Source organism: Medicago sativa, chromosome 1 (genome assembly GCF_051527215.1).
Source record: "Medicago sativa cultivar Bolivia chromosome 1, Bolivia_mono, whole genome shotgun sequence".
In the NCBI taxonomy this organism is placed as follows: Eukaryota; Viridiplantae; Streptophyta; class Magnoliopsida; order Fabales; family Fabaceae; genus Medicago; species Medicago sativa.
The window spans coordinates 186,529-330,707 of NC_140749.1; positions in this window are offsets into that span (position 1 = coordinate 186,529).

Consider the following 144,179-nt stretch of genomic DNA (forward strand, 5'->3'; position numbering starts at 1 on the left):
TGACCCTTTTTTACTAGGAAGGCCATAATGTGGCCGATTTGCATAGAATCTTAGCATGTGACAATTCGTTGGATAGGTAAACAACATAACTACGACTTCCATGGGATATTTTTGCATTCTCTAAAAATTCGGCCAAAATGGAGGTTAAGAAAATCTCCTCGTTAATTTAGGACATTACTCGTTTTCGACCCTTTTTTACTAGGAAGGCCATAATGTGGCCGATTTTCATTGAATCCTAGCATGTGACAATTCGTTGGATAGGTAAACAACATAACTACCACTTCCATGTGATATTTTTGCATTCTCTAAAAATTCGGCCAGAATGGAGGTAAAGAAAATCTCCTCGTTAATTTAGGACATTACTCGCTTTCGACCCATTTTTACTAGGAAGGCCATAAAGTGGCCGATTTGTATTGAATCTTAGCATGTGACAATTCTTGGATAGGGAAACAACATAACTACAACTTCCATGGGATATTTTTGCATTCTCTAAAAATTCAGCCAAAATGGAGGTTAAGAAAATCTCCTCGTTAATTTGGGACATTACTCGTTTTCGACCCTTTTTTACTAGGAATGCCATAATGTGGCCAATCTGCATTGAATCTTAGCGTGTGACAATTCGTTGGATAGGTAAACAACATAACTACGACTTCCAAGGGATATTTTTGCATTCTCTAAAAATTCAGCCAAAATGGAGGTTAAGAAAATCTCCTCGTTAATTTAGGACATTACTCGTTTTCGACCCATTTTTACTAGGAAGGCCATAAAGTGGCCGATTTGTATTGAATCTTAGCATGTGACAATTCTTGGATAGGGAAACAACATAACTACGACTTCCATGGGATATTTTTGCATTCTCTTAAAATTCAGCCAAAATGGAGGTTAAGAAAATCTCCTCGTTAATTTGGGACATTACTCGTTTTCGACCCTTTTTTACTAGGAATGCCATAATGTGGCCAATCTGCATTGAATCTTAGTGTGTGACAATTCGTTGGATAGGTAAACAACATAACTACGACTTCCATGGGATATTTTTGCATTCTCTAAAAATTCGGCCAGAATGGAGGTAAAGAAAATCTCCTCGTTAATTTAGGACATTACTCGTTTTCGACCCATTTTTACTGGAAGGCCATAAAGTGGCCGATTTGTATGGAATCTTAGCATGTGACAATTCGTTGGATAGGTAAACAACATAACTACGACTTCCATGGGATATTTTTGCATTCTCTAAAAATTCGGCCAAAATGGAGGTTAAGAAAATCTCCTCGTTAATTTAGGACATTACTCGTTTTCGACCCTTTTTTACAAGGAAGGCCATAATGTGGCCGATTTGCATTGAATCCTAGCATGTGACAATTCGTTGGATAGGTAAACAACATAACTACCACTTCCATGTGATATTTTTGCATTCTCTAAAAATTCGGCCAGAATGGAGGTAAAGAAAATCTCCTCGTTAATTTAGGACATTACTCGTTTTCGACCCATTTTTACTAGGAAGGCCATAAAGTGGCCGATTTGTATTGAATCTTAGCATGTGACAATTCTTGGATAGGGAAACAACATAACTACGACTTCCATGGGATATTTTTGCATTCTCTAAAAATTCAGCCAAAATGGAGGTTAAGAAAATCTCCTCGTTAATTTAGGACATTACTAGTTTTCGACCCTTTTTTACTAGGAAGGCCATAAAGTGGCCGATTTGTATTGAATCTTAGCATGTGACAATTCTTGGATAGGGAAACAACATAACTACGACTTCCATGGGATATTTTTGCATTCTCTATAAATTCAGCCAAAATGGAGGTTAAGAAAATCTCCTCGTTAATTTGGGACATTACTCGTTTTCGACCCTTTTTTACAAGGAATGCCATAATGTGGCCAATTTTACTTGAATCTTAGCGTGTGACAATTCGTTGGATAGGTAAACAACATAACTACGACTTCCATGGGATATTTTTGCATTCTCTAAAAATTCGGCCAAAATGGAGGTTAAGAAAATCTCCTCGTTAATTTAGGACATTACTCCTTTTCGACCCTTTTTTACTAGGAAGGCCATAAAGTGGCCGATTTGCATTGAATCTTAGCAAGTGAAAATTCGTTGGATAGGTAAACAACATAACTACGACTTCCATGGGATATTTTTGCATTCTCTAAAAATTCGGCCAGAATGGAGGTAAAGAAAATCTCCTCGTTAATATTGGACATTACTCGTTTTCGACCCATTTTTACTGGAAGGCCATAAAGTGGTTTGTATGGAATCTTAGCATGTGACAATTCGTTGGATAGGTAAACAACATAACTACGACTTCCATGGGATGTTTTTGCATTCTCTAAAAATTCGGCCAAAATGGAGGTTAAGAAAATCTCCTCGTTAATTGAGGACATTACTCTTTTCTGACCCTTTTTTACTAGGAAGGCCATAATGTGGCCGATTTGCATAGAATCTTAGCATGTGACAATTCGTTGGATAGGTAAACAACATAACTACGACTTCCATGGGATATTTTTGCATTCTCTAAAAATTCGGCCAAAATGGAGGTTAAGAAAATCTCCTCGTTAATTTAGGACATTACTCGTTTTCGACCCTTTTTTACTAGGAAGGCCATAATGTGGCCGATTTTCATTGAATCCTAGCATGTGACAATTCGTTGGATAGGTAAACAACATAACTACCACTTCCATGTGATATTTTTGCATTCTCTAAAAATTCGGCCAGAATGGAGGTAAAGAAAATCTCCTCGTTAATTTAGGACATTACTCGCTTTCGACCCATTTTTACTAGGAAGGCCATAAAGTGGCCGATTTGTATTGAATCTTAGCATGTGACAATTCTTGGATAGGGAAACAACATAACTACAACTTCCATGGGATATTTTTGCATTCTCTAAAAATTCAGCCAAAATGGAGGTTAAGAAAATCTCCTCGTTAATTTGGGACATTACTCGTTTTCGACCCTTTTTTACTAGGAATGCCATAATGTGGCCAATCTGCATTGAATCTTAGCGTGTGACAATTCGTTGGATAGGTAAACAACATAACTACGACTTCCAAGGGATATTTTTGCATTCTCTAAAAATTCGGCCAGAATGGAGGTAAAGAAAATCTCCTCGTTAATTTAGGACATTACTCGTTTTTGACCCATTTTTACTGGAAGGCCATAAAGTGGCCGATTTGTATGGAATCTTAGCATGTGACAATTCGTTGGATAGGTAAACAACATAACTACGACTTCCATGGGATATTTTTGCATTCTCTAAAAATTCGGCCAAAATGGAGGTTAAGAAAATCTCCTCATTAATTTAGGACATTACTCGTTTTCGACCCTCTTTTACTAGGAAGGCCATAATGTGGCCGATTTGCATTGAATCCTAGCATGTGACAATTCGTTGGATAGGTAAACAACATAACTACGACTTCCAATTGATATTTTTGCATTCTCTAAAAATTCGGCCAGAATGGAGGTAAAGAAAATCTCCTCGTTAATTTAGGACATTACTCGTTTTCGACCCATTTTTACTGGAAGGCCATAAAGTGGCCGATTTGTATGGAATCTTAGCATGTGACAATTCGTTGGATAGGTAAACAACATAACTACGACTTCCATGGGATATTTTTGCATTCTCTAAAAATTCGGCCAAAATGGAGGTTAAGAAAATCTCCTCGTTAATTTAGGACATTACTCGTTTTCGACCCTCTTTTACTAGGAAGGCCATAATGTGGCCGATTTGCATTGAATCCTAGCATGTGACAATTCGTTGGATAGGTAAACAACATAACTACCACTTCCATGTGATATTTTTGCATTCTCTAAAAATTCGGCCAGAATGGAGGTAAAGAAAATCTCCTCGTTAATTTAGGACATTACTCGTTTTCGACCCATTTTTACTAGGAAGGCCATAAAGTGGCCGATTTGTATTGAATCTTAGCATGTGACAATTCTTGGATAGGGAAACAACATAACTACGACTTCCATGGGATATTTTTGCATTCTTTAAAAATTCAGCCAAAATGGAGGTTAAGAAAATCTCCTCGTTAATTTAGGACATTACTCGTTTTCGACCCATTTTTACTAGGAAGGCCATAAAGTGGCCGATTTGTATTGAATCTTAGCATGTGACAATTCTTGGATAGGGAAACAACATAACTACGACTTCCATGGGATATTTTTGCATTCTCTAAAAATTCAGCCAAAATGGAGGTTAAGAAAATCTCCTCGTTAATTTGGGACATTACTCCTTTTCGACCCTTTTTTACTAGGAATGCCATAATGTGGCCAATCTGCATTGAATCTTAGCGTGTGACAATTCGTTGGATAGGTAAACAACATAACTACGACTTCCAAGGGATATTTTTGCATTCTCTAAAAATTCGGCCAGAATGGAGGTAAAGAAAATCTCCTCGTTAATTTAGGACATTACTCGTTTTCGACCCATTTTTACTGGAAGGCCATAAAGTGGCCGATTTGTATGGAATCTTAGCATGTGACAATTCGTTGGATAGGTAAACAACATAACTACGACTTCCATGGGATATTTTTGCATTCTCTAAAAATTCGGCCAAAATGGAGGTTAAGAAAATCTCCTCGTTAATTTAGGACATTACTCGTTTTCGACCCTCTTTTACTAGAAAGGCCATAATGTGGCCGATTTGCATTGAATCCTAGCATGTGACAATTCGTTGGATAGGTAAACAACATAACTACGACTTCCAAGGGATATTTTTGCATTCTCTAAAAATTCGGCCAGAATGGAGGTAAAGAAAATCTCCTCGTTAATTTAGGACATTACTCGTTTTCGACCCATTTTTACTGGAAGGCCATAAAGTGGCCGATTTGTATGGAATCTTAGCATGTGACAATTCGTTGGATAGGTAAACAACATAACTACCACTTCCATGTGATATTTTTGCATTCTCTAAAAATTCGGCCAGAATGGAGGTAAAGAAAATCTCCTCGTTAATTTAGGACATTACTCGTTTTCGACCCATTTTTACTAGGAAGGCCATAAAGTGGCCGATTTGTATTGAATCTTAGCATGTGACAATTCTTGGATAGGGAAACAACATAACTACGACTTCCATGGGATATTTTTGCATTCTCTAAAAATTCAGCCAAAATGGAGGTTAAGAAAATCTCCTCGTTAATTTAGGACATTACTCGTTTTCGACCCATTTTTACTAGGAAGGCCATAAAGTGGCCGATTTGTATTGAATCTTAGCATGTGACAATTCTTGGATAGGGAAACAACATAACTACGACTTTCATGGGATATTTTTGCATTCTCTAAAAATTCAGCCAAAATGGAGGTTAAGAAAATCTCCTCGTTAATTTGGGACATTACTCGTTTTCGACCCTTTTTTACTAGGAATGCCATAATGTGGCCAATCTGCATTGAATCTTAGCGTGTGACAATTCGTTGGATAGGTAAACAACATAACTACGACTTCCATGGGATATTTTTGCATTCTCTAAAAATTCGGCCAGAATGGAGGTAAAGAAAATCTCCTCGTTAATTTAGGACATTACTCGTTTTCGACGCATTTTTACTGGAAGGCCATAAAGTGGCCGATTTGTATGGAATCTTAGCATGTGACAATTCGTTGGATAGGTAAACAACATAACTACGACTTCCATGGGATATTTTTGCATTCTCTAAAAATTCGGCCAAAATGGAGGTTAAGAAAATCTCCTCGTTAATTTAGGACATTACTCGTTTTCGACCCTTTTTTACTAGGAAGGCCATAATGTGGCCGATTTGCATTGAATCCTAGCATGTGACAATTCGTTGGATAGGTAAACAACATAACTACCACTTCCATGTGATATTTTTGCATTCTCTAAAAATTCGGCCAGAATGGAGGTAAAGAAAATCTCCTCGTTAATTTAGGACATTACTCGTTTTCGACCCATTTTTACTAGGAAGGCCATAAAGTGGCCGATTTGTATTGAATCTTAGCATGTGACAATTCTTGGATAGGGAAACAACATAACTACGACTTCCATGGGATATTTTTGCATTCTCTAAAAATTCAGCCAAAATGGAGGTTAAGAAAATCTCCTCGTTAATTTAGGACATTACTCGTTTTCGACCCATTTTTACTAGGAAGGCCATAAAGTGGCCGATTTGTATTGAATCTTAGCATGTGACAATTCTTGGATAGGGAAACAACATAACTACGACTTCCATGGGATATTTTTGCATTCTCTAAAAATTCAGCCAAAATGGAGGTTAAGAAAATCTCCTCGTTAATTTGGGACATTACTCGTTTTCGACCCTTTTTTACTAGGAATGCCGTAATGTGGCCAATCTGCATTGAATCTTAGCGTGTGACAATTCGTTGGATAGGTAAACAACATAACTACGACTTCCATGGGATATTTTTGCATTCTCTAAAAATTCGGCCAAAATGGAGGTTAAGAAAATCTCCTCGTTAATTTAGGACATTACTCGTTTTCGACCCTTTTTTACTAGGAAGGCCATAATGTGGCCGATTTGCATTGAATCTTAGCATGTGACAATTCGTTGGATAGGTAAACAACATAACTACGACTTCCATGGGATATTTTTGCATTCTCTAAAAATTCGGCCAGAATGGAGGTAAAGAAAATCTCCTCGTTAATTTAGGACATTACTCGTTTTCGACCCATTTTTACTGGAAGGCCATAAAGTGGCCGATTTGTATGGAATCTTAGCATGTGACAATTCGTTGGATAGGTAAACAACATAACTACGACTTCCATGGGATATTTTTGCATTCTCTAAAAATTCGGCCAGAATGGAGGTAAAGAAAATCTCCTCGTTAATTTAGGACATTACTCATTTTCGACCCATTTTTACTAGGAAGGCCATAAAGTGGCCGATTTGTATTGAATCTTAGCATGTGACAATTCTTGGATAGGGAAACAACATAACTACGACTTCCATGGGATATTTTTGCATTCTCTAAAAATTCAGCCAAAATGGAGGTTAAGAAAATCTCCTCGTTAATTTAGGACATTACTCGTTTTCGACCCATTTTTACTAGGAAGGCCATAAAGTGGCCGATTTGTATTGAATCTTAGCATGTGAGAATTCTTGGATAGGGAAACAACATAACTACGACTTCCATGGGATATTTTTGCATTCTCTAAAAATTCAGCCAAAATGGAGGTTAAGAAAACCTCCTCGTTAATTTGGGACATTACTCGTTTTCGACCCTTTTTTACTAGGAATGCCGTAATGTGGCCAATCTGCATTGAATCTTAGCGTGTGACAATTCGTTGGATAGGTAAACAACATAACTACGACTTCCATGGGATATTTTTGCATTCTCTAAAAATTCGGCCAAAATGGAGGTTAAGAAAATCTCCTCGTTAATTTAGGACATTACTCGTTTTCGACCCTTTTTTACTAGGAAGGCCATAATGTGGCCGATTTGCATTGAATCTTAGCATGTGACAATTCGTTGGATAGGTAAACAACATAACTACGACTTCCATGGGATATTTTTGCATTCTCTAAAAATTCAGCCAAAATGGAGGTTAAGAAAATCTCCTCGTTAATTGAGGACATTACTCGTTTTTGACCCTTTTTTACTAGGAAGGCCATAATGTGGCCGATTTGCATAGAATCTTAGCATGTGACAATTCGTTGGATAGGTAAACAACATAACTACGACTTCCATGGGATATTTTTGCATTCTCTAAAAATTCGGCCAGAATGGAGGTAAAGAAAATCTCCTCGTTAATTTAGGACATTACTCGTTTTCGACCCATTTTTACTGGAAGGCCATAAAGTGGCCGATTTGTATGGAATCTTAGCATGTGACAATTCGTTGGATAGGTAAACAACATAACTACGACTTCCATGGGATATTTTTGCATTCTCTAAAAATTCGGCCAAAATGGAGGTTAAGAAAATCTCCTCGTTAATTTAGGACATTACTCGTTTTCGACCCTCTTTTACTAGGAAGGCCATAATGTGGCCGATTTGCATTGAATCCTAGCATGTGACAATTCGTTGGATAGGTAAACAACATAACTACCACTTCCATGTGATATTTTTGCATTCTCTAAAAATTCGGCCAGAATGGAGGTAAAGAAAATCTCCTCGTTAATTTAGGACATTACTCGTTTTCGACCCATTTTTACTAGGAAGGCCATAAAGTGGCCGATTTGTATTGAATCTTAGCATGTGACAATTCTTGGATAGGGAAACAACATAACTACGACTTCCATGGGATATTTTTGCATTCTCTAAAAATTCAGCCAAAATGGAGGTTAAGAAAATCTCCTCGTTAATTTAGGACATTACTCGTTTTCGACCCATTTTTACTAGGAAGGCCATAAAGTGGCCGATTTGTATTGAATCTTAGCATGTGACAATTCTTGGATAGGGAAACAACATAACTACGACTTCCATGGGATATTTTTGCATTCTCTAAAAATTCAGCCAAAATGGAGGTTAAGAAAACCTCCTCGTTAATTTGGGACATTACTCGTTTTCGACCCTTTTTTACTAGGAATGCCGTAATGTGGCCAATCTGCATTGAATCTTAGCGTGTGACAATTCGTTGGATAGGTAAACAACATAACTACGACTTCCATGGGATATTTTTGCATTCTCTAAAAATTCGGCCAAAATGGAGGTTAAGAAAATCTCCTCGTTAATTTAGGACATTACTCGTCTTCGACCCTTTTTTACTAGGAAGGCCATAATGTGGCCGATTTGCATTGAATCCTAGCATGTGACAATTCGTTGGATAGGTAAACAACATAACTACCACTTCCATGTGATATTTTTGCATTCTCTAAAAATTCGGCCAGAATGGAGGTAAAGAAAATCTCCTCGTTAATTTAGGACATTACTCGTTTTCGACCCATTTTTACTAGGAAGGCCATAAAGTGGCCGATTTGTATTGAATCTTAGCATGTGACAATTCTTGGATAGGGAAACAACATAACTACGACTTCCATGGGATATTTTTGCATTCTCTAAAAATTCAGCCAAAATGGAGGTTAAGAAAATCTCCTCGTTAATTTAGGACATTACTCGTTTTCGACCCATTTTTACTAGGAAGGCCATAAAGTGGCCGATTTGTATTGAATCTTAGCATGTGACAATTCTTGGATAGGGAAACAACATAACTACGACTTCCATGGGATATTTTTGCATTCTCTAAAAATTCAGCCAAAATGGAGGTTAAGAAAATCTCCTCGTTAATTTGGGACATTACTCGTTTTCGACCCTTTTTTACTAGGAATGCCGTAATGTGGCCAATCTGCATTGAATCTTAGCGTGTGACAATTCGTTGGATAGGTAAACAACATAACTACGACTTCCATGGGATATTTTTGCATTCTCTAAAAATTCGGCCAAAATGGAGGTTAAGAAAATCTCCTCGTTAATTTAGGACATTACTCGTTTTCGACCCTTTTTTACTAGGAAGGCCATAATGTGGCCGATTTGCATTGAATCTTAGCATGTGACAATTCGTTGGATAGGTAAACAACATAACTACGACTTCCATGGGATATTTTTGCATTCTCTAAAAATTCGGCCAGAATGGAGGTAAAGAAAATCTCCTCGTTAATTTAGGACATTACTCGTTTTCGACCCATTTTTACTGGAAGGCCATAAAGTGGCCGATTTGTATGGAATCTTAGCATGTGACAATTCGTTGGATAGGTAAACAACATAACTACGACTTCCATGGGATATTTTTGCATTCTCTAAAAATTCGGCCAGAATGGAGGTAAAGAAAATCTCCTCGTTAATTTCAGACATTACTCATTTTCGACCCATTTTTCCTAGGAAGGCCATAAAGTGGCCGATTTGTATTGAATCTTAGCATGTGACAATTCTTGGATAGGGAAACAACATAACTACGACTTCCATGGGATATTTTTGCATTCTCTAAAAATTCAGCCAAAATGGAGGTTAAGAAAATCTCCTCGTTAATTTAGGACATTACTCGTTTTCGACCCATTTTTACTAGGAAGGCCATAAAGTGGCCGATTTGTATTGAATCTTAGCATGTGAGAATTCTTGGATAGGGAAACAACATAACTACGACTTCCATGGGATATTTTTGCATTCTCTAAAAATTCAGCCAAAATGGAGGTTAAGAAAACCTCCTCGTTAATTTGGGACATTACTCGTTTTCGACCCTTTTTTACTAGGAATGCCGTAATGTGGCCAATCTGCATTGAATCTTAGCGTGTGACAATTCGTTGGATAGGTAAACAACATAACTACGACTTCCATGGGATATTTTTGCATTCTCTAAAAATTCGGCCAAAATGGAGGTTAAGAAAATCTCCTCGTTAATTTAGGACATTACTCGTTTTCGACCCTTTTTTACTAGGAAGGCCATAATGTGGCCGATTTGCATTGAATCTTAGCATGTGACAATTCGTTGGATAGGTAAACAACATAACTACGACTTCCATGGGATATTTTTGCATTCTCTAAAAATTCAGCCAAAATGGAGGTTAAGAAAATCTCCTCGTTAATTGAGGACATTACTCGTTTTTGACCCTTTTTTACTAGGAAGGCCATAATGTGGCCGATTTGCATAGAATCTTAGCATGTGACAATTCGTTGGATAGGTAAACAACATAACTACGACTTCCATGGGATATTTTTGCATTCTCTAAAAATTCGGCCAGAATGGAGGTAAAGAAAATCTCCTCGTTAATTTAGGACATTACTCGTTTTCGACCCATTTTTACTGGAAGGCCATAAAGTGGCCGATTTGTATGGAATCTTAGCATGTGACAATTCGTTGGATAGGTAAACAACATAACTACGACTTCCATGGGATATTTTTGCATTCTCTAAAAATTCGGCCAAAATGGAGGTTAAGAAAATCTCCTCGTTAATTTAGGACATTACTCGTTTTCGACCCTCTTTTACTAGGAAGGCCATAATGTGGCCGATTTGCATTGAATCCTAGCATGTGACAATTCGTTGGATAGGTAAACAACATAACTACCACTTCCATGTGATATTTTTGCATTCTCTAAAAATTCGGCCAGAATGGAGGTAAAGAAAATCTCCTCGTTAATTTAGGACATTACTCGTTTTCGACCCATTTTTACTAGGAAGGCCATAAAGTGGCCGATTTGTATTGAATCTTAGCATGTGACAATTCTTGGATAGGGAAACAACATAACTACGACTTCCATGGGATATTTTTGCATTCTCTAAAAATTCAGCCAAAATGGAGGTTAAGAAAATCTCCTCGTTAATTTAGGACATTACTCGTTTTCGACCCATTTTTACTAGGAAGGCCATAAAGTGGCCGATTTGTATTGAATCTTAGCATGTGACAATTCTTGGATAGGGAAACAACATAACTACGACTTCCATGGGATATTTTTGCATTCTCTAAAAATTCAGCCAAAATGGAGGTTAAGAAAACCTCCTCGTTAATTTGGGACATTACTCGTTTTCGACCCTTTTTTACTAGGAATGCCGTAATGTGGCCAATCTGCATTGAATCTTAGCGTGTGACAATTCGTTGGATAGGTAAACAACATAACTACGACTTCCATGGGATATTTTTGCATTCTCTAAAAATTCGGCCAAAATGGAGGTTAAGAAAATCTCCTCGTTAATTTAGGACATTACTCGTTTTCGACCCTTTTTTACTAGGAAGGCCATAATGTGGCCGATTTGCATTGAATCTTAGCATGTGACAATTCGTTGGATAGGTAAACAACATAACTACGACTTCCATGGGATATTTTTGCATTCTCTAAAAATTCAGCCAAAATGGAGGTTAAGAAAATCTCCTCGTTAATTGAGGACATTACTCGTTTTTGACCCTTTTTTACTAGGAAGGCCATAATGTGGCCGATTTGCATAGAATCTTAGCATGTGACAATTCATTGGATAGGTAAACAACATAACTACGACTTCCATGGGATATTTTTGCATTCTCTAAAAATTCGGCCAGAATGGAGGTAAAGAAAATCTCCTCGTTAATTTAGGACATTACTCGTTTTCGACCCATTTTTACTGGAAGGCCATAAAGTGGCCGATTTGTATGGAATCTTAGCATGTGACAATTCGTTGGATAGGTAAACAACATAACTACGACTTCCATGGGATATTTTTGCATTCTCTAAAAATTCGGCCAAAATGGAGGTTAAGAAAATCTCCTCGTTAATATAGGACATTACTCGTTTTCGACCCTCTTTTACTAGGAAGGCCATAATGTGGCCGATTTGCAATGAATCCTAGCATGTGACAATTCGTTGGATAGGTAAACAACATAACTACCACTTCCATGTGATATTTTTGCATTCTCTAAAAATTCGGCCAGAATGGAGGTAAAGAAAATCTCCTCGTTAATTTAGGACATTACTCGTTTTCGACCCATTTTTACTAGGAAGGCCATAAAGTGGCCGATTTGTATTGAATCTTAGCATGTGACAATTCTTGGATAGGGAAACAACATAACTACGACTTCCATGGGATATTTTTGCATTCTCTAAAAATTCAGCCAAAATGGAGGTTAAGAAAATCTCCTCGTTAATTTAGGACATTACTCGTTTTCGACCCATTTTTACTAGGAAGGCCATAAAGTGGCCGATTTGTATGGAATCTTAGCATGTGACAATTCGTTGGATAGGTAAACAACATAACTACGACTTCCATGGGATATTTTTGCATTCTCTAAAAATTCGGCCAAAATGGAGGTTAAGAAAATCTCCTCGTTAATTTAGGACATTACTCGTTTTCGACCCTCTTTTACTAGAAAGGCCATAATGTGGCCGATTTGCATTGAATCCTAGCATGTGACAATTCGTTGGATAGGTAAACAACATAACTACGACTTCCAAGGGATATTTTTGCATTCTCTAAAAATTCGGCCAGAATGGAGGTAAAGAAAATCTCCTCGTTAATTTAGGACATTACTCGTTTTCGACCCATTTTTACTGGAAGGCCATAAAGTGGCCGATTTGTATGGAATCTTAGCATGTGACAATTCGTTGGATAGGTAAACAACATAACTACGACTTCCATGGGATATTTTTGCATTCTCTAAAAATTCGGCCAAAATGGAGGTTAAGAAAATCTCCTCGTTAATATAGGACATTACTCGTTTTCGACCCTCTTTTACTAGGAAGGCCATAATGTGGCCGATTTGCATTGAATCCTAGCATGTGACAATTCGTTGGATAGGTAAACAACATAACTACCACTTCCATGTGATATTTTTGCATTCTCTAAAAATTCGGCCAGAATGGAGGTAAAGAAAATCTCCTCGTTAATTTAGGACATTACTCGTTTTCGACCCATTTTTACTAGGAAGGCCATAAAGTGGCCGATTTGTATTGAATCTTAGCATGTGACAATTCTTGGATAGGGAAACAACATAACTACGACTTCCATGGGATATTTTTGCATTCTCTAAAAATTCAGCCAAAATGGAGGTTAAGAAAATCTCCTCGTTAATTTAGGACATTACTCGTTTTCGACCCATTTTTACTAGGAAGGCCATAAAGTGGCCGATTTGTATTGAATCTTAGCATGTGACAATTCTTGGATAGGGAAACAACATAACTACGACTTTCATGGGATATTTTTGCATTCTCTAAAAATTCAGCCAAAATGGAGGTTAAGAAAATCTCCTCGTTAATTTGGGACATTACTCGTTTTCGACCCTTTTTTACTAGGAATGCCATAATGTGGCCAATCTGCATTGAATCTTAGCGTGTGACAATTCGTTGGATAGGTAAACAACATAACTACGACTTCCATGGGATATTTTTGCATTCTCTAAAAATTCGGCCAGAATGGAGGTAAAGAAAATCTCCTCGTTAATTTAGGACATTACTCGTTTTCGACGCATTTTTACAGGAAGGCCATAAAGTGGCCGATTTGTATGGAATCTTAGCATGTGACAATTCGTTGGATAGGTAAACAACATAACTGCGACTTCCATGGGATATTTTTGCATTCTCTAAAAATTCGGCCAAAATGGAGGTTAAGAAAATCTCCTCGTTAATTTAGGACATTACTCGTTTTCGACCCTTTTTTACTAGGAAGGCCATAATGTGGCCGATTTGCATTGAATCCTAGCATGTGACAATTCGTTGGATAGGTAAACAACATAACTACCACTTCCATGTGATATTTTTGCATTCTCTAAAAATTCGGCCAGAATGGAGGTAAAGAAAATCTCCTCGTTAATTTAGGACATTACTCGTTTTCGACCCATTTTTACTAGGAAGGCCATAAAGTGGCCGATTTGTATTGAATCTTAGCATGTGACAATTCTTGGATAGGGAAACAACATAACTACGACTTCCATGGGATATTTTTGCATTCTCTAAAAATTCAGCCAAAATGGAGGTTAAGAAAATCTCCTCGTTAATTTGGGACATTACTCGTTTTCGACCCTTTTTTACTAGGAATGCCGTAATGTGGCCAATCTGCATTGAATCTTAGCGTGTGACAATTCGTTGGATAGGTAAACAACATAACTACGACTTCCATGGGATATTTTTGCATTCTCTAAAAATTCGGCCAAAATGGAGGTTAAGAAAATCTCCTCGTTAATTTAGGACATTACTCGTTTTCGACCCTTTTTTACTAGGAAGGCCATAATGTGGCCGATTTGCATTGAATCTTAGCATGTGACAATTCGTTGGATAGGTAAACAACATAACTACGACTTCCATGGGATATTTTTGCATTCTCTAAAAATTCGGCCAGAATGGAGGTAAAGAAAATCTCCTCGTTAATTTAGGACATTACTCGTTTTCGACCCATTTTTACTGGAAGGCCATAAAGTGGCCGATTTGTATGGAATCTTAGCATGTGACAATTCGTTGGATAGGTAAACAACATAACTACGACTTCCATGGGATATTTTTGCATTCTCTAAAAATTCGGCCAAAATGGAGGTTAAGAAAATCTCCTCGTTAATTTAGGACATTACTCGTTTTCGACCCTTTTTTACTAGGAAGGCCATAATGTGGCCGATTTGCATTGAATCCTAGCATGTGACAATTCGTTGGATAGGTAAACAACATAACTACCACTTCCATGTGATATTTTTGCATTCTCTAAAAATTCGGCCAGAATGGAGGTAAAGAAAATCTCCTCGTTAATTTAGGACATTACTCATTTTCGACCCATTTTTACTAGGAAGGCCATAAAGTGGCCGATTTGTATTGAATCTTAGCATGTGACAATTCTTGGATAGGGAAACAACATAACTACGACTTCCATGGGATATTTTTGCATTCTCTAAAAATTCAGCCAAAATGGAGGTTAAGAAAATCTCCTCGTTAATTTAGGACATTACTCGTTTTCGACCCATTTTTACTAGGAAGGCCATAAAGTGGCCGATTTGTATGGAATCTTAGCATGTGACAATTCGTTGGATAGGTAAACAACATAACTACGACTTCCATGGGATATTTTTGCATTCTCTAAAAATTCGGCCAAAATGGAGGTTAAGAAAATCTCCTCGTTAATTTAGGACATTACTCGTTTTCGACCCTCTTTTACTAGAAAGGCCATAATGTGGCCGATTTGCATTGAATCCTAGCATGTGACAATTCGTTGGATAGGTAAACAACATAACTACGACTTCCAAGGGATATTTTTGCATTCTCTAAAAATTCGGCCAGAATGGAGGTAAAGAAAATCTCCTCGTTAATTTAGGACATTACTCGTTTTCGACCCATTTTTACTGGAAGGCCATAAAGTGGCCGATTTGTATGGAATCTTAGCATGTGACAATTCGTTGGATAGGTAAATAACATAACTACGACTTCCATGGGATATTTTTGCATTCTCTAAAAATTCGGCCAAAATGGAGGTTAAGAAAATCTCCTCGTTAATATAGGACATTACTCGTTTTCGACCCTCTTTTACTAGGAAGGCCATAATGTGGCCGATTTGCAATGAATCCTAGCATGTGACAATTCGTTGGATAGGTAAACAACATAACTACCACTTCCACGTGATATTTTTGCATTCTCTAAAAATTCGGCCAGAATGGAGGTAAAGAAAATCTCCTCGTTAATTTAGGACATTACTCGTTTTCGACCCATTTTTACTGGAAGGCCATAAAGTGGCCGATTTGTATGGAATCTTAGCATGTGACAATTCGTTGGATAGGTAAACAACATAACTACGACTTCCATGGGATATTTTTGCATTCTCTAAAAATTCGGCCAAAATGGAGGTTAAGAAAATCTCCTCGTTAATATAGGACATTACTCGTTTTCGACCCTCTTTTACTAGGAAGGCCATAATGTGGCCGATTTGCAATGAATCCTAGCATGTGACAATTCGTTGGATAGGTAAACAACATAACTACCACTTCCATGTGATATTTTTGCATTCTCTAAAAATTCGGCCAGAATGGAGGTAAAGAAAATCTCCTCGTTAATTTAGGACATTACTCGTTTTCGACCCTTTTTTACTAGGAAGGCCATAATGTGGCCGATTTGCATTGAATCCTAGCATGTGACAATTCGTTGGATAGGTAAACAACATAACTACCACTTCCATGTGATATTTTTGCATTCTCTAAAAATTCGGCCAGAATGGAGGTAAAGAAAATCTCCTCGTTAATTTAGGACATTACTCGTTTTCGACCCATTTTTACTAGGAAGGCCATAAAGTGGCCGATTTGTATTGAATCTTAGCATGTGACAATTCTTGGATAGGGAAACAACATAACTACGACTTCCATGGGATATTTTTGCATTCTCTAAAAATTCAGCCAAAATGGAGGTTAAGAAAATCTCCTCGTTAATTTAGGACATTACTCGTTTTCGACCCATTTTTACTAGGAAGGCCATAAAGTGGCCGATTTGTATTGAATCTTAGCATGTGACAATTCTTGGATAGGGAAACAACATAACTACGACTTCCATGGGATATTTTTGCATTCTCTAAAAATTCAGCCAAAATGGAGGTTAAGAAAATCTCCTCGTTAATTTGGGACATTACTCGTTTTCGACCCTTTTTTACTAGGAATGCCGTAATGTGGCCAATCTGCATTGAATCTTAGCGTGTGACAATTCGTTGGATAGGTAAACAACATAACTACGACTTCCATGGGATATTTTTGCATTCTCTAAAAATTCGGCCAAAATGGAGGTTAAGAAAATCTCCTCGTTAATTTAGGACATTACTCGTTTTCGACCCTTTTTTACTAGGAAGGCCATAATGTGGCCGATTTGCATTGAATCTTAGCATGTGACAATTCGTTGGATAGGTAAACAACATAACTACGACTTCCATGGGATATTTTTGCATTCTCTAAAAATTCGGCCAGAATGGAGGTAAAGAAAATCTCCTCGTTAATTTAGGACATTACTCGTTTTCGACCCATTTTTACTGGAAGGCCATAAAGTGGCCGATTTGTATGGAATCTTAGCATGTGACAATTCGTTGGATAGGTAAACAACATAACTACGACTTCCATGGGATATTTTTGCATTCTCTAAAAATTCGGCCAAAATGGAGGTTAAGAAAATCTCCTCGTTAATTTAGGACATTACTCGTTTTCGACCCTTTTTTACTAGGAAGGCCATAATGTGGCCGATTTGCATTGAATCCTACCATGTGACAATTCGTTGGATAGGTAAACAACATAACTACCACTTCCATGTGATATTTTTGCATTCTCTAAAAATTCGGCCAGAATGGAGGTAAAGAAAATCTCCTCGTTAATTTAGGACATTACTCATTTTCGACCCATTTTTACTAGGAAGGCCATAAAGTGGCCGATTTGTATTGAATCTTAGCATGTGACAATTCTTGGATAGGGAAACAACATAACTACGACTTCCATGGGATATTTTTGCATTCTCTAAAAATTCAGCCAAAATGGAGGTTAAGAAAATCTCCTCGTTAATTTAGGACATTACTCGTTTTCGACCCATTTTTACTAGGAAGGCCATAAAGTGGCCGATTTGTATGGAATCTTAGCATGTGACAATTCGTTGGATAGGTAAACAACATAACTACGACTTCCATGGGATATTTTTGCATTCTCTAAAAATTCGGCCAAAATGGAGGTTAAGAAAATCTCCTCGTTAATTTAGGACATTACTCGTTTTCGACCCTCTTTTACTAGAAAGGCCATAATGTGGCCGATTTGCAATGAATCCTAGCATGTGACAATTCGTTGGATAGGTAAACAACATAACTACCACTTCCATGTGATATTTTTGCATTCTCTAAAAATTCGGCCAGAATGGAGGTAAAGAAAATCTCCTCGTTAATTTAGGACATTACTCGTTTTCGACCCATTTTTACTAGGAAGGCCATAAAGTGGCCGATTTGTATTGAATCTTAGCATGTGACAATTCTTGGATAGGGAAACAACATAACTACGACTTCCATGGGATATTTTTGCATTCTCTAAAAATTCAGCCAAAATGGAGGTTAAGAAAATCTCCTCGTTAATTTAGGACATTACTCGTTTTCGACCCATTTTTACTAGGAAGGCCATAAAGTGGCCGATTTGTATTGAATCTTAGCATGTGACAATTCTTGGATAGGGAAACAACATAACTACGACTTCCATGGGATATTTTTGCATTCTCTAAAAATTCAGCCAAAATGGAGGTTAAGAAAATCTCCTCGTTAATTTGGGACATTACTCGTTTTCGACCCTTTTTTACTAGGAATGCCGTAATGTGGCCAATCTGCATTGAATCTTAGCGTGTGACAATTCGTTGGATAGGTAAACAACATAACTACGACTTCCATGGGATATTTTTGCATTCTCTAAAAATTCGGCCAAAATGGAGGTTAAGAAAATCTCCTCGTTAATTTAGGACATTACTCGTTTTCGACCCTTTTTTACTAGGAAGGCCATAATGTGGCCGATTTGCATTGAATCTTAGCATGTGACAATTCGTTGGATAGGTAAACAACATAACTACGACTTCCATGGGATATTTTTGCATTCTCTAAAAATTCGGCCAGAATGGAGGTAAAGAAAATCTCCTCGTTAATTTAGGACATTACTCGTTTTCGACCCATTTTTACTGGAAGGCCATAAAGTGGCCGATTTGTATGGAATCTTAGCATGTGACAATTCGTTGGATAGGTAAACAACATAACTACGACTTCCATGGGATATTTTTGCATTCTCTAAAAATTCGGCCAAAATGGAGGTTAAGAAAATCTCCTCGTTAATTTAGGACATTACTCGTTTTCGACCCTTTTTTACTAGGAAGGCCATAATGTGGCCGATTTGCATTGAATCCTAGCATGTGACAATTCGTTGGATAGGTAAACAACATAACTACCACTTCCATGTGATATTTTTGCATTCTCTAAAAATTCGGCCAGAATGGAGGTAAAGAAAATCTCCTCGTTAATTTAGGACATTACTCATTTTCGACCCATTTTTACTAGGAAGGCCATAAAGTGGCCGATTTGTATTGAATCTTAGCATGTGACAATTCTTGGATAGGGAAACAACATAACTACGACTTCCATGGGATATTTTTGCATTCTCTAAAAATTCAGCCAAAATGGAGGTTAAGAAAATCTCCTCGTTAATTTAGGACATTACTCGTTTTCGACCCATTTTTACTAGGAAGGCCATAAAGTGGCCGATTTGTATGGAATCTTAGCATGTGACAATTCGTTGGATAGGTAAACAACATAACTACGACTTCCATGGGATATTTTTGCATTCTCTAAAAATTCGGCCAAAATGGAGGTTAAGAAAATCTCCTCGTTAATTTAGGACATTACTCGTTTTCGACCCTCTTTTACTAGAAAGGCCATAATGTGGCCGATTTGCATTGAATCCTAGCATGTGACAATTCGTTGGATAGGTAAACAACATAACTACGACTTCCAAGGGATATTTTTGCATTCTCTAAAAATTCGGCCAGAATGGAGGTAAAGAAAATCTCCTCGTTAATTTAGGACATTACTCGTTTTCGACCCATTTTTACTAGGAAGGCCATAAAGTGGCCGATTTGTATTGAATCTTAGCATGTGACAATTCTTGGATAGGTAAACAACATAACTACGACTTCCATGGGATATTTTTGCATTCTCTAAAAATTCGGCCAAAATGGAGGTTAAGAAAATCTCCTCGTTAATTTAGGACATTACTCGTTTTCGACCCTCTTTTACTAGAAAGGCCATAATGTGGCCGATTTGCATTGAATCCTAGCATGTGACAATTCGTTGGATAGGTAAACAACATAACTACGACTTCCAAGGGATATTTTTGCATTCTCTAAAAATTCGGCCAGAATGGAGGTAAAGAAAATCTCCTCGTTAATTTAGGACATTACTCGTTTTCGACCCATTTTTACTAGGAAGGCCATAAAGTGGCCGATTTGTATGGAATCTTAGCATGTGACAATTCGTTGGATAGGTAAACAACATAACTACGACTTCCATGGGATATTTTTGCATTCTCTAAAAATTCGGCCAAAATGGAGGTTAAGAAAATCTCCTCGTTAATTTAGGACATTACTCGTTTTCGACCCTCTTTTACTAGAAAGGCCATAATGTGGCCGATTTGCATTGAATCCTAGCATGTGACAATTCGTTGGATAGGTAAACAACATAACTACGACTTCCAAGGGATATTTTTGCATTCTCTAAAAATTCGGCCAGAATGGAGGTAAAGAAAATCTCCTCGTTAATTTAGGACATTACTCGTTTTCGACCCATTTTTACTGGAAGGCCATAAAGTGGCCGATTTGTATGGAATCTTAGCATGTGACAATTCGTTGGATAGGTAAACAACATAACTACGACTTCCATGGGATATTTTTGCATTCTCTAAAAATTCGGCCAAAATGGAGGTTAAGAAAATCTCCTCGTTAATATAGGACATTACTCGTTTTCGACCCTCTTTTACTAGGAAGGCCATAATGTGGCCGATTTGCAATGAATCCTAGCATGTGACAATTCGTTGGATAGGTAAACAACATAACTACCACTTCCATGTGATATTTTTGCATTCTCTAAAAATTCGGCCAGAATGGAGGTAAAGAAAATCTCCTCGTTAATTTAGGACATTACTCGTTTTCGACCCATTTTTACTAGGAAGGCCATAAAGTGGCCGATTTGTATTGAATCTTAGCATGTGACAATTCTTGGATAGGGAAACAACATAACTACGACTTCCATGGGATATTTTTGCATTCTCTAAAAATTCAGCCAAAATGGAGGTTAAGAAAATCTCCTCGTTAATTTAGGACATTACTCGTTTTCGACCCATTTTTACTAGGAAGGCCATAAAGTGGCCGATTTGTATGGAATCTTAGCATGTGACAATTCGTTGGATAGGTAAACAACATAACTACGACTTCCATGGGATATTTTTGCATTCTCTAAAAATTCGGCCAAAATGGAGGTTAAGAAAATCTCCTCGTTAATTTAGGACATTACTCGTTTTCGACCCTCTTTTACTAGAAAGGCCATAATGTGGCCGATTTGCATTGAATCCTAGCATGTGACAATTCGTTGGATAGGTAAACAACATAACTACGACTTCCAAGGGATATTTTTGCATTCTCTAAAAATTCGGCCAGAATGGAGGTAAAGAAAATCTCCTCGTTAATTTAGGACATTACTCGTTTTCGACCCATTTTTACTGGAAGGCCATAAAGTGGCCGATTTGTATGGAATCTTAGCATGTGACAATTCGTTGGATAGGTAAACAACATAACTACGACTTCCATGGGATATTTTTGCATTCTCTAAAAATTCGGCCAAAATGGAGGTTAAGAAAATCTCCTCGTTAATATAGGACATTACTCGTTTTCGACCCTCTTTTACTAGGAAGGCCATAATGTGGCCGATTTGCATTGAATCCTAGCATGTGACAATTCGTTGGATAGGTAAACAACATAACTACCACTTCCATGTTATATTTTTGCATTCTCTAAAAATTCGGCCAGAATGGAGGTAAAGAAAATCTCCTCGTTAATTTAGGACATTACTCGTTTTCGACCCATTTTTACTAGGAAGGCCATAAAGTGGCCGATTTGTATTGAATCTTAGCATGTGACAATTCTTGGATAGGGAAACAACATCACTACGACTTCCATGGGATATTTTTGCATTCTCTAAAAATTCAGCCAAAATGGAGGTTAAGAAAATCTCCTCGTTAATTTAGGACATTACTCGTTTTCGACCCATTTTTACTAGGAAGGCCATAAAGTGGCCGATTTGTATTGAATCTTAGCATGTGACAATTCTTGGATAGGGAAACAACATAACTACGACTTTCATGGGATATTTTTGCATTCTCTAAAAATTCAGCCAAAATGGAGGTTAAGAAAATCTCCTCGTTAATTTGGGACATTACTCGTTTTCGACCCTTTTTTACTAGGAATGCCATAATGTGGCCAATCTGCATTGAATCTTAGCGTGTGACAATTCGTTGGATAGGTAAACAACATAACTACGACTTCCATGGGATATTTTTGCATTCTCTAAAAATTCGGCCAGAATGGAGGTAAAGAAAATCTCCTCGTTAATTTAGGACATTACTCGTTTTCGACGCATTTTTACTGGAAGGCCATAAAGTGGCCGATTTGTATGGAATCTTAGCATGTGACAATTCGTTGGATAGGTAAACAACATAACTACGACTTCCATGGGATATTTTTGCATTCTCTAAAAATTCGGCCAAAATGGAGGTTAAGAAAATCTCCTCGTTAATTTAGGACATTACTCGTTTTCGACCCTTTTTTACTAGGAAGGCCATAATGTGGCCGATTTGCATTGAATCCTAGCATGTGACAATTCGTTGGATAGGTAAACAACATAACTACCACTTCCATGTGATATTTTTGCATTCTCTAAAAATTCGGCCAGAATGGAGGTAAAGAAAATCTCCTCGTTAATTTAGGACATTACTCGTTTTCGACCCATTTTTACTAGGAAGGCCATAAAGTGGCCGATTTGTATTGAATCTTAGCATGTGACAATTCTTGGATAGGTAAACAACATAACTACGACTTCCATGGGATATTTTTGCATTCTCTAAAAATTCGGCCAAAATGGAGGTTAAGAAAATCTCCTCGTTAATTTAGGACATTACTCGTTTTCGACCCTCTTTTACTAGAAAGGCCATAATGTGGCCGATTTGCATTGAATCCTAGCATGTGACAATTCGTTGGATAGGTAAACAACATAACTACGACTTCCAAGGGATATTTTTGCATTCTCTAAAAATTCGGCCAGAATGGAGGTAAAGAAAATCTCCTCGTTAATTTAGGACATTACTCGTTTTCGACCCATTTTTACTAGGAAGGCCATAAAGTGGCCGATTTGTATGGAATCTTAGCATGTGACAATTCGTTGGATAGGTAAACAACATAACTACGACTTCCATGGGATATTTTTGCATTCTCTAAAAATTCGGCCAAAATGGAGGTTAAGAAAATCTCCTCGTTAATTTAGGACATTACTCGTTTTCGACCCTCTTTTACTAGAAAGGCCATAATGTGGCCGATTTGCATTGAATCCTAGCATGTGACAATTCGTTGGATAGGTAAACAACATAACTACGACTTCCAAGGGATATTTTTGCATTCTCTAAAAATTCGGCCAGAATGGAGGTAAAGAAAATCTCCTCGTTAATTTAGGACATTACTCGTTTTCGACCCATTTTTACTGGAAGGCCATAAAGTGGCCGATTTGTATGGAATCTTAGCATGTGACAATTCGTTGGATAGGTAAACAACATAACTACGACTTCCATGGGATATTTTTGCATTCTCTAAAAATTCGGCCAAAATGGAGGTTAAGAAAATCTCCTCGTTAATATAGGACATTACTCGTTTTCGACCCTCTTTTACTAGGAAGGCCATAATGTGGCCGATTTGCAATGAATCCTAGCATGTGACAATTCGTTGGATAGGTAAACAACATAACTACCACTTCCATGTGATATTTTTGCATTCTCTAAAAATTCGGCCAGAATGGAGGTAAAGAAAATCTCCTCGTTAATTTAGGACATTACTCGTTTTCGACCCATTTTTACTAGGAAGGCCATAAAGTGGCCGATTTGTATTGAATCTTAGCATGTGACAATTCTTGGATAGGTAAACAACATAACTACGACTTCCATGGGATATTTTTGCATTCTCTAAAAATTCGGCCAAAATGGAGGTTAAGAAAATCTCCTCGTTAATATAGGACATTACTCGTTTTCGACCCTCTTTTACTAGGAAGGCCATAATGTGGCCGATTTGCAATGAATCCTAGCATGTGACAATTCGTTGGATAGGTAAACAACATAACTACCACTTCCATGTGATATTTTTGCATTCTCTAAAAATTCGGCCAAAATGGAGGTTAAGAAAATCTCCTCGTTAATATAGGACATTACTCGTTTTCGACCCTCTTTTACTAGGAAGGCCATAATGTGGCCGATTTGCAATGAATCCTAGCATGTGACAATTCGTTGGATAGGTAAACAACATAACTACCACTTCCATGTGATATTTTTGCATTCTCTAAAAATTCGGCCAGAATGGAGGTAAAGAAAATCTCCTCGTTAATTTAGGACATTACTCGTTTTCGACCCATTTTTACTAGGAAGGCCATAAAGTGGCCGATTTGTATTGAATCTTAGCATGTGACAATTCTTGGATAGGTAAACAACATAACTACGACTTCCATGGGATATTTTTGCATTCTCTAAAAATTCGGCCAAAATGGAGGTTAAGAAAATCTCCTCGTTAATTTAGGACATTACTCGTTTTCGACCCTCTTTTACTAGAAAGGCCATAATGTGGCCGATTTGCATTGAATCCTAGCATGTGACAATTCGTTGGATAGGTAAACAACATAACTACGACTTCCAAGGGATATTTTTGCATTCTCTAAAAATTCGGCCAGAATGGAGGTAAAGAAAATCTCCTCGTTAATTTAGGACATTACTCGTTTTCGACCCATTTTTACTAGGAAGGCCATAAAGTGGCCGATTTGTATGGAATCTTAGCATGTGACAATTCGTTGGATAGGTAAACAACATAACTACGACTTCCATGGGATATTTTTGCATTCTCTAAAAATTCGGCCAAAATGGAGGTTAAGAAAATCTCCTCGTTAATTTAGGACATTACTCGTTTTCGACCCTCTTTTACTAGAAAGGCCATAATGTGGCCGATTTGCATTGAATCCTAGCATGTGACAATTCGTTGGATAGGTAAACAACATAACTACGACTTCCAAGGGATATTTTTGCATTCTCTAAAAATTCGGCCAGAATGGAGGTAAAGAAAATCTCCTCGTTAATTTAGGACATTACTCGTTTTCGACCCATTTTTACTGGAAGGCCATAAAGTGGCCGATTTGTATGGAATCTTAGCATGTGACAATTCGTTGGATAGGTAAACAACATAACTACGACTTCCATGGGATATTTTTGCATTCTCTAAAAATTCGGCCAAAATGGAGGTTAAGAAAATCTCCTCGTTAATATAGGACATTACTCGTTTTCGACCCTCTTTTACTAGGAAGGCCATAATGTGGCCGATTTGCAATGAATCCTAGCATGTGACAATTCGTTGGATAGGTAAACAACATAACTACCACTTCCATGTGATATTTTTGCATTCTCTAAAAATTCGGCCAGAATGGAGGTAAAGAAAATCTCCTCGTTAATTTAGGACATTACTCGTTTTCGACCCATTTTTACTAGGAAGGCCATAAAGTGGCCGATTTGTATTGAATCTTAGCATGTGACAATTCTTGGATAGGGAAACAACATAACTACGACTTCCATGGGATATTTTTGCATTCTCTAAAAATTCAGCCAAAATGGAGGTTAAGAAAATCTCCTCGTTAATTTAGGACATTACTCGTTTTCGACCCATTTTTACTAGGAAGGCCATAAAGTGGCCGATTTGTATGGAATCTTAGCATGTGACAATTCGTTGGATAGGTAAACAACATAACTACGACTTCCATGGGATATTTTTGCATTCTCTAAAAATTCGGCCAAAATGGAGGTTAAGAAAATCTCCTCGTTAATTTAGGACATTACTCGTTTTCGACCCTCTTTTACTAGAAAGGCCATAATGTGGCCGATTTGCATTGAATCCTAGCATGTGACAATTCGTTGGATAGGTAAACAACATAACTACGACTTCCAAGGGATATTTTTGCATTCTCTAAAAATTCGGCCAGAATGGAGGTAAAGAAAATCTCCTCGTTAATTTAGGACATTACTCGTTTTCGACCCATTTTTACTGGAAGGCCATAAAGTGGCCGATTTGTATGGAATCTTAGCATGTGACAATTCGTTGGATAGGTAAACAACATAACTACGACTTCCATGGGATATTTTTGCATTCTCTAAAAATTCGGCCAAAATGGAGGTTAAGAAAATCTCCTCGTTAATATAGGACATTACTCGTTTTCGACCCTCTTTTACTAGGAAGGCCATAATGTGGCCGATTTGCATTGAATCCTAGCATGTGACAATTCGTTGGATAGGTAAACAACATAACTACCACTTCCATGTGATATTTTTGCATTCTCTAAAAATTCGGCCAGAATGGAGGTAAAGAAAATCTCCTCGTTAATTTAGGACATTACTCGTTTTCGACCCATTTTTACTAGGAAGGCCATAAAGTGGCCGATTTGTATTGAATCTTAGCATGTGACAATTCTTGGATAGGGAAACAACATAACTACGACTTCCATGGGATATTTTTGCATTCTCTAAAAATTCAGCCAAAATGGAGGTTAAGAAAATCTCCTCGTTAATTTAGGACATTACTCGTTTTCGACCCATTTTTACTAGGAAGGCCATAAAGTGGCCGATTTGTATTGAATCTTAGCATGTGACAATTCTTGGATAGGGAAACAACATAACTACGACTTTCATGGGATATTTTTGCATTCTCTAAAAATTCAGCCAAAATGGAGGTTAAGAAAATCTCCTCGTTAATTTGGGACATTACTCGTTTTCGACCCTTTTTTACTAGGAATGCCATAATGTGGCCAATCTGCATTGAATCTTAGCGTGTGACAATTCGTTGGATAGGTAAACAACATAACTACGACTTCCATGGGATATTTTTGCATTCTCTAAAAATTCGGCCAGAATGGAGGTAAAGAAAATCTCCTCGTTAATTTAGGACATTACTCGTTTTCGACGCATTTTTACTGGAAGGCCATAAAGTGGCCGATTTGTATGGAATCTTAGCATGTGACAATTCGTTGGATAGGTAAACAACATAACTACGACTTCCATGGGATATTTTTGCATTCTCTAAAAATTCGGCCAAAATGGAGGTTAAGAAAATCTCCTCGTTAATTTAGGACATTACTCGTTTTCGACCCTTTTTTACTAGGAAGGCCATAATGTGGCCGATTTGCATTGAATCCTAGCATGTGACAATTCGTTGGATAGGTAAACAACATAACTACCACTTCCATGTGATATTTTTGCATTCTCTAAAAATTCGGCCAGAATGGAGGTAAAGAAAATCTCCTCGTTAATTTAGGACATTACTCGTTTTCGACCCATTTTTACTAGGAAGGCCATAAAGTGGCCGATTTGTATTGAATCTTAGCATGTGACAATTCTTGGATAGGGAAACAACATAACTACGACTTCCATGGGATATTTTTGCATTCTCTAAAAATTCGTCCAAAATGGAGGTTAAGAAAATCTCCTCGTTAATTTAGGACATTACTCGTTTTCGACCCTCTTTTACTAGGAAGGCCATAATGTGGCCGATTTGCATTGAATCCTAGCATGTGACAATTCGTTGGATAGGTAAACAACATAACTACCACTTCCATGTGATATTTTTGCATTCTCTAAAAATTCGGCCAGAATGGAGGTAAAGAAAATCTCCTCGTTAATTTAGGACATTACTCGTTTTCGACCCATTTTTACTAGGAAGGCCATAAAGTGGCCGATTTGTATTGAATCTTAGCATGTGACAATTCTTGGATAGGGAAACAACATAACTACGACTTCCATGGGATATTTTTGCATTCTCTAAAAATTCAGCCAAAATGGAGGTTAAGAAAATCTCCTCGTTAATTTAGGACATTACTCGTTTTCGACCCATTTTTACTAGGAAGGCCATAAAGTGGCCGATTTGTATTGAATCTTAGCATGTGACAATTCTTGGATAGGGAAACAACATAACTACGACTTTCATGGGATATTTTTGCATTCTCTAAAAATTCAGCCAAAATGGAGGTTAAGAAAATCTCCTCGTTAATTTGGGACATTACTCGTTTTCGACCCTTTTTTACTAGGAATGCCATAATGTGGCCAATCTGCATTGAATCTTAGCGTGTGACAATTCGTTGGATAGGTAAACAACATAACTACGACTTCCATGGGATATTTTTGCATTCTCTAAAAATTCGGCCAGAATGGAGGTAAAGAAAATCTCCTCGTTAATTTAGGACATTACTCGTTTTCGACGCATTTTTACTGGAAGGCCATAAAGTGGCCGATTTGTATGGAATCTTAGCATGTGACAATTCGTTGGATAGGTAAACAACATAACTACGACTTCCATGGGATATTTTTGCATTCTCTAAAAATTCGGCCAAAATGGAGGTTAAGAAAATCTCCTCGTTAATTTAGGACATTACTCGTTTTCGACCCTTTTTTACTAGGAAGGCCATAATGTGGCCGATTTGCATTGAATCCTAGCATGTGACAATTCGTTGGATAGGTAAACAACATAACTACCACTTCCATGTGATATTTTTGCATTCTCTAAAAATTCGGCCAGAATGGAGGTAAAGAAAATCTCCTCGTTAATTTAGGACATTACTCGTTTTCGACCCATTTTTACTAGGAAGGCCATAAAGTGGCCGATTTGTATTGAATCTTAGCATGTGACAATTCTTGGATAGGGAAACAACATAACTACGACTTCCATGGGATATTTTTGCATTCTCTAAAAATTCAGCCAAAATGGAGGTTAAGAAAATCTCCTCGTTAATTTAGGACATTACTCGTTTTCGACCCATTTTTACTAGGAAGGCCATAAAGTGGCCGATTTGTATTGAATCTTAGCATGTGACAATTCTTGGATAGGGAAACAACATAACTACGACTTCCATGGGATATTTTTGCATTCTCTAAAAATTCAGCCAAAATGGAGGTTAAGAAAATCTCCTCGTTAATTTGGGACATTACTCGTTTTCGACCCTTTTTTACTAGGAATGCCGTAATGTGGCCAATCTGCATTGAATCTTAGCGTGTGACAATTCGTTGGATAGGTAAACAACATAACTACGACTTCCATGGGATATTTTTGCATTCTCTAAAAATTCGGCCAAAATGGAGGTTAAGAAAATCTCCTCGTTAATTTAGGACATTACTCGTTTTCGACCCTTTTTTACTAGGAAGGCCATAATGTGGCCGATTTGCATTGAATCTTAGCATGTGACAATTCGTTGGATAGGTAAACAACATAACTACGACTTCCATTTGATATTTTTGCATTCTCTAAAAATTCGGCCAGAATGGAGGTAAAGAAAATCTCCTCGTTAATTTAGGACATTACTCGTTTTCGACCCATTTTTACTGGAAGGCCATAAAGTGGCCGATTTGTATGGAATCTTAGCATGTGACAATTCGTTGGATAGGTAAACAACATAACTACGACTTCCATGGGATATTTTTGCATTCTCTAAAAATTCGGCCAAAATGGAGGTTAAGAAAATCTCCTCGTTAATTTAGGACATTACTCGTTTTCGACCCTTTTTTACTAGGAAGGCCATAATGTGGCCGATTTGCATTGAATCCTAGCATGTGACAATTCGTTGGATAGGTAAACAACATAACTACCACTTCCATGTGATATTTTTGCATTCTCTAAAAATTCGGCCAGAATGGAGGTAAAGAAAATCTCCTCGTTAATTTAGGACATTACTCATTTTCGACCCATTTTTACTAGGAAGGCCATAAAGTGGCCGATTTGTATTGAATCTTAGCATGTGACAATTCTTGGATAGGGAAACAACATAACTACGACTTCCATGGGATATTTTTGCATTCTCTAAAAATTCAGCCAAAATGGAGGTTAAGAAAATCTCCTCGTTAATTTAGGACATTACTCGTTTTCGACCCATTTTTACTAGGAAGGCCATAAAGTGGCCGATTTGTATTGAATCTTAGCATGTGACAATTCTTGGATAGGGAAACAACATAACTACGACTTCCATGGGATATTTTTGCATTCTCTAAAAATTCAGCCAAAATGGAGGTTAAGAAAATCTCCTCGTTAATTTGGGACATTACTCGTTTTCGACCCTTTTTTACTAGGAATGCCGTAATGTGGCCAATCTGCATTGAATCTTAGCGTGTGACAATTCGTTGGATAGGTAAACAACATAACTACGACTTCCATGGGATATTTTTGCATTCTCTAAAAATTCGGCCAAAATGGAGGTTAAGAAAATCTCCTCGTTAATTTAGGACATTACTCGTTTTCGACCCTCTTTTACTAGGAAGGCCATAATGTGGCCGATTTGCATTGAATCCTAGCATGTGACAATTCGTTGGATAGGTAAACAACATAACTACCACTTCCATGTGATATTTTTGCATTCTCTAAAAATTCGGCCAGAATGGAGGTAAAGAAAATCTCCTCGTTAATTTAGGACATTACTCGTTTTCGACCCATTTTTACTAGGAAGGCCATAAAGTGGCCGATTTGTATTGAATCTTAGCATGTGACAATTCTTGGATAGGGAAACAACATAACTACGACTTCCATGGGATATTTTTGCATTCTCTAAAAATTCAGCCAAAATGGAGGTTAAGAAAATCTCCTCGTTAATTTAGGACATTACTCGTTTTCGACCCATTTTTACTAGGAAGGCCATAAAGTGGCCGATTTGTATTGAATCTTAGCATGTGACAATTCTTGGATAGGGAAACAACATAACTACGACTTTCATGGGATATTTTTGCATTCTCTAAAAATTCAGCCAAAATGGAGGTTAAGAAAATCTCCTCGTTAATTTGGGACATTACTCGTTTTCGACCCTTTTTTACTAGGAATGCCATAATGTGGCCAATCTGCATTGAATCTTAGCGTGTGACAATTCGTTGGATAGGTAAACAACATAACTACGACTTCCATGGGATATTTTTGCATTCTCTAAAAATTCGGCCAGAATGGAGGTAAAGAAAATCTCCTCGTTAATTTAGGACATTACTCGTTTTCGACGCATTTTTACTGGAAGGCCATAAAGTGGCCGATTTGTATGGAATCTTAGCATGTGACAATTCGTTGGATAGGTAAACAACATAACTACGACTTCCATGGGATATTTTTGCATTCTCTAAAAATTCAGCCAAAATGGAGGTTAAGAAAATCTCCTCGTTAATTTGGGACATTACTCGTTTTCGACCCTTTTTTACTAGGAATGCCGTAATGTGGCCAATCTGCATTGAATCTTAGCGTGTGACAATTCGTTGGATAGGTAAACAACATAACTACGACTTCCATGGGATATTTTTGCATTCTCTAAAAATTCGGCCAAAATGGAGGTTAAGAAAATCTCCTCGTTAATTTAGGACATTACTCGTTTTCGACCCTCTTTTACTAGGAAGGCCATAATGTGGCCGATTTGCATTGAATCCTAGCATGTGACAATTCGTTGGATAGGTAAACAACATAACTACCACTTCCATGTGATATTTTTGCATTCTCTAAAAATTCGGCCAGAATGGAGGTAAAGAAAATCTCCTCGTTAATTTAGGACATTACTCGTTTTCGACCCATTTTTACTAGGAAGGCCATAAAGTGGCCGATTTGTATTGAATCTTAGCATGTGACAATTCTTGGATAGGGAAACAACATAACTACGACTTCCATGGGATATTTTTGCATTCTCTAAAAATTCAGCCAAAATGGAGGTTAAGAAAATCTCCTCGTTAATTTAGGACATTACTCGTTTTCGACCCATTTTTACTAGGAAGGCCATAAAGTGGCCGATTTGTATTGAATCTTAGCATGTGACAATTCTTGGATAGGGAAACAACATAACTACGACTTTCATGGGATATTTTTGCATTCTCTAAAAATTCAGCCAAAATGGAGGTTAAGAAAATCTCCTCGTTAATTTGGGACATTACTCGTTTTCGACCCTTTTTTACTAGGAATGCCATAATGTGGCCAATCTGCATTGAATCTTAGCGTGTGACAATTCGTTGGATAGGTAAACAACATAACTACGACTTCCATGGGATATTTTTGCATTCTCTAAAAATTCGGCCAGAATGGAGGTAAAGAAAATCTCCTCGTTAATTTAGGACATTACTCGTTTTCGACGCATTTTTACTGGAAGGCCATAAAGTGGCCGATTTGTATGGAATCTTAGCATGTGACAATTCGTTGGATAGGTAAACAACATAACTACGACTTCCATGGGATATTTTTGCATTCTCTAAAAATTCGGCCAAAATGGAGGTTAAGAAAATCTCCTCGTTAATTTAGGACATTACTCGTTTTCGACCCTTTTTTACTAGGAAGGCCATAATGTGGCCGATTTGCATTGAATCCTAGCATGTGACAATTCGTTGGATAGGTAAACAACATAACTACCACTTCCATGTGATATTTTTGCATTCTCTAAAAATTCGGCCAGAATGGAGGTAAAGAAAATCTCCTCGTTAATTTAGGACATTACTCGTTTTCGACCCATTTTTACTAGGAAGGCCATAAAGTGGCCGATTTGTATTGAATCTTAGCATGTGACAATTCTTGGATAGGGAAACAACATAACTACGACTTCCATGGGATATTTTTGCATTCTCTAAAAATTCAGCCAAAATGGAGGTTAAGAAAATCTCCTCGTTAATTTAGGACATTACTCGTTTTCGACCCATTTTTACTAGGAAGGCCATAAAGTGGCCGATTTGTATTGAATCTTAGCATGTGACAATTCTTGGATAGGGAAACAACATAACTACGACTTCCATGGGATATTTTTGCATTCTCTAAAAATTCAGCCAAAATGGAGGTTAAGAAAATCTCCTCGTTAATTTGGGACATTACTCGTTTTCGACCCTTTTTTACTAGGAATGCCGTAATGTGGCCAATCTGCATTGAATCTTAGCGTGTGACAATTCGTTGGATAGGTAAACAACATAACTACGACTTCCATGGGATATTTTTGCATTCTCTAAAAATTCGGCCAAAATGGAGGTTAAGAAAATCTCCTCGTTAATTTAGGACATTACTCGTTTTCGACCCTTTTTTACTAGGAAGGCCATAATGTGGCCGATTTGCATTGAATCTTAGCATGTGACAATTCGTTGGATAGGTAAACAACATAACTACGACTTCCATTTGATATTTTTGCATTCTCTAAAAATTCGGCCAGAATGGAGGTAAAGAAAATCTCCTCGTTAATTTAGGACATTACTCGTTTTCGACCCATTTTTACTGGAAGGCCATAAAGTGGCCGATTTGTATGGAATCTTAGCATGTGACAATTCGTTGGATAGGTAAACAACATAACTACGACTTCCATGGGATATTTTTGCATTCTCTAAAAATTCGGCCAAAATGGAGGTTAAGAAAATCTCCTCGTTAATTTAGGACATTACTCGTTTTCGACCCTTTTTTACTAGGAAGGCCATAAAGTGGCCGATTTGTATTGAATCTTAGCATGTGACAATTCTTGGATAGGGAAACAACATAACTACGACTTTCATGGGATATTTTTGCATTCTCTAAAAATTCAGCCAAAATGGAGGTTAAGAAAATCTCCTCGTTAATTTAGGACATTACTCGTTTTCGACCCATTTTTACTAGGAAGGCCATAAAGTGGCCGATTTGTATTGAATCTTAGCATGTGACAATTCTTGGATAGGGAAACAACATAACTACGACTTCCATGGGATATTTTTGCATTCTCTAAAAATTCAGCCAAAATGGAGGTTAAGAAAATCTCCTCGTTAATTTGGGACATTACTCGTTTTCGACCCTTTTTTACTAGGAATGCCGTAATGTGGCCAATCTGCATTGAATCTTAGCGTGTGACAATTCGTTGGATAGGTAAACAACATAACTACGACTTCCATGGGATATTTTTGCATTCTCTAAAAATTCGGCCAAAATGGAGGTTAAGAAAATCTCCTCGTTAATTTAGGACATTACTCGTTTTCGACCCTTTTTTACTAGGAAGGCCATAATGTGGCCGATTTGCATTGAATCTTAGCATGTGACAATTCGTTGGATAGGTAAACAACATAACTACGACTTCCATTTGATATTTTTGCATTCTCTAAAAATTCGGCCAGAATGGAGGTAAAGAAAATCTCCTCGTTAATTTAGGACATTACTCGTTTTCGACCCATTTTTACTGGAAGGCCATAAAGTGGCCGATTTGTATGGAATCTTAGCATGTGACAATTCGTTGGATAGGTAAACAACATAACTACGACTTCCATGGGATATTTTTGCATTCTCTAAAAATTCGGCCAAAATGGAGGTTAAGAAAATCTCCTCGTTAATTTAGGACATTACTCGTTTTCGACCCTTTTTTACTAGGAAGGCCATAATGTGGCCGATTTGCATTGAATCCTAGCATGTGACAATTCGTTGGATAGGTAAACAACATAACTACCACTTCCATGTGATATTTTTGCATTCTCTAAAAATTCGGCCAGAATGGAGGTAAAGAAAATCTCCTCGTTAATTTAGGACATTACTCATTTTCGACCCATTTTTACTAGGAAGGCCATAAAGTGGCCGATTTGTATTGAATCTTAGCATGTGACAATTCTTGGATAGGGAAACAACATAACTACGACTTCCATGGGATATTTTTGCATTCTCTAAAAATTCAGCCAAAATGGAGGTTAAGAAAATCTCCTCGTTAATTTAGGACATTACTCGTTTTCGACCCATTTTTACTAGGAAGGCCATAAAGTGGCCGATTTGTATTGAATCTTAGCATGTGACAATTCTTGGATAGGGAAACAACATAACTACGACTTCCATGGGATATTTTTGCATTCTCTAAAAATTCAGCCAAAATGGAGGTTAAGAAAATCTCCTCGTTAATTTGGGACATTACTCGTTTTCGACCCTTTTTTACTAGGAATGCCGTAATGTGGCCAATCTGCATTGAATCTTAGCGTGTGACAATTCGTTGGATAGGTAAACAACATAACTACGACTTCCATGGGATATTTTTGCATTCTCTAAAAATTCGGCCAAAATGGAGGTTAAGAAAATCTCCTCGTTAATTTAGGACATTACTCGTTTTCGACCCTTTTTTACTAGGAAGGCCATAATGTGGCCGATTTGCATTGAATCTTAGCATGTGACAATTCGTTGGATAGGTAAACAACATAACTACGACTTCCATGGGATATTTTTGCATTCTCTAAAAATTCAGCCAAAATGGAGGTTAAGAAAATCTCCTCGTTAATTGAGGACATTACTCGTTTTTGACCCTTTTTTACTAGGAAGGCCATAATGTGGCCGATTTGCATAGAATCTTAGCATGTGACAATTCGTTGGATAGGTAAACAACATAACTACGACTTCCATGGGATGTTTTTGCATTCTCTAAAAATTCGGCCGAAATGGAGGTTAAGAAAATCTCCTCGTTAATTTAGGACATTACTCGTTTTCGACCCTTTTTTACTAGGAAGGCCATAATGTGGCCGATTTGCATTGAATCTTAGCATGTGACAATTCGTTGGATAGGTAAACAACATAACTACGACTTCCATGGGATATTTTTGCATTCTCTAAAAATTCAGCCAAAATGGAGGTTAAGAAAATCTCCTCGTTAATTTGGGACATTACTCGTTTTCGACCCTTTTTTACTAGGAAGGCCATAAAGTGGCCGATTTGTATTGAATCTTAGCATGTGACAATTCTTGGATAGGGAAACAACATAACTACGACTTCCATGGGATATTTTTGCATTCTCTAAAAATTCAGCCAAAATGGAGGTTAAGAAAATCTCCTCGTTAATTTGGGACATTACTCGTTTTCGACCCTTTTTTACTAGGAATGCCGTAATGTGGCCAATCTGCATTGAATCTTAGCGTGTGACAATTCGTTGGATAGGTAAACAACATAACTACGACTTCCATGGGATATTTTTGCATTCTCTAAAAATTCGGCCAAAATGGAGGTTAAGAAAATCTCCTCGTTAATTTAGGACATTACTCGTTTTCGACCCTTTTTTACTAGGAAGGCCATAATGTGGCCGATTTGCATTGAATCTTAGCATGTGACAATTCGTTGGATAGGTAAACAACATAACTACGACTTCCATTTGATATTTTTGCATTCTCTAAAAATTCGGCCAGAATGGAGGTAAAGAAAATCTCCTCGTTAATTTAGGACATTACTCGTTTTCGACCCATTTTTACTGGAAGGCCATAAAGTGGCCGATTTGTATGGAATCTTAGCATGTGACAATTCGTTGGATAGGTAAACAACATAACTACGACTTCCATGGGATATTTTTGCATTCTCTAAAAATTCGGCCAAAATGGAGGTTAAGAAAATCTCCTCGTTAATTTAGGACATTACTCGTTTTCGACCCTTTTTTACTAGGAAGGCCATAAAGTGGCCGATTTGTATTGAATCTTAGCATGTGACAATTCTTGGATAGGGAAACAACATAACTACGACTTTCATGGGATATTTTTGCATTCTCTAAAAATTCAGCCAAAATGGAGGTTAAGAAAATCTCCTCGTTAATTTGGGACATTACTCGTTTTCGACCCTTTTTTACTAGGAATGCCATAATGTGGCCAATCTGCATTGAATCTTAGCGTGTGACAATTCGTTGGATAGGTAAACAACATAACTACGACTTCCATGGGATATTTTTGCATTCTCTAAAAATTCGGCCAGAATGGAGGTAAAGAAAATCTCCTCGTTAATTTAGGACATTACTCGTTTTCGACGCATTTTTACTGGAAGGCCATAAAGTGGCCGATTTGTATGGAATCTTAGCATGTGACAATTCGTTGGATAGGTAAACAACATAACTACGACTTCCATGGGATATTTTTGCATTCTCTAAAAATTCGGCCAAAATGGAGGTTAAGAAAATCTCCTCGTTAATTTAGGACATTACTCGTTTTCGACCCTTTTTTACTAGGAAGGCCATAATGTGGCCGATTTGCATTGAATCCTAGCATGTGACAATTCGTTGGATAGGTAAACAACATAACTACCACTTCCATGTGATATTTTTGCATTCTCTAAAAATTCGGCCAGAATGGAGGTAAAGAAAATCTCCTCGTTAATTTAGGACATTACTCGTTTTCGACCCATTTTTACTAGGAAGGCCATAAAGTGGCCGATTTGTATTGAATCTTAGCATGTGACAATTCTTGGATAGGGAAACAACATAACTACGACTTCCATGGGATATTTTTGCATTCTCTAAAAATTCAGCCAAAATGGAGGTTAAGAAAATCTCCTCGTTAATTTAGGACATTACTCGTTTTCGACCCATTTTTACTAGGAAGGCCATAAAGTGGCCGATTTGTATTGAATCTTAGCATGTGACAATTCTTGGATAGGGAAACAACATAACTACGACTTCCATGGGATATTTTTGCATTCTCTAAAAATTCAGCCAAAATGGAGGTTAAGAAAATCTCCTCGTTAATTTGGGACATTACTCGTTTTCGACCCTTTTTTACTAGGAATGCCGTAATGTGGCCAATCTGCATTGAATCTTAGCGTGTGACAATTCGTTGGATAGGTAAACAACATAACTACGACTTCCATGGGATATTTTTGCATTCTCTAAAAATTCGGCCAAAATGGAGGTTAAGAAAATCTCCTCGTTAATTTAGGACATTACTCGTTTTCGACCCTTTTTTACTAGGAAGGCCATAATGTGGCCGATTTGCATTGAATCTTAGCATGTGACAATTCGTTGGATAGGTAAACAACATAACTACGACTTCCATTTGATATTTTTGCATTCTCTAAAAATTCGGCCAGAATGGAGGTAAAGAAAATCTCCTCGTTAATTTAGGACATTACTCGTTTTCGACCCATTTTTACTGGAAGGCCATAAAGTGGCCGATTTGTATGGAATCTTAGCATGTGACAATTCGTTGGATAGGTAAACAACATAACTACGACTTCCATGGGATATTTTTGCATTCTCTAAAAATTCGGCCAAAATGGAGGTTAAGAAAATCTCCTCGTTAATTTAGGACATTACTCGTTTTCGACCCTTTTTTACTAGGAAGGCCATAATGTGGCCGATTTGCATTGAATCCTAGCATGTGACAATTCGTTGGATAGGTAAACAACATAACTACCACTTCCATGTGATATTTTTGCATTCTCTAAAAATTCGGCCAGAATGGAGGTAAAGAAAATCTCCTCGTTAATTTAGGACATTACTCATTTTCGACCCATTTTTACTAGGAAGGCCATAAAGTGGCCGATTTGTATTGAATCTTAGCATGTGACAATTCTTGGATAGGGAAACAACATAACTACGACTTCCATGGGATATTTTTGCATTCTCTAAAAATTCAGCCAAAATGGAGGTTAAGAAAATCTCCTCGTTAATTTAGGACATTACTCGTTTTCGACCCATTTTTACTAGGAAGGCCATAAAGTGGCCGATTTGTATTGAATCTTAGCATGTGACAATTCTTGGATAGGGAAACAACATAACTACGACTTCCATGGGATATTTTTGCATTCTCTAAAAATTCAGCCAAAATGGAGGTTAAGAAAATCTCCTCGTTAATTTGGGACATTACTCGTTTTCGACCCTTTTTTACTAGGAATGCCGTAATGTGGCCAATCTGCATTGAATCTTAGCGTGTGACAATTCGTTGGATAGGTAAACAACATAACTACGACTTCCATGGGATATTTTTGCATTCTCTAAAAATTCGGCCAAAATGGAGGTTAAGAAAATCTCCTCGTTAATTTAGGACATTACTCGTTTTCGACCCTTTTTTACTAGGAAGGCCATAATGTGGCCGATTTGCATTGAATCTTAGCATGTGACAATTCGTTGGATAGGTAAACAACATAACTACGACTTCCATGGGATATTTTTGCATTCTCTAAAAATTCAGCCAAAATGGAGGTTAAGAAAATCTCCTCGTTAATTGAGGACATTACTCGTTTTTGACCCTTTTTTACTAGGAAGGCCATAATGTGGCCGATTTGCATAGAATCTTAGCATGTGACAATTCGTTGGATAGGTAAACAACATAACTACGACTTCCATGGGATGTTTTTGCATTCTCTAAAAATTCGGCCGAAATGGAGGTTAAGAAAATCTCCTCGTTAATTTAGGACATTACTCGTTTTCGACCCTTTTTTACTAGGAAGGCCATAATGTGGCCGATTTGCATTGAATCTTAGCATGTGACAATTCGTTGGATAGGTAAACAACATAACTACGACTTCCATGGGATATTTTTGCATTCTCTAAAAATTCGGCCAGAATGGAGGTAAAGAAAATCTCCTCGTTAATTTAGGACATTACTCGTTTTCGACCCATTTTTACTGGAAGGCCATAAAGTGGCCGATTTGTATGGAATCTTAGCATGTGACAATTCGTTGGATAGGTAAACAACATAACTACGACTTCCATGGGATATTTTTGCATTCTCTAAAAATTCGGCCAAAATGGAGGTTAAGAAAATCTCCTCGTTAATTTAGGACATTACTCGTTTTCGACCCTTTTTTACTAGGAAGGCCATAATGTGGCCGATTTGCATTGAATCCTAGCATGTGACAATTCGTTGGATAGGTAAACAACATAACTACCACTTCCATGTGATATTTTTCCATTCTCTAAAAATTCGGCCAGAATGGAGGTAAAGAAAATCTCCTCGTTAATTTAGGACATTACTCGTTTTCGACCCATTTTTACTGGGAAGGCCATAAAGTGGCCGATTTGTATTGAATCTTAGCATGTGACAATTCTTGGATAGGGAAACAACATAACTACGACTTCCATGGGATATTTTTGCATTCTCTAAAAATTCAGCCAAAATGGAGGTTAAGAAAATCTCCTCGTTAATTTGGGACATTACTCGTTTTCGACCCTTTTTTACTAGGAATGCCTTAATGTGGCCAATCTGCATTGAATCTTAGCGTGTGACAATTCGTTGGATAGGTAAACAACATAACTACGACTTCCATGGGATATTTTTGCATTCTCTAAAAATTCGGCCAAAATGGAGGTTAAGAAAATCTCCTCGTTAATTTAGGACATTACTCCTTTTCGACCCTTTTTTACTAGGAAGGCCATAAAGTGGCCGATTTGTATTGAATCTTAGCAAGTGAAAATTCGTTGGATAGGTAAACAACATAACTACGACTTCCATGGGATATTTTTGCATTCTCTAAAAATTCGGACAAAATGGAGGTTAAGAAAATTTCCTCTATAATTTAGGACATTACTCGTTTTCGACCCTTTTTTACTAGGAAGGCCATAATGTGGCCGATTTGCATTGAATCTTCGCATGTGACAATTTGTTGGATAGGTAAACAACATAGCTACGACTGCCATGGTATATTTTTGCATTCTCTAAAAATTCAGCCAAAATGGAGGTTAAGAAAATCTCCTCGTTAATTTAGGACATTACTCGTTTTCGACCCTTTTTAACTAGGAAGGCCATAATGTGGCCGATTTGCATTGAATCTTAGCATGTGACAATTCGTTGGATAGGTAAACAACATAACTACGACTTCCATGGTATATTTTTGCATTCTCTAAAAATTCGGCCAAAATGGAGGTTAAAAAAATCTCCTCGTTAATTTAGGACATTACTCGTTTTCGACCCTTTTTTACTAGGAAGGCCATAAAGTGGCCGATTTGTATTGAATCTTTGCATGTGACAATTCGTTGGATAGGTAAACAACATAACTACGACTTCCATGGGATATTATTGCATTCTCTAAAAATTCGGCCAAAATGGAGGTTAAGAAAATCTCCTCGTTAATTTAGGACATTACTCCTTTTCGACCCTTTTTTACTAGGAAGGCCATAAAGTGGCTGATTTGTATTGAATCTTAGCAAGTGACAATTCGATGGATAGGTAAACAACATAAATACGACTTCCATGGGATATTTTTGCATTCTCTAAAAATTCGGACAAAATGGAGGTTATGAAAATTTCCTCGTTAATTTGGGACATTACTCGTTTTCGACCCTTTTTTATTAGGAAGGCCATAAAGTGGCCGACTTGTATTGAATCTTAGCATGTGACAATTCGTTGGATAGGTAAACAACATAACTACGACTTCCATGGGATATTTTTGCATTCTCAAAAAATTCGGCCAAAATGGAGGTTAAGAAAATCTCCTCGTTTCGTTTTCGACCCTTTTTTACTAGGAAGGCCATAATGTGGCCGATTTGCATTGAATCTTAGCATGTGACAATTCGTTGGATAGGTAAACAACATAACTACGACTTCCATGGTATATTTTTGCATTCTCTAAAAATTCGGCCAAAATGGAGGTTAAAAAAATCTCCTCGTTAATTTAGGACATTACTCGTTTTCGACCCTTTTTTACTAGGAAGGCCATAAAGTGGCCGATTTGTATTGAATCTTTGCATGTGACAATTCGTTGGATAGGTAAACAACATAACTACGACTTCCATGGGATATTATTGCATTCTCTAAAAATTCGGCCAAAATGGAGGTTAAGAAAATCTCCTCGTTAATTTAGGACATTACTCCTTTTCGACCCTTTTTTACTAGGAAGGCCATAAAGTGGCTGATTTGTATTGAATCTTAGCAAGTGACAATTCGATGGATAGGTAAACAACATAAATACGACTTCCATGGGATATTTTTGCATTCTCTAAAAATTCGGACAAAATGGAGGTTATGAAAATTTCCTCGTTAATTTGGGACATTACTCGTTTTCGACCCTTTTTTATTAGGAAGGCCATAAAGTGGCCGACTTGTATTGAATCTTAGCATGTGACAATTCGTTGGATAGGTAAACAACATAACTACGACTTCCATGGGATATTTTTGCATTCTCAAAAAATTCGGCAAAAATGGAGGTTAAGAAAATCTCCTCGTTTCGTTTTCGACCCTTTTTTACTAGGAAGGCCATAATGTGGCCGATTTGCATTGAATCTTAGCATGTGACAATTCGTTGGATAGGTAAACAACATAACTACGACTTCCATGGTATATTTTTGCATTCTCTAAAAATTCGGCCAAAATGGAGGTTAAAAAATCTCCTCGTTAATTTAGGACATTACTCGTTTTCGACCCTTTTTTACTAGGAAGGCCATAAAGTGGCCGATTTGTATTGAATCTTTGCATGTGACAATTCGTTGGATAGGTAAACAACATAACTACGACTTCCATGGGATATTTTTGCATTCTCTAAAAATTCGGCCAAAATGGAGGTTAAGAAAATATCCTCGTTAATTTAGGACATTACTCCTTTTCGACCCTTTTTTACTAGGAAGGCCATAAAGTGGCTGATTTGTATTGAATCTTGGCGGATTTGTATTGAATCTTAGCAAGTGACAATTCGATGGATAGGTAAACAACATAAATACGACTTCCATGGGATATTTTTGCATTCTCTAAAAATTCGGCCAAAATGGAGGTTAAGAAAATCTCCTCGTTAATTTAGGACATTACTCCTTTTCGACCCTTTTTTACTAGGAAGGCCATAAAGTGGCCGATTTGTATTGAATCTTAGCAAGTGACAATTTGTTGGATAGGTAAACAACATAGCTACGACTGCCATGGTATATTTTTGCATTCTCTAAAAATTCGGCCAAAATGGAGGTTAAGAAAATCTCCTCGTTAATTTAGGACATTACTCGTTTTCGACCCTTTTTAACTTGGAAGGCCATAAAGTGGCCGATTTGTATTGAATCTTAGCATGTGACAATTCTTGGATAGGGAAACAAGATAACTACGACTTCCATGGGATATTTTTGCATTCTCTAAAAATTCAGCCAAAATGGAGGTTAAGAAAATCTCCTCGTTAATTTGGGACATTACTCGTTTTCGACCCTTTTTTACTAGGAATGCCATAATGTGGCCAATCTGCATTGAATCTTAGCGTGTGACAATTCGTTGGATAGGTAAACAACATAACTACGACTTCCATGGGATATTTTTGCATTCTCTAAAAATTCGGCCAAAATGGAGGTTAAGAAAATCTCCTCGTTAATTTAGGACATTACTCGTTTTCGACCCTTTTTTACTAGGAAGGCCATAATGTGGCCGATTTGCATTGAATCCTAGCATGTGACAATTCGTTGGATAGGTAAACAACATAACTACCACTTCCATGTGATATTTTTGCATTCTCTAAAAATTCGGCCAGAATGGAGGTAAAGAAAATCTCCTCGTTAATTTAGGACATTACTCGTTTTCGACCCATTTTTACTAGGAAGGCCATAAAGTGGCCGATTTGTATTGAATCTTAGCATGTGACAATTCTTGGATAGGGAAACAACATAACTACGACTTCCATGGGATATTTTTGCATTCTCTAAAAATTCGTCCAAAATGGAGGTTAAGAAAATCTCCTCGTTAATTTAGGACATTACTCGTTTTCGACCCTCTTTTACTAGGAAGGCCATAATGTGGCCGATTTGCATTGAATCCTAGCATGTGATAATTCGTTGGATAGGTAAACAACATAACTACCACTTCCATGTGATATTTTTGCATTCTCTAAAAATTCGGCCAGAATGGAGGTAAAGAAAATCTCCTCGTTAATTTAGGACATTACTCGTTTTCGACCCATTTTTACTAGGAAGGCCATAAAGTGGCCGATTTGTATTGAATCTTAGCATGTGACAATTCGTTGGATAGGTAAACAACATAACTACGACTTCCATGGGATATTATTGCATTCTCTAAAAATTCGGCCAAAATGGAGGTTAAGAAAATCTCCTCGTTAATTTAGGACATTACTCCTTTTCGACCCTTTTTTACTAGGAAGGCCATAAAGTGGCTGATTTGTATTGAATCTTAGCAAGTGACAATTCGATGGATAGGTAAACAACATAAATACGACTTCCATGGGATATTTTTGCATTCTCTAAAAATTCGGACAAAATGGAGGTTATGAAAATTTCCTCGTTAATTTGGGACATTACTCGTTTTCGACCCTTTTTTATTAGGAAGGCCATAAAGTGGCCGACTTGTATTGAATCTTAGCATGTGACAATTCGTTGGATAGGTAAACAACATAACTACGACTTCCATGGGATATTTTTGCATTCTCAAAAAATTCGGCCAAAATGGAGGTTAAGAAAATCTCCTCGTTTCGTTTTCGACCCTTTTTTACTAGGAAGGCCATAATGTGGCCGATTTGCATTGAATCTTAGCATGTGACAATTCGTTGGATAGGTAAACAACATAACTACGACTTCCATGGTATATTTTTGCATTCTCTAAAAATTCGGCCAAAATGGAGGTTAAAAAAATCTCCTCGTTAATTTAGGACATTACTCGTTTTCGACCCTTTTTTACTAGGAAGGCCATAAAGTGGCCGATTTGTATTGAATCTTTGCATGTGACAATTCGTTGGATAGGTAAACAACATAACTACGACTTCCATGGGATATTATTGCATTCTCTAAAAATTCGGCCAAAATGGAGGTTAAGAAAATCTCCTCGTTAATTTAGGACATTACTCCTTTTCGACCCTTTTTTACTAGGAAGGCCATAAAGTGGCTGATTTGTATTGAATCTTAGCAAGTGACAATTCGATGGATAGGTAAACAACATAAATACGACTTCCATGGGATATTTTTGCATTCTCTAAAAATTCGGACAAAATGGAGGTTATGAAAATTTCCTCGTTAATTTGGGACATTACTCGTTTTCGACCCTTTTTTATTAGGAAGGCCATAAAGTGGCCGACTTGTATTGAATCTTAGCATGTGACAATTCGTTGGATAGGTAAACAACATAACTACGACTTCCATGGTATATTTTTGCATTCTCTAAAAATTCGGCCAAAATGGAGGTTAAAAAATCTCCTCGTTAATTTAGGACATTACTCGTTTTCGACCCTTTTTTACTAGGAAGGCCATAAAGTGGCCGATTTGTATTGAATCTTTGCATGTGACAATTCGTTGGATAGGTAAACAACATAACTACGACTTCCATGGGATATTTTTGCATTCTCTAAAAATTCGGCCAAAATGGAGGTTAAGAAAATATCCTCGTTAATTTAGGACATTACTCGTTTTCGACCCTTTTTTACTAGGAAGGCCATAATGTGGCCGATTTGCATTGAATCCTAGCATGTGACAATTCGTTGGATAGGTAAACAACATAACTACCACTTCCATGTGATATTTTTGCATTCTCTAAAAATTCGGCCAGAATGGAGGTAAAGAAAATCTCCTCGTTAATTTAGGACATTACTCGTTTTCGACCCATTTTTACTAGGAAGGCCATAAAGTGGCCGATTTGTATTGAATCTTAGCATGTGACAATTCTTGGATAGGGAAACAACATAACTACGACTTCCATGGGATATTTTTGCATTCTCTAAAAATTCGTCCAAAATGGAGGTTAAGAAAATCTCCTCGTTAATTTAGGACATTACTCGTTTTCGACCCTCTTTTACTAGGAAGGCCATAATGTGGCCGATTTGCATTGAATCCTAGCATGTGATAATTCGTTGGATAGGTAAACAACATAACTACCACTTCCATGTGATATTTTTGCATTCTCTAAAAATTCGGCCAGAATGGAGGTAAAGAAAATCTCCTCGTTAATTTAGGACATTACTCGTTTTCGACCCATTTTTACTAGGAAGGCCATAAAGTGGCCGATTTGTATTGAATCTTAGCATGTGACAATTCGTTGGATAGGTAAACAACATAACTACGACTTCCATGGGATATTATTGCATTCTCTAAAAATTCGGCCAAAATGGAGGTTAAGAAAATCTCCTCGTTAATTTAGGACATTACTCCTTTTCGACCCTTTTTTACTAGGAAGGCCATAAAGTGGCTGATTTGTATTGAATCTTAGCAAGTGACAATTCGATGGATAGGTAAACAACATAAATACGACTTCCATGGGATATTTTTGCATTCTCTAAAAATTCGGACAAAATGGAGGTTATGAAAATTTCCTCGTTAATTTGGGACATTACTCGTTTTCGACCCTTTTTTATTAGGAAGGCCATAAAGTGGCCGACTTGTATTGAATCTTAGCATGTGACAATTCGTTGGATAGGTAAACAACATAACTACGACTTCCATGGGATATTTTTGCATTCTCAAAAAATTCGGCCAAAATGGAGGTTAAGAAAATCTCCTCGTTTCGTTTTCGACCCTTTTTTACTAGGAAGGCCATAATGTGGCCGATTTGCATTGAATCTTAGCATGTGACAATTCGTTGGATAGGTAAACAACATAACTACGACTTCCATGGTATATTTTTGCATTCTCTAAAAATTCGGCCAAAATGGAGGTTAAAAAAATCTCCTCGTTAATTTAGGACATTACTCGTTTTCGACCCTTTTTTACTAGGAAGGCCATAAAGTGGCCGATTTGTATTGAATCTTTGCATGTGACAATTCGTTGGATAGGTAAACAACATAACTACGACTTCCATGGGATATTATTGCATTCTCTAAAAATTCGGCCAAAATGGAGGTTAAGAAAATCTCCTCGTTAATTTAGGACATTACTCCTTTTCGACCCTTTTTTACTAGGAAGGCCATAAAGTGGCTGATTTGTATTGAATCTTAGCAAGTGACAATTCGATGGATAGGTAAACAACATAAATACGACTTCCATGGGATATTTTTGCATTCTCTAAAAATTCGGACAAAATGGAGGTTATGAAAATTTCCTCGTTAATTTGGGACATTACTCGTTTTCGACCCTTTTTTATTAGGAAGGCCATAAAGTGGCCGACTTGTATTGAATCTTAGCATGTGACAATTCGTTGGATAGGTAAACAACATAACTACGACTTCCATGGTATATTTTTGCATTCTCTAAAAATTCGGCCAAAATGGAGGTTAAAAAATCTCCTCGTTAATTTAGGACATTACTCGTTTTCGACCCTTTTTTACTAGGAAGGCCATAAAGTGGCCGATTTGTATTGAATCTTTGCATGTGACAATTCGTTGGATAGGTAAACAACATAACTACGACTTCCATGGGATATTTTTGCATTCTCTAAAAATTCGGCCAAAATGGAGGTTAAGAAAATATCCTCGTTAATTTAGGACATTACTCCTTTTCGACCCTTTTTTACTAGGAAGGCCATAAAGTGGCTGATTTGTATTGAATCTTGGCGGATTTGTATTGAATCTTAGCAAGTGACAATTCGATGGATAGGTAAACAACATAAATACGACTTCCATGGGATATTTTTGCATTCTCTAAAAATTCGGCCAAAATGGAGGTTAAGAAAATCTCCTCGTTAATTTAGGACATTACTCCTTTTCGACCCTTTTTTACTAGGAAGGCCATAAAGTGGCCGATTTGTATTGAATCTTAGCAAGTGACAATTTGTTGGATAGGTAAACAACATAGCTACGACTGCCATGGTATATTTTTGCATTCTCTAAAAATTCGGCCAAAATGGAGGTTAAGAAAATCTCCTCGTTAATTTAGGACATTACTCGTTTTCGACCCTTTTTAACTTGGAAGGCCATAAAGTGGCCGATTTGTATTGAATCTTAGCATGTGACAATTCTTGGATAGGGAAACAAGATAACTACGACTTCCATGGGATATTTTTGCATTCTCTAAAAATTCAGCCAAAATGGAGGTTAAGAAAATCTCCTCGTTAATTTGGGACATTACTCGTTTTCGACCCTTTTTTACTAGGAATGCCATAATGTGGCCAATCTGCATTGAATCTTAGCGTGTGACAATTCGTTGGATAGGTAAACAACATAACTACGACTTCCATGGGATATTTTTGCATTCTCTAAAAATTCGGCCAAAATGGAGGTTAAGAAAATCTCCTCGTTAATTTAGGACATTACTCGTTTTCGACCCTTTTTTACTAGGAAGGCCATAATGTGGCCGATTTGCATTGAATCCTAGCATGTGACAATTCGTTGGATAGGTAAACAACATAACTACCACTTCCATGTGATATTTTTGCATTCTCTAAAAATTCGGCCAGAATGGAGGTAAAGAAAATCTCCTCGTTAATTTAGGACATTACTCGTTTTCGACCCATTTTTACTAGGAAGGCCATAAAGTGGCCGATTTGTATTGAATCTTAGCATGTGACAATTCTTGGATAGGGAAACAACATAACTACGACTTCCATGGGATATTTTTGCATTCTCTAAAAATTCGTCCAAAATGGAGGTTAAGAAAATCTCCTCGTTAATTTAGGACATTACTCGTTTTCGACCCTCTTTTACTAGGAAGGCCATAATGTGGCCGATTTGCATTGAATCCTAGCATGTGACAATTCGTTGGATAGGTAAACAACATAACTACCACTTCCATGTGATATTTTTGCATTCTCTAAAAATTCGGCCAGAATGGAGGTAAAGAAAATCTCCTCGTTAATTTAGGACATTACTCGTTTTCGACCCATTTTTACTAGGAAGGCCATAAAGTGGCCGATTTGTATTGAATCTTAGCATGTGACAATTCTTGGATAGGGAAACAACATAAATACGACTTCCATGGGATATTTTTGCATTCTCTAAAAATTCAGCCAAAATGGAGGTTAAGAAAATCTCCTCGTTAATTTAGGACATTACTCGTTTTCGACCCATTTTTACTAGGAAGGCCATAAAGTGGCCGATTTGTATTGAATCTTAGCATGTGACAATTCTTGGATAGGGAAACAACATAACTACGACTTTCATGGGATATTTTTGCATTCTCTAAAAATTCAGCCAAAATGGAGGTTAAGAAAATCTCCTCGTTAATTTGGGACATTACTCGTTTTCGACCCTTTTTTACTAGGAATGCCATAATGTGGCCAATCTGCATTGAATCTTAGCGTGTGACAATTCGTTGGATAGGTAAACAACATAACTACGACTTCCATGGGATATTTTTGCATTCTCTAAAAATTCGGCCAGAATGGAGGTAAAGAAAATCTCCTCGTTAATTTAGGACATTACTCGTTTTCGACGCATTTTTACTGGAAGGCCATAAAGTGGCCGATTTGTATGGAATCTTAGCATGTGACAATTCGTTGGATAGGTAAACAACATAACTACGACTTCCATGGGATATTTTTGCATTCTCTAAAAATTCGGCCAAAATGGAGGTTAAGAAAATCTCCTCGTTAATTTAGGACATTACTCGTTTTCGACCCTTTTTTACTAGGAAGGCCATAATGTGGCCGATTTGCATTGAATCCTAGCATGTGACAATTCGTTGGATAGGTAAACAACATAACTACCACTTCCATGTGATATTTTTGCATTCTCTAAAAATTCGGCCAGAATGGAGGTAAAGAAAATCTCCTCGTTAATTTAGGACATTACTCGTTTTCGACCCATTTTTACTAGGAAGGCCATAAAGTGGCCGATTTGTATTGAATCTTAGCATGTGACAATTCTTGGATAGGGAAACAACATAACTACGACTTCCATGGGATATTTTTGCATTCTCTAAAAATTCAGCCAAAATGGAGGTTAAGAAAATCTCCTCGTTAATTTAGGACATTACTCGTTTTCGACCCATTTTTACTAGGAAGGCCATAAAGTGGCCGATTTGTATTGAATCTTAGCATGTGACAATTCTTGGATAGGGAAACAACATAACTACGACTTCCATGGGATATTTTTGCATTCTCTAAAAATTCAGCCAAAATGGAGGTTAAGAAAATCTCCTCGTTAATTTGGGACATTACTCGTTTTCGACCCTTTTTTACTAGGAATGCCGTAATGTGGCCAATCTGCATTGAATCTTAGCGTGTGACAATTCGTTGGATAGGTAAACAACATAACTACGACTTCCATGGGATATTTTTGCATTCTCTAAAAATTCGGCCAAAATGGAGGTTAAGAAAATCTCCTCGTTAATTTAGGACATTACTCGTTTTCGACCCTTTTTTACTAGGAAGGCCATAATGTGGCCGATTTGCATTGAATCTTAGCATGTGACAATTCGTTGGATAGGTAAACAACATAACTACGACTTCCATTTGATATTTTTGCATTCTCTAAAAATTCGGCCAGAATGGAGGTAAAGAAAATCTCCTCGTTAATTTAGGACATTACTCGTTTTCGACCCATTTTTACTGGAAGGCCATAAAGTGGCCGATTTGTATGGAATCTTAGCATGTGACAATTCGTTGGATAGGTAAACAACATAACTACGACTTCCATGGGATATTTTTGCATTCTCTAAAAATTCGGCCAAAATGGAGGTTAAGAAAATCTCCTCGTTAATTTAGGACATTACTCGTTTTCGACCCTTTTTTACTAGGAAGGCCATAATGTGGCCGATTTGCATTGAATCCTAGCATGTGACAATTCGTTGGATAGGTAAACAACATAACTACCACTTCCATGTGATATTTTTGCATTCTCTAAAAATTCGGCCAGAATGGAGGTAAAGAAAATCTCCTCGTTAATTTAGGACATTACTCATTTTCGACCCATTTTTACTAGGAAGGCCATAAAGTGGCCGATTTGTATTGAATCTTAGCATGTGACAATTCTTGGATAGGGAAACAACATAACTACGACTTCCATGGGATATTTTTGCATTCTCTAAAAATTCAGCCAAAATGGAGGTTAAGAAAATCTCCTCGTTAATTTAGGACATTACTCGTTTTCGACCCATTTTTACTAGGAAGGCCATAAAGTGGCCGATTTGTATTGAATCTTAGCATGTGACAATTCTTGGATAGGGAAACAACATAACTACGACTTCCATGGGATATTTTTGCATTCTCTAAAAATTCAGCCAAAATGGAGGTTAAGAAAATCTCCTCGTTAATTTGGGACATTACTCGTTTTCGACCCTTTTTTACTAGGAATGCCGTAATGTGGCCAATCTGCATTGAATCTTAGCGTGTGACAATTCGTTGGATAGGTAAACAACATAACTACGACTTCCATGGGATATTTTTGCATTCTCTAAAAATTCGGCCAAAATGGAGGTAAAGAAAATCTCCTCGTTAATTTAGGACATTACTCGTTTTCGACCCTCTTTTACTAGGAAGGCCATAATGTGGCCGATTTGCATTGAATCCTAGCATGTGACAATTCGTTGGATAGGTAAACAACATAACTACCACTTCCATGTGATATTTTTGCATTCTCTAAAAATTCGGCCAGAATGGAGGTAAAGAAAATCTCCTCGTTAATTTAGGACATTACTCGTTTTCGACCCATTTTTACTAGGAAGGCCATAAAGTGGCCGATTTGTATTGAATCTTAGCATGTGACAATTCTTGGATAGGGAAACAACATAACTACGACTTCCATGGGATATTTTTGCATTCTCTAAAAATTCAGCCAAAATGGAGGTTAAGAAAATCTCCTCGTTAATTTAGGACATTACTCGTTTTCGACCCATTTTTACTAGGAAGGCCATAAAGTGGCCGATTTGTATTGAATCTTAGCATGTGACAATTCTTGGATAGGGAAACAACATAACTACGACTTTCATGGGATATTTTTGCATTCTCTAAAAATTCAGCCAAAATGGAGGTTAAGAAAATCTCCTCGTTAATTTGGGACATTACTCGTTTTCGACCCTTTTTTACTAGGAATGCCATAATGTGGCCAATCTGCATTGAATCTTAGCGTGTGACAATTCGTTGGATAGGTAAACAACATAACTACGACTTCCATGGGATATTTTTGCATTCTCTAAAAATTCGGCCAGAATGGAGGTAAAGAAAATCTCCTCGTTAATTTAGGACATTACTCGTTTTCGACGCATTTTTACTGGAAGGCCATAAAGTGGCCGATTTGTATGGAATCTTAGCATGTGACAATTCGTTGGATAGGTAAACAACATAACTACGACTTCCATGGGATATTTTTGCATTCTCTAAAAATTCGGCCAAAATGGAGGTTAAGAAAATCTCCTCGTTAATTTAGGACATTACTCGTTTTCGACCCTTTTTTACTAGGAAGGCCATAATGTGGCCGATTTGCATTGAATCCTAGCATGTGACAATTCGTTGGATAGGTAAACAACATAACTACCACTTCCATGTGATATTTTTGCATTCTCTAAAAATTCGGCCAGAATGGAGGTAAAGAAAATCTCCTCGTTAATTTAGGACATTACTCGTTTTCGACCCATTTTTACTAGGAAGGCCATAAAGTGGCCGATTTGTATTGAATCTTAGCATGTGACAATTCTTGGATAGGGAAACAACATAACTACGACTTCCATGGGATATTTTTGCATTCTCTAAAAATTCAGCCAAAATGGAGGTTAAGAAAATCTCCTCGTTAATTTAGGACATTACTCGTTTTCGACCCATTTTTACTAGGAAGGCCATAAAGTGGCCGATTTGTATTGAATCTTAGCATGTGACAATTCTTGGATAGGGAAACAACATAACTACGACTTCCATGGGATATTTTTGCATTCTCTAAAAATTCAGCCAAAATGGAGGTTAAGAAAATCTCCTCGTTAATTTGGGACATTACTCGTTTTCGACCCTTTTTTACTAGGAATGCCGTAATGTGGCCAATCTGCATTGAATCTTAGCGTGTGACAATTCGTTGGATAGGTAAACAACATAACTACGACTTCCATGGGATATTTTTGCATTCTCTAAAAATTCGGCCAAAATGGAGGTTAAGAAAATCTCCTCGTTAATTTAGGACATTACTCGTTTTCGACCCTTTTTTACTAGGAAGGCCATAATGTGGCCGATTTGCATTGAATCTTAGCATGTGACAATTCGTTGGATAGGTAAACAACATAACTACGACTTCCATTTGATATTTTTGCATTCTCTAAAAATTCGGCCAGAATGGAGGTAAAGAAAATCTCCTCGTTAATTTAGGACATTACTCGTTTTCGACCCATTTTTACTGGAAGGCCATAAAGTGGCCGATTTGTATGGAATCTTAGCATGTGACAATTCGTTGGATAGGTAAACAACATAACTACGACTTCCATGGGATATTTTTGCATTCTCTAAAAATTCGGCCAAAATGGAGGTTAAGAAAATCTCCTCGTTAATTTAGGACATTACTCGTTTTCGACCCTTTTTTACTAGGAAGGCCATAAAGTGGCCGATTTGTATTGAATCTTAGCATGTGACAATTCTTGGATAGGGAAACAACATAACTACGACTTTCATGGGATATTTTTGCATTCTCTAAAAATTCAGCCAAAATGGAGGTTAAGAAAATCTCCTCGTTAATTTGGGACATTACTCGTTTTCGACCCTTTTTTACTAGGAATGCCATAATGTGGCCAATCTGCATTGAATCTTAGCGTGTGACAATTCGTTGGATAGGTAAACAACATAACTACGACTTCCATGGGATATTTTTGCATTCTCTAAAAATTCGGCCAGAATGGAGGTAAAGAAAATCTCCTCGTTAATTTAGGACATTACTCGTTTTCGACGCATTTTTACTGGAAGGCCATAAAGTGGCCGATTTGTATGGAATCTTAGCATGTGACAATTCGTTGGATAGGTAAACAACATAACTACGACTTCCATGGGATATTTTTGCATTCTCTAAAAATTCGGCCAAAATGGAGGTTAAGAAAATCTCCTCGTTAATTTAGGACATTACTCGTTTTCGACCCTTTTTTACTAGGAAGGCCATAATGTGGCCGATTTGCATTGAATCCTAGCATGTGACAATTCGTTGGATAGGTAAACAACATAACTACCACTTCCATGTGATATTTTTGCATTCTCTAAAAATTCGGCCAGAATGGAGGTAAAGAAAATCTCCTCGTTAATTTAGGACATTACTCGTTTTCGACCCATTTTTACTAGGAAGGCCATAAAGTGGCCGATTTGTATTGAATCTTAGCATGTGACAATTCTTGGATAGGGAAACAACATAACTACGACTTCCATGGGATATTTTTGCATTCTCTAAAAATTCAGCCAAAATGGAGGTTAAGAAAATCTCCTCGTTAATTTAGGACATTACTCGTTTTCGACCCATTTTTACTAGGAAGGCCATAAAGTGGCCGATTTGTATTGAATCTTAGCATGTGACAATTCTTGGATAGGGAAACAACATAACTACGACTTCCATGGGATATTTTTGCATTCTCTAAAAATTCAGCCAAAATGGAGGTTAAGAAAATCTCCTCGTTAATTTGGGACATTACTCGTTTTCGACCCTTTTTTACTAGGAATGCCGTAATGTGGCCAATCTGCATTGAATCTTAGCGTGTGACAATTCGTTGGATAGGTAAACAACATAACTACGACTTCCATGGGATATTTTTGCATTCTCTAAAAATTCGGCCAAAATGGAGGTTAAGAAAATCTCCTCGTTAATTTAGGACATTACTCGTTTTCGACCCTTTTTTACTAGGAAGGCCATAATGTGGCCGATTTGCATTGAATCTTAGCATGTGACAATTCGTTGGATAGGTAAACAACATAACTACGACTTCCATTTGATATTTTTGCATTCTCTAAAAATTCGGCCAGAATGGAGGTAAAGAAAATCTCCTCGTTAATTTAGGACATTACTCGTTTTCGACCCATTTTTACTGGAAGGCCATAAAGTGGCCGATTTGTATGGAATCTTAGCATGTGACAATTCGTTGGATAGGTAAACAACATAACTACGACTTCCATGGGATATTTTTGCATTCTCTAAAAATTCGGCCAAAATGGAGGTTAAGAAAATCTCCTCGTTAATTTAGGACATTACTCGTTTTCGACCCTTTTTTACTAGGAAGGCCATAATGTGGCCGATTTGCATTGAATCCTAGCATGTGACAATTCGTTGGATAGGTAAACAACATAACTACCACTTCCATGTGATATTTTTGCATTCTCTAAAAATTCAGCCAGAATGGAGGTAAAGAAAATCTCCTCGTTAATTTAGGACATTACTCATTTTCGACCCATTTTTACTAGGAAGGCCATAAAGTGGCCGATTTGTATTGAATCTTAGCATGTGACAATTCTTGGATAGGGAAACAACATAACTACGACTTCCATGGGATATTTTTGCATTCTCTAAAAATTCAGCCAAAATGGAGGTTAAGAAAATCTCCTCGTTAATTTAGGACATTACTCGTTTTCGACCCATTTTTACTAGGAAGGCCATAAAGTGGCCGATTTGTATTGAATCTTAGCATGTGACAATTCTTGGATAGGGAAACAACATAACTACGACTTCCATGGGATATTTTTGCATTCTCTAAAAATTCAGCCAAAATGGAGGTTAAGAAAATCTCCTCGTTAATTTGGGACATTACTCGTTTTCGACCCTTTTTTACTAGGAATGCCGTAATGTGGCCAATCTGCATTGAATCTTAGCGTGTGACAATTCGTTGGATAGGTAAACAACATAACTACGACTTCCATGGGATATTTTTGCATTCTCTAAAAATTCGGCCAAAATGGAGGTTAAGAAAATCTCCTCGTTAATTTAGGACATTACTCGTTTTCGACCCTTTTTTACTAGGAAGGCCATAATGTGGCCGATTTGCATTGAATCTTAGCATGTGACAATTCGTTGGATAGGTAAACAACATAACTACGACTTCCATGGGATATTTTTGCATTCTCTAAAAATTCAGCCAAAATGGAGGTTAAGAAAATCTCCTCGTTAATTGAGGACATTACTCGTTTTTGACCCTTTTTTACTAGGAAGGCCATAATGTGGCCGATTTGCATAGAATCTTAGCATGTGACAATTCGTTGGATAGGTAAACAACATAACTACGACTTCCATGGGATGTTTTTGCATTCTCTAAAAATTCGGCCGAAATGGAGGTTAAGAAAATCTCCTCGTTAATTTAGGACATTACTCGTTTTCGACCCTTTTTTACTAGGAAGGCCATAATGTGGCCGATTTGCATTGAATCTTAGCATGTGACAATTCGTTGGATAGGTAAACAACATAACTACGACTTCCATGGGATATTTTTGCATTCTCTAAAAATTCGGCCAGAATGGAGGTAAAGAAAATCTCCTCGTTAATTTAGGACATTACTCGTTTTCGACGCATTTTTACTGGAAGGCCATAAAGTGGCCGATTTGTATGGAATCTTAGCATGTGACAATTCGTTGGATAGGTAAACAACATAACTACGACTTCCATGGGATATTTTTGCATTCTCTAAAAATTCGGCCAAAATGGAGGTTAAGAAAATCTCCTCGTTAATTTAGGACATTACTCGTTTTCGACCCTTTTTTACTAGGAAGGCCATAATGTGGCCGATTTGCATTGAATCCTAGCATGTGACAATTCGTTGGATAGGTAAACAACATAACTACCACTTCCATGTGATATTTTTGCATTCTCTAAAAATTCGGCCAGAATGGAGGTAAAGAAAATCTCCTCGTTAATTTAGGACATTACTCGTTTTCGACCCATTTTTACTAGGAAGGCCATAAAGTGGCCGATTTGTATTGAATCTTAGCATGTGACAATTCTTGGATAGGGAAACAACATAACTACGACTTCCATGGGATATTTTTGCATTCTCTAAAAATTCAGCCAAAATGGAGGTTAAGAAAATCTCCTCGTTAATTTAGGACATTACTCGTTTTCGACCCATTTTTACTAGGAAGGCCATAAAGTGGCCGATTTGTATTGAATCTTAGCATGTGACAATTCTTGGATAGGGAAACAACATAACTACGACTTCCATGGGATATTTTTGCATTCTCTAAAAATTCAGCCAAAATGGAGGTTAAGAAAATCTCCTCGTTAATTTGGGACATTACTCGTTTTCGACCCTTTTTTACTAGGAATGCCGTAATGTGGCCAATCTGCATTGAATCTTAGCGTGTGACAATTCGTTGGATAGGTAAACAACATAACTACGACTTCCATGGGATATTTTTGCATTCTCTAAAAATTCGGCCAAAATGGAGGTTAAGAAAATCTCCTCGTTAATTTAGGACATTACTCGTTTTCGACCCTTTTTTACTAGGAAGGCCATAATGTGGCCGATTTGCATAGAATCTTAGCATGTGACAATTCGTTGGATAGGTAAACAACATAACTACGACTTCCATGGGATGTTTTTGCATTCTCTAAAAATTCGGCCGAAATGGAGGTTAAGAAAATCTCCTCGTTAATTTAGGACATTACTCGTTTTCGACCCTTTTTTACTAGGAAGGCCATAATGTGGCCGATTTGCATTGAATCTTAGCATGTGACAATTCGTTGGATAGGTAAACAACATAACTACGACTTCCATGGGATATTTTTGCATTCTCTAAAAATTCGGCCAGAATGGAGGTTAAGAAAATCTCCTCGTTAATTTAGGACATTACTCGTTTTCGACCCTTTTTTACTGGAAGGCCATAAAGTGGCCGATTTGTATGGAATCTTAGCATGTGACAATTCGTTGGATAGGTAAACAACATAACTACGACTTCCATGGGATATTTTTGCATTCTCTAAAAATTCGGCCAAAATGGAGGTTAAGAAAATCTCCTCGTTAATTTAGGACATTACTCGTTTTCGACCCTTTTTTACTAGGAAGGCCATAATGTGGCCGATTTGCATTGAATCCTAGCATGTGACAATTCGTTGGATAGGTAAACAACATAACTACCACTTCCATGTGATATTTTTCCATTCTCTAAAAATTCGGCCAGAATGGAGGTAAAGAAAATCTCCTCGTTAATTTAGGACATTACTCGTTTTCGACCCATTTTTACTGGGAAGGCCATAAAGTGGCCGATTTGTATTGAATCTTAGCATGTGACAATTCTTGGATAGGGAAACAACATAACTACGACTTCCATGGGATATTTTTGCATTCTCTAAAAATTCAGCCAAAATGGAGGTTAAGAAACTCTCCTCGTTAATTTGGGACATTACTCGTTTTCGACCCTTTTTTACTAGGAATGCCTTAATGTGGCCAATCTGCATTGAATCTTAGCGTGTGACAATTCGTTGGATAGGTAAACAACATAACTACGACTTCCATGGGATATTTTTGCATTCTCTAAAAATTCGGCCAAAATGGAGGTTAAGAAAATCTCCTCGTTAATTTAGGACATTACTCCTTTTCGACCCTTTTTTACTAGGAAGGCCATAAAGTGGCCGATTTGTATTGAATCTTAGCAAGTGAAAATTCGTTGGATAGGTAAACAACATAACTACGACTTCCATGGGATATTTTTGCATTCTCTAAAAATTCGGACAAAATGGAGGTTAAGAAAATTTCCTCTATAATTTAGGACATTACTCGTTTTCGACCCTTTTTTACTAGGAAGGCCATAATGTGGCCGATTTGCATTGAATCTTCGCATGTGACAATTTGTTGGATAGGTAAACAACATAGCTACGACTGCCATGGTATATTTTTGCATTCTCTAAAAATTCAGCCAAAATGGAGGTTAAGAAAATCTCCTCGTTAATTTAGGACATTACTCGTTTTCGACCCTTTTTAACTAGGAAGGCCATAATGTGGCCGATTTGCATTGAATCTTAGCATGTGACAATTCGTTGGATAGGTAAACAACATAACTACGACTTCCATGGTATATTTTTGCATTCTCTAAAAATTCGGCCAAAATGGAGGTTAAAAAAATCTCCTCGTTAATTTAGGACATTACTCGTTTTCGACCCTTTTTTACTAGGAAGGCCATAAAGTGGCCGATTTGTATTGAATCTTTGCATGTGACAATTCGTTGGATAGGTAAACAACATAACTACGACTTCCATGGGATATTATTGCATTCTCTAAAAATTCGGCCAAAATGGAGGTTAAGAAAATCTCCTCGTTAATTTAGGACATTACTCCTTTTCGACCCTTTTTTACTAGGAAGGCCATAAAGTGGCTGATTTGTATTGAATCTTAGCAAGTGACAATTCGATGGATAGGTAAACAACATAAATACGACTTCCATGGGATATTTTTGCATTCTCTAAAAATTCGGACAAAATGGAGGTTATGAAAATTTCCTCGTTAATTTGGGACATTACTCGTTTTCGACCCTTTTTTATTAGGAAGGCCATAAAGTGGCCGACTTGTATTGAATCTTAGCATGTGACAATTCGTTGGATAGGTAAACAACATAACTACGACTTCCATGGGATATTTTTGCATTCTCAAAAAATTCGGCCAAAATGGAGGTTAAGAAAATCTCCTCGTTTCGTTTTCGACCCTTTTTTACTAGGAAGGCCATAATGTGGCCGATTTGCATTGAATCTTAGCATGTGACAATTCGTTGGATAGGTAAACAACATAACTACGACTTCCATGGTATATTTTTGCATTCTCTAAAAATTCGGCCAAAATGGAGGTTAAAAAAATCTCCTCGTTAATTTAGGACATTACTCGTTTTCGACCCTTTTTTACTAGGAAGGCCATAAAGTGGCCGATTTGTATTGAATCTTTGCATGTGACAATTCGTTGGATAGGTAAACAACATAACTACGACTTCCATGGGATATTATTGCATTCTCTAAAAATTCGGCCAAAATGGAGGTTAAGAAAATCTCCTCGTTAATTTAGGACATTACTCCTTTTCGACCCTTTTTTACTAGGAAGGCCATAAAGTGGCTGATTTGTATTGAATCTTAGCAAGTGACAATTCGATGGATAGGTAAACAACATAAATACGACTTCCATGGGATATTTTTGCATTCTCTAAAAATTCGGACAAAATGGAGGTTATGAAAATTTCCTCGTTAATTTGGGACATTACTCGTTTTCGACCCTTTTTTATTAGGAAGGCCATAAAGTGGCCGACTTGTATTGAATCTTAGCATGTGACAATTCGTTGGATAGGTAAACAACATAACTACGACTTCCATGGGATATTTTTGCATTCTCAAAAAATTCGGCCAAAATGGAGGTTAAGAAAATCTCCTCGTTTCGTTTTCGACCCTTTTTTACTAGGAAGGCCATAATGTGGCCGATTTGCATTGAATCTTAGCATGTGACAATTCGTTGGATAGGTAAACAACATAACTACGACTTCCATGGTATATTTTTGCATTCTCTAAAAATTCGGCCAAAATGGAGGTTAAAAAATCTCCTCGTTAATTTAGGACATTACTCGTTTTCGACCCTTTTTTACTAGGAAGGCCATAAAGTGGCCGATTTGTATTGAATCTTTGCATGTGACAATTCGTTGGATAGGTAAACAACATAACTACGACTTCCATGGGATATTTTTGCATTCTCTAAAAATTCGGCCAAAATGGAGGTTAAGAAAATATCCTCGTTAATTTAGGACATTACTCCTTTTCGACCCTTTTTTACTAGGAAGGCCATAAAGTGGCTGATTTGTATTGAATCTTGGCGGATTTGTATTGAATCTTAGCAAGTGACAATTCGATGGATAGGTAAACAACATAAATACGACTTCCATGGGATATTTTTGCATTCTCTAAAAATTCGGCCAAAATGGAGGTTAAGAAAATCTCCTCGTTAATTTAGGACATTACTCCTTTTCGACCCTTTTTTACTAGGAAGGCCATAAAGTGGCCGATTTGTATTGAATCTTAGCAAGTGACAATTTGTTGGATAGGTAAACAACATAGCTACGACTGCCATGGTATATTTTTGCATTCTCTAAAAATTCGGCCAAAATGGAGGTTAAGAAAATCTCCTCGTTAATTTAGGACATTACTCGTTTTCGACCCTTTTTAACTTGGAAGGCCATAAAGTGGCCGATTTGTATTGAATCTTAGCATGTGACAATTCTTGGATAGGGAAACAAGATAACTACGACTTCCATGGGATATTTTTGCATTCTCTAAAAATTCAGCCAAAATGGAGGTTAAGAAAATCTCCTCGTTAATTTGGGACATTACTCGTTTTCGACCCTTTTTTACTAGGAATGCCATAATGTGGCCAATCTGCATTGAATCTTAGCGTGTGACAATTCGTTGGATAGGTAAACAACATAACTACGACTTCCATGGGATATTTTTGCATTCTCTAAAAATTCGGCCAAAATGGAGGTTAAGAAAATCTCCTCGTTAATTTAGGACATTACCCCTTTGCGACCCTTTTTTACTAGGAAGGCCATAAAGTGGCCGATTTGTATTGAATCTTAGCAAGTGACAATTCGTTGGATAGGTAAACAACATAACTACGACTTCCATGGGATATTTTTGAATTCTCTAAAAATTCGGACAAAATGGAGGTTAAGAATATTTCCTCGTTAATTTAGGACATTACTCGTTTTCGACCCTTTTTTACTAGGAAGGCCATAATGTGGCCGATTTGCATTGAATCTTCGCATGTGACAATTTGTTGGATAGGTAAACAACATAGCTACGACTGCCATGGTATATTTTTGCATTCTCTCAAAATTCGGCCAAAATGGAGGTTAAGAAAATCTCCTCGTTAATTTAGGACATTACTCGTATTCGACCCTTTTTTATTAGGAAGGCCATAAAGTGGCCGATTTGTATTGAATCTTAGCATGTGACAATTTGTTGGATAGGTAAACAACATAACTACGACTTCCATGGGATATTTTTGCATTCTCAAAAAATTCGGCCAAAATGGAGGTTAAGAAAATCTCCTCGTTAATTTGGGACATTACTCGTTTTTGACCCTTTTTTACTAGGAATGCCATAATGTGGCCAATCTGCATTGAATCTTAGCGTGTGACAATTCGTTGGATATGTAAACAACATAACTACGACTTCCATGGGATATTTTTGCATTCTCTAAAAATTCGGCCAAAATGGAGGTTAAGAAAATCTCCTCGTTAATTTAGGACATTACTCGTTTTCGACCCTTTTTAACTAAGAAGGCCATAATGTGGCCGATTTGCATTGAATCTTAGCATGTGACAATTCGTTGGATAGGTAAACAACATAACTACGACTTCCATGGTATATTTTTGCATTCTCTAAAAATTCGGCCAAAATGGAGGTTAAAAAAATCTCCTCGTTAATTTAGGACATTACTCGTTTTCGACCCTTTTTTACTAGGAAGGCCATAAAGTGGCCGATTTGTATTGAATCTTTGCATGTGACAATTCGTTGGATAGGTAAACTACATAACTACGACTTCCATGGGATATTTTTGCATTCTCTAAAAATTTGGACAAAATGGAGGTTAAGAAAATTTCCTCGTTAATTTAGGACATTACTCGTTTTCGACCCTTTTTAACTAGGAAGGCCATAATGTGGCCGATTTGCATTGAATCTTAGCATGTGACAATTCGTTGGATAGGTAAACAACATAACTACGACTTCCATGGTATATTTTTGCATTCTCTAAAAATTCGGCCAAAATGGAGGTTAAAAAAATCTCCTCGTTAATTTAGGACATTACTCCTTTTCGACCCTTTTTTACTAGGAAGGCCATAAAGTGGCCGATTTGTATTGAATCTTTGCATGTGACAATTCGTTGGATAGGTAAACAACATAACTACGACTTCCATGGGATATTTTTGCATTCTCTAAAAATTCGGCCAAAATGGAGGTTAAGAAAATATCCTCGTTAATTTAGGACATTACTCCTTTTCGACCCTTTTTTACTAGGAAGGCCATAAAGTGGCTGATTTGTATTGAATCTTGGCGGATTTGTATTGAATCTTAGCAAGTGACAATTCGATGGATAGGTAAACAACATAAATACGACTTCCATGGGATATTTTTGCATTCTCTAAAAATTCGGCCAAAATGGAGGTTAAGAAAATCTCCTCGTTAATTTAGGACATTACTCCTTTTCGACCCTTTTTTACTAGGAAGGCCATAAAGTGGCCGATTTGTATTGAATCTTAGCAAGTGACAATTTGTTGGATAGGTAAACAACATAGCTACGACTGCCATGGTATATTTTTGCATTCTCTAAAAATTCGGCCAAAATGGAGGTTAAGAAAATCTCCTCGTTAATTTAGGACATTACTCGTTTTCGACCCTTTTTAACTTGGAAGGCCATAAAGTGGCCGATTTGTATTGAATCTTAGCATGTGACAATTCTTGGATAGGGAAACAAGATAACTACGACTTCCATGGGATATTTTTGCATTCTCTAAAAATTCAGCCAAAATGGAGGTTAAGAAAATCTCCTCGTTAATTTGGGACATTACTCGTTTTCGACCCTTTTTTACTAGGAATGCCATAATGTGGCCAATCTGCATTGAATCTTAGCGTGTGACAATTCGTTGGATAGGTAAACAACATAACTACGACTTCCATGGGATATTTTTGCATTCTCTAAAAATTCGGCCAAAATGGAGGTTAAGAAAATCTCCTCGTTAATTTAGGACATTACCCCTTTGCGACCCTTTTTTACTAGGAAGGCCATAAAGTGGCCGATTTGTATTGAATCTTAGCAAGTGACAATTCGTTGGATAGGTAAACAACATAACTACGACTTCCATGGGATATTTTTGAATTCTCTAAAAATTCGGACAAAATGGAGGTTAAGAATATTTCCTCGTTAATTTAGGACATTACTCGTTTTCGACCCTTTTTTACTAGGAAGGCCATAATGTGGCCGATTTGCATTGAATCTTCGCATGTGACAATTTGTTGGATAGGTAAACAACATAGCTACGACTGCCATGGTATATTTTTGCATTCTCTCAAAATTCGGCCAAAATGGAGGTTAAGAAAATCTCCTCGTTAATTTAGGACATTACTCGTATTCGACCCTTTTTTATTAGGAAGGCCATAAAGTGGCCGATTTGTATTGAATCTTAGCATGTGACAATTTGTTGGATAGGTAAACAACATAACTACGACTTCCATGGGATATTTTTGCATTCTCAAAAAATTCGGCCAAAATGGAGGTTAAGAAAATCTCCTCGTTAATTTGGGACATTACTCGTTTTTGACCCTTTTTTACTAGGAATGCCATAATGTGGCCAATCTGCATTGAATCTTAGCGTGTGACAATTCGTTGGATATGTAAACAACATAACTACGACTTCCATGGGATATTTTTGCATTCTCTAAAAATTCGGCCAAAATGGAGGTTAAGAAAATCTCCTCGTTAATTTAGGACATTACTCGTTTTCGACCCTTTTTAACTAAGAAGGCCATAATGTGGCCGATTTGCATTGAATCTTAGCATGTGACAATTCGTTGGATAGGTAAACAACATAACTACGACTTCCATGGTATATTTTTGCATTCTCTAAAAATTCGGCCAAAATGGAGGTTAAAAAAATCTCCTCGTTAATTTAGGACATTACTCGTTTTCGACCCTTTTTTACTAGGAAGGCCATAAAGTGGCCGATTTGTATTGAATCTTTGCATGTGACAATTCGTTGGATAGGTAAACTACATAACTACGACTTCCATGGGATATTTTTGCATTCTCTAAAAATTTGGACAAAATGGAGGTTAAGAAAATTTCCTCGTTAATTTAGGACATTACTCGTTTTCGACCCTTTTTAACTAGGAAGGCCATAATGTGGCCGATTTGCATTGAATCTTAGCATGTGACAATTCGTTGGATAGGTAAACAACATAACTACGACTTCCATGGTATATTTTTGCATTCTCTAAAAATTCGGCCAAAATGGAGGTTAAAAAAATCTCCTCGTTAATTTAGGACATTACTCCTTTTCGACCCTTTTTTACTAGGAAGGCCATAAAGTGGCCGATTTGTATTGAATCTTAGCAAGTGACAATTCGTTGGATAGGTAAACAACATGAATACGACTTCCATGGGATATTTTTGCATTCTCTAAAAATTCGGCCAAAATGGAGGTTAAGAAAATCTCCTCGTTAATTTAGGACATTACCCCTTTGCGACCCTTTTTTACTAGGAAGGCCATAAAGTGGCCGATTTGTATTGAATCTTAGCAAGTGACAATTCGTTGGATAGGTAAACAACATAACTACGACTTCCATGGGATATTTTTGAATTCTCTAAAAATTCGGACAAAATGGAGGTTAAGAATATTTCCTCGTTAATTTAGGACATTACTCGTTTTCGACCCTTTTTTACTAGGAAGGCCATAATGTGGCCGATTTGCATTGAATCTTCGCATGTGACAATTTGTTGGATAGGTAAACAACATAGCTACGACTGCCATGGTATATTTTTGCATTCTCTCAAAATTCGGCCAAAATGGAGGTTAAGAAAATCTCCTCGTTAATTTAGGACATTACTCGTATTCGACCCTTTTTTATTAGGAAGGCCATAAAGTGGCCGATTTGTATTGAATCTTAGCATGTGACAATTTGTTGGATAGGTAAACAACATAACTACGACTTCCATGGGATATTTTTGCATTCTCAAATATTCGGCCAAAATGGAGGTTAAGAAAATCTCCTCGTTAATTTGGGACATTACTCGTTTTTGACCCTTTTTTACTAGGAATGCCATAATGTGGCCAATCTGCATTGAATCTTAGCGTGTGACAATTCGTTGGATATGTAAACAACATAACTACGACTTCCATGGGATATTTTTGCATTCTCTAAAAATTCGGCCAAAATGGAGGTTAAGAAAATCTCCTCGTTAATTTAGGACATTACTCGTTTTCGACCCTTTTTAACTAAGAAGGCCATAATGTGGCCGATTTGCATTGAATCTTAGCATGTGACAATTCGTTGGATAGGTAAACAACATAACTACGACTTCCATGGTATATTTTTGCATTCTCTAAAAATTCGGCCAAAATGGAGGTTAAAAAAATCTCCTCGTTAATTTAGGACATTACTCGTTTTCGACCCTTTTTTACTAGGAAGGCCATAAAGTGGCCGATTTGTATTGAATCTTTGCATGTGACAATTCGTTGGATAGGTAAACTACATAACTACGACTTCCATGGGATATTTTTGCATTCTCTAAAAATTTGGACAAAATGGAGGTTAAGAAAATTTCCTCGTTAATTTAGGACATTACTCGTTTTCGACCCTTTTTAACTAGGAAGGCCATAATGTGGCCGATTTGCATTGAATCTTAGCATGTGACAATTCGTTGGATAGGTAAACAACATAACTACGACTTCCATGGTATATTTTTGCATTCTCTAAAAATTCGGCCAAAATGGAGGTTAAAAAAATCTCCTCGTTAATTTAGGACATTACTCCTTTTCGACCCTTTTTTACTAGGAAGGCCATAAAGTGGCCGATTTGTATTGAATCTTAGCAAGTGACAATTCGTTGGATAGGTAAACAACATGAATACGACTTCCATGGGATATTTTTGAATTCTCTAAAAATTCGGACAAAATGGAGGTTAAGAATATTTCCTCGTTAATTTAGGACATTACTCGTTTTCGACCCTTTTTTACTAGGAAGGCCATAATGTGGCCGATTTGCATTGAATCTTCGCATGTGACAATTTGTTGGATAGGTAAACAACATAGCTACGACTGCCATGGTATATTTTTGCATTCTCTCAAAATTCGGCCAAAATGGAGGTTAAGAAAATCTCCTCGTTAATTTAGGACATTACTCGTATTCGACCCTTTTTTATTAGGAAGGCCATAAAGTGGCCGATTTGTATTGAATCTTAGCATGTGACAATTTGTTGGATAGGTAAACAACATAACTACGACTTCCATGGGATATTTTTGCATTCTCAAATATTCGGCCAAAATGGAGGTTAAGAAAATCTCCTCGTTAATTTGGGACATTACTCGTTTTTGACCCTTTTTTACTAGGAATGCCATAATGTGGCCAATCTGCATTGAATCTTAGCGTGTGACAATTCGTTGGATATGTAAACAACATAACTACGACTTCCATGGGATATTTTTGCATTCTCTAAAAATTCGGCCAAAATGGAGGTTAAGAAAATCTCCTCGTTAATTTAGGACATTACTCGTTTTCGACCCTTTTTAACTAAGAAGGCCATAATGTGGCCGATTTGCATTGAATCTTAGCATGTGACAATTCGTTGGATAGGTAAACAACATAACTACGACTTCCATGGTATATTTTTGCATTCTCTAAAAATTCGGCCAAAATGGAGGTTAAAAAAATCTCCTCGTTAATTTAGGACATTACTCGTTTTCGACCCTTTTTTACTAGGAAGGCCATAAAGTGGCCGATTTGTATTGAATCTTTGCATGTGACAATTCGTTGGATAGGTAAACTACATAACTACGACTTCCATGGGATATTTTTGCATTCTCTAAAAATTTGGACAAAATGGAGGTTAAGAAAATTTCCTCGTTAATTTAAGACATTACTCGTTTTCGACCCTTTTTAACTAGGAAGGCCATAATGTGGCCGATTTGCATTGAATCTTAGCATGTGACAATTCGTTGGATAGGTAAACAACATAACTACGACTTCCATGGTATATTTTTGCATTCTCTAAAAATTCGGCCAAAATGGAGGTTAAAAAAATCTCCTCGTTAATTTAGGACATTACTCCTTTTCGACCCTTTTTTACTAGGAAGGCCATAAAGTGGCCGATTTGTATTGAATCTTAGCAAGTGACAATTCGTTGGATAGGTAAACAACATGAATACGACTTCCATGGGATATTTTTGCATTCTCTAAAAATTCGGACAAAATGGAGGTTAAGAAAATTTCCTCGTTAATTTAGGACATTACTCGTTTTCGACCCTTTTTTACTAGGAAGGCCATAAAGTGGCCGATTTGTATTGAATCTTAGCAAGTGACAATTTGTTGGATAGGTAAACAACATAGCTACGACTGCCATGGTATATTTTTGCATTCTCTAAAAATTCGGCCAAAATGGAGGTTAAGAAAATCTCCTCGTTAATTTAGGACATTACTCGTATTCGACCCTTTTTTATTAGGAAGGCCATAAAGTGGCCGATTTGTATTGAATCTTAGCATGTGACAATTTGTTGGATAGGTAAACAACATAACTACGACTTCCATGGGATATTTTTGCATTCTCAAAAAATTCGGCCAAAATGGAGGTTAAGAAAATCTCCTCGTTAATTTGGGACATTACTCGTTTTTGACCCTTTTTTACTAGGAATGCCATAATGTGGCCAATCTGCATTGAATCTTAGCGTGTGACAATTCGTTGGATATGTAAACAACATAACTACGACTTCCATGGGATATTTTTGCATTCTCTAAAAATTCGGCCAAAATGGAGGTTAAGAAAATCTCCTCGTTAATTTAGGACATTACTCGTTTTCGACCCTTTTTAACTAAGAAGGCCATAATGTGGCCGATTTGCATTGAATCTTAGCATGTGACAATTCGTTGGATAGGTAAACAACATAACTACGACTTCCATGGTATATTTTTGCATTCTCTAAAAATTCGGCCAAAATGGAGGTTAAAAAAATCTCCTCGTTAATTTAGGACATTACTCGTTTTCGACCCTTTTTTACTAGGAAGGCCATAAAGTGGCCGATTTGTATTGAATCTTTGCATGTGACAATTCGTTGGATAGGTAAACAACATAACTACGACTTCCATGGGATATTTTTGCATTCTCTAAAAATTCGGACAAAATGGAGGTTAAGAAAATTTCCTCGTTAATTTAGGACATTACTCGTTTTCGACCCTTTTTAACTAGGAAGGCCATAATGTGGCCGATTTGCATTGAATCTTAGCATGTGACAATTCGTTGGATAGGTAAACAACATAACTACGACTTCCATGGTATATTTTTGCATTCTCTAAAAATTCGGCCAAAATGGAGGTTAAAAAAATCTCCTCGTTAATTTAGGACATTACTCCTTTTCGACCCTTTTTTACTAGGAAGGCCATAAAGTGGCCGATTTGTATTGAATCTTAGCAAGTGACAATTCGTTGGATAGGTAAACAACATGAATACGACTTCCATGGGATATTTTTGCATTCTCTAAAAATTCGGACAAAATGGAGGTTAAGAAAATTTCCTCGTTAATTTAGGACATTACTCGTTTTCGACCCTTTTTTACTAGGAAGGCCATAAAGTGGCCGATTTGTATTGAATCTTAGCAAGTGACAATTTGTTGGATAGGTAAACAACATAGCTACGACTGCCATGGTATATTTTTGCATTCTCTAAAAATTCGGCCAAAATGGAGGTTAAGAAAATCTCCTCGTTAATTTAGGACATTACTCGTATTCGACCCTTTTTTATTAGGAAGGCCATAAAGTGGCCGATTTGTATTGAATCTTAGCATGTGACAATTTGTTGGATAGGTAAACAACATAACTACGACTTCCATGGGATATTTTTGCATTCTCAAAAAATTCGGCCAAAATGGAGGTTAAGAAAATCTCCTCGTTAATTTGGGACATTACTCGTTTTTGACCCTTTTTTACTAGGAATGCCATAATGTGGCCAATCTGCATTGAATCTTAGCGTGTGACAATTCGTTGGATATGTAAACAACATAACTACGACTTCCATGGGATATTTTTGCATTCTCTAAAAATTCGGCCAAAATGGAGGTTAAGAAAATCTCCTCGTTAATTTAGGACATTACTCGTTTTCGACCCTTTTTAACTAAGAAGGCCATAATGTGGCCGATTTGCATTGAATCTTAGCATGTGACAATTCGTTGGATAGGTAAACAACATAACTACGACTTCCATGGTATATTTTTGCATTCTCTAAAAATTCGGCCAAAATGGAGGTTAAAAAAATCTCCTCGTTAATTTAGGACATTACTCGTTTTCGACCCTTTTTTACTAGGAAGGCCATAAAGTGGCCGATTTGTATTGAATCTTTGCATGTGACAATTCGTTGGATAGGTAAACAACATAACTACGACTTCCATGGGATATTTTTGCATTCTCTAAAAATTCGGACAAAATGGAGGTTAAGAAAATTTCCTCGTTAATTTAGGACATTACTCGTTTTCGACCCTTTTTAACTAGGAAGGCCATAATGTGGCCGATTTGCATTGAATCTTAGCATGTGACAATTCGTTGGATAGGTAAACAACATAACTACGACTTCCATGGTATATTTTTGCATTCTCTAAAAATTCGGCCAAAATGGAGGTTAAAAAAATCTCCTCGTTAATTTAGGACATTACTCCTTTTCGACCCTTTTTTACTAGGAAGGCCATAAAGTGGCCGATTTGTATTGAATCTTAGCAAGTGACAATTCGTTGGATAGGTAAACAACATGAATACGACTTCCATGGGATATTTTTGCATTCTCTAAAAATTCGGACAAAATGGAGGTTAAGAAAATTTCCTCGTTAATTTAGGACATTACTCGTTTTCGACCCTTTTTTACTAGGAAGGCCATAAAGTGGCCGATTTGTATTGAATCTTAGCAAGTGACAATTTGTTGGATAGGTAAACAACATAGCTACGACTGCCATGGTATATTTTTGCATTCTCTAAAAATTCGGCCAAAATGGAGGTTAAGAAAATCTCCTCGTTAATTTAGGACATTACTCGTATTCGACCCTTTTTTATTAGGAAGGCCATAAAGTGGCCGATTTGTATTGAATCTTAGCATGTGACAATTTGTTGGATAGGTAAACAACATAACTACGACTTCCATGGGATATTTTTGCATTCTCAAAAAATTCGGCCAAAATGGAGGTTAAGAAAATCTCCTCGTTAATTTGGGACATTACTCGTTTTTGACCCTTTTTTACTAGGAATGCCATAATGTGGCCAATCTGCATTGAATCTTAGCGTGTGACAATTCGTTGGATATGTAAACAACATAACTACGACTTCCATGGGATATTTTTGCATTCTCTAAAAATTCGGCCAAAATGGAGGTTAAGAAAATCTCCTCGTTAATTTAGGACATTACTCGTTTTCGACCCTTTTTAACTAAGAAGGCCATAATGTGGCCGATTTGCATTGAATCTTAGCATGTGACAATTCGTTGGATAGGTAAACAACATAACTACGACTTCCATGGTATATTTTTGCATTCTCTAAAAATTCGGCCAAAATGGAGGTTAAAAAAATCTCCTCGTTAATTTAGGACATTACTCGTTTTCGACCCTTTTTTACTAGGAAGGCCATAAAGTGGCCGATTTGTATTGAATCTTTGCATGTGACAATTCGTTGGATAGGTAAACAACATAACTACGACTTCCATGGGATATTTTTGCATTCTCTAAAAATTCGGACAAAATGGAGGTTAAGAAAATTTCCTCGTTAATTTAGGACATTACTCGTTTTCGACCCTTTTTAACTAGGAAGGCCATAATGTGGCCGATTTGCATTGAATCTTAGCATGTGACAATTCGTTGGATAGGTAAACAACATAACTACGACTTCCATGGTATATTTTTGCATTCTCTAAAAATTCGGCCAAAATGGAGGTTAAAAAAATTTCCTCGTTAATTTAGGACATTACTCGTTTTCGACCCTTTTTTACTAGGAAGGCCATAAAGTGGCCGATTTGTATTGAATCTTAGCAAGTGACAATTTGTTGGATAGGTAAACAACATAGCTACGACTGCCATGGTATATTTTTGCATTCTCTAAAAATTCGGCCAAAATGGAGTTTAAGAAAATCTCCTCGTTAATTTAGGACATTACTCGTATTCGACCCTTTTTTATTAGGAAGGCCATAAAGTGGCCGATTTGTATTGAATCTTAGCATGTGACAATTTGTTGGATAGGTAAACAACATAACTACGACTTCCATGGGATATTTTTGCATTCTCAAAAAATTCGGCCAAAATGGAGGTTAAGAAAATCTCCTCGTTAATTTGGGACATTACTCGTTTTTGACCCTCTTTTACTAGGAATGCCATAATGTGGCCAATCTGCATTGAATCTTAGCGTGTGACAATTCGTTGGATATGTAAACAACATAACTACGACTTCCATGGGATATTTTTGCATTCTCTAAAAATTCGGCCAAAATGGAGGTTAAGAAAATCTCCTCGTTAATTTAGGACATTACTCGTTTTCGACCCTTTTTAACTAAGAAGGCCATAATGTGGCCGATTTGCATTGAATCTTAGCATGTGACAATTCGTTGGATAGGTAAACAACATAACTACGACTTCCATGGTATATTTTTGCATTCTCTAAAAATTCGGCCAAAATGGAGGTTAAAAAAATCTCCTCGTTAATTTAGGACATTACTCGTTTTCGACCCTTTTTTACTAGGAAGGCCATAAAGTGGCCGATTTGTATTTAATCTTTGCATGTGACAATTCGTTGGATAGGTAAACAACATAACTACGACTTCCATGGGATATTTTTGCATTCTCTAAAAATTCGGACAAAATGGAGGTTAAGAAAATTTCCTCGTTAATTTAGGACATTACTCGTTTTCGACCCTTTTTAACTAGGAAGGCCATAATGTGGCCGATTTGCATTGAATCTTAGCATGTGACAATTCGTTGGATAGGTAAACAACATAACTACGACTTCCATGGTATATTTTTGCATTCTCTAAAAATTCGGCCAAAATGGAGGTTAAAAAAATCTCCTCGTTAATTTAGGACATTACTCGTTTTCGACCCTTTTTTACTAGGAAGGCCATAAAGTGGCCGATTTGTATTGAATCTTAGCAAGTGACAATTCGTTGGATAGGTAAACAACATAAATACGACTTCCATGGGATATTTTTGCATTCTCTAAAAATTCGGACAAAATGGAGGTTAAGAAAATTTCCTCGTTAATTTAGGACATTACTCGTTTTCGACCCTTTTTTATTAGGAAGGCCATAAAGTGGCCGACTTGTATTGAATCTTAGCATGTGACAATTCGTTGGATAGGTAAACAACATAACTACGACTTCCATGGGATATTTTTGCATTCTCAAAAAATTCGGCCAAAATGGAGGTTAAGAAAATCTCCTCGTTTCGTTTTCGACCCTTTTTTACTAGGAAGGCCTTAATGTGGCCGATTTGCATTGAATCTTCGCATGTGAAAATTTGTTGGATAGGTAAACAACATAGCTACGACTGCCATGGTATATTTTTGCATTCTCTAAAAATTCGGCCAAAATGGAGGTTATGAAAATCTCCTCGTTAATTTAGGACATTACTCGTTTTCGACCCTTTTTAACTAGGAATGCCATAAAGTGGCCGATTTGTATTGAATCTTAGCATGTGACAATTCTTGGATAGGGAAACAACATAACTACGACTTCCATGGGATATTTTTGCATTCTCTAAAAATTCAGCCAAAATGGAGGTTAAGAAAATCTCCTCGTTAATTTGGGACATTACTCGTTTTCGACCCTTTTTTACTAGGAATGCCATAATGTGGCCAATCTGCATTGAATCTTAGCGTGTGACAATTCGTTGGATAGGTAAACAACATAACTACGACTTCCATGGGATATTTTTGCATTCTCTAAAAATTCGGACAAAATGGAGGTTAAGAATATTTCCTCGTTAATTTAGGACATTACTCGTTTTCGACCCTTTTTTTACTAGGAAGGCCATAATGTGGCCGATTTGCATTGAATCTTCGCATGTGACAATTTGTTGGATAGGTAAACAACATAGCTACGACTGCCATGGTATATTTTTGCATTCTCTAAAAATTCGGCCAAAATGGAGGTTAAGAAAATCTCCTCGTTAATTGAGGACATTACTCGTTTTTGACCCTTTTTTACTAGGAATGCCATAATGTGGCCAATCTGCATTGAATCTTAGCGTGTGACAATACGTTGGATATGTAAACAACATAACTACGACTTCCATGGGATATTTTTGCATTCTCTAAAAATTTGGCCAAAATGGAGGTTAAGAAAATCTCCTCGTTAATTTAGGACATTACTCGTTTTCGACCCTTTTTTACTAGGAAGGCCATAATGTGGCCGATTTGCATTGAATCTTCGCATGTGAAAATTTGTTGGATAGGTAAACAACATAGCTACGACTGCCATGGTATATTTTTGCATTCTCTAAAAATTCGGCCAAAATGGAGGTTAAGAAAATCTCCTCGTTAATTTAGGACATTACTCGTTTTCGACCCTTTTTAACTAGGAAGGCCATAAAGTGGCCGATTTGTATTGAATCTTAGCATGTGACAATTCTTGGATAGGGAAACAACATAACTACGACTTCCATGGGATATTTTTGCATTCTCTAAAAATTCAGCCAAAATGGAGGTTAAGAAAATCTCCTCGTTAATTTGGGACATTACTCGTTTTCGACCCTTTTTTACTAGGAATGCCATAATGTGGCCAATCTGCATTGAATCTTAGCGTGTGACAATTCGTTGGATAGGTAAACAACATAACTACGACTTCCATGGGATATTTTTGCATTCTCTAAAAATTCGGACAAAATGGAGGTTAAGAATATTTCCTCGTTAATTTAGGACATTACTCGTTTTCGACCCTTTTTTTACTAGGAAGGCCATAATGTGGCCGATTTGCATTGAATCTTCGCATGTGACAATTTGTTTGATAGGTAAACAACATAGCTACGACTGCCATGGTATATTTTTGCATTCTCTAAAAATTCGGCCAAAATGGAGGTTAAGAAAATCTCCTCGTTAATTTGGGACATTACTCGTTTTTGACCCTTTTTTACTAGGAATGCCATAATGTGGCCAATCTGCATTGAATCTTAGCGTGTGACAATTCGTTGGATATGTAAACAACATAACTACGACTTCCATGGGATATTTTTGCATTCTCTAAAAATTCGGCCAAAATGGAGGTTAAGAAAATCTCCTCGTTAATTTAGGACATTACTCGTTTTCGACCCTTTTTAACTAAGAAGGCCATAATGTGGCCGATTTGCATTGAATCTTAGCATGTGACAATTCGTTGGATAGGTAAACAACATAACTACGACTTCCATGGTATATTTTTGCATTCTCTAAAAATTCGGCCAAAATGGAGGTTAAAAAAATCTCCTCGTTAATTTAGGACATTACTCGTTTTCGACCCTTTTTTACTAGGAAGGCCATAAAGTGGCCGATTTGTATTGAATCTTTGCATGTGACAATTCGTTGGATAGGTAAACAACATAACTACGACTTCCATGGGATATTTTTGCATTCTCTAAAAATTCGGACAAAATGGAGGTTAAGAAAATTTCCTCGTTAATTTAGGACATTAATCGTTTTCGACCCTTTTTAACTAGGAAGGCCATAATGTGGCCGATTTGCATTGAATCTTAGCATATGACAATTCGTTGGATAGGTAAACAACATAGCTACGACTTCCATGGTATATTTTTGCGTTCTCTAAAAATTCGGCCAAAATGGAGGTTAAGAAAATCTCCTCGTTAATTTAGGACATTACTCGTTTTCGACCCTTTTTAACTAGGAAGGCCATAAAGTGGCCGATTTGTATTGAATCTTAGCAAGTGACAATTCGTTGGATAGGTAAACAACATAAATACGACTTCCATGGGATATTTTTGCATTCTCTAAAAATTCAGCCAAAATGGAGGTTAAGAAAATCTCCTCGTTAATTTGGGACATTACTCGTTTTCGACCCTTTTTTACTAGGAATGCCATAATGTGGCCAATCTGCATTGAATCTTAGCGTGTGACAATTCGTTGGATAGGTAAACAACATAACTACGACTTCCATGGGATATTTTTGCATTCTCTAAAAATTCGGCCAAAATGGAGGTCAAGAAAATCTCCTCGTTAATTTAGGACATTACTCCTTTGCGACCCTTTTTTACTAGGAAGGCCATAAAGTGGCCGATTTGTATTGAATCTTAGCAAGTGACAATTCGTTGGATAGGTAAACAACATAACTACGACTTCCATGGGATATTTTTGCATTCTCTAAAAATTCGGACAAAATGGAGGTTAAGAATATTTCCTCGTTAATTTAGGACATTACTCGTTTTCGACCCTTTTTTACTAGGAAGGCCATAATGTGGCCGATTTGCATTGAATCTTCGCATGTGACAATTTGTTGGATAGGTAAACAACATAGCTACGACTGCCATGGTATATTTTTGCATTCTCTCAAAATTCGGCCAAAATGGAGGTTAAGAAAATCTCCTCGTTAATTTAGGACATTACTCGTATTCGACCCTTTTTTATTAGGAAGGCCATAAAGTGGCCGATTTGTATTGAATCTTAGCATGTGACAATTTGTTGGATAGGTAAACAACATAACTACGACTTCCATGGGATATTTTTTCATTCTCAAAAAATTCGGCCAAAATGGAGGTTAAGAAAATCTCCTCGTTAATTTGGGACATTACTCGTTTTTGACCCTTTTTTACTAGGAATGCCATATTGTGGCCAATCTGCATTGAATCTTAGCGTGTGACAATTCGTTGGATATGTAAACAACATAACTACGACTTCCATGGGATATTTTTGCATTCTCTAAAAATTCGGCCAAAATGGAGGTTAAGAAAATCTCCTCGTTAATTTAGGACATTACTCGTTTTCGACCCTTTTTAACTAAGAAGGCCATCATGTGGCCGATTTGCATTGAATCTTAGCATGTGACAATTCGTTGGATAGGTAAACAACATAACTACGACTTCCATGGTATATTTTTGCATTCTCTAAAAATTCGGCCAAAATGGAGGTTAAAAAAATCTCCTCGTTAATTTAGGACATTACTCGTTTTCGACCCTTTTTTACTAGGAAGGCCATAAAGTGGCCGATTTGTATTGAATCTTTGCATGTGACAATTCGTTGGATAGGTAAACAACATAACTACGACTTCCATGGGATATTTTTGCATTCTCTAAAAATTCGGACAAAATGGAGGTTAAGAAAATCTCCTCGTTAATTTGGGACATTACTCGTTTTCGACCCTTTTTTACTAGGAATGCCATAATGTGGCCAATCTGCATTGAATCTTAGCGTGTGACAATTCGTTGGATAGGTAAACAACATAACTACGACTTCCATGGGATATTTTTGCATTCTCTAAAAATTCGGACAAAATGGAGGTTAAGAATATTTCCTCGTTAATTTAGGACATTACTCGTTTTCGACCCTTTTTTTACTAGGAAGGCCATAATGTGGCCGATTTGCATTGAATCTTCGCATGTGACAATTTGTTGGATAGGTAAACAACATAGCTACGACTGCCATGGTATATTTTTGCATTCTCTAAAAATTCGGCCAAAATGGAGGTTAAGAAAATCTCCTCGTTAATTTGGGACATTACTCGTTTTTGACCCTTTTTTACTAGGAATGCCATAATGTGGCCAATCTGCATTGAATCTTAGCGTGTGACAATTCGTTGGATATGTAAACAACATAACTACGACTTCCATGGGATATTTTTGCATTCTCTAAAAATTCGGCCAAAATGGAGGTTAAGAAAATCTCCTCGTTAATTTAGGACATTACTCGTTTTCGACCCTTTTTAACTAAGAAGGCCATAATGTGGCCGATTTGCATTGAATCTTAGCATGTGACAATTCGTTGGATAGGTAAACAACATAACTACGACTTCCATGGTATATTTTTGCATTCTCTAAAAATTCGGCCAAAATGGAGGTTAAAAAAATCTCCTCGTTAATTTAGGACATTACTCCTTTTCGACCCTTTTTTACTAGGAAGGCCATAAAGTGGCCGATTTGTATTGAATCTTAGCAAGTGACAATTCGTTGGATAGGTAAACAACATGAATACGACTTCCATGGGATATTTTTGCATTCTCTAAAAATTCGGACAAAATGGAGGTTAAGAAAATTTCCTCGTTAATTTAGGACATTACTCGTTTTCGACCCTTTTTTACTAGGAAGGCCATAAAGTGGCCGATTTGTATTGAATCTTAGCAAGTGACAATTTGTTGGATAGGTAAACAACATAGCTACGACTGCCATGGTATATTTTTGCATTCTCTAAAAATTCGGCCAAAATGGAGGTTAAGAAAATCTCCTCGTTAATTTAGGACATTACTCGTATTCGACCCTTTTTTATTAGGAAGGCCATAAAGTGGCCGATTTGTATTGAATCTTAGCATGTGACAATTTGTTGGATAGGTAAACAACATAACTACGACTTCCATGGGATATTTTTGCATTCTCAAAAAATTCGGCCAAAATGGAGGTTAAGAAAATCTCCTCGTTAATTTGGGACATTACTCGTTTTTGACCCTTTTTTACTAGGAATGCCATAATGTGGCCAATCTGCATTGAATCTTAGCGTGTGACAATTCGTTGGATATGTAAACAACATAACTACGACTTCCATGGGATATTTTTGCATTCTCTAAAAATTCGGCCAAAATGGAGGTTAAGAAAATCTCCTCGTTAATTTAGGACATTACTCGTTTTCGACCCTTTTTAACTAAGAAGGCCATAATGTGGCCGATTTGCATTGAATCTTAGCATGTGACAATTCGTTGGATAGGTAAACAACATAACTACGACTTCCATGGTATATTTTTGCATTCTCTAAAAATTCGGCCAAAATGGAGGTTAAAAAAATCTCCTCGTTAATTTAGGACATTACTCGTTTTCGACCCTTTTTTACTAGGAAGGCCATAAAGTGGCCGATTTGTATTGAATCTTTGCATGTGACAATTCGTTGGATAGGTAAACAACATAACTACGACTTCCATGGGATATTTTTGCATTCTCTAAAAATTCGGACAAAATGGAGGTTAAGAAAATTTCCTCGTTAATTTAGGACATTACTCGTTTTCGACCCTTTTTAACTAGGAAGGCCATAATGTGGCCGATTTGCATTGAGTCTTAGCATGTGACAATTCGTTGGATAGGTAAACAACATAACTACGACTTCCATGGTATATTTTTGCATTCTCTAAAAATTCGGCCAAAATGGAGGTTAAAAAAATTTCCTCGTTAATTTAGGACATTACTCGTTTTCGACCCTTTTTTACTAGGAAGGCCATAAAGTGGGCGATTTGTATTGAATCTTAGCAAGTGACAATTTGTTGGATAGGTAAACAACATAGCTACGACTGCCATGGTATATTTTTGCATTCTCTAAAAATTCGGCCAAAATGGAGTTTAAGAAAATCTCCTCGTTAATTTAGGACATTACTCGTATTCGACCCTTTTTTATTAGGAAGGCCATAAAGTGGCCGATTTGTATTGAATCTTAGCATGTGACAATTTGTTGGATAGGTAAACAACATAACTACGACTTCCATGGGATATTTTTGCATTCTCAAAAAATTCGGCCAAAATGGAGGTTAAGTAAATCTCCTCGTTAATTTGGGACATTACTCGTTTTTGACCCTCTTTTACTAGGAATGCCATAATGTGGCCAATCTGCATTGAATCTTAGCGTGTGACAATTCGTTGGATATGTAAACAACATAACTACGACTTCCATGGGATATTTTTGCATTCTCTAAAAATTCGGCCAAAATGGAGGTTAAGAAAATCTCCTCGTTAATTTAGGACATTACTCGTTTTCGACCCTTTTTAACTAAGAAGGCCATAATGTGGCCGATTTGCATTGAATCTTAGCATGTGACAATTCGTTGGATAGGTAAACAACATAACTACGACTTCCATGGTATATTTTTGCATTCTCTAAAAATTCGGCCAAAATGGAGGTTAAAAAAATCTCCTCGTTAATTTAGGACATTACTCGTTTTCGACCCTTTTTTACTAGGAAGGCCATAAAGTGGCCGATTTGTATTTAATCTTTGCATGTGACAATTCGTTGGATAGGTAAACAACATAACTACGACTTCCATGGGATATTTTTGCATTCTCTAAAAATTCGGACAAAATGGAGGTTAAGAAAATTTCCTCGTTAATTTAGGACATTACTCGTTTTCGACCCTTTTTAACTAGGAAGGCCATAATGTGGCCGATTTGCATTGAATCTTAGCATGTGACAATTCGTTGGATAGGTAAACAACATAACTACGACTTCCATGGTATATTTTTGCATTCTCTAAAAATTCGGCCAAAATGGAGGTTAAAAAAATCTCCTCGTTAATTTAGGACATTACTCGTTTTCGACCCTTTTTTACTAGGAAGGCCATAAAGTGGCCGATTTGTATTTAATCTTTGCATGTGACAATTCGTTGGATAGGTAAACAACATAACTACGACTTCCATGGGATATTTTTGCATTCTCTAAAAATTCGGACAAAATGGAGGTTAAGAAAATTTCCTCGTTAATTTAGGACATTACTCGTTTTCGACCCTTTTTAACTAGGAAGGCCATAATGTGGCCGATTTGCATTGAATCTTAGCATGTGACAATTCGTTGGATAGGTAAACAACATAACTACGACTTCCATGGTATATTTTTGCATTCTCTAAAAATTCGGCCAAAATGGAGGTTAAAAAAATCTCCTCGTTAATTTAGGACATTACTCGTTTTCGACCCTTTTTTACTAGGAAGGCCATAAAGTGGCCGATTTGTATTGAATCTTTGCATGTGACAATTCGTTGGATAGGTAAACAACATAACTACGACTTCCATGGGATATTTTTGCATTCTCTAAAAATTCGGACAAAATGGAGGTTAAGAAAATCTCCTCGTTAATTTGGGACATTACTCGTTTTCGACCCTTTTTTACTAGGAATGCCATAATGTGGCCAATCTGCATTGAATCTTAGCGTGTGACAATTCGTTGGATAGGTAAACAACATAACTACGACTTCCATGGGATATTTTTGCATTCTCTAAAAATTCGGACAAAATGGAGGTTAAGAATATTTCCTCGTTAATTTAGGACATTACTCGTTTTCGACCCTTTTTTTACTAGGAAGGCCATAATGTGGCCGATTTGCATTGAATCTTCGCATGTGACAATTTGTTGGATAGGTAAACAACATAGCTACGACTGCCATGGTATATTTTTGCATTCTCTAAAAATTCGGCCAAAATGGAGGTTAAGAAAATCTCCTCGTTAATTTGGGACATTACTCGTTTTTGACCCTTTTTTACTAGGAATGCCATAATGTGGCCAATCTGCATTGAATCTTAGCGTGTGACAATTCGTTGGATATGTAAACAACATAACTACGACTTCCATGGGATATTTTTGCATTCTCTAAAAATTCGGCCAAAATGGAGGTTAAGAAAATCTCCTCGTTAATTTAGGACATTACTCGTTTTCGACCCTTTTTAACTAAGAAGGCCATAATGTGGCCGATTTGCATTGAATCTTAGCATGTGACAATTCGTTGGATAGGTAAACAACATAACTACGACTTCCATGGTATATTTTTGCATTCTCTAAAAATTCGGCCAAAATGGAGGTTAAAAAAATCTCCTCGTTAATTTAGGACATTACTCCTTTTCGACCCTTTTTTACTAGGAAGGCCATAAAGTGGCCGATTTGTATTGAATCTTAGCAAGTGACAATTCGTTGGATAGGTAAACAACATGAATACGACTTCCATGGGATATTTTTGCATTCTCTAAAAATTCGGACAAAATGGAGGTTAAGAAAATTTCCTCGTTAATTTAGGACATTACTCGTTTTCGACCCTTTTTTACTAGGAAGGCCATAAAGTGGCCGATTTGTATTGAATCTTAGCAAGTGACAATTTGTTGGATAGGTAAACAACATAGCTACGACTGCCATGGTATATTTTTGCATTCTCTAAAAATTCGGCCAAAATGGAGGTTAAGAAAATCTCCTCGTTAATTTAGGACATTACTCGTATTCGACCCTTTTTTATTAGGAAGGCCATAAAGTGGCCGATTTGTATTGAATCTTAGCATGTGACAATTTGTTGGATAGGTAAACAACATAACTACGACTTCCATGGGATATTTTTGCATTCTCAAAAAATTCGGCCAAAATGGAGGTTAAGAAAATCTCCTCGTTAATTTGGGACATTACTCGTTTTTGACCCTTTTTTACTAGGAATGCCATAATGTGGCCAATCTGCATTGAATCTTAGCGTGTGACAATTCGTTGGATATGTAAACAACATAACTACGACTTCCATGGGATATTTTTGCATTCTCTAAAAATTCGGCCAAAATGGAGGTTAAGAAAATCTCCTCGTTAATTTAGGACATTACTCGTTTTCGACCCTTTTTAACTAAGAAGGCCATAATGTGGCCGATTTGCATTGAATCTTAGCATGTGACAATTCGTTGGATAGGTAAACAACATAACTACGACTTCCATGGTATATTTTTGCATTCTCTAAAAATTCGGCCAAAATGGAGGTTAAAAAAATCTCCTCGTTAATTTAGGACATTACTCGTTTTCGACCCTTTTTTACTAGGAAGGCCATAAAGTGGCCGATTTGTATTGAATCTTTGCATGTGACAATTCGTTGGATAGGTAAACAACATAACTACGACTTCCATGGGATATTTTTGCATTCTCTAAAAATTCGGACAAAATGGAGGTTAAGAAAATTTCCTCGTTAATTTAGGACATTACTCGTTTTCGACCCTTTTTAACTAGGAAGGCCATAATGTGGCCGATTTGCATTGAGTCTTAGCATGTGACAATTCGTTGGATAGGTAAACAACATAACTACGACTTCCATGGTATATTTTTGCATTCTCTAAAAATTCGGCCAAAATGGAGGTTAAAAAAATTTCCTCGTTAATTTAGGACATTACTCGTTTTCGACCCTTTTTTACTAGGAAGGCCATAAAGTGGGCGATTTGTATTGAATCTTAGCAAGTGACAATTTGTTGGATAGGTAAACAACATAGCTACGACTGCCATGGTATATTTTTGCATTCTCTAAAAATTCGGCCAAAATGGAGTTTAAGAAAATCTCCTCGTTAATTTAGGACATTACTCGTATTCGACCCTTTTTTATTAGGAAGGCCATAAAGTGGCCGATTTGTATTGAATCTTAGCATGTGACAATTTGTTGGATAGGTAAACAACATAACTACGACTTCCATGGGATATTTTTGCATTCTCAAAAAATTCGGCCAAAATGGAGGTTAAGTAAATCTCCTCGTTAATTTGGGACATTACTCGTTTTTGACCCTCTTTTACTAGGAATGCCATAATGTGGCCAATCTGCATTGAATCTTAGCGTGTGACAATTCGTTGGATATGTAAACAACATAACTACGACTTCCATGGGATATTTTTGCATTCTCTAAAAATTCGGCCAAAATGGAGGTTAAGAAAATCTCCTCGTTAATTTAGGACATTACTCGTTTTCGACCCTTTTTAACTAAGAAGGCCATAATGTGGCCGATTTGCATTGAATCTTAGCATGTGACAATTCGTTGGATAGGTAAACAACATAACTACGACTTCCATGGTATATTTTTGCATTCTCTAAAAATTCGGCCAAAATGGAGGTTAAAAAAATCTCCTCGTTAATTTAGGACATTACTCGTTTTCGACCCTTTTTTACTAGGAAGGCCATAAAGTGGCCGATTTGTATTTAATCTTTGCATGTGACAATTCGTTGGATAGGTAAACAACATAACTACGACTTCCATGGGATATTTTTGCATTCTCTAAAAATTCGGACAAAATGGAGGTTAAGAAAATTTCCTCGTTAATTTAGGACATTACTCGTTTTCGACCCTTTTTAACTAGGAAGGCCATAATGTGGCCGATTTGCATTGAATCTTAGCATGTGACAATTCGTTGGATAGGTAAACAACATAACTACGACTTCCATGGTATATTTTTGCATTCTCTAAAAATTCGGCCAAAATGGAGGTTAAAAAAATCTCCTCGTTAATTTAGGACATTACTCGTTTTCGACCCTTTTTTACTAGGAAGGCCATAAAGTGGCCGATTTGTATTGAATCTTAGCAAGTGACAATTCGTTGGATAGGTAAACAACATAAATACGACTTCCATGGGATATTTTTGCATTCTCTAAAAATTCGGACAAAATGGAGGTTAAGAAAATTTCCTCGTTAATTTAGGACATTACTCGTTTTCGACCCTTTTTTATTAGGAAGGCCATAAAGTGGCCGACTTGTATTGAATCTTAGCATGTGACAATTCGTTGGATAGGTAAACAACATAACTACGACTTCCATGGGATATTTTTGCATTCTCAAAAAATTCGGCCAAAATGGAGGTTAAGAAAATCTCCTCGTTTCGTTTTCGACCCTTTTTTACTAGGAAGGCCTTAATGTGGCCGATTTGCATTGAATCTTCGCATGTGAAAATTTGTTGGATAGGTAAACAACATAGCTACGACTGCCATGGTATATTTTTGCATTCTCTAAAAATTCGGCCAAAATGGAGGTTATGAAAATCTCCTCGTTAATTTAGGACATTACTCGTTTTCGACCCTTTTTAACTAGGAATGCCATAAAGTGGCCGATTTGTATTGAATCTTAGCATGTGACAATTCTTGGATAGGGAAACAACATAACTACGACTTCCATGGGATATTTTTGCATTCTCTAAAAATTCAGCCAAAATGGAGGTTAAGAAAATCTCCTCGTTAATTTGGGACATTACTCGTTTTCGACCCTTTTTTACTAGGAATGCCATAATGTGGCCAATCTGCATTGAATCTTAGCGTGTGACAATTCGTTGGATAGGTAAACAACATAACTACGACTTCCATGGGATATTTTTGCATTCTCTAAAAATTCGGACAAAATGGAGGTTAAGAATATTTCCTCGTTAATTTAGGACATTACTCGTTTTCGACCCTTTTTTTACTAGGAAGGCCATAATGTGGCCGATTTGCATTGAATCTTCGCATGTGACAATTTGTTGGATAGGTAAACAACATAGCTACGACTGCCATGGTATATTTTTGCATTCTCTAAAAATTCGGCCAAAATGGAGGTTAAGAAAATCTCCTCGTTAATTGAGGACATTACTCGTTTTTGACCCTTTTTTACTAGGAATGCCATAATGTGGCCAATCTGCATTGAATCTTAGCGTGTGACAATACGTTGGATATGTAAACAACATAACTACGACTTCCATGGGATATTTTTGCATTCTCTAAAAATTTGGCCAAAATGGAGGTTAAGAAAATCTCCTCGTTAATTTAGGACATTACTCGTTTTCGACCCTTTTTTACTAGGAAGGCCATAATGTGGCCGATTTGCATTGAATCTTCGCATGTGAAAATTTGTTGGATAGGTAAACAACATAGCTACGACTGCCATGGTATATTTTTGCATTCTCTAAAAATTCGGCCAAAATGGAGGTTAAGAAAATCTCCTCGTTAATTTAGGACATTACTCGTTTTCGACCCTTTTTAACTAGGAAGGCCATAAAGTGGCCGATTTGTATTGAATCTTAGCATGTGACAATTCTTGGATAGGGAAACAACATAACTACGACTTCCATGGGATATTTTTGCATTCTCTAAAAATTCAGCCAAAATGGAGGTTAAGAAAATCTCCTCGTTAATTTGGGACATTACTCGTTTTCGACCCTTTTTTACTAGGAATGCCATAATGTGGCCAATCTGCATTGAATCTTAGCGTGTGACAATTCGTTGGATAGGTAAACAACATAACTACGACTTCCATGGGATATTTTTGCATTCTCTAAAAATTCGGACAAAATGGAGGTTAAGAATATTTCCTCGTTAATTTAGGACATTACTCGTTTTCGACCCTTTTTTTACTAGGAAGGCCATAATGTGGCCGATTTGCATTGAATCTTCGCATGTGACAATTTGTTTGATAGGTAAACAACATAGCTACGACTGCCATGGTATATTTTTGCATTCTCTAAAAATTCGGCCAAAATGGAGGTTAAGAAAATCTCCTCGTTAATTTGGGACATTACTCGTTTTTGACCCTTTTTTACTAGGAATGCCATAATGTGGCCAATCTGCATTGAATCTTAGCGTGTGACAATTCGTTGGATATGTAAACAACATAACTACGACTTCCATGGGATATTTTTGCATTCTCTAAAAATTCGGCCAAAATGGAGGTTAAGAAAATCTCCTCGTTAATTTAGGACATTACTCGTTTTCGACCCTTTTTAACTAAGAAGGCCATAATGTGGCCGATTTGCATTGAATCTTAGCATGTGACAATTCGTTGGATAGGTAAACAACATAACTACGACTTCCATGGTATATTTTTGCATTCTCTAAAAATTCGGCCAAAATGGAGGTTAAAAAAATCTCCTCGTTAATTTAGGACATTACTCGTTTTCGACCCTTTTTTACTAGGAAGGCCATAAAGTGGCCGATTTGTATTGAATCTTTGCATGTGACAATTCGTTGGATAGGTAAACAACATAACTACGACTTCCATGGGATATTTTTGCATTCTCTAAAAATTCGGACAAAATGGAGGTTAAGAAAATTTCCTCGTTAATTTAGGACATTAATCGTTTTCGACCCTTTTTAACTAGGAAGGCCATAATGTGGCCGATTTGCATTGAATCTTAGCATATGACAATTCGTTGGATAGGTAAACAACATAGCTACGACTTCCATGGTATATTTTTGCGTTCTCTAAAAATTCGGCCAAAATGGAGGTTAAGAAAATCTCCTCGTTAATTTAGGACATTACTCGTTTTCGACCCTTTTTAACTAGGAAGGCCATAAAGTGGCCGATTTGTATTGAATCTTAGCAAGTGACAATTCGTTGGATAGGTAAACAACATAAATACGACTTCCATGGGATATTTTTGCATTCTCTAAAAATTCAGCCAAAATGGAGGTTAAGAAAATCTCCTCGTTAATTTGGGACATTACTCGTTTTCGACCCTTTTTTACTAGGAATGCCATAATGTGGCCAATCTGCATTGAATCTTAGCGTGTGACAATTCGTTGGATAGGTAAACAACATAACTACGACTTCCATGGGATATTTTTGCATTCTCTAAAAATTCGGCCAAAATGGAGGTCAAGAAAATCTCCTCGTTAATTTAGGACATTACTCCTTTGCGACCCTTTTTTACTAGGAATGCCATAAAGTGGCCGATTTGTATTGAATCTTAGCAAGTGACAATTCGTTGGATAGGTAAACAACATAACTACGACTTCCATGGGATATTTTTGCATTCTCTAAAAATTCGGACAAAATGGAGGTTAAGAATATTTCCTCGTTAATTTAGGACATTACTCGTTTTCGACCCTTTTTTACTAGGAAGGCCATAATGTGGCCGATTTGCATTGAATCTTCGCATGTGACAATTTGTTGGATAGGTAAACAACATAGCTACGACTGCCATGGTATATTTTTGCATTCTCTCAAAATTCGGCCAAAATGGAGGTTAAGAAAATCTCCTCGTTAATTTAGGACATTACTCGTATTCGACCCTTTTTTATTAGGAAGGCCATAAAGTGGCTGATTTGTATTGAATCTTAGCATGTGACAATTTGTTGGATAGGTAAACAACATAACTACGACTTCCATGGGATATTTTTTCATTCTCAAAAAATTCGGCCAAAATGGAGGTTAAGAAAATCTCCTCGTTAATTTGGGACATTACTCGTTTTTGACCCTTTTTTACTAGGAATGCCATATTGTGGCCAATCTGCATTGAATCTTAGCGTGTGACAATTCGTTGGATATGTAAACAACATAACTACGACTTCCATGGGATATTTTTGCATTCTCTAAAAATTCGGCCAAAATGGAGGTTAAGAAAATCTCCTCGTTAATTTAGGACATTACTCGTTTTCGACCCTTTTTAACTAAGAAGGCCATAATGTGGCCGATTTGCATTGAATCTTAGCATGTGACAATTCGTTGGATAGGTAAACAACATAACTACGACTTCCATGGTATATTTTTGCATTCTCTAAAAATTCGGCCAAAATGGAGGTTAAAAAAATCTCCTCGTTAATTTAGGACATTACTCGTTTTCGACCCTTTTTTACTAGGAAGGCCATAAAGTGGCCGATTTGTATTGAATCTTTGCATGTGACAATTCGTTGGATAGGTAAACAACATAACTACGACTTCCATGGGATATTTTTGCATTCTCTAAAAATTCGGACAAAATGGAGGTTAAGAAAATCTCCTCGTTAATTTGGGACATTACTCGTTTTCGACCCTTTTTTACTAGGAATGCCATAATGTGGCCAATCTGCATTGAATCTTAGCGTGTGACAATTCGTTGGATAGGTAAACAACATAACTACGACTTCCATGGGATATTTTTGCATTCTCTAAAAATTCGGACAAAATGGAGGTTAAGAATATTTCCTCGTTAATTTAGGACATTACTCGTTTTCGACCCTTTTTTTACTAGGAAGGCCATAATGTGGCCGATTTGCATTGAATCTTCGCATGTGACAATTTGTTGGATAGGTAAACAACATAGCTACGACTGCCATGGTATATTTTTGCATTCTCTAAAAATTCGGCCAAAATGGAGGTTAAGAAAATCTCCTCGTTAATTTGGGACATTACTCGTTTTTGACCCTTTTTTACTAGGAATGCCATAATGTGGCCAATCTGCATTGAATCTTAGCGTGTGACAATTCGTTGGATATGTAAACAACATAACTACGACTTCCATGGGATATTTTTGCATTCTCTAAAAATTCGGCCAAAATGGAGGTTAAGAAAATCTCCTCGTTAATTTAGGACATTACTCGTTTTCGACCCTTTTTAACTAAGAAGGCCATAATGTGGCCGATTTGCATTGAATCTTAGCATGTGACAATTCGTTGGATAGGTAAACAACATAACTACGACTTCCATGGTATATTTTTGCATTCTCTAAAAATTCGGCCAAAATGGAGGTTAAAAAAATCTCCTCGTTAATTTAGGACATTACTCGTTTTCGACCCTTTTTTACTAGGAAGGCCATAAAGTGGCCGATTTGTATTGAATCTTTGCATGTGACAATTCGTTGGATAGGTAAACAACATAACTACGACTTCCATGGGATATTTTTGCATTCTCTAAAAATTCGGACAAAATGGAGGTTAAGAAAATTTCCTCGTTAATTTAGGACATTACTCGTTTTCGACCCTTTTTAACTAGGAAGGCCATAATGTGGCCGATTTGCATTGAATCTTAGCATGTGACAATTCGTTGGATAGGTAAACAACATAACTACGACTTCCATGGTATATTTTTTCATTCTCTAAAAATTCGGCCAAAATGGAGGTTAAAGAAATCTCCTCGTTAATTTAGGACATTACTCCTTTTCGACCCTTTTTTACTAGGAAGGCCATAAAGTGGCCGATTTGTATTGAATCTTAGCAAGTGACAATTCGTTGGATAGGTAAACAACATAAATACGACTTCCATGGGATATTTTTGCATTCTCTAAAAATTCGGACAAAATGGAGGTTAAGAAAATTTCCTCGTTAATTTAGGACATTACTCGTTTTCGACCCTTTTTTACTAGGAAGGCCATAAAGTGGCCGATTTGTATTGAATCTTAGCAAGTGACAATTTGTTGGATAGGTAAACAACATAGCTACGACTGCCATGGTATATTTTTGCATTCTCTAAAAATTCGGCCAAAATGGAGGTTAAGAAAATCTCCTCGTTAATTTAGGACATTACTCGTTTTCGACCCTTTTTAACTAGGAAGGCCATAAAGTGGCCGATTTGTATTGAATCTTAGCAAGTGACAATTCGTTGGATAGGTAAACAACATAAATACGACTTCCATGGGATATTTTTGCATTCTCTAAAAATTCAGCCAAAATGGAGGTTAAGAAAATCTCCTCGTTAATTTGGGACATTACTCGTTTTCGACCCTTTTTTACTAGGAATGCCATAATGTGGCCAATCTGCATTGGATCTTAGCGTGTGACAATTCGTTGGATAGGTAAACAACATAACTACGACTTCCATGGGATATTTTTGCATTCTCTAAAAATTCGGCCAAAATGGAGGTTAAGAAAATCTCCTCGTTAATTTAGGACATTACTCCTTTGCGACCCTTTTTTACTAGGAAGGCCATAAAGTGGCCGATTTGTATTGAATATTAGCAAGTGACAATTCGTTGGATAGGTAAACAACATAACTACGACTTCCATGGGATATTTTTGCATTCTCTAAAAATTCGGACAAAATGGAGGTTAAGAATATTTCCTCGTTAATTTAGGACATTACTCGTTTTCGACCCTTTTTTACTAGGAAGGCCATAATGTGGCCGATTTGCATTGAATCTTCGCATGTGACAATTTGTTGGATAGGTAAACAACATAGCTACGACTGCCATGGTATATTTTTGCATTCTCTCAAAATTCGGCCAAAATGGAGGTTAAGAAAATCTCCTCGTTAATTTAGGACATTACTCGTATTCGACCCTTTTTTATTAGGAAGGCCATAAAGTGGCCGATTTGTTTTGAATCTTAGCATGTGACAATTTGTTGGATAGGTAAACAACATAACTACGACTTCCATGGGATATTTTTGCATTCTCAAAAAATTCGGCCAAAATGGAGGTTAAGAAAATCTCCTCGTTAATTTAGGACATTACTCGTTTTCGACCCTTTTTAACTAAGAAGGCCATAATGTGGCCGATTTGCATTGAATCTTAGCATGTGACAATTCGTTGGATAGGTAAACAACATAACTACGACTTCCATGGTATATTTTTGCATTCTCTAAAAATTCGGCCAAAATGGAGGTTAAAAAAATCTCCTCGTTAATTTAGGACATTACTCGTTTTCGACCCTTTTTAACTAAGAAGGCCATAATGTGGCCGATTTGCATTGAATCTTAGCATGTGACAATTCGTTGGATAGGTAAACAACATAACTACGACTTCCATGGTATATTTTTGCATTCTCTAAAAATTCGGCCAAAATGGAGGTTAAAAAAATCTCCTCGTTAATTTAGGACATTACTCGTTTTCGACCCTTTTTTACTAGGAAGGCCATAAAGTGGCCGATTTGTATTGAATCTTTGCATGTGACAATTCGTTGGATAGGTAAACAACATAACTACGACTTCCATGGGATATTTTTGCATTCTCTAAAAATTCGGACAAAATGGAGGTTAAGAAAATTTCCTCGTTAATTTAGGACATTACTCGTTTTCGACCCTTTTTAACTAGGAAGGCCATAATGTGGCCGATTTGCATTGAATCTTAGCATGTGACAATTCGTTGGATAGGTAAACAACATAACTACGACTTCCATGGGATATTTTTGCATTCTCTAAAAATTCGGACAAAATGGAGGTTAAGAAAATTTCCTCGTTAATTTAGGACATTACTCGTTTTCGACCCTTTTTTACTAGGAAGGCCATAAAGTGGCCGATTTGTATTGAATCTTAGCAAGTGACAATTTGTTGGATAGGTAAACAACATAGCTACGACTGCCATGGTATATTTTTGCATTCTCTAAAAATTCGGCCAAAATGGAGGTTAAGAAAATCTCCTCGTTAATTTAGGACATTACTCGTTTTCGACCCTTTTTAACTAGGAAGGCCATAAAGTGGCCGATTTGTATTGAATCTTAGCAAGTGACAATTCGTTGGATAGGTAAACAACATAAATACGACTTCCATGGGATATTTTTGCATTCTCTAAAAATTCAGCCAAAATGGAGGTTAAGAAAATCTCCTCGTTAATTTGGGACATTACTCGTTTTCGACCCTTTTTTACTAGGAATGCCATAATGTGGCCAATCTGCATTGAATCTTAGCGTGTGACAATTCGTTGGATAGGTAAACAACATAACTACGACTTCCATGGGATATTTTTGCATTCTCTAAAAATTCGGCCAAAATGGAGGTTAAGAAAATCTCCTCGTTAATTTAGGACATTACTCCTTTGCGACCCTTTTTTACTAGGAAGGCCATAAAGTGGCCGATTTGTATTGAATCTTAGCAAGTGACAATTCGTTGGATAGGTAAACAACATAACTACGACTTCCATGGGATATTTTTGCATTCTCTAAAAATTCGGACAAAATGGAGGTTAAGAATATTTCCTCGTTAATTTAGGACATTACTCGTTTTCGACCCTTTTTTACTAGGAAGGCCATAATGTGGCCGATTTGCATTGAATCTTCGCATGTGACAATTTGTTGGATAGGTAAACAACATAGCTACGACTGCCATGGTATATTTTTGCATTCTCTCAAAATTCGGCCAAAATGGAGGTTAAGAAAATCTCCTCGTTAATTTAGGACATTACTCGTATTCGACCCTTTTTTATTAGGAAGGCCATAAAGTGGCCGATTTGTATTGAATCTTAGCATGTGACAATTTGTTGGATAGGTAAACAACATAACTACGACTTCCATGGGATATTTTTGCATTCTCAAAAAATTCGGCCAAAATGGAGGTTAAGAAAATCTCCTCGTTAATTTAGGACATTACTCGTTTTCGACCCTTTTTAACTAAGAAGGCCATAATGTGGCCGATTTGCATTGAATCTTAGCATGTGACAATTCGTTGGATAGGTAAACAACATAACTACGACTTCCATGGTATATTTTTGCATTCTCTAAAAATTCGGCCAAAATGGAGGTTAAAAAAATCTCCTCGTTAATTTAGGACATTACTCGTTTTCGACCCTTTTTTACTAGGAAGGCCATAAAGTGGCCGATTTGTATTGAATCTTAGCATGTGACAATTTGTTGGATAGGTAAACAACATAACTACGACTTCCATGGGATATTTTTGCATTCTCTAAAAATTCGGCCAAAATGGAGGTTAAGAAAATCTCCTCGTTAATTTAGGACATTACTCCTTTGCGACCCTTTTTTACTAGGAAGGCCATAAAGTGGCCGATTTGTATTGAATCTTAGCAAGTGACAATTCGTTGGATAGGTAAACAACATAACTACGACTTCCATGGGATATTTTTGCATTCTCTAAAAATTCGGACAAAATGGAGGTTAAGAATATTTCCTCGTTAATTTAGGACATTACTCGTTTTCGACCCTTTTTTACTAGGAAGGCCATAATGTGGCCGATTTGCATTGAATCTTCGCATGTGACAATTTGTTGGATAGGTAAACAACATAGCTACGACTGCCATGGTATATTTTTGCATTCTCTCAAAATTCGGCCAAAATGGAGGTTAAGAAAATCTCCTCGTTAATTTAGGACATTACTCGTTTTCGACCCTTTTTAACTAGGAAGGCCATAAAGTGGCCGATTTGTATTGAATCTTAGCAAGTGACAATTCGTTGGATAGGTAAACAACATAAATACGACTTCCATGGGATATTTTTGCATTCTCTAAAAATTCAGCCAAAATGGAGGTTAAGAAAATCTCCTCGTTAATTTAGGACATTACTCGTTTTCGACCCTTTTTAACTAGGAAGGCCATAAAGTGGCCGATTTGTATTGAATCTTAGCAAGTGACAATTCGTTGGATAGGTAAACAACATAAATACGACTTCCATGGGATATTTTTGCATTCTCTAAAAATTCAGCCAAAATGGAGGTTAAGAAAATCTCCTCGTTAATTTGGGACATTACTCGTTTTCGACCCTTTTTTACTAGGAATGCCATAATGTGGCCAATCTGCATTGAATCTTAGCGTGTGACAATTCGTTGGATAGGTAAACAACATAACTACGACTTCCATGGGATATTTTTGCATTCTCTAAAAATTCGGCCAAAATGGAGGTTAAGAAAATCTCCTCGTTAATTTAGGACATTACTCCTTTGCGACCCTTTTTTACTAGGAAGGCCATAAAGTGGCCGATTTGTATTGAATCTTAGCAAGTGACAATTCGTTGGATAGGTAAACAACATAACTACGACTTCCATGGGATATTTTTGCATTCTCTAAAAATTCGGACAAAATGGAGGTTAAGAATATTTCCTCGTTAATTTAGGACATTACTCGTTTTCGACCCTTTTTTACTAGGAAGGCCATAATGTGGCCGATTTGCATTGAATCTTCGCATGTGACAATTTGTTGGATAGGTAAACAACATAGCTACGACTGCCATGGTATATTTTTGCATTCTCTCAAAATTCGGCCAAAATGGAGGTTAAGAAAATCTCCTCGTTAATTTAGGACATTACTCGTATTCGACCCTTTTTTATTAGGAAGGCCATAAAGTGGCCGATTTGTATTGAATCTTAGCATGTGACAATTTGTTGGATAGGTAAACAACATAACTACGACTTCCATGGGATATTTTTGCATTCTCAAAAAATTCGGCCAAAATGGAGGTTAAGAAAATCTCCTCGTTAATTTAGGACATTACTCGTTTTCGACCCTTTTTAACTAAGAAGGCCATAATGTGGCCGATTTGCATTGAATCTTAGCATGTGACAATTCGTTGGATAGGTAAACAACATAACTACGACTTCCATGGTATATTTTTGCATTCTCTAAAAATTCGGCCAAAATGGAGGTTAAAAAAATCTCCTCGTTAATTTAGGACATTACTCGTTTTCGACCCTTTTTTACTAGGAAGGCCATAAAGTGGCCGATTTGTATTGAATCTTAGCATGTGACAATTTGTTGGATAGGTAAACAACATAACTACGACTTCCATGGGATATTTTTGCATTCTCTAAAAATTCGGCCAAAATGGAGGTTAAGAAAATCTCCTCGTTAATTTAGGACATTACTCCTTTGCGACCCTTTTTTACTAGGAAGGCCATAAAGTGGCCGATTTGTATTGAATCTTAGCAAGTGACAATTCGTTGGATAGGTAAACAACATAACTACGACTTCCATGGGATATTTTTGCATTCTCTAAAAATTCGGACAAAATGGAGGTTAAGAATATTTCCTCGTTAATTTAGGACATTACTCGTTTTCGACCCTTTTTTACTAGGAAGGCCATAATGTGGCCGATTTGCATTGAATCTTCGCATGTGACAATTTGTTGGATAGGTAAACAACATAGCTACGAATGCCATGGTATATTTTTGCATTCTCTCAAAATTCGGCCAAAATGGAGGTTAAGAAAATCTCCTCGTTAATTTAGGACATTACTCGTTTTCGACCCTTTTTAACTAGGAAGGCCATAAAGTGGCCGATTTGTATTGAATCTTAGCAAGTGACAATTCGTTGGATAGGTAAACAACATAAATACGACTTCCATGGGATATTTTTGCATTCTCTAAAAATTCAGCCAAAATGGAGGTTAAGAAAATCTCCTCGTTAATTTGGGACATTACTCGTTTTCGACCCTTTTTTACTAGGAATGCCATAATGTGGCCAATCTGCATTGAATCTTAGCGTGTGACAATTCGTTGGATAGGTAAACAACATAACTACGACTTCCATGGGATATTTTTGCATTCTCTAAAAATTCGGCCAAAATGGAGGTTAAGAAAATCTCCTCGTTAATTTAGGACATTACTCCTTTGCGACCCTTTTTTACTAGGAAGGCCATAAAGTGGCCGATTTGTATTGAATCTTAGCAAGTGACAATTCGTTGGATAGGTAAACAACATAACTACGACTTCCATGGGATATTTTTGCATTCTCTAAAAATTCGGACAAAATGGAGGTTAAGAATATTTCCTCATTAATTTAGGACATTACTCGTTTTCGACCCTTTTTTACTAGGAAGGCCATAATGTGGCCGATTTGCATTGAATCTTCGCATGTGACAATTTGTTGGATAGGTAAACAACATAGCTACGACTGCCATGGTATATTTTTGCATTCTCTCAAAATTCGGCCAAAATGGAGGTTAAGAAAATCTCCTCGTTAATTTAGGACATTACTCGTATTCGACCCTTTTTTATTAGGAAGGCCATAAAGTGGCCGATTTGTATTGAATCTTAGCATGTGACAATTTGTTGGATAGGTAAACAACATAACTACGACTTCCATGGGATATTTTTGCATTCTCTAAAAATTCGGCTAAAATGGAGGTTAAGAAAATCTCCTCGTTAATTTAGGACATTACTCCTTTGCGACCCTTTTTTACTAGGAAGGCCATAAAGTGGCCGATTTGTATTGAATCTTAGCAAGTGACAATTCGTTGGATAGGTAAACAACATAACTACGACTTCCATGGGATATTTTTGCATTCTCTAAAAATTCGGACAAAATGGAGGTTAAGAATATTTCCTCGTTAATTTAGGACATTACTCGTTTTCGACCCTTTTTTACTAGGAAGGCCATAATGTGGCCGATTTGCATTGAATCTTCGCATGTGACAATTTGTTGGATAGGTAAACAACATAGCTACGACTGCCATGGTATATTTTTGCATTCTCTCAAAATTCGGCCAAAATGGAGGTTAAGAAAATCTCCTCGTTAATTTAGGACATTACTCGTATTCGACCCTTTTTTATTAGGAAGGCCATAAAGTGGCCGATTTGTATTGAATCTTAGCATGTGACAATTTGTTGGATAGGTAAACAACATAACTACGACTTCCATGGGATATTTTTGCATTCTCTAAAAATTCGGACAAAATGGAGGTTAAGAATATTTCCTCGTTAATTTAGGACATTACTCGTTTTCGACCCTTTTTTACTAGGAAGGCCATAATGTGGCCGATTTGCATTGAATCTTCGCATGTGACAATTTGTTGGATAGGTAAACAACATAGCTACGACTGCCATGGTATATTTTTGCATTCTCTCAAAATTCGGCCAAAATGGAGGTTAAGAAAATCTCCTCGTTAATTTAGGACATTACTCGTATTCGACCCTTTTTTATTAGGAAGGCCATAAAGTGGCCGATTTGTATTGAATCTTAGCATGTGACAATTTGTTGGATAGGTAAACAACATAACTACGACTTCCATGGGATATTTTTGCATTCTCAAAAAATTCGGCCAAAATGGAGGTTAAGAAAATCTCCTCGTTAATTTAGGACATTACTCGTTTTCGACCCTTTTTAACTAAGAAGGCCATAATGTGGCCGATTTGCATTGAATCTTAGCATGTGACAATTCGTTGGATAGGTAAACAACATAACTACGACTTCCATGGTATATTTTTGCATTCTCTAAAAATTCGGCCAAAATGGAGGTTAAAAAAATCTCCTCGTTAATTTAGGACATTACTCGTTTTCGACCCTTTTTTACTAGGAAGGCCATAAAGTGGCCGATTTGTATTGAATCTTTGCATGTGACAATTCGTTGGATAGTTAAACAACATAACTACGACTTCCATGGGATATTTTTGCATTCTCTAAAAATTTGGCCAAAATGGAGGTTAAGAAAATCTCCTCGTTAATTTAGGACATTACTCCTTTTCGACCCTTTTTTACTAGGAAGGCAATAAAGTGGCCGATTTGTATTGAATCTTAGCAAGTGACAATTCGTTGGATAGGTAAACAACATAACTACAACTTCCATGGGACATTTTTGCATTCTCTAAAAATTCAGACAAAATGGAGGTTAAGAATATTTCCTCGTTAATTTAGGACATTACTCGTTTTCGACCCTTTTTTACTAGGAAGGCCATAATGTGGCCGATTTGCATTGAATCTTCGCATATGAAAATTTGTTGGATAGGTAAACAACATAGCTACGACTGCCATGGTATATTTTTGCATTCTCTAAAAATTCGGCCAAAATGGAGGTTAAGAAAATCTCCTCGTTAATTTAGGACATTACTCGTTTTCGACCCTTTTTAACTAGGAAGGCCATAAAGTGGCCGATTTGTATTGAATCTTAGCAAGTGACAATTCGTTGGATAGGTAAACAACATAAATACGACTTCCATGGGATATTTTTGCATTCTCTAAAAATTCAGCCAAAATGGAGGTTAAGAAAATCTCCTCGTTAATTTGGGACATTACTCGTTTTCGACCCTTTTTTACTAGGAATGCCATAATGTGGCCAATCTGCATTGAATCTTAGCGTGTGACAATTCGTTGGATAGGTAAACAACATAACTACGACTTCCATGGGATATTTTTGCATTCTCTAAAAATTCGGCCAAAATGGAGGTTAAGAAAATCTCCTCGTTAATTTAGGACATTACTCCTTTGCGACCCTTTTTTACTAGGAAGGCCATAAAGTGGCCGATTTGTATTGAATCTTAGCAAGTGACAATTCGTTGGATAGGTAAACAACATAACTACGACTTCCATGGGATATTTTTGCATTCTCTAAAAATTCGGACAAAATGGAGGTTAAGAATATTTCCTCGTTAATTTAGGACATTACTCGTTTTCGACCCTTTTTTACTAGGAAGGCCATAATGTGGCCGATTTGCATTGAATCTTCGCATGTGACAATTTGTTGGATAGGTAAACAACATAGCTACGACTGCCATGGTATATTTTTGCATTCTCTCAAAATTCGGCCAAAATGGAGGTTAAGAAAATCTCCTCGTTAATTTAGGACATTACTCGTATTCGACCCTTTTTTATTAGGAAGGCCATAAAGTGGCCGATTTGTATTGAATCTTAGCATGTGACAATTTGTTGGATAGGTAAACAACATAACTACGACTTCCATGGGATATTTTTGCATTCTCTAAAAATTCGGCCAAAATGGAGGTTAAGAAAATCTCCTCGTTAATTTAGGACATTACTCCTTTGCGACCCTTTTTTACTAGGAAGGCCATAAAGTGGCCGATTTGTATTGAATCTTAGCAAGTGACAATTCGTTGGATAGGTAAACAACATAACTACGACTTCCATGGGATATTTTTGCATTCTCTAAAAATTCGGACAAAATGGAGGTTAAGAATATTTCCTCGTTAATTTAGGACATTACTCGTTTTCGACCCTTTTTTACTAGGAAGGCCATAATGTGGCCGATTTGCATTGAATCTTCGCATGTGACAATTTGTTGGATAGGTAAACAACATAGCTACGACTGCCATGGTATATTTTTGCATTCTCTCAAAATTCGGCCAAAATGGAGGTTAAGAAAATCTCCTCGTTAATTTAGGACATTACTCGTTTTCGACCCTTTTTAACTAGGAAGGCCATAAAGTGGCCGATTTGTATTGAATCTTAGCAAGTGACAATTCGTTGGATAGGTAAACAACATAAATACGACTTCCATGGGATATTTTTGCATTCTCTAAAAATTCAGCCAAAATGGAGGTTAAGAAAATCTCGTTAATTTGGGACATTACTTGTTTTCGACCCTTTTTTACTAGGAATGCCATAATGTGGCCAATCTGCATTGAATCTTAGCGTGTGACAATTCGTTGGATAGGTAAACAACATAACTACGACTTCCATGGGATATTTTTGCATTCTCTAAAAATTCGGCCAAAATGGAGGTTAAGAAAATCTCCTCGTTAATTTAGGACATTACTCCTTTGCGACCCTTTTTTACTAGGAAGGCCATAAAGTGGCCGATTTGTATTGAATCTTAGCAAGTGACAATTCGTTGGATAGGTAAACAACATAACTACGACTTCCATGGGATATTTTTGCATTCTCTAAAAATTCGGACAAAATGGAGGTTAAGAATATTTCCTCGTTAATTTAGGACATTACTCGTTTTCGACCCTTTTTTACTAGGAAGGCCATAATGTGGCCGATTTGCATTGAATCTTCGCATGTGACAATTTGTTGGATAGGTAAACAACATAGCTACGACTGCCATGGTATATTTTTGCATTCTCTCAAAATTCGGCCAAAATGGAGGTTAAGAAAATCTCCTCGTTAATTTAGGACATTACTCGTATTCGACCCTTTTTTATTAGGAAGGCCATAAAGTGGCCGATTTGTATTGAATCTTAGCATGTGACAATTTGTTGGATAGGTAAACAACATAACTACGACTTCCATGGGATATTTTTGCATTCTCAAAAAATTCGGCCAAAATGGAGGTTAAGAAAATCTCCTCGTTAATTTAGGACATTACTCGTTTTCGACCCTTTTTAACTAAGAAGGCCATAATGTGGCCGATTTGCATTGAATCTTAGCATGTGACAATTCGTTGGATAGGTAAACAACATAACTACGACTTCCATGGTATATTTTTGCATTCTCTAAAAATTCGGCCAAAATGGAGGTTAAAAAAATCTCCTCGTTAATTTAGGACATTACTCGTTTTCGACCCTTTTTTACTAGGAAGGCCATAAAGTGGCCGATTTGTATTGAATCTTTGCATGTGACAATTCGTTGGATAGTTAAACAACATAACTACGACTTCCATGGGATATTTTTGCATTCTCTAAAAATTTGGCCAAAATGGAGGTTAAGAAAATCTCCTCGTTAATTTAGGACATTACTCCTTTTCGACCCTTTTTTACTAGGAAGGCAATAAAGTGGCCGATTTGTATTGAATCTTAGCAAGTGACAATTCGTTGGATAGGTAAACAACATAACTACAACTTCCATGGGACATTTTTGCATTCTCTAAAAATTCAGACAAAATGGAGGTTAAGAATATTTCCTCGTTAATTTAGGACATTACTCGTTTTCGACCCTTTTTTACTAGGAAGGCCATAATGTGGCCGATTTGCATTGAATCTTCGCATATGAAAATTTGTTGGATAGGTAAACAACATAGCTACGACTGCCATGGTATATTTTTGCATTCTCTAAAAATTCGGCCAAAATGGAGGTTAAGAAAATCTCCTCGTTAATTTAGGACATTACTCGTTTTCGACCCTTTTTAACTAAGAAGGCCATAAAGTGGCCGATTTGTATTGAATCTTAGCATGTGACAATTCTTGGATAGGGAAACAACATAACTACGACTTCCATGGTATATTTTTGCATTCTCTAAAAATTCGGCCAAAATGGAGGTTAAAAAAATCTCCTCGTTAATTTAGGACATTACTCGTTTTCGACCCTTTTTTACTAGGAAGGCCATAAAGTGGCCGATTTGTATTGAATCTTTGCATGTGACAATTCGTTGGATAGGTAAACAACATAACTACGACTTCCATGGGATATTTTTGCATTCTCAAAAAATTCGGCCAAAATGGAGGTTAAGAAAATCTCCTCGTTTCGTTTTCGACCCTTTTTTACTAGGAAGGCCATAATGTGGCCGATTTGCATTGAATCTTAGCATGTGACAATTCGTTGGATAGGTAAACAACATAACTACGACTTCCATGGTATATTTTTGCATTCTCTAAAAATTCGGCCAAAATGGAGGTTAAAAAAATCTCCTCGTTAATTTAGGACATTACTCGTTTTCGACCCTTTTTTACTAGGAACGCCATAAAGTGGCCGATTTGTATTGAATCTTTGCATGTGACAATTCGTTGGATAGGTAAACAACATAACTACGACTTCCATGGGATATTTTTGCATTCTCTAAAAATTCGGCCAAAATGGATGTTAAGAAAATCTCCTCGTTAATTTAGGACATTACTCCTTTTCGACCCTTTTTTACTAGGAAGGCCATAAAGTGGCTGATTTGTATTGAATCTTAGCAAGTGACAATTCGATGGATAGGTAAACAACATAAATACGACTTCCATGGGATATTTTTGCATTCTCTAAAAATTCGGACAAAATGGAGGTTATGAAAATTTCCTCGTTAATTTAGGACATTACTCGTTTTCGACCCTTTTTTATTAGGAAGGCCATAAAGTGGCCGACTTGTATTGAATCTTAGCATGTGACAATTCGTTGGATAGGTAAACAACATAACTACGACTTCCATGGGATATTTTTGCATTCTCTAAAAATTCGGCCAAAATGGAGGTTAAAAAATCTCCTCGTTAATTTAGGACATTACTCGTTTTCGACCCTTTTTTACTAGGAAGGCCATAAAGTGGCCGATTTGTATTGAATCTTTGCATGTGACAATTCGTTGGATAGGTAAACAACATAACTACGACTTCCATGGGATATTTTTGCATTCTCTAAAAATTCGGCCAAAATGGAGGTTAAGAAAATCTCCTCGTTAATTTAGGACATTACTCCTTTTCGACCCTTTTTTACTAGGAAGGCCATAAAGTGGCCGATTTGTATTGAATCTTAGCAAGTGACAATTTGTTGGATAGGTAAACAACATAGCTACGACTGCCATGGTATATTTTTGCATTCTCTAAAAATTCGGCCAAAATAGAGGTTAAGAAAATCTCCTCGTTAATTTAGGACATTACTCGTTTTCGACCCTTTTTAACTAGGAAGGCCATAAAGTGGCCGATTTGTATTGAATCTTAGCATGTGACAATTCTTGGATAGGGAAACAAGATAACTACGACTTCCATGGGATATTTTTGCATTCTCTAAAAATTCAGCCAAAATGGAGGTTAAGAAAATCTCCTCGTTTCGTTTTCGACCCTTTTTTACTAGGAAGGCCATAATGAGGCCGATTTGCATTGAATCTTAGCATGTGACAATTCGTTGGATAGGTAAACAACATAACTACGACTTCCATGGTATATTTTTGCATTCTCTAAAAATTCGGCCAAAATGGAGGTTAAAAAATCTCCTCGTTAATTTAGGACATTACTCGTTTTCGACCCTTTTTTACTAGGAAGGCCATAAAGTGGCCGATTTGTATTGAATCTTTGCATGTGACAATTCGTTGGATAGGTAAACAACATAACTACGACTTCCATGGGATATTTTTGCATTCTCAAAAAATTCGGCCAAAATGGAGGTTAAGAAAATCTCCTCGTTTCGTTTTCGACCCTTTTTTACTAGGAAGGCCATAATGTGGCCGATTTGCATTGAATCTTAGCATGTGACAATTCGTTGGATAGGTAAACAACATAACTACGACTTCCATGGTATATTTTTGCATTCTCTAAAAATTCGGCCAAAATGGAGGTTAAAAAAATCTCCTCGTTAATTTAGGACATTACTCGTTTTCGACCCTTTTTTACTAGGAACGCCATAAAGTGGCCGATTTGTATTGAATCTTTGCATGTGACAATTCGTTGGATAGGTAAACAACATAACTACGACTTCCATGGGATATTTTTGCATTCTCTAAAAATTCGGCCAAAATGGATGTTAAGAAAATCTCCTCGTTAATTTAGGACATTACTCCTTTTCGACCCTTTTTTACTAGGAAGGCCATAAAGTGGCTGATTTGTATTGAATCTTAGCAAGTGACAATTCGATGGATAGGTAAACAACATAAATACGACTTCCATGGGATATTTTTGCATTCTCTAAAAATTCGGACAAAATGGAGGTTATGAAAATTTCCTCGTTAATTTAGGACATTACTCGTTTTCGACCCTTTTTTATTAGGAAGGCCATAAAGTGGCCGACTTGTATTGAATCTTAGCATGTGACAATTCGTTGGATAGGTAAACAACATAACTACGACTTCCATGGGATATTTTTGCATTCTCTAAAAATTCGGCCAAAATGGAGGTTAAAAAATCTCCTCGTTAATTTAGGACATTACTCGTTTTCGACCCTTTTTTACTAGGAAGGCCATAAAGTGGCCGATTTGTATTGAATCTTTGCATGTGACAATTCGTTGGATAGGTAAACAACATAACTACGACTTCCATGGGATATTTTTGCATTCTCTAAAAATTCGGCCAAAATGGAGGTTAAGAAAATCTCCTCGTTAATTTAGGACATTACTCCTTTTCGACCCTTTTTTACTAGGAAGGCCATAAAGTGGCCGATTTGTATTGAATCTTAGCAAGTGACAATTTGTTGGATAGGTAAACAACATAGCTACGACTGCCATGGTATATTTTTGCATTCTCTAAAAATTCGGCCAAAATAGAGGTTAAGAAAATCTCCTCGTTAATTTAGGACATTACTCGTTTTCGACCCTTTTTAACTAGGAAGGCCATAAAGTGGCCGATTTGTATTGAATCTTAGCATGTGACAATTCTTGGATAGGGAAACAAGATAACTACGACTTCCATGGGATATTTTTGCATTCTCTAAAAATTCAGCCAAAATGGAGGTTAAGAAAATCTCCTCGTTAATTTGGGACATTACTCGTTTTCGACCCTTTTTTACTAGGAATGCAATAATGTGGCCAATCTGCATTGAATCTTAGCGTGTGACAATTCGTTGGATAGGTAAACAACATAACTACGACTTCCATGGGATATTTTTGCATTCTCTAAAAATTCGGCCAAAATGGAGGTTAAGAAAATCTCCTCGTTAATTTAGGACATTACTCCTTTGCGACCCTTTTTTACTAGGAAGGCCATAAAGTGGCCGATTTGTATTGAATCTTAGCAAGTGACAATTCGTTGGATAGGTAAACAACATAACTACGACTTCCATGGGATATTTTTGCATTCTCTAAAAATTCGGACAAAATGGAGGTTAAGAATATTTCCTCGTTAATTTAGGACATTACTCGTTTTCGACCCTTTTTTACTAGGAAGGCCATAATGTGGCCGATTTGCATTGAATCTTCGCATGTGACAATTTGTTGGATAGGTAAACAACATAGCTACGACTGCCATGGTATATTTTTGCATTCTCTCAAAATTCGGCCAAAATGGAGGTTAAGAAAATCTCCTCGTTAATTTAGGACATTACTCGTATTCGACCCTTTTTTATTAGGAAGGCCATAAAGTGGCCGATTTGTATTGAATCTTAGCATGTGACAATTTGTTGGATAGGTAAACAACATAACTACGACTTCCATGGGATATTTTTGCATTCTCAAAAAATTCGGCCAAAATGGAGGTTAAGAAAATCTCCTCGTTAATTTGGGACATTACTCGTTTTTGACCCTTTTTTACTAGGAATGCCATAATGTGGCCAATCTGCATTGAATCTTAGCGTGTGACAATTCGTTGGATATGTAAACAACATAACTACGACTTCCATGGGATATTTTTGCATTCTCTAAATATTCGGCCAAAATGGAGGTTAAGAAAATCTCCTCGTTAATTTAGGACATTACTCGTTTTCGACCCTTTTTAACTAGGAAGGCCATAATGTGGCCGATTTGCATTGAATCTTAGCATGTGACAATTCGTTGGATAGGTAAACAACATAACTACGACTTCCATGGTATATTTTTGCATTCTCTAAAAATTCGGCCAAAATGGAGGTTAAAAAAATCTCCTCGTTAATTTAGGACATTACTCGTTTTCGACCCTTTTTTACTTGGAAGGCCATAAAGTGGCCGATTTGTATTGAATCTTAGCAAGTGACAATTCGTTGGATAGGTAAACAACATAAATACGACTTCCATGGGATATTTTTGCATTCTCTAAAAATTCGGACAAAATGGAGGTTAAGAAAATTTCCTCGTTAATTTAGGACATTACTCGTTTTCGACCCTTTTTTATTAGGAAGGCCATAAAGTGGCCGACTTGTATTGAATCTTAGCATGTGACAATTCGTTGGATAGGTAAACAACATAACTACGACTTCCATGGGATATTTTTGCATTCTCAAAAAATTCGGCCAAAATGGAGGTTAAGAAAATCTCCTCGTTTCGTTTTCGACCCTTTTTTACTAGGAAGGCCTTAATGTGGCCGATTTGCATTGAATCTTAGCATGTGACAATTCGTTGGATAGGTAAACAACATAACTACGACTTCCATGGTATATTTTTGCATTCTCTAAAAATTCGGCCAAAATGGAGGTTAAAAAATCTCCTCGTTAATTTTGGACATTAATCGTTTTCGACCCTATTTTACTAGGAAGGCCATAAAGTGGCCGATTTGTATTGAATCTTAGCATGTGACAATTTGTTGGATAGGTAAACAACATAACTACGACTTCCATGGGATATTTTTGCATTCTCAAAAAATTCGGCCAAAATGGAGGTTAAGAAAATCTCCTCGTTAATTTGGGACATTACTCGTTTTTGACCCTTTTTTACTAGGAATGCCATAATGTGGCCAATCTGCATTGAATCTTAGCGTGTGACAATTCGTTGGATATGTAAACAACATAACTACGACTTCCATGGGATATTTTTGCATTCTCTAAATATTCGGCCAAAATGGAGGTTAAGAAAATCTCCTCGTTAATTTAGGACATTACTCGTTTTCGACCCTTTTTAACTAAGAAGGCCATAATGTGGCCGATTTGCATTGAATCTTAGCATGTGACAATTCGTTGGATAGGTAAACAACATAACTACGACTTCCATGGTATATTTTTGCATTCTCTAAAAATTCGGCCAAAATGGAGGTTAAAAAATCTCCTCGTTAATTTAGGACATTACTCGTTTTCGACCCTTTTTTACTAGGAAGGCCATAAAGTGGCCGATTTGTATTGAATCTTTGCATGTGACAATTCGTTGGATAGGTAAACAACATAACTACGACTTCCATGGGATATTTTTGCATTCTCTAAAAATTCGGACAAAATGGAGGTTAAGAAAATTTCCTCGTTAATTTAGGACATTACTCGTTTTCGACCCTTTTTAACTAGGAAGGCCATAATGTGGCCGATTTGCATTGAATCTTAGCATGTGACAATTCGTTGGATAGGTAAACAACATAACTACGACTTCCATGGTATATTTTTGCATTCTCTAAAAATTCGGCCAAAATGGAGGTTAAAAAAATCTCCTCGTTAATTTAGGACATTACTCGTTTTCGACCCTTTTTTACTTGGAAGGCCATAAAGTGGCCGATTTGTATTGAATCTTAGCAAGTGACAATTCGTTGGATAGGTAAACAACATAAATACGACTTCCATGGGATATTTTTGCATTCTCTAAAAATTCGGACAAAATGGAGGTTAAGAAAATTTCCTCGTTAATTTAGGACATTACTCGTTTTCGACCCTTTTTTATTAGGAAGGCCATAAAGTGGCCGACTTGTATTGAATCTTAGCATGTGACAATTCGTTGGATAGGTAAACAACATAACTACGACTTCCATGGGATATTTTTGCATTCTCAAAAAATTCGGCCAAAATGGAGGTTAAGAAAATCTCCTCGTTTCGTTTTCGACCCTTTTTTACTAGGAAGGCCTTAATGTGGCCGATTTGCATTGAATCTTAGCATGTGACAATTCGTTGGATAGGTAAACAACATAACTACGACTTCCATGGTATATTTTTGCATTCTCTAAAAATTCGGCCAAAATGGAGGTTAAAAAATCTCCTCGTTAATTTTGGACATTAATCGTTTTCGACCCTATTTTACTAGGAAGGCCATAAAGTGGCCGATTTGTATTGAATCTTTGCATGTGACAATTCGTTGGATAGGTAAACAACATAACTACGACTTCCATGGGATATTTTTGCATTCTCTAAAAATTTGGCCAAAATGGAGGTTAAGAAAATCTCCTCGTTAATTTAGGACATTACTCCTTTTCGACCCTTTTTTACTAGGAAGGCAATAAAGTGGCCGATTTGTATTGAATCTTAGCAAGTGACAATTCGTTGGATAGGTAAACAACATAACTACAACTTCCATGGGATATTTTTGCATTCTCTAAAAATTCAGACAAAATGGAGGTTAAGAATATTTCCTCGTTAATTTAGGACATTACTCGTTTTCGACCCTTTTTTACTAGGAAGGCCATAATGTGGCCGATTTGCATTGAATCTTCGCATGTGAAAATTTGTTGGATAGGTAAACAACATAGCTACGACTGCCATTGTATATTTTTGCATTCTCTAAAAATTCGGCCAAAATGGAGGTTAAGAAAATCTCCTCGTTAATTTAGGACATTACTCGTTTTCGACCCTTTTTAACTAGGAAGGCCATAAAGTGGCCGATTTGTATTGAATCTTAGCATGTGACAATTCTTGGATAGGGAAACAACATAACTACGACTTCCATGGGATATTTTTGCATTCTCTAAAAATTCAGCCAAAATGGAGGTTAAGAAAATCTCCTCGTTAATTTGGGACATTACTCGTTTTCGACCCTTTTTTACTAGGAATGCCATAATGTGGCCAATCTGCATTGAATCTTAGCGTGTGACAATTCGTTGGATAGGTAAACAACATAACTACGACTTCCATGGGATATTTTTGCATTCTCTAAAAATTCGGACAAAATGGAGGTTAAAAAAATCTCCTCGTTAATTTAGGACATTACTCGTTTTCGACCCTTTTTTACTAGGAAGGCCATAAAGTGGCCGATTTGTATTGAATCTTTGCATGTGACAATTCGTTGGATAGGTAAACAACATAACTACGACTTCCATGGGATATTTTTGCATTCTCTAAAAATTCGGCCAAAATGGAGGTTAAGAAAATCTCCTCGTTAATTTAGGACATTACTCGTTTTCGACCCTTTTTTACTAGGAAGGCCATAAAGTGGCCGATTTGTATTGAATCTTAGCAAGTGACAATTCGTTGGATAGGTAAACAACATAAATACGACTTCCATGGGATATTTTTGCATTCTCTAAAAATTCGGACAAAATGGAGGTTAAGAAAATTTCCTCGTTAATTTAGGACATTACTCGTTTTCGACCCTTTTTTATTAGGAAGGCCATAAAGTGGCCGACTTGTATTGAATCTTAGCATGTGACAATTCGTTGGATAGGTAAACAACATAACTACGACTTCCATGGGATATTTTTGCATTCTCAAAAAATTCGGCCAAAATGGAGGTTAAGAAAATCTCCTCGTTTCGTTTTCGACCCTTTTTTACTAGGAAGGCCTTAATGTGGCCGATTTGCATTGAATCTTAGCATGTGACAATTCGTTGGATAGGTAAACAACATAACTACGACTTCCATGGTATATTTTTGCATTCTCTAAAAATTCGGCCAAAATGGAGGTTAAAAAATCTCCTCGTTAATTTAGGACATTAATCGTTTTCGACCCTATTTTACTAGGAAGGCCATAAAGTGGCCGATTTGTATTGAATCTTTGCATGTGACAATTCGTTGGATAGGTAAACAACATAACTACGACTTCCATGGGATATTTTTGCATTCTCTAAAAATTTGGCCAAAATGGAGGTTAAGAAAATCTCCTCGTTAATTTAGGACATTACTCCTTTTCGACCCTTTTTTACTAGGAAGGCAATAAAGTGGCCGATTTGTATTGAATCTTAGCAAGTGACAATTCGTTGGATAGGTAAACAACATAACTACAACTTCCATGGGATATTTTTGCATTCTCTAAAAATTCAGACAAAATGGAGGTTAAGAATATTTCCTCGTTAATTTAGGACATTACTCGTTTTCGACCCTTTTTTACTAGGAAGGCCATAATGTGGCCGATTTGCATTGAATCTTCGCATGTGAAAATTTGTTGGATAGGTAAACAACATAGCTACGACTGCCATTGTATATTTTTGCATTCTCTAAAAATTCGGCCAAAATGGAGGTTAAGAAAATCTCCTCGTTAATTTAGGACATTACTCGTTTTCGACCCTTTTTAACTAGGAAGGCCATAAAGTGGCCGATTTGTATTGAATCTTAGCATGTGACAATTCTTGGATAGGGAAACAACATAACTACGACTTCCATGGGATATTTTTGCATTCTCTAAAAATTCAGCCAAAATGGAGGTTAAGAAAATCTCCTCGTTAATTTGGGACATTACTCGTTTTCGACCCTTTTTTACTAGGAATGCCATAATGTGGCCAATCTGCATTGAATCTTAGCGTGTGACAATTCGTTGGATAGGTAAACAACATAACTACGACTTCCATGGGATATTTTTGCATTCTCTAAAAATTCGGACAAAATGGAGGTTAAAAAAATCTCCTCGTTAATTTAGGACATTACTCGTTTTCGACCCTTTTTTACTAGGAAGGCCATAAAGTGGCCGATTTGTATTGAATCTTTGCATGTGACAATTCGTTGGATAGGTAAACAACATAACTACGACTTCCATGGGATATTTTTGCATTCTCTAAAAATTCGGCCAAAATGGAGGTTAAGAAAATCTCCTCGTTAATTTAGGACATTACTCGTTTTCGACCCTTTTTTACTAGGAAGGCCATAAAGTGGCCGATTTGTATTGAATCTTAGCAAGTGACAATTCGTTGGATAGGTAAACAACATAAATACGACTTCCATGGGATATTTTTGCATTCTCTAAAAATTCGGACAAGATGGAGGTTAAGAAAATTTCCTCGTTAATTTAGGACATTACTCGTTTTCGACCCTTTTTTATTAGGAAGGCCATAAAGTGGCCGACTTGTATTGAATCTTAGCATGTGACAATTCGTTGGATAGGTAAACAACATAACTACGACTTCCATGGGATATTTTTGCATTCTCAAAAAATTCGGCCAAAATGGAGGTTAAGAAAATCTCCTCGTTTCGTTTTCGACCCTTTTTTACTAGGAAGGCCTTAATGTGGCCGATTTGCATTGAATCTTAGCATGTGACAATTCGTTGGATAGGTAAACAACATAACTACGACTTCCATGGTATATTTTTGCATTCTCTAAAAATTCGGCCAAAATGGAGGTTAAAAAATCTCCTCGTTAATTTAGGACATTAATCGTTTTCGACCCTATTTTACTAGGAAGGCCATAAAGTGGCCGATTTGTATTGAATCTTTGCATGTGACAATTCGTTGGATAGGTAAACAACATAGCTACGACTGCCATGGTATATTTTTGCATTCTCTAAAAATTCGGCCAAAATGGAGGTTAAGAAAATCTCCTCATTAATTTAGGACATTACTCGTTTTCGACCCTTTTTAACTAGGAAGGCCATAAAGTGGCCGATTTGTATTGAATCTTAGCATGTGACAATTCTTGGATAGGGAAACAACATAACTACGACTTCCATGGGATATTTTTGCATTCTCTAAAAATTCAGCCAAAATGGAGGTTAAGAAAATCTCCTCGTTAATTTGGGACATTACTCGTTTTCGACCCTTTTTTACTAGGAATGCCATAATGTGGCCAATCTGCATTGAATCTTAGCGTGTGACAATTCGTTGGATAGGTAAACAACATAACTACGACTTCCATGGGATATTTTTGCATTCTCTAAAAATTCGAACAAAATGGAGGTTAAGAATATTTCCTCGTTAATTTAGGACATTACTCGTTTTCGACCCTTTTTTTACTAGGAAGGCCATAATGTGGCCGATTTGCATTGAATCTTCGCATGTGACAATTTGTTGGATAGGTAAACAACATAGCTACGACTGCCATGGTATATTTTTGCATTCTCTAAAAATTCGGCCAAAATGGAGGTTAAGAAAATCTCCTCGTTAATTTGGGACATTACTCGTTTTTGACCCTTTTTTACTAGGAATGCCATAATGTGGCCAATCTGCATTGAATCTTAGCGTGTGACAATTCGTTGGATATGTAAACAACATAACTACGACTTCCATGGGATATTTTTGCATTCTCTAAAAATTCGGCCAAAATGGAGGTTAAGAAAATCTCCTCGTTAATTTAGGACATTACTCGTTTTCGACCCTTTTTAACTAAGAAGGCCATAATGTGGCCGATTTGCATTGAATCTTAGCATGTGACAATTCGTTGGATAGGTAAACAACATAACTACGACTTCCATGGTATATTTTTGCATTCTCTAAAAATTCGGCCAAAATGGAGGTTAAAAAAATCTCCTCGTTAATTTAGGACATTACTCGTTTTCGACCCTTTTTTACTAGGAAGGCCATAATGTGGCCGATTTGCATTGAATCTTAGCATGTGACAATTCGTTGGATAGGTAAACAACATAACTACGACTTCCATGGGATATTTTTGCATTCTCTAAAAATTCGGCCAAAATGGGGGTTAAGAAAATCTCCTCGTTAATTTAGGACATTACTCCTTTTCGACCCTTTTTTACTAGGAAGGCCATAAAGTGGCCGATTTGTATTGAATCTTAGCAAGTGACAATTCGTTGGATAGGTAAACAACATAACTACGACTTCCATGGGATATTTTTGCATTCTCTAAAAATTCGGCCAAAATGGAGGTTAAGAAAATCTCCTCGTTAATTTAGGACATTACTCCTTTTCGACCCTTTTTTACTAGGAAGGCCATAAAGTGGCCGATTTGTATTGAATCTTAGCAAGTGACAATTCGTTGGATAGGTAAACAACATAAATACGACTTCCATGGGATATTTTTGCATTCTCTAAAAATTCGGACAAAATGGAGGTTAAGAAAATTTCCTCGTTAATTTAGGACATTACTCGTTTTCGACCCTTTTTTATTAGGAAGGCCATAAAGTGGTCGATTTGTATTGAATCTTAGCATGTGACAATTCGTTGGATAGGTAAACAACATAACTACGACTTCCATGGGATATTTTTGCATTCTCAAAAAATTCGGCCAAAATGGAGGTTAAGAAAATCTCCTCGTTTCGTTTTCGACCCTTTTTTACTAGGAAGGCCATAATGTGGCCGATTTGCATTGAATCTTAGCATGTGACAATTCGTTGGATAGGTAAACAACATAACTACGACTTCCATGGTATATTTTTGCATTCTCTAAAAATTCGGCCAAAATGGAGGTTAAAAAATCTCCTCGTTAATTTAGGACATTACTCGTTTTCGACCCTTTTTTACTAGGAAGGCCATAAAGTGGCCGATTTGTATTGAATCTTTGCATGTGACAATTCGTTGGATAGGTAAACAACATAACTACGACTTCCATGGGATATTTTTGCATTCTCTAAAAATTCGGCCAAAATGGAGGTTAAGAAAATCTCCTCGTTAATTTAGGACATTACTCCTTTTCGACCCTTTTTTACTAGGAAGGCCATAAAGTGGCCGATTTGTATTGAATCTTAGCAAGTGACAATTCGTTGGATAGGTAAACAACATAACTACGACTTCCATGGGATATTTTTTCATTCTCTAAAAATTCGGACAAAATGGAGGTTAAGAAAATCTCCTCGTTAATTTAGGACATTACTCGTTTTCGACCCTTTTTAACTAGGAAGGCCATAATGTGGCCGATTTGCATTGAATCTTAGCATGTGACAATTCGTTGGATAGGTAAACAACATAACTACGACTTCCATGGTATATTTTTGCATTCTCTAAAAATTCGGCCAAAATGGAGGTTAAAAAAATCTCCTCGTTAATTTAGGACATTACTCGTTTTCGACCCTTTTTTACTAGGAAGGCCATAAAGTGGCCGATTTGTATTGAATCTTTGCATGTGACAATTCGTTGGATAGGTAAACAACATAACTACGACTTCCATGGGATATTTTTGCATTCTCAAAAAATTCGGCCAAAATGGAGGTTAAGAAAATCTCCTCGTTTCGTTTTCGACCCTTTTTTACTAGGAAGGCCATAATGTGGCCGATTTGCATTGAATCTTAGCATGTGACAATTCGTTGGATAGGTAAACAACATAACTACGACTTCCATGGTATATTTTTGCATTCTCTAAAAATTCGGCCAAAATGAAGGTTAAGAAAATTTCCTCGTTAATTTAGGACATTACTCGTTTTCGACCCTTTTTTACTAGGAAGGCCATAATGTGGCCGATTTGCATTGAATCTTCGCATGTGACAATTTGTTGGATAGGTAAACAACATAGCTACGACTGCCATGGTATATTTTTGCATTCTCTAAAAATTCGGCCAAAATGGAGGTTAAGAAAATCTCCTCGTTAATTTAGGACATTACTCGTTTTCGACCCTTTTTAACTAGGAAAACCATAATGTGGCCGATTTGCATTGAATCTTAGCATGTGACAATTTGTTGGATAGGTAAACAACATAACTACGACTTCCATGGTATATTTTTGCATTCTCTAAAAATTCGGCCAAAATGGAGGTTAAAAAAATCTCCTCGTTAATTTAGGACATTACTCGTTTTCGACCCTTTTTTACTAGGAAGGCCATAAAGTGGCCGATTTGTATTGAATCTTTGCATGTGACAATTCGTTGGATAGGTAAACAACATAAATACGACTTCCATGGGATATTTTTGCATTCTCTAAAAATTCGGCCAAAATGGAGGTTAAGAAAATCGCCTCGTTAATTTAGGACATTACTCCTTTTCGACCCTTTTTTACTAGGAAGGCCATAAAGTGGCCGATTTGTATTGAATCTTAGCAAGTGACAATTCGTTGGATAGGTAAACAACATAAATACGACTTCCATGGGATATTTTTGCATTCTGTAAAAATTCGGACAAAATGGAGGTTAAGAAAATTTCCTCGTTAATTTAGGACATTACTCGTTTTCGACCCTTTTTTATTAGGAAGGCCATAAAGTGGCCGATTTGTATTGAATCTTAGCATTTGACAATTCGTTGGATAGGTAAACAACATAACTACGACTTCCATGGGATATTTTTGCATTCTCAAAAAATTCGGCCAAAATGGAGGTTAAGAAAATCTCCTCGTTTCGTTTTCGACCCTTTTTTACTAGGAAGGCCATAATGTGGCCGATTTGCATTGAATCTTAGCATGTGACAATTCGTTGGATAGGTAAACAACGTAACTACGACTTCCATGGTATATTTTTGCATTCTCTAAAAATTCGGCCAAAATGGAGGTTAAAAAATCACCTCGTTAATTTAGGACATGATAGACGTTTGGCAAGTGCACCAAATACTATCGAAGTAGTAAAAATATCGATCCCACGAGGACTGTTTTTAACTTCAATAATTCAATTGCGTTATAAAAATAGGATGTATAAAATTTATTTTGTTTTGCCACTAGGCAGTAGATTTGATTTGATTTTAATTAAATCAAGAAACAGAAAATAAAGATTTGTTAAGAAAATATGGGGAGAGATGAGATCAGATCCGTCGAATCCTCTAAGTTCCCCTAATTGGTCTACTGCACCTATTTGTTATGAATCCTCTTCTAATTTACGATGATTAACAAAATAGCCCTAATCAATCCCTTGAGTTAGGACCCTCTTCTTAAACTACAGCCCCTAATTCCTTAGGTGGTCTAATAATTCTTGAAGGTTTTACCGAACGTTAACCTATTATCACTAACAAACGATTATCTATTCCTAGACTAACCCTGTTTATTAGAACAATTCAATTAGGTCTAAGTTGAAAGCCATGGTCAGTGGTCATTCATTCTCACGAAATCAAGTTATATGTGATCAAGATATAAAAAGCATTAAGAACAATTGAATTGAATAAACTAGAATTGAATTCATAAACAAAATAGAGTTTCACAGCAACATGTGTCAATTAGGGTTACAAAGATTCATCTCGGATCTAATCTCTAAGAGATTTAGCTACTCATAATCGAGTTTACAAATAGCATAATCAATGAAATAATTAAAACATACATGAATTGGTAAAAGGTTGAAGAAATCGCCCTTCTAGCCGTCTCCGATGTCTCAAAATCGCACTTTGCTCTCCAAAATCGTAACCCTTGTTCTTCAGATTGAGTGCAGTATTTATAGAAGTCATGGGCCTGACCCATCAAAATCGCGCCGCGCCTTGTATAATGGCGTGCCGCGATTTCCCTCAAACAGGGAGGATGTAATTTTGCTTCAAAAATCGCAGCACGGCTTGAAATTGGCGTGGCGCGATTTCCATCGAACAGACTTCAAATTTTAAGCTTTTTGCACTCCAGAATAGTATAAATTGCATGAGAACTCTATCAAAATGTCACAATAAGTCCCTAATATTACGTAATGACAGGATGTCATCAGGACATTACTCGTTTTCGACCCTTTTTTACTAGGAAGGCCATAAAGTGGCCGATTTGTATTGAATCTTTGCATGTGACAATTCGTTGGATAGGTAAACAACATAACTACGACTTCCATGGGATATTTTTGCATTCTCTAAAAATTAGGCCAAAATGGAGGTTAAGAAAATCTCCTCGTTAATTTAGGACATTACTCCTTTTCGACCCTTTTTTACTAGGAAGGCCATAAAGTGGCCGATTTGTATTGAATCTTAGCAAGTGACAATTCGTTGGATAGGTAAACAGCATAACTACGACTTCCATGGGATATTTTTGCATTCTCTAAAAATTCGGACAAAATGGAGGTTAAGAAAATTTCCTCGTTAATTTAGGACATTACTCGTTTTCGACCCTTTTTTACTAGGAAGGCCATAAAGTGGCCGATTTGTATTGAATCTTTGCATGTGACAATTCGTTGGATAGGTAAACAACATAACTACGACTTCCATGGGATATTTTTGCATTCTCTAAAAATTCGGACAAAATGGAGGTTAAGAAAATTTCCTCGTTAATTTAGGACATTACTCGTTTTCGACCCTTTTTTACTAGGAAGGCCATAATGTGGCCGATTTGCATTGAATCTTCGCATGTGACAATTTGTTGGATAGGTAAACAACATAGCTACGACTGCCATGGTATATTTTTGCATTCTCTAAAAATTCGGCCAAAATGGAGGTTAAGAAAATCTCCTCGTTAATTTAGGACATTACTCGTTTTCGACCCTTTTTAACTAGGAAAACCATAATGTGGCCGATTTGCATTGAATCTTAGCATGTGACAATTCGTTGGATAGGTAAACAACATAACTACGACTTCCATGGTATATTTTTGCATTCTCTAAAAATTCAGCCAAAATGAAGGCTAAAAAAATCTCCTCGTTAATTTAGGACATTACTCGTTTTCGACCCTTTTTTACTAGGAAGGCCATAAAGTGGCCGATTTGTATTGAATCTTTGCAAGTGACAATTCGTTGGATAGGTAAACAACATAACTACGACTTCCATGGGATATTTTTGCATTCTCTAAAAATTCGGCCAAAATGGAGGTTAAGAAAATCTCCTCGTTAATTTAGGACATTACTCCTTTTCGACCCTTTTTTACTAGGAAGGCCATAAAGTGGCCGATTTGTATTGAATCTTAGCAAGTGACAATTCGTTGGATAGGTAAACAACATAAATACGACTTCCATGGGATATTTTTGCATTCTCTAAAAATTCGGACAAAATGGAGGTTAAGAAAATTTCCTCGTTAATTTAGGACATTACTCGTTTTCGACCCTTTTTTATTAGGAAGGCCATAAAGTGGTCGATTTGTATTGAATCTTAGCATGTGACAATTCGTTGGATAGGTAAACAACATAACTACGACTTCCATGGGATATTTTTGCATTCTCAAAAAATTCGGCCAAAATGGAGGTTAAGAAAATCTCCTCGTTTCGTTTTCGACCCTTTTTTACTAGGAAGGCCATAATGTGGCCGATTTGCATTGAATCTTAGCATGTGACAATTCGTTGGATAGGTAAACAACATAACTACGACTTCCATGGTATATTTTTGCATTCTCTAAAAATTCGGCCAAAATGGAGGTTAAAAAATCTCCTCGTTAATTTAGGACATTACTCGTTTTCGACCCTTTTTTACTAGGAAGGCCATAAAGTGGCCGATTTGTATTGAATCTTTGCATGTGACAATTCGTTGGATAGGTAAACAACATAACTACGACTTCCATGGGATATTTTTGCATTCTCTAAAAATTCGGCCAAAATGGAGGTTAAGAAAATCTCCTCGTTAATTTAGGACATTACTCCTTTTCGACCCTTTTTTACTAGGAAGGCCATAAAGTGGCCGATTTGTATTGAATCTTAGCAAGTGACAATTCGTTGGATAGGTAAACAACATAACTACGACTTCCATGGGATATTTTTTCATTCTCTAAAAATTCGGACAAAATGGAGGTTAAGAAAATCTCCTCGTTAATTTAGGACATTACTCGTTTTCGACCCTTTTTAACTAGGAAGGCCATAATGTGGCCGATTTGCATTGAATCTTAGCATGTGACAATTCGTTGGATAGGTAAACAACATAACTACGACTTCCATGGTATATTTTTGCATTCTCTAAAAATTCGGCCAAAATGGAGGTTAAAAAAATCTCCTCGTTAATTTAGGACATTACTCGTTTTCGACCCTTTTTTACTAGGAAGGCCATAAAGTGGCCGATTTGTATTGAATCTTTGCATGTGACAATTCGTTGGATAGGTAAACAACATAACTACGACTTCCATGGGATATTTTTGCATTCTCAAAAAATTCGGCCAAAATGGAGGTTAAGAAAATCTCCTCGTTTCGTTTTCGACCCTTTTTTACTAGGAAGGCCATAATGTGGCCGATTTGCATTGAATCTTAGCATGTGACAATTCGTTGGATAGGTAAACAACATAACTACGACTTCCATGGTATATTTTTGCATTCTCTAAAAATTCGGCCAAAATGAAGGTTAAGAAAATTTCCTCGTTAATTTAGGACATTACTCGTTTTCGACCCTTTTTTACTAGGAAGGCCATAATGTGGCCGATTTGCATTGAATCTTCGCATGTGACAATTTGTTGGATAGGTAAACAACATAGCTACGACTGCCATGGTATATTTTTGCATTCTCTAAAAATTCGGCCAAAATGGAGGTTAAGAAAATCTCCTCGTTAATTTAGGACATTACTCGTTTTCGACCCTTTTTAACTAGGAAAACCATAATGTGGCCGATTTGCATTGAATCTTAGCATGTGACAATTTGTTGGATAGGTAAACAACATAACTACGACTTCCATGGTATATTTTTGCATTCTCTAAAAATTCGGCCAAAATGGAGGTTAAAAAAATCTCCTCGTTAATTTAGGACATTACTCGTTTTCGACCCTTTTTTACTAGGAAGGCCATAAAGTGGCCGATTTGTATTGAATCTTTGCATGTGACAATTCGTTGGACAGGTAAACAACATAAATACGACTTCCATGGGATATTTTTGCATTCTCTAAAAATTCGGCCAAAATGGAGGTTAAGAAAATCGCCTCGTTAATTTAGGACATTACTCCTTTTCGACCCTTTTTTACTAGGAAGGCCATAAAGTGGCCGATTTGTATTGAATCTTAGCAAGTGACAATTCGTTGGATAGGTAAACAACATAAATACGACTTCCATGGGATATTTTTGCATTCTGTAAAAATTCGGACAAAATGGAGGTTAAGAAAATTTCCTCGTTAATTTAGGACATTACTCGTTTTCGACCCTTTTTTATTAGGAAGGCCATAAAGTGGCCGATTTGTATTGAATCTTAGCATTTGACAATTCGTTGGATAGGTAAACAACATAACTACGACTTCCATGGGATATTTTTGCATTCTCAAAAAATTCGGCCAAAATGGAGGTTAAGAAAATCTCCTCGTTTCGTTTTCGACCCTTTTTTACTAGGAAGGCCATAATGTGGCCGATTTGCATTGAATCTTAGCATGTGACAATTCGTTGGATAGGTAAACAACGTAACTACGACTTCCATGGTATATTTTTGCATTCTCTAAAAATTCGGCCAAAATGGAGGTTAAAAAATCACCTCGTTAATTTAGGACATGATAGACGTTTGGCAAGTGCACCAAATACTATCGAAGTAGTAAAAATATCGATCCCACGAGGACTGTTTTTAACTTCAATAATTCAATTGCGTTATAAAAATAGGATGTATAAAATTTATTTTGTTTTGCCACTAGGCAGTAGATTTGATTTGATTTTAATTAAATCAAGAAACAGAAAATAAAGATTTGTTAAGAAAATATGGGGAGAGATGAGATCAGATCCGTCGAATCCTCTAAGTTCCCCTAATTGGTCTACTGCACCTATTTGTTATGAATCCTCTTCTAATTTACGATGATTAACAAAATAGCCCTAATCAATCCCTTGAGTTAGGACCCTCTTCTTAAACTACAGCCCCTAATTCCTTAGGTGGTCTAATAATTCTTGAAGGTTTTACCGAACGTTAACCTATTATCACTAACAAACGATTATCTATTCCTAGACTAACCCTGTTTATTAGAACAATTCAATTAGGTCTAAGTTGAAAGCCATGGTCAGTGGTCATTCATTCTCACGAAATCAAGTTATATGTGATCAAGATATAAAAAGCATTAAGAACAATTGAATTGAATAAACTAGAATTGAATTCATAAACAAAATAGAGTTTCACAGCAACATGTGTCAATTAGGGTTACAAAGATTCATCTCGGATCTAATCTCTAAGAGATTTAGCTACTCATAATCGAGTTTACAAATAGCATAATCAATGAAATAATTAAAACATACATGAATTGGTAAAAGGTTGAAGAAATCGCCTTTCTAGCCGTCTCCGATGTCTCAAAATCGCACTTTGCTCTCCAAAATCGTAACCCTTGTTCTTCAGATTGAGTGCAGTATTTATAGAAGTCATGGGCCTGACCCATCAAAATCGCGCCGCGCCTTGTATAATGGCGTGCCGCGATTTCCCTCAAACAGGGAGGATGTAATTTTGCTTCAAAAATCGCAGCACGGCTTGAAATTGGCGTGGCGCGATTTCCATCGAACAGACTTCAAATTTTAAGCTTTTTGCACTCCAGAATAGTATAAATTGCATGAGAACTCTATCAAAATGTCACAATAAGTCCCTAATATTACGTAATGACAGGATGTCATCAGGACATTACTCGTTTTCGACCCTTTTTTACTAGGAAGGCCATAAAGTGGCCGATTTGTATTGAATCTTTGCATGTGACAATTCGTTGGATAGGTAAACAACATAACTACGACTTCCATGGGATATTTTTGCATTCTCTAAAAATTAGGCCAAAATGGAGGTTAAGAAAATCTCCTCGTTAATTTAGGACATTACTCCTTTTCGACCCTTTTTTACTAGGAAGGCCATAAAGTGGCCGATTTGTATTGAATCTTAGCAAGTGACAATTTGTTGGATAGGTAAACAGCATAACTACGACTTCCATGGGATATTTTTGCATTCTCTAAAAATTCGGACAAAATGGAGGTTAAGAAAATTTCCTCGTTAATTTAGGACATTACTCGTTTTCGACCCTTTTTTACTAGGAAGGCCATAAAGTGGCCGATTTGTATTGAATCTTTGCATGTGACAATTCGTTGGATAGGTAAACAACATAACTACGACTTCCATGGGATATTTTTGCATTCTCTAAAAATTCGGACAAAATGGAGGTTAAGAAAATTTCCTCGTTAATTTAGGACATTACTCGTTTTCGACCCTTTTTTACTAGGAAGGCCATAATGTGGCCGATTTGCATTGAATCTTCGCATGTGACAATTTGTTGGATAGGTAAACAACATAGCTACGACTGCCATGGTATATTTTTGCATTCTCTAAAAATTCGGCCAAAATGGAGGTTAAGAAAATCTCCTCGTTAATTTAGGACATTACTCGTTTTCGACCCTTTTTAACTAGGAAAACCATAATGTGGCCGATTTGCATTGAATCTTAGCATGTGACAATTCGTTGGATAGGTAAACAACATAACTACGACTTCCATGGTATATTTTTGCATTCTCTAAAAATTCAGCCAAAATGAAGGCTAAAAAAATCTCCTCGTTAATTTAGGACATTACTCGTTTTCGACCCTTTTTTACTAGGAAGGCCATAAAGTGGCCGATTTGTATTGAATCTTTGCATGTGACAATTCGTTGGATAGGTAAACAACATAACTACGACTTCCATGGGATATTTTTGCATTCTCTAAAAATTCGGCCAAAATGGAGGTTAAGAAAATCTCCTCGTTAATTTAGGACATTACTCCTTTTCGACCCTTTTTTACTAGGAAGGCCATAAAGTGGCCGATTTGTATTGAATCTTAGCAAGTGACAATTCGTTGGATAGGTAAACAACATAAATACGACTTCCATGGGATATTTTTGCATTCTGTAAAAATTCGGACAAAATGGAGGTTAAGAAAATTTCCTCGTTAATTTAGGACATTACTCGTTTTCGACCCTTTTTTATTAGGAAGGCCATAAAGTGGCCGATTTGTATTGAATCTTAGCATGTGACAATTCGTTGGATAGGTAAACAACATAACTACGACTTCCATGGGATATTTTTGCATTCTCAAAAAATTCGGCCAAAATGGAGGTTAAGAAATTCTCCTCGTTTCGTTTTCGACCCTTTTTTACTAGGAAGGCCATAATGTGGCCGATTTGCATTGAATCTTAGCATGTGACAATTCGTTGGATAGGTAAACAACATAACTACGACTTCCATGGTATATTTTTGCATTCTCTAAAAATTCGGCCAAAATGGAGGTTAAAAAATCTCCTCGTTAATTTAGGACATTACTCGTTTTCGACCCTTTTTTACTAGGAAGGCCATAAAGTGGCCGATTTGTATTGAATATTTGCATGTGACAATTCGTTGGATAGGTAAACAACATAACTACGACTTCCATGGGATATTTTTGCATTCTCAAAAAATTCGGCCAAAATGGAGGTTAAGAAAATCTCCTCGTTTCGTTTTCGACCCTTTTTTACTAGGATGGCCATAATGTGGCCGATTTGCATTGAATCTTAGCATGTGACAATTCGTTGGATAGGTAAACAACATAACTACGACTTCCATGGTATATTTTTGCATTCTCTAAAAATTCGGCCAAAATGGAGGTTAAAAAATCTCCTCGTTAATTTAGGACATTACTCGTTTTCGACCCTTTTTTACTAGGAAGGCCATAAAGTGGCCGATTTGTATTGAATCTTTGCATGTGACAATTCGTTGGATAGGTAAACAACATAACTACGACTTCCATGGGATATTTTTGCATTCTCTAAAAATTCGGCCAAAATGGAGGTTAAGAAAATCTCCTCGTTAATTTAGGACATTACTCCTTTTCGACCCTTTTTTACTAGGAAGGCCATAAAGTGGCCGATTTGTATTGAATCTTAGCAAGTGACAATCTGTTGGATAGGTAAACAACATAAATACGACTTCCATGGGATATTTTTGCATTCTGTAAAAATTCGGACAAAATGGAGGTTAAGAAAATTTCCTCGTTAATTTAGGACATTACTCGTTTTCGACCCTTTTTTATTAGGAAGGCCATAAAGTGGCCGATTTGTATTGAATCTTAGCATGTGACAATTCGTTGGATAGGTAAACAACATAACTACGACTTCCATGGGATATTTTTGCATTCTCAAAAAATTCGGCCAAAATGGAGGTTAAGAAAATCTCCTCGTTTCGTTTTCGACCCTTTTTTACTAGGAAGGCCATAATGTGGCCGATTTGCATTGAATCTTAGCATGTGACAATTCGTTGGATAGGTAAACAACATAACTACGACTTCCATGGTATATTTTTGCATTCTCTAAAAATTCGGCCAAAATGGAGGTTAAAAAATCTCCTCGTTAATTTAGGACATTACTCGTTTTCGACCCTTTTTTACTAGGAAGGCCATAAAGTGGCCGATTTGTATTGAATCTTTGCATGTGACAATTCGTTGGATAGGTAAACAACATAACTACGACTTCCATGGGATATTTTTGCATTCTCAAAAAATTCGGCCAAAATGGAGGTTAAGAAAATCTCCTCGTTTCGTTTTCGACCCTTTTTTACTAGGAAGGCCATAATGTGGCCGATTTGCATTGAATCTTAGCATGTGACAATTCGTTGGATAGGTAAACAACATAACTACGACTTCCATGGTATATTTTTGCATTCTCTAAAAATTCGGCCAAAATGGAGGTTAAAAAATCTCCTCGTTAATTTAGGACATTACTCGTTTTCGACCCTTTTTTACTAGGAAGGCCATAAAGTGGCCGATTTGTATTGAATCTTTGCATGTGACAATTCGTTGGATAGGTAAACAACATAACTACGACTTCCATGGGATATTTTTGCATTCTCTAAAAATTCGGCCAAAATGGAGGTTAAGAAAATCTCCTCGTTAATTTAGGACATTACTCCTTTTCGACCCTTTTTTACTAGGAAGGCCATAAAGTGGCCGATTTGTATTGAATCTTAGCAAGTGACAATCTGTTGGATAGGTAAACAACATAAATACGACTTCCATGGGATATTTTTGCATTCTGTAAAAATTCGGACAAAATGGAGGTTAAGAAAATTTCCTCGTTAATTTAGGACATTACTCGTTTTCGACCCTTTTTTATTAGGAAGGCCATAAAGTGGCCGATTTGTATTGAATCTTAGCATGTGACAATTCGTTGGATAGGTAAACAACATAACTACGACTTCCATGGGATATTTTTGCATTCTCAAAAAATTCGGCCAAAATGGAGGTTAAGAAAATCTCCTCGTTTCGTTTTCGACCCTTTTTTACTAGGAAGGCCATAATGTGGCCGATTTGCATTGAATCTTAGCATGTGACAATTCGTTGGATAGGTAAACAACATAACTACGACTTCCATGGTATATTTTTGCATTCTCTAAAAATTCGGCCAAAATGGAGGTTAAAAAATCTCCTCGTTAATTTAGGACATTACTCGTTTTCGACCCTTTTTTACTAGGAAGGCCATAAAGTGGCCGATTTGTATTGAATCTTTGCATGTGACAATTCGTTGGATAGGTAAACAACATAACTACGACTTCCATGGGATATTTTTGCATTCTCAAAAAATTCGGCCAAAATGGAGGTTAAGAAAATCTCCTCGTTTCGTTTTCGACCCTTTTTTACTAGGAAGGCCATAATGTGGCCGATTTGCATTGAATCTTCGCATGTGACAATTTGTTGGATAGGTAAACAACATAGCTACGACTGCCATGGTATATTTTTGTATTCTCTAAAAATTCGGCCAAAATGGAGGTTAAGAAAATCTCCTCGTTAATTTAGGACATTACTCGTTTTCGACCCTTTTTAACTAGGAAAACCATAATGTGGCCGATTTGCATTGAATCTTAGCATGTGACAATTCGTTGGATAGGTAAACAACATAACTACGACTTCCATGGTATATTTTTGCATTCTCTAAAAATTCAGCCAAAATGAAGGCTAAAAAAATCTCCTCGTTAATTTAGGACATTACTCGTTTTCGACCCTTTTTTACTAGGAAGGCCATAAAGTGGCCGATTTGTATTGAATCTTTGCATGTGACAATTCGTTGGATAGGTAAACAACATAACTACGACTTCCATGGGATATTTTTTCATTCTCTAAAAATTCGGCCAAAATGGAGGTTAAGAAAATCTCCTCGTTAATTTAGGACATTACTCCTTTTCGACCCTTTTTTACTAGGAAGGCCATAAAGTGGCCGATTTGTATTGAATCTTAGCAAGTGACAATTCGTTGGATAGGTAAACAACATAAATACGACTTCCATGGGATATTTTTGCATTCTGTAAAAATTCGGACAAAATGGAGGTTAAGAAAATTTCCTCGTTAATTTAGGACATTACTCGTTTTCGACCCTTTTTTATTAGGAAGGCCATAAAGTGGCCGATTTGTATTGAATCTTAGCATGTGACAATTCGTTGGATAGGTAAACAACATAACTACGACTTCCATGGGATATTTTTGCATTCTCAAAAAATTCGGCCAAAATGGAGGTTAAGAAATTCTCCTCGTTTCGTTTTCGACCCTTTTTTACTAGGAAGGCCATAATGTGGCCGATTTGCATTGAATCTTAGCATGTGACAATTCGTTGGATAGGTAAACAACATAACTACGACTTCCATGGTATATTTTTGCATTCTCTAAAAATTCGGCCAAAATGGAGGTTAAGAAAATCTCCTCGTTAATTTAGGACATTACTCGTTTTCGACCCTTTTTAACTAGGAAGGCCATAATGTGGCCGATTTGCATTGAATCTTAGCATGTGACAATTCGTTGGATAGGTAAACAACATAACTACGACTTCCATGGTATATTTTTGCATTCTCTAAAAATTCGGCCAAAATGGAGGTTAAAAAATCTCCTCGTTAATTTAGGACATTACTCGTTTTCGACCCTTTTTTACTAGGAAGGCCATAAAGTGGCCGATTTGTATTGAATCTTTGCATGTGACAATTCGTTGGATAGGTAAACAACATAACTACGACTTCCATGGGATATTTTTGCATTCTCAAAAAATTCGGCCAAAATGGAGGTTAAGAAAATCTCCTCGTTTCGTTTTCGACCCTTTTTTACTAGGAAGGCCATAATGTGGCCGATTTGCATTGAATCTTAGCATGTGACAATTCGTTGGATAGGTAAACAACATAACTACGACTTCCATGGGATATTTTTGCATTCTCTAAAAATTCGGCCAAAATGGAGGTTAAGAAAATCTCCTCGTTAATTTAGGACATTACTCCTTTTCGACCCTTTTTTACTAGGAAGGCCATAAAGTGGCCGATTTGTATTGAATCTTAGCAAGTGACAATCTGTTGGATAGGTAAACAACATAAATACGACTTCCATGGGATATTTTTGCATTCTGTAAAAATTCGGACAAAATGGAGGTTAAGAAAATTTCCTCGTTAATTTAGGACATTACTCGTTTTCGACCCTTTTTTATTAGGAAGGCCATAAAGTGGCCGATTTGTATTGAATCTTAGCATGTGACAATTCGTTGGATAGGTAAACAACATAACTACGACTTCCATGGGATATTTTTGCATTCTCAAAAAATTCGGCCAAAATGGAGGTTAAGAAATTCTCCTCGTTTCGTTTTCGACCCTTTTTTACTAGGAAGGCCATAATGTGGCCGATTTGCATTGAATCTTAGCATGTGACAATTCGTTGGATAGGTAAACAACATAACTACGACTTCCATGGTATATTTTTGCATTCTCTAAAAATTCGGCCAAAATGGAGGTTAAGAAAATCTCCTCGTTAATTTAGGACATTACTCGTTTTCGACCCTTTTTAACTAGGAAGGCCATAATGTGGCCGATTTGCATTGAATCTTAGCATGTGACAATTCGTTGGATAGGTAAACAACATAACTACGACTTCCATGGTATATTTTTGCATTCTCTAAAAATTCGGCCAAAATGGAGGTTAAAAAATCTCCTCGTTAATTTAGGACATTACTCGTTTTCGACCCTTTTTTACTAGGAAGGCCATAAAGTGGCCGATTTGTATTGAATCTTTGCATGTGACAATTCGTTGGATAGGTAAACAACATAACTACGACTTCCATGGGATATTTTTGCATTCTCAAAAAATTCGGCCAAAATGGAGGTTAAGAAAATCTCCTCGTTTCGTTTTCGACCCTTTTTTACTAGGAAGGCCATAATGTGGCCGATTTGCATTGAATCTTAGCATGTGACAATTCGTTGGATAGGTAAACAACATAACTACGACTTCCATGGTATATTTTTGCATTCTCTAAAAATTCGGCCAAAATGGAGGTTAAAAAATCTCCTCGTTAATTTAGGACATTACTCGTTTTCGACCCTTTTTTACTAGGAAGGCCATAAAGTGGCCGATTTGTATTGAATCTTTGCATGTGACAATTCGTTGGATAGGTAAACAACATAACTACGACTTCCATGGGATATTTTTGCATTCTCTAAAAATTCGGCCAAAATGGAGGTTAAGAAAATCTCCTCGTTAATTTAGGACATTACTCCTTTTCGACCCTTTTTTACTAGGAAGGCCATAAAGTGGCCGATTTGTATTGAATCTTAGCAAGTGACAATCTGTTGGATAGGTAAACAACATAAATACGACTTCCATGGGATATTTTTGCATTCTGTAAAAATTCGGACAAAATGGAGGTTAAGAAAATTTCCTCGTTAATTTAGGACATTACTCGTTTTCGACCCTTTTTTATTAGGAAGGCCATAAAGTGGCCGATTTGTATTGAATCTTAGCATGTGACAATTCGTTGGATAGGTAAACAACATAACTACGACTTCCATGGGATATTTTTGCATTCTCAAAAAATTCGGCCAAAATGGAGGTTAAGAAAATCTCCTCGTTTCGTTTTCGACCCTTTTTTACTAGGAAGGCCATAATGTGGCCGATTTGCATTGAATCTTAGCATGTGACAATTCGTTGGATAGGTAAACAACATAACTACGACTTCCATGGTATATTTTTGCATTCTCTAAAAATTCGGCCAAAATGGAGGTTAAAAAATCTCCTCGTTAATTTAGGACATTACTCGTTTTCGACCCTTTTTTACTAGGAAGGCCATAAAGTGGCCGATTTGTATTGAATCTTTGCATGTGACAATTCGTTGGATAGGTAAACAACATAACTACGACTTCCATGGGATATTTTTGCATTCTCAAAAAATACGGCCAAAATGGAGGTTAAGAAAATCTCCTCGTTTCGTTTTCGACCCTTTTTTACTAGGAAGGCCATAATGTGGCCGATTTGCATTGAATCTTCGCATGTGACAATTTGTTGGATAGGTAAACAACATAGCTACGACTGCCATGGTATATTTTTGTATTCTCTAAAAATTCGGCCAAAATGGAGGTTAAGAAAATCTCCTCGTTAATTTAGGACATTACTCGTTTTCGACCCTTTTTAACTAGGAAAACCATAATGTGGCCGATTTGCATTGAATCTTAGCATGTGACAATTCGTTGGATAGGTAAACAACATAACTACGACTTCCATGGTATATTTTTGCATTCTCTAAAAATTCAGCCAAAATGAAGGCTAAAAAAATCTCCTCGTTAATTTAGGACATTACTCGTTTTCGACCCTTTTTTACTAGGAAGGCCATAAAGTGGCCGATTTGTATTGAATCTTTGCATGTGACAATTCGTTGGATAGGTAAACAACATAACTACGACTTCCATGGGATATTTTTGCATTCTCTAAAAATTCGGCCAAAATGGAGGTTAAGAAAATCTCCTCGTTAATTTAGGACATTACTCCTTTTCGACCCTTTTTTACTAGGAAGGCCATAAAGTGGCCGATTTGTATTGAATCTTAGCAAGTGACAATTCGTTGGATAGGTAAACAACATAAATACGACTTCCATGGGATATTTTTGCATTCTGTAAAAATTCGGACAAAATGGAGGTTAAGAAAATTTCCTCGTTAATTTAGGACATTACTCGTTTTCGACCCTTTTTTATTAGGAAGGCCATAAAGTGGCCGATTTGTATTGAATCTTAGCATGTGACAATTCGTTGGATAGGTAAACAACATAACTACGACTTCCATGGGATATTTTTGCATTCTCAAAAAATTCGGCCAAAATGGAGGTTAAGAAATTCTCCTCGTTTCGTTTTCGACCCTTTTTTACTAGGAAGGCCATAATGTGGCCGATTTGCATTGAATCTTAGCATGTGACAATTCGTTGGATAGGTAAACAACATAACTACGACTTCCATGGTATATTTTTGCATTCTCTAAAAATTCGGCCAAAATGGAGGTTAAAAAATCTCCTCGTTAATTTAGGACATTACTCGTTTTCGACCCTTTTTTACTAGGAAGGCCATAAAGTGGCCGATTTGTATTGAATCTTTGCATGTGACAATTCGTTGGATAGTTAAACAACATAACTACGACTTCCATGGGATATTTTTGCATTCTCAAAAAATTCGGCCAAAATGGAGGTTAAGAAAATCTCCTCGTTTCGTTTTCGACCCTTTTTTACTAGGAAGGCCATAATGTGGCCGATTTGCATTGAATCTTTGCATGTGACAACTCGTTTAATAGGTAAACAACATAACTACGACTTCCATGGTATATTTTTGCATTCTCTAAAAATTCGGCCAAAATGGAGGTTAAAAAATCTCCTCGTTAATTTAGGACATTACTCGTTTTCGACCCTTTTTTACTAGGAAGGCCATAAAGTGGCCGATTTGTATTGAATCTTTGCATGTGACAATTCGTTGGATAGGTAAACAACATAACTACGACTTCCATGGGATATTTTTGCATTCTCAAAAAATTCGGCCAAAATGGAGGTTAAGAAAATCTCCTCGTTTCGTTTTCGACCCTTTTTTACTAGGAAGGCCATAATGTGGCCGATTTGCATTGAATCTTAGCATGTGACAATTCGTTGGATAGGTAAACAACATAACTACGACTTCCATGGTATATTTTTGCATTCTCTAAAAATTCGGCCAAAATGGAGGTTAAAAAATCTCCTCGTTAATTTAGGACATTACTCGTTTTCGACCCTTTTTTACTAGGAAGGCCATAAAGTGGCCGATTTGTATTGAATCTTTGCATGTGACAATTCGTTGGAGAGGTAAACAACATAACTACGACTTCCATGGGATATTTTTGCATTCTCTAAAAATTCGGCCAAAATGGAGGTTAAGAAAATCTCCTCGTTAATTTAGGACATTACTCCTTTTCGACCCTTTTTTACTAGGAAGGCCATAAAGTGGCCGATTTGTATTGAATCTTAGCAAGTGACAATTTGTTGGATAGGTAAACAACATAAATACGACTTCCATGGGATATTTTTGCATTCTGTAAAAATTCGGACAAAATGGAGGTTAAGAAAATTTCCTCGTTAATTTAGGACATTACTCGTTTTCGACCCTTTTTTATTAGGAAGGCCATAAAGTGGCCGATTTGTATTGAATCTTAGCATGTGACAATTCGTTGGATAGGTAAACAACATAACTACGACTTCCGTGGGATATTTTTGCATTCTCAAAAAATTCGGCCAAAATGGAGGTTAAGAAAATCTCCTCGTTTCGTTTTCGACCCTTTTTTACTAGGAAGGCCATAATGTGGCCGATTTGCATTGAATCTTAGCATGTGACAATTCGTTGGATAGGTAAACAACATAACTACAACTTCCATGGTATATTTTTGCATTCTCTAAAAATTCGGCCAAAATGGAGGTTAAAAAATCTCCTCGTTAATTTAGGACATTACTCGTTTTCGACCCTTTTTTACTAGGAAGGCCATAAAGTGGCCGATTTGTATTGAATCTTTGCATGTGACAATTCGTTGGATAGGTAAACAACATAACTACGACTTCCATGGGATATTTTTGCATTCTCAAAAAATTCGGCCAAAATGGAGGTTAAGAAAATCTCCTCGTTTCGTTTTCGACCCTTTTTTACTAGGAAGGCCATAATGAGGCCGATTTGCATTGAATCTTAGCATGTGACAATTCGTTGGATAGGTAAACAACATAACTACGACTTCCATGGTATATTTTTGCATTCTCTAAAAATTCGGCCAAAATGGAGGTTAAAAAATCTCCTCGTTAATTTAGGACATTACTCGTTTTCGACCCTTTTTTACTAGGAAGGCCATAAAGTGGCCGATTTGTATTGAATCTTTGCATGTGACAATTCGTTGGATAGGTAAACAACATAACTACGACTTCCATGGGATATTTTTGCATTCTCAAAAAATTCGGCCAAAATGGAGGTTAAGAAAATCTCCTCGTTTCGTTTTCGACCCTTTTTTACTAGGAAGGCCATAATGTGGCCGATTTGCATTGAATCTTAGCATGTGACAATTCGTTGGATAGGTAAACAACATAACTACGACTTCCATGGTATATTTTTGCATTCTCTAAAAATTCGGCCAAAATGGAGGTTAAAAAATCTCCTCGTTAATTTAGGACATTACTCGTTTTCGACCCTTTTTTACTAGGAAGGCCATAAAGTGGCCGATTTGTATTGAATCTTTGCATGTGACAATTCGTTGGAGAGGTAAACAACATAACTACGACTTCCATGGGATATTTTTGCATTCTCTAAAAATTCGGCCAAAATGGAGGTTAAGAAAATCTCCTCGTTAATTTAGGACATTACTCCTTTTCGACCCTTTTTTACTAGGAAGGCCATAAAGTGGCCGATTTGTATTGAATCTTAGCAAGTGACAATTTGTTGGATAGGTAAACAACATAAATACGACTTCCATGGGATATTTTTGCATTCTGTAAAAATTCGGACAAAATGGAGGTTAAGAAAATTTCCTCGTTAATTTAGGACATTACTCGTTTTCGACCCTTCTTTATTAGGAAGGCCATAAAGTGGCCGATTTGTATTGAATCTTAGCATGTGACAATTCGTTGGATAGGTAAACAACATAACTACGACTTCCGTGGGATATTTTTGCATTCTCAAAAAATTCGGCCAAAATGGAGGTTAAGAAAATCTCCTCGTTTCGTTTTCGACCCTTTTTTACTAGGAAGGCCATAATGTGGCCGATTTGCATTGAATCTTAGCATGTGACAATTCGTTGGATAGGTAAACAACATAACTACAACTTCCATGGTATATTTTTGCATTCTCTAAAAATTCGGCCAAAATGGAGGTTAAAAAATCTCCTCGTTAATTTAGGACATTACTCGTTTTCGACCCTTTTTTACTAGGAAGGCCATAAAGTGGCCGATTTGTATTGAATCTTTGCATGTGACAATTCGTTGGATAGGTAAACAACATAACTACGACTTCCATGGGATATTTTTGCATTCTCAAAAAATTCGGCCAAAATGGAGGTTAAGAAAATCTCCTCGTTTCGTTTTCGACCCTTTTTTACTAGGAAGGCCATAATGAGGCCGATTTGCATTGAATCTTAGCATGTGACAATTCGTTGGATAGGTAAACAACATAACTACGACTTCCATGGTATATTTTTGCATTCTCTAAAAATTCGGCCAAAATGGAGGTTAAAAAATCTCCTCGTTAATTTAGGACATTACTCGTTTTCGACCCTTTTTTACTAGGAAGGCCATAAAGTGGCCGATTTGTATTGAATCTTTGCATGTGACAATTCGTTGGATAGGTAAACAACATAACTACGACTTCCATGGGATATTTTTGCATTCTCTAAAAATTCGGCCAAAATGGAGGTTAAGAAAATCTCCTCGTTAATTTAGGACATTACTCCTTTTCGACCCTTTTTTACTAGGAAGGCCATAAAGTGGCCGATTTGTATTGAATCTTAGCAAGTGACAATTCGTTGGATAGGTAAACAACATAACTACGACTTCCATGGGATATTTATGCATTCTCTAAAAATTCGGACAAAATGGAGGTTAAGAAAATTTCCTCGTTAATTTAGGACATTACTCCTTTTCTACCCTTTTTTACTAGGAAGGCCATAAAGTGGCCGAATTTGTATTGAATCTTAGCAAGTGACAATTCATTGGATAGGTAAACAACATAAATACGACTTCCATGGGATATTTTTGCATTCTGTAAAAATTCGGACAAAATGGAGGTTAAGAAAATCTCCTCGTTAATTTAGGACATTACTCGTTTTCGACCCTTTTTAACTAGGAAAACCATAATGTGGCCGATTTGCATTGAATCTTAGCATGTGACAATTCGTTGGATAGGTAAACAACATAACTACGACTTCCATGGTATATTTTTGCATTCTCTAAAAATTCGGCCAAAATGGAGGCTAAAAAAATCTCCTCGTTAATTTAGGACATTACTCGTTTTCGACCCTTTTTTACTAGGAAGGCCATAAAGTGGCCGATTTGTATTGAATCTTTGCATGTGACAATTCGTTGGATAGCTAAACAACATAACTACGACTTCCATGGGATATTTTTGCATTCTCTAAAAATTCGGCCAAAATGGAGGTTAAGAAAATCTCCTCGTTAATTTAGGACATTACTCCTTTTCGACCCTTTTTTACTAGGAAGGCCATAAAGTGGCCGATTTGTATTGAATCTTAGCAAGTGACAATTCGTTGGATAGGTAAACAACATAAATACGACTTCCATGGGATATTTTTGCATTCTGTAAAAATTCGGACAAAATGGAGGTTAAGAAAATTTCCTCGTTAATTTCGGACATTACTCGTTTTCGACCCTTTTTTATTAGGAAGGCCATAAAGTGGCCGATTTGTATTGAATCTTAGCATTTGACAATTCGTCGGATAGGTAAACAACATAACTACGACTTCCATGGGATATTTTTGCATTCTCAAAAAATTCGGCCAAAATGGAGGTTAAGAAAATCTCCTCGTTTCGTTTTCGACCCTTTTTTACTAGGAAGGCCATAATGTGGCCGATTTGCATTGAATCTTAGCATGTGACAATTCGTTGGATAGGTAAACAACGTAACTACGACTTCCATGGGATATTTTTGCATTCTCAAAAAATTCGGCCAAAATGGAGGTTAAGAAAATCTCCTCGTTTCGTTTTCGACCCTTTTTTACTAGGAAGGCCATAATGTGGCCGATTTGCATTGAATCTTAGCATGTGACAATTCGTTGGATAGGTAAACAACATAACTACGACTTCCATGGTATATTTTTGCATTCTCTAAAAATTCGGCCAAAATGGAGGTTAAAAAATCTCCTCGTTAATTTAGGACATTACTCGTTTTCGACCCTTTTTTACTAGGAAGGCCATAAAGTGGCCGATTTGTATTGAATCTTTGCATGTGACAATTCGTTGGATAGGTAAACAACATAACTACGACTTCCATGGGATATTTTTGCATTCTCTAAAAATTTGGCCAAAATGGAGGTTAAGAAAATCTCCTCGTTAATTTAGGACATTACTCCTTTTCGAACCTTTTTTACTAGGAAGGCCATAAAGTGGCCGATTTGTATTGAATCTTAGCAAGTGACAATTCGTTGGATAGGTAAACAACATAACTACGACTTCCATGGGATATTTTTGCATGCTCTAAAAATTCAGACAAAATGGAGGTTAAGAAAATTTCCTCGTTAATTTAGGACATTACTCGTTTTCGACCCTTTTTTACTAGGAAGGCCATAATGTGGCCGATTTGCATTGAATCTTCGCATGTGACAATTTGTTGGATAGGTAAACAACATAGCTACGACTGCCATGGTATATTTTTGCATTCTCTAAAAATTCGGCCAAAATGGAGGTTAAGAAAATCTCCTCGTTAATTTAGGACATTACTCGTTTTCGACCCTTTTTAACTAGGAAGGCCATAATGTGGCCGATTTGCATTGAATCTTAGCATGTGACAATTCGTTGGATAGGTAAACAACATAACTACGACTTCCATGGTATATTTTTGCATTCTCAAAAAATTCGGCCAAAATGGAGGTTAAGAAAATCTCCTCGTTAATTTAGGACATTACTCCTTTTCGACCCTTTTTTACTAGGAAGGCCATAAAGTGGCCGGTTTGTATTGAATCTTAGCAAGTGACAATTCGTTGGATAGGTAAACAACATAAATACGACTTCCATGGGATATTTTTGCATTATCTAAAAATTCGGACAAAATGGAGGTTAAGAAAATTTCCTCGTTAATTTAGGACATTACTCGTTTTCGACCCTTTTTTATTAGGAAGGCAATAAAGTGGTCGATTTGTATTGAATCTTAGCATGTGACAATTCGTTGGATAGGTAATCAACATAACTACGACTTCCATGGGATATTTTTGCATTCTCAAAAAATTCGGCCAAAATGGAGGTTAAGAAAATCTCCTCGTTTCGTTTTCGACCCTTTTTTACTAGGAAGGCCATAATGTGGCCGATTTGCATTGAATCTTAGCATGTGACAATTCGTTGGATAGGTAAACAACATAACTACGACTTCCATGGTATATTTTTGCATTCTCTAAAAATTCGGCCAAAATGGAGGTTAAAAAATCTCCTCGTTAATTTAGGACATTACTCGTTTTCGACCCTTTTTTACTAGGAAGGCCATAAAGTGGCCGATTTGTATTGAATCTTTGCATGTGACAATTCGTTGGATAGGTAAACAACATAACTACGACTTCCATGGGATATTTTTGCATTCTCTAAAAATTCAGACAAAATGGAGGTTAAGAAAATTTCCTCGTTAATTTAGGACATTACTCGTTTTCGACCCTTTTTTACTAGGAAGGCCATAATGTGGCCGATTTGCATTGAATCTTCGCATGTGACAATTTTTTGGATAGGTAAACAACATAGCTACGACTGCCATGGTATATTTTTGCATTCTCTAAAAGTTCGGCCAAAATGGAGGTTAAGAAAATCTCCTCGTTAATTTAGGACATTACTCGTTTTCGACCCTTTTTAACTAGGAAGGCCATAATGTGGCCGATTTGCATTGAATCTTAGCATGCGACAATTCGTTGGATAGGTAAACAACATAACTACGACTTCCATGGTATATTTTTGCATTCTCAAAAAATTCGGCCAAAATGGAGGTTAAGAAAATCTCCTCGTTTCATTTTCGACCCTTTTTTACTAGGAAGGCCATAATGTGGCCGATTTGCATTGAATCTTAGCATGTGACAATTTGTTGGATAGGTAAACAACATAACTACGACTTCCATGGTATATTTTTGCATTCTCTAAAAATTTGGCCAAAATGGAGGTTAAGAAAATCTCCTCGTTAATTTAGGACATTACTCGTTTTCGACCCTTTTTAACTAGGAAGGCCATAATGTGGCCGATTTGCATTGAATCTTAGCATGTGACAATTCGTTGGATAGGTAAACAACATAACTACGACTTCCATGGGATATTTTTGCATGCTCTAAAAATTCAGACAAAATGGAGGTTAAGAAAATTTCCTCGTTAATTTAGGACATTACTCGTTTTCGACCCTTTTTTACTAGGAAGGCCATAATGTGGCCGATTTGCATTTAATCTTCGCATGTGACAATTTGTTGGATAGGTAAACAACATAGCTACGACTGCCATGGTATATTTTTGCATTCTCTAAAAATTCGGCCAAAATGGAGGTTAAGAAAATCTCCTCGTTAATTTAGGACATTACTCGTTTTCGACCCTTTTTAACTAGGAAGGCCATAATGTGGCCGATTTGCATTGAATCTTAGCATGTGACAATTCGTTGGATAGGTAAACAACATAACTACGACTTCCATGGTATATTTTTGCATTCTCAAAAAATTCGGCCAAAATGGAGGTTAAGAAAATCTCCTCGTTAATTTAGGACATTACTCCTTTTCGACCCTTTTTTACCAGGAAGGCCATAAAGTGGCCGGTTTGTATTGAATCTTAGCAAGTGACAATTCGTTGGATAGGTAAACAACATAAATACGACTTCCATGGGATATTTTTGCATTATCTAAAAATTCGGACAAAATGGAGGTTAAGAAAATTTCCTCGTTAATTTAGGACATTACTCGTTTTCGACCCTTTTTTATTAGGAAGGCCATAAAGTGGTCGATTTGTATTGAATCTTAGCATGTGACAATTCGTTGGATAGGTAATCAACATAACTACGACTTCCATGGGATATTTTTGCATTCTCAAAAAATTCGGCCAAAATGGAGGTTAAGAAAATCTCCTCGTTTCGTTTTCGACCCTTTTTTACTAGGAAGGCCATAATGTGGCCGATTTGCATTGAATCTTAGCATGTGACAATTCGTTGGATAGGTAAACAACATAACTATGACTTCCATGGTATATTTTTGCATTCTCTAAAAATTCGGCCAAAATGGAGGTTAAAAAATCTCCTCGTTAATTTAGGACATTACTCGTTTTCGACCCTTTTTTACTAGGAAGGCCATAAAGTGGCCGATTTGTATTGAATCTTTGCATGTGACAATTCGTTGGATAGGTAAACAACATAACTACGACTTCCATGGGATATTTTTGCATTCTCTAAAAATTCAGACAAAATGGAGGTTAAGAAAATTTCCTCGTTAATTTAGGACATTACTCGTTTTCGACCCTTTTTTACTAGGAAGGCCATAATGTGGCCGATTTGCATTGAATCTTCGCATGTGACAATTTTTTGGATAGGTAAACAACATAGCTACGACTGCCATGGTATATTTTTGCATTCTCTAAAAGTTCGGCCAAAATGGAGGTTAAGAAAATCTCCTCGTTAATTTAGGACATTACTCGTTTTCGACCCTTTTTAACTAGGAAGGCCATAATGTGGCCGATTTGCATTGAATCTTAGCATGCGACAATTCGTTGGATAGGTAAACAACATAACTACGACTTCCATGGTATATTTTTGCATTCTCAAAAAATTCGGCCAAAATGGAGGTTAAGAAAATCTCCTCGTTTCATTTTCGACCCTTTTTTACTAGGAAGGCCATAATGTGGCCGATTTGCATTGAATCTTAGCATGTGACAATTTGTTGGATAGGTAAACAACATAACTACGACTTCCATGGTATATTTTTGCATTCTCTAAAAATTTGGCCAAAATGGAGGTTAAGAAAATCTCCTCGTTAATTTAGGACATTACTCCTTTTCGAACCTTTTTTACTAGGAAGGCCATAAAGTGGCCGATTTGTATTGAATCTTAGCAAGTGACAATTCGTTGGATAGGTAAACAACATAACTACGACTTCCATGGGATATTTTTGCATGCTCTAAAAATTCAGACAAAATGGAGGTTAAGAAAATTTCCTCGTTAATTTAGGACATTACTCGTTTTCGACCCTTTTTTACTAGGAAGGCCATAATGTGGCCGATTTGCATTTAATCTTCGCATGTGACAATTTGTTGGATAGGTAAACAACATAGCTACGACTGCCATGGTATATTTTTGCATTCTCTAAAAATTCGGCCAAAATGGAGGTTAAGAAAATCTCCTCGTTAATTTAGGACATTACTCGTTTTCGACCCTTTTTAACTAGGAAGGCCATAATGTGGCCGATTTGCATTGAATCTTAGCATGTGACAATTCGTTGGATAGGTAAACAACATAACTACGACTTCCATGGTATATTTTTGCATTCTCAAAAAATTCGGCCAAAATGGAGGTTAAGAAAATCTCCTCGTTAATTTAGGACATTACTCCTTTCGACCCTTTTTTACCAGGAAGGCCATAAAGTGGCCGGTTTGTATTGAATCTTAGCAAGTGACAATTCGTTGGATAGGTAAACAACATAAATACGACTTCCATGGGATATTTTTGCATTATCTAAAAATTCGGACAAAATGGAGGTTAAGAAAATTTCCTCGTTAATTTAGGACATTACTCGTTTTCGACCCTTTTTTATTAGGAAGGCCATAAAGTGGTCGATTTGTATTGAATCTTAGCATGTGACAATTCGTTGGATAGGTAATCAACATAACTACGACTTCCATGGGATATTTTTGCATTCTCAAAAAATTCGGCCAAAATGGAGGTTAAGAAAATCTCCTCGTTTCGTTTTCGACCCTTTTTTACTAGGAAGGCCATAATGTGGCCGATTTGCATTGAATCTTAGCATGTGACAATTCGTTGGATAGGTAAACAACATAACTACGACTTCCATGGTATATTTTTCCATTCTCTAAAAATTCGGCCAAAATGGAGGTTAAAAAATCTCCTCGTTAATTTAGGACATTACTCGTTTTCGACCCTTTTTTACTAGGAAGGCCATAAAGTGGCCGATTTGTATTGAATCTTTGCATGTGACAATTCGTTGGATAGGTAAACAACATAACTACGACTTCCATGGGATATTTTTGCATTCTCTAAAAATTCAGACAAAATGGAGGTTAAGAAAATTTCCTCGTTAATTTAGGACATTACTCGTTTTCGACCCTTTTTTACTAGGAAGGCCATAATGTGGCCGATTTGCATTGAATCTTCGCATGTGACAATTTTTTGGATAGGTAAACAACATAGCTACGACTGCCATGGTATATTTTTGCATTCTCTAAAAGTTCGGCCAAAATGGAGGTTAAGAAAATCTCCTCGTTAATTTAGGACATTACTCGTTTTCGACCCTTTTTAACTAGGAAGGCCATAATGCGGCCGATTTGCATTGAATCTTAGCATGCGACAATTCGTTGGATAGGTAAACAACATAACTACGACTTCCATGGTATATTTTTGCATTCTCAAAAAATTCGGCCAAAATGGAGGTTAAGAAAATCTCCTCGTTTCATTTTCGACCCTTTTTTACTAGGAAGGCAATAATGTGGCCGATTTGCATTGAATCTTAGCATGTGACAATTTGTTGGATAGGTAAACAACATAACTACGACTTCCATGGTATATTTTTGCATTCTCTAAAAATTCGGCCAAAATGGAGGTTAAAAAATCTCCTCGTTAATTTAGGACATTACTCGTTTTCGACCCTTTTTTACTAGGAAGGCCATAAAGTGGCCGATTTGTATTGAATCTTTGCATGTGACAATTCGTTGGATACGTAAACAACATAACTACGACTTCCATGGGATATTTTTGCATTCTCTAAAAATTCGGCCAAAATGGAGGTTAAGAAAATCTCCTCGTTAATTTAGGACATTACTCCTTTTCGACCCTTTTTTACTAGGAAGGCCATAAAGTGGCCGATTTGTATTGAATCTTAGCAAGTGACAATTCGTTGGATAGGTAAACAACATAAATACGACTTCCATGGGATATATTTGCATTCTCTAAAAATTCGGACAAAATGGAGGTTAAGAAAATCTCCTCGTTAATTTAGGACATTACTCCTTTTCGACCCTTTTTTACTAGGAAGGCCATAATGTGGCCGATTTGCATTGAATCTTAGCATGTGACAATTCGTTGGATAGGTAAACAACATAACTACGACATCCATGGTATATTTTTGCATTCTCTAAAAATTCGGCCAAAATGGAGGTTAAAAAATCTCCTCGTTAATTTAGGACATTACTCGTTTTCGACCCTTTTTTACTAGGAAGGCCATAAAGTGGCCGATTTGTATTGAATCTTTGCATGTGACAATTCGTTGGATAGGTAAACAACATAACTACGACTTCCATGGGATATTTTTGCATTCTCTAAAAATTTGGCCAAAATGGAGGTTAAGAAAATCTCCTCGTTAATTTAGGACATTACTCCTTTTCGACCCTTTTTTACTAGGAAGGCCATAAAGTGGCCGATTTGTATTGAATCTTAGCAAGTGACAATTCGTTGGATAGGTAAACAACATAACTACGACTTCCATAGTATATTTTTGCATTCTCTAAAAATTCGGCCAAAATGGAGGTTAAAAAATCTCCTCGTTAATTTAGGACATTACTCGTTTTCGACCCTTTTTAACTAGGAAGGCCATAATGTGGCCGATTTGCATTGAATCTTAGCATGTGACAATTCGTTGGATAGGTAAACAACATAACTACGACTTCCATGGTATATTTTTGCATTCTCAAAAAATTCGGCCAAAATGGAGGTTAAGAAAATCTCCTCGTTTCATTTTCGACCCTTTTTTACTAGGAAGGCCATAATGTGGCCGATTTGCATTGAATCTTAGCATGTGACAATTTGTTGGATAGGTAAACAACATAACTACGACTTCCATGGTATATTTTTGCATTCTCTAAAAATTCGGCCAAAATGGAGGTTAAAAAATCTCCTCGTTAATTTAGGACATTACTCGTTTTCGACCCTTTTTTACTAGGAAGGCCATAAAGTGGCCGATTTGTATTGAATCTTTGCATGTGACAATTCGTTGGATACGTAAACAACATAACTACGACTTCCATGGGATATTTTTGCATTCTCTAAAAATTCGGCCAAAATGGAGGTTAAGAAAATCTCCTCGTTAATTTAGGACATTACTCCTTTTCGACCCTTTTTTACTAGGAAGGCCATAAAGTGGCCGATTTGTATTGAATCTTAGCAAGTGACAATTCGTTGGATAGGTAAACAACATAAATACGACTTCCATGGGAAATATTTGCATTCTCTAAAAATTCGGACAAAATGGAGGTTAAGAAAATCTCCTCGTTAATTTAGGACATTACTCCTTTTCGACCCTTTTTTACTAGGAAGGCCATAAAGTGGCCGATTTGTATTGAATCTTAGCATGTGACAATTCGTTGGATAGGTAAACAACATAACTACGACTTCCATGGGATATTTTTGCATTCTCTAAAAATTTGGCCAAAATGGAGGTTAAGAAAATCTCCTCGTTAATTTAGGACATTACTCCTTTTCGACCCTTTTTTACTAGGAAGGCCATAAAGTGGCCGATTTGTATTGAATCTTAGCAAGTGACAATTCGTTGGATAGGTAAACAACATAACTACGACTTCCATGGTATATTTTTGCATTCTCTAAAAATTCGGCCAAAATGGAGGTTAAAAAATCTCCTCGTTAATTTAGGACATTACTCGTTTTCGACCCTTTTTAACTAGGAAGGCCATAATGTGGCCGATTTGCATTGAATCTTAGCATGTGACAATTCGTTGGATAGGTAAACAACATAACTACGACTTCCATGGTATATTTTTGCATTCTCAAAAAATTCGGCCAAAATGGAGGTTAAGAAAATCTCCTCGTTTCATTTTCGACCCTTTTTTACTAGGAAGGCCATAATGTGGCCGATTTGCATTGAATCTTAGCATGTGACAATTTGTTGGATAGGTAAACAACATTACTACGACTTCCATGGTATATTTTTGCATTCTCTAAAAATTCGGCCAAAATGGAGGTTAAAAAATCTCCTCGTTAATTTAGGACATTACTCGTTTTCGACCCTTTTTTACTAGGAAGGCCATAAAGTGGCCGATTTGTATTGAATCTTTGCATGTGACAATTCGTTGGATACGTAAACAACATAACTACGACTTCCATGGGATATTTTTGCATTCTCTAAAAATTCGGCCAAAATGGAGGTTAAGAAAATCTCCTCGTTAATTTAGGACATTACTCCTTTTCGACCCTTTTTTACTAGGAAGGCCATAAAGTGGCCGATTTGTATTGAATCTTAGCAAGTGACAATTCGTTGGATAGGTAAACAACATAAATACGACTTCCATGGGATATATTTGCATTCTCTAAAAATTCGGACAAAATGGAGGTTAAGAAAATCTCCTCGTTAATTTAGGACATTACTCCTTTTTGACCCTTTTTTACTAGGAAGGCCATAAAGTGGCCGATTTGTATTGAATCTTAGCATGTGACAATTCGTTGGATAGGTAAACAACATAACTACGACTTCCATGGGATATTTTTGCATTCTCAAAAAATTCGGCCAAAATGGAGGTTAAGAAAATCTCCTCGTTTCGTTTTCGACCCTTTTTTACTAGGAAGGCCATAATGTGGCCGATTTGCATTGAATCTTCGCATGTGACAATTTTTTGGATAGGTAAACAACATAGCTACGACTGCCATGGTATATTTTTGCATTCTCTAAAAGTTCGGCCAAAATGGAGGTTAAGAAAATCTCCTCGTTAATTTAGGACATTACTCGTTTTCGACCCTTTTTAACTAGGAAGGCCATAATGCGGCCGATTTGCATTGAATCTTAGCATGCGACAATTCGTTGGATAGGTAAACAACATAACTACGACTTCCATGGTATATTTTTGCATTCTCAAAAAATTCGGCCAAAATGGAGGTTAAGAAAATCTCCTCGTTTCATTTTCGACCCTTTTTTACTAGGAAGGCAATAATGTGGCCGATTTGCATTGAATCTTAGCATGTGACAATTTGTTGGATAGGTAAACAACATAACTACGACTTCCATGGTATATTTTTGCATTCTCTAAAAATTCGGCCAAAATGGAGGTTAAAAAATCTCCTCGTTAATTTAGGACATTACTCGTTTTCGACCCTTTTTTACTAGGAAGGCCATAAAGTGGCCGATTTGTATTGAATCTTTGCATGTGACAATTCGTTGGATACGTAAACAACATAACTACGACTTCCATGGGATATTTTTGCATTCTCTAAAAATTCGGCCAAAATGGAGGTTAAGAAAATCTCCTCGTTAATTTAGGACATTACTCCTTTTCGACCCTTTTTTACTAGGAAGGCCATAAAGTGGCCGATTTGTATTGAATCTTAGCAAGTGACAATTCGTTGGATAGGTAAACAACATAAATACGACTTCCATGGGATATATTTGCATTCTCTAAAAATTCGGACAAAATGGAGGTTAAGAAAATCTCCTCGTTAATTTAGGACATTACTCCTTTTCGACCCTTTTTTACTAGGAAGGCCATAATGTGGCCGATTTGCATTGAATCTTAGCATGTGACAATTCGTTGGATAGGTAAACAACATAACTACGACATCCATGGTATATTTTTGCATTCTCTAAAAATTCGGCCAAAATGGAGGTTAAAAAATCTCCTCGTTAATTTAGGACATTACTCGTTTTCGACCCTTTTTTACTAGGAAGGCCATAAAGTGGCCGATTTGTATTGAATCTTTGCATGTGACAATTCGTTGGATAGGTAAACAACATAACTACGACTTCCATGGGATATTTTTGCATTCTCTAAAAATTTGGCCAAAATGGAGGTTAAGAAAATCTCCTCGTTAATTTAGGACATTACTCCTTTTCGACCCTTTTTTACTAGGAAGGCCATAAAGTGGCCGATTTGTATTGAATCTTAGCAAGTGACAATTCGTTGGATAGGTAAACAACATAACTACGACTTCCATAGTATATTTTTGCATTCTCTAAAAATTCGGCCAAAATGGAGGTTAAAAAATCTCCTCGTTAATTTAGGACATTACTCGTTTTCGACCCTTTTTAACTAGGAAGGCCATAATGTGGCCGATTTGCATTGAATCTTAGCATGTGACAATTCGTTGGATAGGTAAACAACATAACTACGACTTCCATGGTATATTTTTGCATTCTCAAAAAATTCGGCCAAAATGGAGGTTAAGAAAATCTCCTCGTTTCATTTTCGACCCTTTTTTACTAGGAAGGCCATAATGTGGCCGATTTGCATTGAATCTTAGCATGTGACAATTTGTTGGATAGGTAAACAACATAACTACGACTTCCATGGTATATTTTTGCATTCTCTAAAAATTCGGCCAAAATGGAGGTTAAAAAATCTCCTCGTTAATTTAGGACATTACTCGTTTTCGACCCTTTTTTACTAGGAAGGCCATAAAGTGGCCGATTTGTATTGAATCTTTGCATGTGACAATTCGTTGGATACGTAAACAACATAACTACGACTTCCATGGGATATTTTTGCATTCTCTAAAAATTCGGCCAAAATGGAGGTTAAGAAAATCTCCTCGTTAATTTAGGACATTACTCCTTTTCGACCCTTTTTTACTAGGAAGGCCATAAAGTGGCCGATTTGTATTGAATCTTAGCAAGTGACAATTCGTTGGATAGGTAAACAACATAAATACGACTTCCATGGGAAATATTTGCATTCTCTAAAAATTCGGACAAAATGGAGGTTAAGAAAATCTCCTCGTTAATTTAGGACATTACTCCTTTTCGACCCTTTTTTACTAGGAAGGCCATAAAGTGGCCGATTTGTATTGAATCTTAGCATGTGACAATTCGTTGGATAGGTAAACAACATAACTACGACTTCCATGGGATATTTTTGCATTCTCTAAAAATTTGGCCAAAATGGAGGTTAAGAAAATCTCCTCGTTAATTTAGGACATTACTCCTTTTCGACCCTTTTTTACTAGGAAGGCCATAAAGTGGCCGATTTGTATTGAATCTTAGCAAGTGACAATTCGTTGGATAGGTAA